Source organism: Lonchura striata, chromosome 20, assembly GCF_050655825.1.
Source record: "Lonchura striata isolate lonStrDom1 chromosome 20, ASM5065582v1, whole genome shotgun sequence".
Lineage (NCBI taxonomy): Eukaryota > Metazoa > Chordata > Aves > Passeriformes > Estrildidae > Lonchura > Lonchura striata.
In genome coordinates this window covers 7,950,237-8,082,700 of record NC_140722.1, presented here as the reverse complement: position 1 = coordinate 8,082,700, position 132,464 = coordinate 7,950,237, and the positions used below count along the sequence as shown (strand labels likewise).

The window sequence follows — 132,464 nt, the reverse complement described above, 5'->3', positions numbered from 1 at the left end:
TTGAGATCATGTCCTCTTATCATGTCCCTTGTTCCCTGGGAGCAGAGCCTGACCCCCAATGGCTGCACCCTCCTGTCAGGGCGCTGTGAGGGTGAGAAGGTCCCCCCTGAGCCTCCTTTCCTCCAGGCTGAGCCCCCCCAGCTCCCTCAGCCTCTCCTGGTGCTCCAGCTTCTTCCCTATCTCCAATCCCTTCTCTAGACATGCTCCAACACCTCCATGTCCATTTTGAAGTGAGGGACCCAGAACTGGAAAAAGGAATTGAAGTGTGGGCCTCACCCATGCCAGGGAGACAATCCCTTCCCTGGTCTGGCTGCTCCACTGGTCACAGGCCAGGTTGATACAGGTCAGGATGGCCCTGGCTTTGTTGGCCACCTGGTGCTCATGTCCAGCTGCTGTTGACCATCAGCCCCAGGGCCTTTTCCACTGTGCTCTTCCCAGCTACCCTGCCCCAAGTCTGGAGTGAAGGCACAGGACAGCAGGCACAGGTTCTCTGTGGTGCCTCGCCATGGCCATGGAAACTGCCCAGTGAAGTGGCCCTGATCCAGCTCCAGCTCCCACCTGCCCCAGTGCAGGCCCAGGCAGAGACAGTGACACTGACACGCAGGCCTGAGCACCAGTGCCTTTATTGCTGCTCATAGGAATGAGGGGATGGGGTAGCCCAGGGCAGGGGACCCCCAGCTAATGGCAGCACCAGGTGAGACCCCAGCAGGACCATGGAGGGTCCCGGCCAAGGCAGCAGTGCAGGACACTGGCAGGAGCAGTGATCTTTGGTGTGGAGTCAGGGGGAGAGAAGGGCAAAGTGGTGAATGAAACATATTTAGTGCTGAAGGGCTCTCATAGCCTTATCTTCATCCCCGGGGCTGGAAGCGAACGTCTGCTCCAAGCAGCAGGAAATTCTGGGAGAAAGAGAGAAAGTGCTGAGCTGCTAGAGGCCCTGGCAGCTGAATGGCCCAGCATCCATCAAATCCTTGAAGGGAGACTGGACTGGGACATGTGCTCTGTTTTTCTGCTGTGCCATTGCCATCTCAGTGAAGAGCATGCTTCCATTAGTCACTTCCAAGCACAGCTGCAGGAACTGGACTGGGAGGCTGTGCTGGTAAGCAGGGCTCTGTGGGCAGCAGGATGGGCCCCACCTGGGGTCAGGAGCTGCCTCTCACTCACCTGGTGGAACCTCACAAGGATATTGGAGAGCTGAATCCTGTCCAGAACTGGCAGAGGGAAACCCTCATCCAAACGGGCTGGAAAAGACAGCACATGTGTCTGCATTGGGATGGAAATGGGAGTCAAGGGAGCACAGAGCACTCAAATCCAGAACACCCTGGATACCAAGGAGGTATCCACCTCCTCGGCCACTTCCTTCTCCCAGCCCTTTCCTCTCCTCCACTGCTCCTGGGGCTGGCAGAAGAAGCTCCACAGAAGGGCTGTGTTGTGCCATGACAGCTCCCTCAGCCCATCCTGCCACCAGCCCCACTCGGGTCTGAGCTGCTGGCGAGGCAGGAGATGCAGGGATTTGGGGAGAAGGTCTGGAAGCATTAGGAAATGCAGAGGGCTCATTTTTTCCATTGCGCTGGCTGCTAGGAGCCTGTCAGAGCAGCAAGAGGCTCCCACTGCTTCACTGCTGCCTCCTGCACTCACTTTTCCCTGCATCAGCCTTGGCAATGAGGATTTAAACAGTGAGCTGGGACCACTTGGATGGAGCAACCTGAGTGGAAGCTGCTGCAGCAACCCCATTCCCCCCAGTAGGTTCTCACCATTGAGATGTGGGAGGATGACCCGGGAAGTCAGGAAGTTCATTATGGACTGCAATCCTTGCACCTGAGGAGTGAGGAGAGGGGGAGGAAGGGCTTTAGCCTGAGGGACAGGAGACATGCAGGCTCTGGAGAATAATTAGGAAAAGACAAAGTGACAAGAAGCTGGGATGGGCACATTTTCCCAGAGACCAGCAGCTTTGTCTGGCTGCACTGGAATGAAGGAAAGGTTGGGGTGAGAGCAGCAATGGGTCTGGCTTTGCATCCTTCCCCAGCCTTGCAGGCTGAGGCAGGAGGAGGCTGCAGGGCCAATGGGGGGTACCATGCTGAGAGGTAGCAGGAATGACTCCCTGTCCTGGCCCCCAGCAGGCTGCCAGCTCCATGCTGGGGGCTCTGGTCGTGGTCAAAGATAGCTTACCTGGAAATGGCCGACAGCTGAATCCTTCAGAGAGAGCCTGATCCTGCACAGGGACAGAAGTGGTGCTGTGGAGGATGTCCCAAGGGAGGGAGCAATTCCACCCATCGATGGCCATGCAGATCCCACTCCCTCCAGCCCCAGCTCATTCCTCCCACACCAGGCCCACATCCCAGAGACCTTCCCATCCCCTCTCTGACCCTGGGCACCCAAAACAGAAACACCCCCAGCCACCCCCTGCCCAGTCAGTGGCTGCTCCCCTCTGTACCTGCCCACATCCAGGCTCCCAACTATGCGGCCGGATCTCACGTTGATGACAGCGGACACGTTCCCTGTCTGGGGAGAGAGCACAGAGCTCTGGCAGTGCTCACCCCACCTCACTCCAGAGCAGAGACCCAGGGGAACGGCTCTGACCCAATGAAACACACCACTGCCCATCCAGGGGCGTGTTTGCACCCAGCACCAAACCTGGTATTTGTCAGCTCAGGATTTGTCCCATTGGGGACATCCCAATGTGCCTGGACAGCACCTGGGAGCTCCCCTGGCAGGATCTGGGCAACAGGACGGGGCACAGCTCAAAATCCCTTGTCCACCCTCTCACAGGCCATGTCTGAACTCACCAGGCTGAGGAGGAAGAGAGGAGCCAGGCTGGAGTTGGGAAGGATGGCATAAGCCTGGGCATCCACAATGGGCTGGAATGAGATTCCTCCTGGTCCAATAGTCAGGAATGGAGCAGTGGGAGTGGACAGCCTGAACTTCATTGGCATGTTTGGGTACATCTCCTCCAGCTGTGTGGGAGTAGAGAGAGGATGGGAATGATGGCACAAACCCCCAGTCCTCAGGGAGAACACCTGGCACACAGCAAAGCCTGTGTGTGCAAGAGCTCTGGGCAGGCAGGGCCAGACTGCTCACCTGGGGAATGAAGGCTGAGAAGACAGAAGTATCCAAGCTGAATCCTGCTTTCTTTGGGATCTGCAAGGAGAGGACTGTCACCCTGGGACAATGTGGCACAGAGGAGCACATGGCGAGCCCTCCTGTCCCCAAATGCTGCCATGTCTTACAGCCCAGCCCCATCCCACAGCCCCCTGCTCTCCCACTGGGGCTTCTCCAGGATTGCTGGCTGCTCCTGGAGCAAATGGAACCTTTTCCCAGCCCTGTCCCACTCATGCCATTACCATGTCCTCTGGGATTTCAAAGACCAGTGCCCCAGCCTTGTGGTAGGCAATGCCAGCTGTGTTGAAGAAGTAGCTGGAGGCTCCAAAGTAAACCATGCGCTCGTGATCCGAGGGGAAGGCCAGTGGCAGCGGTGAGAAGGGGACGGTGGTGCGGTGGGCCAGGGAGTAGAATTCACCCTGGGAAGAGAGAGAGATGTGGAGAAGGTGGAGAAGGGGTACAAATAGCAGTGGGGCTCACCTGCTGACTCTGGCTGGCAAACAGCATTTGCAACAGATTCCAAAACCTTGGTTCCCACTTTCCTTTGGCATTGGCATTGGCCAAATCAAGTGTCCCTAGTGCAGATTCTCACCTTCAGGTTCAAGTCCAGAGACTGGGCAGTAGCTCTTGGGGGTGCCACCAAGGAATAATCGATTCCTATCTTGTCATCTATCCTGGCTGTGACTGTAAACACAAGGAAGAGAGATGAGTAAGGAGATGTTCAGGAAACCTGAGAGCTGATGGGCTCCTCTGGCATCTGGGCAGTGCCTTGATTGGGCTTCCTGGTGCATCAGCTCACTACCAACTGCACCTCTGCTTGCTTCTGCTAGGAAGCAAAAAACCCACTTTTCTCCAGACTTTTTCACAGCCATCTCCTGGACCTGAGGAATGGCCAACATCCCTAGTTAAAGTAGCCCAAGCCAACACCAGCCCTTGGACACAGATTCTGAAGGAATTTCCACAGCCACACAGGACACACAGAGTGATTTGTCTCTGCTGAGAAGGTTCTCCCAACTCCCAGCTTTGCTGCAAAATACCAGGAGATGGGTAGTGGAGTGTACAAAGTAAAACATTCCTCATGGATGGCAAAAGCTAGGAAGAGCTGCTTCTAAACCGCCCAGTACCTGGCAGTGTCCGGACCTGCTTCTGGAGCTCATTGTGCACAGACTTGGCCACATTGTCACACACCTGCAGGACAGAAAGGCCACAGAGCTGAGCAGGGGCAGCCAGGTCACAGCCACGCTCCCTGCTCCATGGCAAAGCCTGCTCAAGTAAAAGAGCACACAGTGATCATTGTCTCCATTCATCATGCAGCACATTAGGTGTCCAAGACACAAGCAGGGTTTCTACTACAAGCATCTGCTTGCAGCAATTTCCCCTGGGCACAGCTCAGCTCTGGGGAGACCCTTGGAAGGAATCACTTGTGGCCCATGCAGGAATGAACCGTGCTGAGCAGCCAGGGCATGGCCAAAACAGAGCAACCAAAGGCATTAACCCACCCCACAGTAATGTCCTCTGGCTCTAGTTACATCCCTACTTCTGATCCTTCAAAAACATCACCTAAAAATGCGGGCTAAAGACAACCACAGAACCCAAGGCCCTGCCTTGCACTGCTCACATACCTTTCTCTCTAAACTCTTCCGCAACTTGGACTCAATTACACGGTGGAAGAGGTTGTAAAGCCTCCTGCAGAGAAACACAGAGAGAAGCCCTGTCTAGCTCAGATCCATACTGCAGAAGTATGTGCCCAGGAAAGGGAGACCCTAGAGATGCAGGAACCTGGAAACATCATTCCCACACCAATTTGGCATCTGACTTTACCCCAGGGTTTACATTTGCAAACAGGATCACTGGTAAACCACAGAAGTCTGGTGTCTGCCTTAACCACACTCACTCCTGTAAAATGTGCAACCACAGCAGGTGAAATTCAGGCCAGATTTAAGACCAGGCAACCTGAGATTTGCCAACAACCTACTCCCCACACCACGGCCACATTCCCATGGCAGAGCCAAATTCCCATGGCAGGTGGGCTAACACATAGTGTTTCCAGAACTTACAGTGAAGTCACATACCCAAGCTTGCCTGAAAAGCGCACACGGACTTTGGAGATGCTGGCACTGCATTCCGAGGTGCTGATGGTGGGCTTCCCAGTGGTGTCACTGCCCAGCCTTAGGACAATTTTCATGTAGGCATTTTCTATCTTCAGGTTGAAAGATCCATGGTCCCGGCTGCAGGTACGGGGGGATGAGAAAGGGAAATTTGTCAATGACAAAGCCTGTTGAAGAGACCTGAAAACTGTTTCTGCATGAATCTATCTGGATCACCTTCCCCCATGTATGGTATCTCTAGAGGAGATTGGGAAATTGTTCAAACTCAGGGGAACCAAATTTCAATGGCACATAAACTAGGAGAGGTAACCTTTAAATAGAGGGGAGTGAGAGCAAGAAGGGGTGGTGGAAGCGAGACAAGAGGGTCCACATATATCGCCCCTTTCATATGCCTTGGTCCTGCCTCACAGCCTTTTTTATCCATCATATCTGGGGGAGCAATGTGACAGCTGCCCAAAAACAAGGCAGAGGGAGAGGAGAAAAAACCCTGTCCAATTCCAGAGAGGGAGACACAGAGTGAGTGCCTGAATAGAGAGAGGAAGAGCTGGGAACTCACATAAAGAGAAATTTCACCCGCCAGTCGCCATCCAGCTCAGCAAAGGCGTTGGAGATGGAGACCTGCAGGCCTACGTTGGAGATCGGGGTAATCCGTGAGTGTGGCAAGTGGAAACTGGTAATGCGCAGTCTAAAAATATAGAAATAAAAAGAAAAGTCATGTTACAGTGCTTCCTTGCTCCCAAGCACAAGCTAGAGAGGGAGGGAGGGAAGGAGGGGGAGCAGGATGGAGTCACTGCACTGGCAACATCCCCTGCTGCACCTCTGCTTCTGCAAAGCTACGCTGGCACTTTGGGAATGTGGCAGTTGCAGCCACCCAAGGCAGCCCCAAATGCTGCACTGCAGGAGCAGAGAGGCACCCAGGGCAGCAGGGAGCTGGCATTGCCACAGGGACTGTGCCCCTGCTTCACACAGGAATGTGTGCCCTGATCCCACAGGTAAGGCCATCTCCACTACCCAGACTTTGATTGCACACAGCCCACCCATGCCCCGAGTGCCGTGACCCTGGTTCCATTTTTCCCCTGGCGCAAGGAGTCAAATAGGAACATGCACCAAGGACCTGAACAACATGTCAGGGAGCTGTGGAGGGAACAGGATGGTCCTCACTGCTCCAGGGGCCCCCCACCCTCTGCAATCCTGCTGCCCCTTGGCTGGATTGGGGGTAGTGTGTGGCTCCAGGCCACAGGCAAGGCTCACCTGGAGAACTCATAGCGCACCTTCCTGGATTTACCCGAGATGTCTGGTAGCTTCAGCTGAGCCAGCTCCTTCTCCAGGATCGCCATCCCCTGCTGTCGGGCTACAGGGATACAGGGAGAGCATGACTCCACAACAACACCACTCCATCATTCCAGCCACAGGAGCTGGAGCACACACTGGTTGTGTAGCAGAAGGGTCAGAGGAGAGATCCAGGTGGTGCTGCCTCCCAGGCTGGATTTAAAGCAAACCTCTGAGCACAGAGCCCTGTAAGCACACAGGCAATGCTGCCTGGTGCCCTGCTTGCAGTCCCAGAGAAAGGTGGTAGCCACAGAAAGGAGAAAGGTGTCCCAGTCCTCACTGTCCGGGCTGTGCAGTGGGTGAGATCAGCATGAGGTCCGAGGTACTGGGATGCTGTGTGTTTCTCACACAGTGTATTTCAATCCATAACTGCACTCTGCTGGAGCCGGGGCTCTGCCTGCCTCGATAAAACCAGCACGGGGCCCATCCATCTCTGTCACTGCCCCTCCCTAAAGTTCCCAACTCCTCTCCCCTCTGCAGCTCCCTCCTCCAGGGCTCACAGCTCAGCTGCCTGGATGTGCTGTGGGACCAGCACCCTCCTGCTGTGCCAGCCTCCCACACTGCCTGGCTGCAGCTCCCTGAGACCCCACAGGGCTGGACCCCTCTGCAGGGGCTGCATCAAGTTGTGGCATGGGGGGCAGGCAGGTGCAACAGGGAAGCTCTGGCCAGTGGTGCATTTGGCACCCCTGTCCAAGGATTTCCCCACGCTGTCCCTGTGCTCCTCACTTGGCATCCATGGCCAACGATCCCCCATCCTGCCCCAGAACCCTGCACTTCTCACAGGCTACCTGGCTCCACACCTCTGCCACCAGCACATCTGTGAGAAGAGAAATCAGAAGCAGAACCCACCATAGTCCAAGCCTGCCTGGGTCATCCTCACCACGAAGCCGGGGTTGGTGGCTGTGCTGAGTGCCAGGCACAAGGCCAGTGCCCCACAAGCCACTGCCACGCTCTGCATTCCCATCCTGGCTTCTTGCAATGCTGTGCAATGCTGGGCTCTCCCAGCACAAACCACCTTTATATCCCTGCCCAAACACGAACCTTGGACAAAGGTGGGGTGCAGAGCCACGGGGGGCGTCCCCAGGACTTCCTGCTTGGCCACCACCCTGCTCTGCTGTGCTGCTGGCACCATTGGCACATCCCAGCACAGAGGCACACCTGCTGCCTCTCACTGAAGGTAGGGAAGAAGCAGTGGAAACTGGGAGGCAACAGCCCTGTCCCCAGATCTCTGTCACCACCATCAATCCCTGCCTGAGGCAGCAGTGAATGCTCAGTGGAGCAGAGCTGGGTTTGGCATTGGCAGCTGAGCCTCACAGAGCCACATTCCTGCAGCCTGCACCCAGCAAAAGCTGGGAACAGCCTGCGATGTCCATGAGCAGGGTCCCAGCCATGCATCTCTGTCCCTGTCCCATGGCTCTCCTGGCTACTCTGAGCTGCTGCTCACATATCACAGACCTGCCCAAGGAACCAGAGCAGCAGTGGGACACCAGAGCAGCTGCGGGGCACAGCAGTGGCTAAAGAAGGCAGGTCACAGCTTCTCACCTCATGGGAGCAAATCCTGGGTACCCCCACATCCAGCAGGGCTGGCAAAGGAGCTCCTGCCTGGCCTGGGCAGCTGCACCAGGGCGCCAACCTCAGTGGGGTGCCCTGCACCTCCATACCGTGTCACAGGGCTCCTGCACAGAGCAGCCACACACAGGAGGAGACATCCATCACCCCAGGATCAAGCTCCAAAGACATCACTTCTGAGGCTGATATGTCACAGCTCTTGTCACGATGGCTGGAGACAGGGGCAGGAGCTGGGTGCAGCCAGGCAGGTGTTGTGAGGGGGGAACACCCCTGCTCCCTCCCAGCCAGGAGAGCTGGGCTGCCTGGTCTCTCCTTGCAAGATAAAGGTCAGGTAGAAAGAAAGAATACAATCTATTTCATTTATTGTTCCTGGTGTCCAGGCACAGGAAACCCATGGTTGCTGATGCAGGCTGATCTTATGCTGGATCCAGGGACGTCCTGGCTGCTAGAGGCAACATCGTTGAGCCTGGATCCCATTCGTTGAGCTCCTTTTGCCTAGAGTTATTTTCCCCAGAAAGAAGAATGCCAGAACAGAGGAAAAAGTCAAAAGGCCAAATCCCCACTCACAGCCTCCTTGGAATTGTGACTCTCCCTGTCACCTAAAATCAGCTCTTAGTGTGGTCCAGCTCAGTTCAGAGCAGGAGCCCCCAAATCTCCCATGGAGATAACCCCTTCCCACTGAAGGGCTGCATCAAAACAACATTCATAATGTTCATGAAGAGCATGGAGGAAGCAGAACTCTTCCATAAGGAGAAATGAAATTTTATGAGGAATAGCACAGAGAGGAAGTAAAATAAGGAAGTCTTCCCCCTGGCTTTGAGCAAATTTTGAAGTTGTCCTTAATAAATGCCTTCAAAGAGCTGAACCCTGACTAAACAGTGCTGTGTTTGGCAAGGAGCAGCCAAAACCACATCTAAAGCTCAACATATGTGCCGGTCCCGGTAATGCTTCCTGCAAGTGGTGACAGAGGGAATGGAACATGGAATCCCACCCTGCTGGCCCCAGCCCTTTGGACAGGTAAAGGCTTCTCTTGCTGAGCTGCCCTGCCTGTTCTGGGAGTGTGGGGTCTGCTCCACTGGGGAAAGGCTGGCTCCCCCAGGCTGCTGGAGAAGGAATGGGAATGGTCAGATGGGAACCAAGAGCCCAGGAGGACAGGGACTTGCAGGAGTCCTGTGCTGCTGCTGTCCATTGCCCAGGACTGCAGGTCAGGACCCCTCTCTCCACTGTCCATAGTCCCCCCTGCTCCCCAGCCCAGGAGTTCCTCTGGTCCCACACGCTCTTCAGCACGTGTGGGCAGTTCCCCATCCTGTCCCAGCTCTTTCCAAATCTCACTCGTGTTGCCATGGCTCAAGCCCCCTTGCAGCCACGTGCTGGGGCTACGCAGGTACTACGGGGACCAGGCTGGCACGGTTCTGCTCCTTGGGCTGTGAGCAGTGCAGGCACATTTGCCATCTGCAAGAAATTCTGAATACATCTTTGTTCTGCAGTGCTACAACCTGCCCATTTGCCATCTGCAAGGAAATCCGGACACATCTGTGTTCCGCAGTGCCATTACCAGCCCGGGAATTCCCCGGGCAGCTTGTGCCAGTGCCAGAGGCATGACTGCTGCTGCTCTCCAGCCTTCCAGTGGCAGGGGTATGCGGGCTGGGGAACCACGATGGAAAACAAGAGGTCTCAGCAAGAAAAGTGAGAGCAGCCTGCCTGGGTTTGGAGAGACCTTGGAAAGAGAAGTCGTCACCCCAAAATAAAAGCTTCCTTAGGCATTTCCAGACAGGGAAAGTTCATTGTCACCTACAGGACTGGGCAGTGGACAGCACCTGTGGCAAATGTGGTTGTCCCGAGACCAAGAGGAGCTTCAGCACAGAGAGGTCACGGTAGGCATCAGAGCCTGCCACAACATCGACCAGCTTCTCCCTGTGCAGAATCTCCTCCTTAAGCCTCTCGGCCATGCATCCTGCCAACAAAGGAGATCCTCCTGAGGCAGTGCCTGCCCCCCGTTGCTCCCCGCAGCTCTTCCCAGCTGCTTTCTCCCCAGGCAAAGGCGGCTGCTGCCCGTGGGACTCGGGGATGCCCCGGCCGTACCCAGGATCCCGACGCGGAGCGCAGCGCGAGCCCGGGGCCGCCGCGCCTTCAGCGCCCGGAGGTGCCGCAGCCGGCTCCAGACGGCCTGCTCCGCCTTCTCCCTGCGGGCCAGGACAGCGGGCTGCTCCGGCTGCGGCTCCGCAGAGCCCAGCCCCAGCGGCCCTAAGCTTGTCAGGGCAATCAGCTAAAGGCAGGGGAGCGAGCGGCACCGGGGAGTGCCCTTTGTGGGGTGGGGATTGTCCTGCCTCTGTATTTGTTAGCCAGTGGAGAGCATCTCCACTGCAGAAATACTTTAGGGACTAAGCTCTTGGAGTGAAAAAGCGCCTTGGCCGCAGCACAGAGCGGCGCTTCGGGGACGGCCGGGCCGGGGCGGCCCCGCCGCCGCCTCCGCCCCTCAGCGCCGCGTTCCGCCCCGCCGCCGCTCCGGGCCCGCCCCGCTGCTGGGCGCCGCCGCGGGAATCCCAAAACCACACAGTTAAATAGGTTGGGAAGCATCTCCGAGATCATCGTGTTCAGCCTCCGACCCAGAACCACCATTTCAACTAAACCAGGACACTGAGCGCCATGTCCAGTCTTCCCTTAAACACCTCCAGGGACTGTGACTCCGCCACCTCCCTGGACAGCCGATTCCAAGTTCTAAGGACCCTTTCCGTGAAGGAATTTTTCCTAAAATCCAACGTAGAAGTCCCCTGGTGCAGCTTGAGATCATGTCCTCTTATCATGTCCCTTGTTCCCTGGGAGCAGAGCCTGACCCCCAATGGCTGCACCCTCCTGTCAGGGCGCTGTGAGGGTGAGAAGGTCCCCCCTGAGCCTCCTTTCCTCCAGGCTGAGCCCCCTCAGCTCCCTCAGCCTCTCCTGGTGCTCCAGCTTCTTCCCTGGTTCCACTGCCCTTTTCTGGACATAATCCAGCACCTCCATGTGCATTTTGAAGTGAGAGACCCACAACTGGACAAAGCACAAACCCTTTCCTGGTCCTGTTTCCCCACTGTGGCTGATAAGGGCCAGGATGATACATGGCCTTGTGGAACCTGGTGCTCATGTCCAGCTGCTGTTGACCAGCAACCCCAGGGCCTTTTCCACTGTGCTCTTCCCAGCTACCCTGCCCCAAGGCTGGAGTGAAGGCACAGGACAGCAGGCACAGGTGCTCTGTGGTGCCTCGCCATGGCCATGGAAACAAGCCAAACCTGGCTGTCCCAGTCCAGCTCCCATCTGACCCTGTGTGGCCTGAGCTGCAGACAGTGACACCAATGGCATATCCCAAGCACCAATGCCTTTATTGCTGCTCAGAGGAAGGAGGGGAGCGGGTGGCCCAGGGCAGGTGACCCCTATCTCATGGCAGCACCAGTTGAGACCCCAGCAGGACCATGGAGGGTCCCGGCCAAGGCAGCAGTGCAGGACAGTGTCAGGACTGGTAGTCTTCGGCTCATGCAGAGATAGGCAAAGTGAGTGATGAATGAAACATATTTACTGCTGGAGGGCTCTCATAGCCTTATCTTCATCCCCGGGGCTGGAAGTGAACGTCTGCTCCAAGCAGCAGGAAATTCTGGGAGAAAGAGAGAAAGTGCTGAGCTGCTGACAATTGCATCGCCCAGCACTCATCAGATCCTTGAAGGGAGAATGGATTGGGACATGTGGCTCTGCCAACCCCTGTGCCTATTTTTCCCCCTGCCAGGCTCCAGAGACATTTCACAGCCACGCCTCACTACAGCTTTTTGGGATCCCCATGGAGACCCCACTTTGGGGTTTCCCAAAGGCACCTTGCAATAGGGGCTCTCTCTGCTCCCCTGGACCTGGTACAGGGCCTTACAGCAGAGAAGGCAAGGCTGCATCCTACCAGGCATCACAGCATCCATCCAGGCACTGCCAGTCCGGGAGAGTGGGGATTTGGGGCTGACACTGCTGTAAAGAGTGTTGTGAAAAATTCAGACTCCAGGCTTAAGAATTGGAGAAAGATGTGGTGCCATCCCAGACAACCACCAAGCAACCAGGAAAAGCAAAGAACTGTTCTGCTGCTGAGAGCTGTCATCCAGCACTTCCTAGCACAGCTGGGGGAACTGGACTGGGAGGCTGTGCTGGTAAGCAGGGCTTTGTGGGCAGTAGGAAGGGCCCCACCTGGGGTCAGGAGCTGCCTCTCACTCACCTGGTGGAACCTCACAAGGATATTGGAGAGCTGAATCCTGTCCAGAAGTGGCAGAGGAAAACCCTCATCCAAACGGGCTGGAAAAGACAACACATGTGTCTGTATTGGGATGGAAATGGGAGTCAAGGGAGCACAGAGCACTCAAATCCAGAGCACCCTGGATACCAAGGAGGTATCCACCTCCTCGGCCACTTCCTTCTCCCAGCCCTTTCCTCTCCTCCACTGCTCCTGGGGCTGGCAGAAGAAGCTCCACAGAAGGGCTGTGTTGTGCCATGACAGCTCCCTAAGCCCATCCTGCCACCAGCCCCACTCTGGTCTGAGCTGCTGGCAAGGCAGGAGATGCAGGGATTTGGGGAGAGGGTCTGGAAAGCATTAGGAAATGCAGAGGGCTCATTTTTTCCATTGCACTGGCTGCTGGGGGCCTGTCAGAGCAGCAAGAGGCTCCCACTGCTTCACTACTGCATCCTGCACTCACTTTTCCCTGCATCAGCCTTGGCAATGAGGATTTAATCAGTGAGCTGGGACCACTTGGATGGAGCAACCTGAGTGGAAGCTGCTGCAGCAACCCCATTCCCCCCAGTAGGTTCTCACCATTGAGATGTGGGAGGATGACCCGGGAAGTCAGGAAGTTCATTATGGACTGCAATTCTTGAACCTGGGGAGTGAGGAGAGGGGGAGGAAAGGCTTTAGCCTGAGGGACAGGAGACATGCAGGCTCTGGAGAATAATTAGGAAAAGACAAAGTGACAAGAAGCTAGGATGGGCACATACTGCCACAGACCAGCAGCTTTGTTTGGCTGCACAGGCAAGGAAGGAAAGGTTGGGGTGAGAGCCGCAATGGGTCTGGCTTTGCATCCTTCCCCAGCCTTGCAGGCTGAGGCAGGAGGAGGCTGCAGGGTCAATGGGGGGTACCATGCTGGGAGGTAGCAGGAATGACTCCCTGTCCTGGCCCCCAGCAGGCTGCCAGCTCCATGCTGGGGGCTCTGGTCGTGATCAATGATAGCTTACCTGGAAATGGCCGACAGCTGAATCCTTCAGAGAGAGCCTGATCCTGCACAGGGACAGAAGTGGTGCTGTGGAGGATGTCCCAAGGGAGGGAGCAATTCCACCCATCGATGGCCATGCAGATCCCATTCCCTCCAGCCCCAGCTCATTCCTCCCACACCAGGCCCACATCCCAGAGACCTTCCCATCCCCTCTCTGACCCTGGGCACCCAAAACAGAAACACCCCCAGCCACCCCCTGCCCAGTCAGTGGCTGCTCCCCTCTGTACCTGCCCACATCCAGGCTCCCAACTATGCGGCCGGATCTCACATTGATGACAGCGGACACGTTCCCTGTCTGGGGAGAGAGCACAGAGCTCTGGCAGTGCTCACCCCACCTCACTCCAGAGCAGAGACCCAGGGGAACGGATCAGACCCAATGAAACACACCACTGCCCATCCAGGGGCGTGTTTGCACCCAGCACCAAACCTGGTATTTGTCAGCTCAGGATTTGTTCCATTGGGGACATCCCAATGTGCCTGGACAGCACCTGGGAGCTCCCCTGGCAGGATCTGGGCAACAGGACGGGGCACAGCTCAAAATCCCTTGTCCACCCTCTCACAGGCCATGTCTGAACTCACCAGGCTGAGGAGGAAGAGAGGAGCCAGGCTGGAGTTGGGATGGATGGCATAAGCCTGGGCATCCACAATGGGCTGGAATGAGATTCCTCCTGGTCCAATAGTCAGGAATGGAGCAGTGGGAGTGGACAACCTCAACTTCATTGGCATGTTTGGGTACATCTCCTCCAGCTGTGTGGGAGTAGAGAGAGGATGGGAATGATGGCACAAACCCCCAGTCCTCAGGGAGAACACATGCCACACAGCAAAGTCTGTGTGTGCAAGAGCTCTGGGCAGGCAGGGCCAGACTGCTCACCTGGGGAATGAAGGCTGAGAAGATAGAAGTATCCAAGCTGAATCCTGCTTTCTTTGGGATCTGCAAGGAGAGGACTGTCACCCTGGGGCAATGTGGCACAGAGGAGCCCATGGCGAGACCTCCTGTCCCCAAATGCTGCCATGTCTTACAGCTCAGCCCCATCCCACAGCCCCCTGCTCTCCCACTGGGGCTTCTCCAGGATTACTGGCTGCTCCTGGAGCACATCAGCAAATGGAACCTCCTTCCCAGCCCTGTTCCACTCATGCCACTCACCATGGACTCTGTGATTTCAAAGACCAGTGCCCCAGCCTTGTGGTAGGCAATGCCAGCTGTGTTGAAGAAGTAGCTGGAGGCTCCAAAGTAAACCATGTGCTCGTGATCCGAGGGGAAGGCCAGTGGCAGTGGTGAGAAGGGGACGGTGGTGCGGTGGGCCAGGGAGTAGAATTCACCCTGGGAAGAGAGAGAGATGTGGAGAAGGTGGAGAAGGGGTACAAATAGCAGTGGGGCTCACCTGCTGACTCTGGCTGGCAAACAGCATTTGCAACAGATTCCAAAACCTTGGTTCCCACTTGCCTTTGGCATTGGCATTGGCCAAATCAAGTGTTCCCAGGGCTGCCTCTCACCTTCAGGTCTGCATCCAGGGACTGGGCAGTAGCTCTTGGGGGTGCCACCAAGGAATAATCGATTCCTATCTTGTCATCTATCCTGGCTGTGACTGTAAACACAAGGAAGAGAGATGAGTAAGAAGGAGATGTTCAGGAAGCTGAAATCTGATGGTCTCCTCTGGCATTTGGGCAGTGCCTTGATTGTGCTTCCTGGTGCATCAGCTCACTACCAACTGCCCCTCTGCTTGCTTCTGCTAGGAAGCAAAAAACCCACTTTTCTCCAGACTTTTTCACAGCCATCTCCTGGACCTGAGGAATGGCCAACATCCCTAGTTAAAGTAGCCCAAGCCAACACCAGCCCTTGGACACAGATTCTGAAGGAATTTCCACAGCCACACAGGACACACAGAGTGATTTGTCTCTGCTGAGAAGGTTCTCCCAACAACCAGCTTTGCTGCAGAACACCAGGAGATGGGGAGTGGAGTGTACAAAGTAAAACATTCCTCATGGATGGCCAAAGCTAGGAAGAGCTGCTTCTAAACCCACTTACAGCCCCCCAGTACCTCTCAGCGTCCGGATGTATGTCTGGAGCTCATTGTGCACAGACTTGGCCACATTGTCACACACCTGCAGGACAGAAAGGCCACAGAGCTGAGCAGGGGCAGCCAGGTCACAGCCACGCTCCCTGCTCCATGGCAAAGCCTGCTCAAGTAAAAGAGCACACAGTGATCATTGTCTCCATTCATCAGGCAGCACATTAGGTGTCCAAGACACAAGCAGGGTTTCTACCTACAAGCATCTGCTTGCAGCAATTTCCCCTCGGCACAGCTCAGCTCTGGGGAGACCCTTGGAAGGAATCACTTGTGGCCCATGCAGGAATGAACCGTGCTGAGCAGCCAGGGCATGGCCAAAACAGAGCAACCAAAGGCATTAACCCACCCTGCAGGGGCACGAGCACTGACTGCCCTGAAGCTGAGCTTTGCTGAGCTCCTACAGCTCTGTGTGCCAGGGCAGGAGAGTGCATGCGTCTGCCTCTGTCATCCACAAGTGAAGCCCTGGAATTTGTGGGGATTTTATTGCTGGCTCACCACTGCCCTGGGAAATTTACTGCAAGGCACTGCCCTGCAGATGGCTGAGGATATCTGCACAAGCTCCTTTCATTGTTTTCACTGTAACATCACAGCCAACCATGGGCAGGATCTGTCTGACCGGGTATGAAGCCCACAGAGCTGATGGTGAGATGCAATGCTGTGGAGGGGCAGCAACCACATTGCCAGAAATGAGGAGGAGGAAGCGACACAGCCTTGGGCATGGCCTTAGTGACAGCAGGTTGCAGCTCTTCCCTGTCCCCAGTGATATTTTTCTGTCTGTGCTCAAAATGCTCCATTGCTGCCTGTGAGGATGTTGCTGCAGGCAGAAAAATGCCATCCCAGTGACTGGGATTTCCCCATGATCCGCATTTCCCTGTGACATGGATTTCCCTGTGACTGGGATCTCCCTGTGAATGGAGTCCCAGAACTGGGGGTACTAGAACTGCCCAAGCATTGCAGCAGCAGCAGGAGGCAGGCACGGGCTGCCTGGCCTGGGTTGAGGCCCAGCTGTGCCCAGGCTGCAGCTCAGTCCCTACCCCTGCCCTCTGCTGCCCATTGCCCCTCACACCATGACCCTACCAAGACAATGAAGAATGTGTATGAGGCAGAGGAGGAGGAGCAGAGGACAGTGGGGTCCCTTTGCAGTCCCAGACCTGTCCTCCTTCCAGGGGACAAAACAGCAGAAAAGGCCTCTGAGCCCTGTTGTTGCTCCTGCTGCCAGACCATCTGTTGCCACAGACCTCAGGGGACTTGGGAAGATTGTTGCATGGAATTGGGAATAGTGCCTGGGCAGGATGGGATCTGCTGCAGGAATGTAATTTGCCTGTTCTCCAACTGCCTCCTTCCCAAGCACAGTTCACATCCAGAGAGGCTCTAACTCATGCCAGTTATCCTTGTAGTAATTATTGCTAACAGCTTGTTTCCATGTCTTGTTGCAGGTCTCCTGCATGTCGGTGTCTGTAGTAGGCAGCGGTACCAGAGCTCCCTGACCCCCCTCAGTAAAACAAAACACCAAATGTCTGAAATCCAGGAATGAGAGTTTGCCCCCACGTGCTCCCCAAAGCTCTCCAGAATATGGCTGGTTAAAGGACAGCTCTGATCATGTTACAATGAGTTTGGCGGAGACATAAGATCTAATTAACTGACCACATGGAAAGAAAAGTCTTTGTTAATTAGGAACCAGTTATGCTGGGCTTTGGCAAAGGCTTCAGGTTTCAAGTGCAGCCTAAGTCACTCTATGCTATGGAGCCTGCGACGCCCTTTCCTTTGGTTTTACTGAATTGGCAACAAGGTCCTGTGCTCTGGTTATAGTTACCTCCCTACATCTGATCCTTCCAATGCATCACCTACAAGTGAGGGCTAAAGACAACCACAGAACCCAAGGCCCTGCCTTGCACTGCTCACATACCTTACTCTCTAAACTCTTCCGCAACTTGGACTCAATAACGCTGTGGAAGAGGCTGTAAAGCCACCTGCAGAGAAACACAGAGAGAAGCCCTGTCTAGCTCAGATCCATACTGCAGAAGTATGTGCCCAGGAAAGGGAGACCCTAGAGATGCAAGACCCTGGGAACATCATTCCCACACCAATGTGGCATCTGGCTTTACCCCAGGGTTTACATTTGCAAACAGACTTACTGGTAAACCACAGAAGTCTGGTGTCTGCCTTAACCACACTCACTCCTGTAAAATGTGCAACCACAGCAGGTGAAATTCAGGCCAGATTTAAGACCAGGCAACCTGAGATTTGCCAACAACCTACTCCCCACACCAGGGCCACATTCCCATGGCAGAGCCAAATTCCCATGGCAGGTGGGCTAACACATAGTGTTTCCAGAACTTACAGTGAAGTCACATACCCAAGCTTGCCTGAAAAGAGCACACGGACTTTGGAGATGCGGGCACTGCAGTCCGAGGTGCTGATGGTGGGCTTCCCAGTCGTGTCACTGCCCAGCTGCACTACAATTCTCATGTAGACATTTTCTATCTTCAGGTTGAAAGATCCATGGTCCCGGCTGCAGGTACGGGGGGATGAGAAAGGGAAATTTGTCAATGACAAAGCCTGTTGAAGAGACCTGAAAACTGTTTCTGCATGAATCTATCTGGATCACCTTCCCCCATGTATGGTATCTCTAGAGGAGATTGGGAAATTGTTCAAACTCAGGGGAACCAAATTTCAATGGCACATAAACTAGGAGAGGTAACCTTTAAATAGAGGGGAGTGAGAGCAAGAAGGGGTGGTGGAAGCGAGACAAGAGGGTCCACATATATCTCCCCTTCCATATGCCTTGGTCCTGCCTCACAGCCTTTTTTATCCATCATATCTGGGGGAGCAATGTGAAAGCTGCCCAAAAACAAGGCAGAGGGAGAGGAGAAAAAGCTGTCCAATTCCAGAGAGGGAGACACAGAGTGAGTGCCTGAATAGAGAGAGGAAGAGCTGGGCACTCACATAAAGAGAAATTTCACCCGCCAGTCGCCATCCAGCTCAGCAAAGGCGTTGGAGATGGAGAACTGCAGGCCCACGTTGGAGATCGGGGTAATCCGTGAGTGTGGCAAGTAGAAATCACGAAGGCGCAGTCTAAAAATATTGCAATAAAAAGAAAAGTCATGTTACAGTGCTTCCTTGCTCCCAAGGCACAAGCTAGGGAGGAAGGGAGGGAGACATTCAGGGAGGGAAGGAGGGCGAGCAGGATTGAGTCACTGCACTGGCAACATCCCCTGCTGCACCTCTGCTTCTGCAAAGCTACGCTGGCACTTTGGGAATGTGGTAGTTGCAGCCACCCAAAGCAGCCCCAAATGCTGCACTGCAGGAGCAGAGAGGCACCCAGGGCAGCAGGGAGCCGGCATTGCCACAGGGACTGGGCCCCTGCTTCACACAGGAACGTGTGCCCTGATCCCACAGGTAAGGCCATCTCCACTACCCAGACTTTGATTGCACACAGCCCACCCATGCCCCGAGTGCTGTGACCCTGGTTCCATTTTTCCCCTGGCGCAAGGAGTCAAATAGGAACATGCACCAAGGACCTGAACAACATGTCAGGGAGCTGTGGAGGGAACAGGATGGTCCTCACTGCTCAAGAGGCCTCCCACCCTCTGCAATCCCGCTGCCCCTTGCCTGGGCTGGGGATAGTGGGTGGCTCCAGGCCACAGGCAAGGCTCACCTGGAGAACTCATAGCGCACCTTCCCCACATAGAAGACACGAGAGTCCTCTAAAATGTCTGGCAACTTCAGCTGGGCCAGGACCGCGATCCCCTGCTGTTGAGCTGCAGGGACACAGAGACAGCGTCACTCCAGCACTGCTACAGAAGCTGGAGCACACATTGGGTGTGCAGCAGAAGGATCAGAGGAGAGATCCAGGTGGTGCTGCCTCCCAGGCTGGATTTAAAGCAAACCTCTGAGCACAGAGCCCTGTAAGCACACAGGCAATGCTGCCTGGTGCCCTGCTTGCAGTCCCAGAGAAAGGTGGTAGCCACAGAAAGGAGAAAGGTGTCCCAGTCCTCACTTTGCAGGCTGTTACCTGGTGAGGTGTGTGGGAGTTCTGAGGCACTGGGCTGCTCCATGCCCATTGCCAGCAGGCAAACATGGATGTAGCTTATGTCCCAGGGAGCAGCACGGCATCAGTGGGTGCTGCACCCCAGCCTCGGTCTGAGGAGGGGAGTCACGTTCTCTCCTACACTGCCTGGCAGAGCTGCCTGCTAAATGAGCTGTTTCTCACACAGTGTATTTCAATCCATAACTGCACTCTGCTGGAGCCGGGGCTCTGCCTGCCTTGATAAAACCAGCACGGGGCCCATCCATCTCTGTCACTGCCCCTCCCTAAAGTCCCCAACTCCTCTCCCCTCTGCAGCTCCCTCCTCCAGGGCTCACGGCTCAGCTGCCTGGATGTGCTGTGGGACCAGCACCCTCCTGCTGTGCCAGCATCCCACACTGCCTGGCTGCAGCTCCCTGAGACCCCACAGGGCTGGACCCCTCTGCAGGGGCTGCATCAAGTTGTGGCATGGGGGGCAGGTAGGTGCAACAGGGAAGCTCTGGCCAGTGGTGCATTTGGCACCCCTGTCCAAGGATTTCCCCACACTGTCCCTGTGCTACTCACTTGGCATCCATGGCCAACGATCCCCCATCCTGCCCCAGAACCCTGCACTTCTCACAGGCTACCTGGCTCCACACCTCTGCCACCAGCACATCTGTGAGAAGAGAAATCAGAAGCAGAACCCACCATAGTCCAAGCCTGCCTGGGTCATCCTCACCACGAAGCCGGGGTTGGTGGCTGTGCTGAGTGCCAGGCACAAGGCCAGTGCCCCACAAGCCACTGCCACGCTCTGCATTCCCATCCTGGCTTCCAACAGTGCCATGCTATGCTGGGCTCTCCCAGCCCACACCACCTTTATATCCCTGCCAAAAAGGGAACTCTTAGTCAGGGTGGGGTGCAGAGCCATGGGGGGCGTCCCCAGGACTTCCTGCTTGGCCACCACCCTGCTCTGCTGTGCTGCTGGCACCATTGGCACATCCCAGCACAGAGGCACACCTGCTGCCTCTCACTGAAGGTAGGGAAGGAGCAGTGGAAACTGGGAGGCAACAGCCCTGTCCCCAGATCTCTGTCACCACCATCAATCCCTGCCTGAGGCAGCAGTGAATGCTCAGTGGAGCAGAGCTGGGCTTGGCATTGGCAGCTGAGCCTCACAGAGCCACATTCCTGCAGCCTGCACCCAGCAAAAGCTGGGAACAGCCTGGGATGTCCATGAGCAGGGTCCCAGCCATGCATCTCTGTCCCTGTCCCATGGCTCTCCTGGCTACTCTGAGCTGCTTCTCACACACCACAGACCTGCCCAAGGAACCAGAGCAGCAGTGGGACACCAGAGCAGCTGTGGGGCACAGCAGTGGCTAAAGAAGGCAGGTCACAGCTTCTCACCTCATGGGAGCAAATCCTGGGTACCCCCACATCCAGCAGGGCTGGCAAAGGAGCTCCTGCCTGGCCTGGGCAGCTGCACCAGGGCGCCAACCTCAGTGGGGTGCCCTGCACCTCCAGACCCTGTCACAGGGCTCCCGTACAGAGCAGCCACACACAGGAGGAGGCATCCATCACCCCAGGATCAAGCTCCAAAGACATCACTTCTGAGGCCTGATATGTCACAGCTCTTGTCACGATGGCTGGAGACAGGGGCAGGAGCTGGGTGCAGCCAGGCAGGTGTTGTGAGGGGGGAACACCCCTGCTCCCTCCCAGCCAGGAGAGCTGGGCTGCCTGGTCTCTCCTTGCAGGACAAAAGTGAAGGAAGAAGAAATTATTCAGTTACTTTCATTTCCTGCTGGAGTCCAGGCACAGGAAACTCATGGTTGCTGATGCAGGCAGATCTCATGCAGGATCCAGGGAAGTCCTGGCTGGCAGAGGCTCATCCCTGAGCCAATTAAGGATGTTGTGAAATGCAGCTGTTGCTCAAGCACAGCAATCCCTTGGTGCTGCAGCCTCAGGAGACCCCAAGGGATGAGGCCACGTTGTCCATTCTGCAGGAACTCAGATCGTGGAGATCGTGGATAGAGAGACCAAGGCATTCTGTTCCCCTTTGCCTTTTGTCCCACTAATTTTCAGCAGAGTCACTTGCAGGCTGCCTGGAAGACAACCAGCAAATGCTCACTGGGCTTGCATGAGTGGCTATGGCTTTGGAAAGGGCCACTGCAGTCACTGTCAGCTCTGGGACCTGGGAAACAGGAACATGGCAAGGATGGTGCCAGCAGAGAGGGACAAACCACGCAGGGAAGAGCTGTGTCCCACAGGTACCTACCATCACTGCCCACAGGCTGTGATTCTCCATCAGTGCCAGCCCAATCCATCACTGGGAGCCCATGGGCAGAGTTCCTTTGCCCAAAGCTCCTTTTGCCCAGAAAGAAACATCCAAGAGCAGGAGAAAGACAAAAGGCCAAATCCCCACTCACAGCCTCCTTGGAATTGTGACTCTCCCTGTCACCCAAAATCAGCTCTTAGCTTGGTTCAGCTCAGTTCAGAGCAGGAGCCCCCAAATCTCCCATGGAGACAACCCCATCACACTGAAGGGCTGCATCAAAACAACATTCATAATGTTCATGAAGAGCATGGAGGAAGCAGAACTCTTCCATAAGGAGAAATGAAATTTTATAAGGAATAGCACAGAGAGGAAGCAAAATCAGGAAGTCTTCCCCCTGGCTTTGAGCAAATTTTGAAGTTGTCCTGAATGAATGCCTTCAAAGAGCTGAACCCTGACTAAACAGTGCTGTGTTTGGCAAGGAGCAGCCAAAACCACATCTAAAGCTCAACATATGTGCCGGTCCCGGTAATGCTTCCTGCAAGTGGTGACAGAGGGAATGGAACATGGAATCCCACCCTGCTGGCCCCAACCATTTGGACAGGTAAAGGCTTCTCTTGCTGAGCTGCCCTGCCTGTTCTGGGAGTGTGGGGTCTGCTCCACTGGGGAAAGGCTGGCTCCCCCAGGCTGCTGGAGAAGGAATGGGAATGGTCAGATGGGAACCAAGAGCCCAGGAGGACAGGGACTTGCAGGAGTCCTGTGCTGCTGCTGTCCATTGCCCAGGACTGCAGGTCAGGACCCCTCTCTCCACTGTCCATAGTCCCCCCTGCTCCCCAGCCCAGGAGTTCCTCTGGCCCCACACGCTCTTCAGCACGTGTGGGCAGTTCCCCATCCTGTCCCAGCTCTTTCCAAATCTCACTCGTGTTGCCATGGCTCAAGCCCCCTTGCAGCCACGTGCTGGGGCTACCCAGGTACTACAGGGACCAGGCTGGCACGGTTCTGCTCCTTGGGCTGTGAGCAGTGCAGGCACATTTGCCATCTGCAAGAAATTCTGAATACATCTTTGTTCTGCAGTGCTACAAGCTGCCCATTTGCCATCTGCAAGGAAATCCGGACACATCTGTGTTCTGCAGTGCCATTACCAGCCCGGGAATTCCCCGGGCAGCTTGTGCCAGTGCCAGAGGCATGACTGCTGCTGCTCTCCAGCCTTCCAGTGGCAGGGGTATGCGGGCTGGGGAACCACGATGGAAAACACGAGGTCTCAGCAAGAAAAGTGAGAGCAGCCTGCCTGGGTTTGGAGAGACCTTGGAAAGAGAAGTCGTCACTCCAAATTAAAATCTTCCTTAGGCATTTCCAGACAGGGAAAGTTCATTGTCACCTACAGGACTGGGCAGTGGACAGCACCTGTGGCAAATGTGGTTGTCCCGAGACCAAGAGGAGCTTCAGCACAGAGAGGTCACGGTAGGCATCAGGGCCTGCCACGACATCGACCAGCTTCTCCCTGTGCAGAATCTCCTCCTTAAGCCTCTCGGCCATGCATCCTGCCAACAAAGGAGATCCTCCTGAGGCAGTGCCGGCCCCCCGTTGCTCCCCGCAGCTCTTCCCAGCTGCTTTCTCCCCAGGCAAAGGCGGCTGCTGCCCGTGGGACTCGGGGATGCCCCGGCCGTACCCAGGATCCCGACGCGGAGCGCAGCGCGAGCCCGGGGCCGCCGCGCCTTCAGCGCCCGGAGGTGCCGCAGCCGGCTCCAGACGGCCTGCTCCGCCTTCTCCCTGCGGGCCAGGACAGCGGGCTGCTCCGGCTGCGGCTCCACAGAGCCCAGCCCCAGCGGCCCTAAGCTTGTCAGGGCAATCAGCTAAAGGCAGGGGATCGAGCGGCACCGGGGAGTGCCCTTTGTGGGGTGGGGATTGTCCTGCCTCTGTCTCTGTTAGCCAGTGGACAGCATCTCCACTGCAGAAATACTTTACGGACTAAGCTCTTGGAGTGAAAAAGCGCCTTGGCCGCAGCACAGAGCGGCGCTTCGGGGACGGCCGGGCCGGGGCGGCCCCGCCGCCGCCTCCGCCCCTCAGCGCCGCGTTCCGCCCCGCCGCCGCTCCGGGCCCGCCCCGCTGCTGGGCGCCGCCGCGGGAATCCCAAAACCACACAGTTAAATAGGTTGGGAAGCATCTCCGAGATCATCGTGTTCAGCCTCCGACCCAGAACCACCATTTCAACTAAACCAGGACACTGAGCGCCATGTCCAGACTTCCCTTAAACACCTCCAGGGACGGTGACTCCGCCACCTCCCTGGACAGCCGATTCCAAGTTCTAAGGACCCTTTCCGTGAAGGAATTTTTCCTAAAATCCAACGTAGAAGTCCCCTGGTGCAGCTTGAGATCATGTCCTCTTATCATGTCCCTTGTTCCCTGGGAGCAGAGCCTGACCCCCAATGGCTGCACCCTCCTGTCAGGGCGCTGTGAGGGTGAGAAGGTCCCCCCTGAGCCTCCTTTCCTCCAGGCTGAGCCCCCCCAGCTCCCTCAGCCTCTCTGGTGCTCCAGCTTCTTCCCTGGTTCCACTGCCCTTTTCTGGACATAATCCAGCACCTCCATGTGCATTTTGAAGTGAGAGACCCACAACTGGACATAGCACAAACCCTTTCCTGGTCCTGTTTCCCCACTGTGGCTGATAAGGGCCAGGATGATACATGGCCTTGTGGAACCTGGTGCTCATGTCCAGCTGCTGTTGACCAGCAACCCAGGGCCTTTTCCACTGTGCTCTTTCCAGCTACCCTGCCCCAAGGCTGGAGTGAAGGCACAGGACAGCAGGCACAGGTGCTCTGTGGTGCCTCGCCATGGCCATGGAAACAAGCCAAACCTGGCTGTCCCAGTCCAGCTCCCATCTGACCCTATGTGGCCCGAGGTGCAGACAGTGACACCAATGGCATATCCCAAGCACCAATGCCTTTATTGCTGCTCAGAGGAAGGAGGGGAGTGGGTGGCCCAGGGCAGGTGACCCCTATCTCATGGCAGCACCAGGTGAGGCCCCAGCAGGACCATGGAGGGTCCCAGCCAAGGCAGCAGTGCAGGACAGTGTCAGGACTGGTAGTCTTCGGCTCATGCAGAGATAGGCAAAGTGAGTGATGAATGAAACATATTTACTGCTGGAGGGCTCTCATAGCCTTATCTTCATCCCCGGGGCTGGAAGTGAACGTCTGCTCCAAGCAGCAGGAAATTCTGGGAGAAAGAGAGAAAGTGCTGAGCTGATACAGGTCCTGGCAGTTGCATTACCCAGCAGCCATCAAATCCTTGAAGGGAGATGTGGCTCTGCCAACCCCTGTGCCTATTTTTCCCCCTGGCAGGCTCCAGAGACATTTCACAGCCACACCTCACTACAGCTTTTTGGGATCCCCATGGAGACCCCACTTTGGGGTTTCCCAAAGGAACCTTGCAATAGGGGCTCTCTCTGCTCCCCTGGACCTGGTACAGGGCCTTACAGCAGAGAAGGCAAGGCTGCATCCTACCAGGCATCACAGCATCCATCCAGGCACTGCCAGTTCAGGGAGAGTGGGGATTTGGGGCTGACATTGCTATAAAAAGCATTTTGGAAAATTCAGATCCCAGGCTTAAGCACTGGAGAATGATGTGGTGTCATCCCAGACAACCACCAAGCAACCAGGAAAAGCAAAGAACTGTTCTGCTGCTGAGAGCTGTCATCCAGCACTTCCTATCACATCTGGGGGAACTGGACTGGGAGGTTGTGCTGGTAAACAGGGCTTTGTGGGCAGTAGGAAGGGCCCCACCTGGGGTCAGGAGCTGCCTCTCACTCACCTGGTGGAACCTTACAAGGATATTGGAGAGCTGAATCCTGTCCAGAAGTGGCAGAGGAAAACCCTCATCCAAACGGGCTGGAAAAGACAACACATGTGTCTGAATTGGGATGGAAATGGGAGTCAAGGGAGCACAGAGCACTCAAATCCAGAGGACCCCCTGGATACCAAGGAGGTATCCACCTCCTCGGCCACTTCCTTTCCCCAGCCCTTTCCTCTCTCCACTGCTCCTGGGGCTGGCAGAAGAAGCTCCACAGAAGGGCTGTGTTGTGCCATGACAGCTTCCTCAGCCCATCCTGCCACCAGCCCCACTCTGGTCTGAGCTGCTGGCAAGGCAGGAGATGCAGGGATTTGGGGAGAGGGTCTGGAAAGCATTAGGAAATGCAGAGGGCTCATTTTTTCCATTGCGTTGGCTGCTGGGAGCCTGTCAGAGCAGCAAGAGGCTCCCACTGCTTCACTGCTGCCTCCTGCACTCAATTTTCCCTGCATCAGCCTTGGCAATGAGGATTTAAACAGTGAGCTGGGACCACTTGGATGGAGCAACCTGAGTGGAAGCTGCTGCAGCAACCCCATTCCCCCCAGTAGGTTCTCACCATTGAGACGAGGGAGCAGAGTATTGGAAGTCAGGATGTTCATTAAGGACTGCATCATTCTCAACTGGGCAGTGGGGAGACAAGAGAGGAAAAGCTTTAGTCTGCAGGACAGGAGACGTGAAATTACTAGGGGATAAATAGAAGATGGAGATGAGGAGCTGGGATGGGCACACATTTTGCCAGAGACCAGCAGCTTTGTCTGGCTGCACTGGCAAGGAAGGAAAGGTTGGGGTGAGAGCAGCAATGGGTCTGGCTTTGCATCCTTCCCCAGCCTTGCAGGCTGAGGCAGGAGGAGGCTGCAGGGTCAATGGGGGGTACCATGCTGGGAGGTAGCAGGAATGACTCCCTGTCCTGGCCCCCAGCAGGCTGCCAGCTCCATGCTGGGGGCTCTGGTCGTGATCAAAGATAGCTTACCTGGAAATGGCCGACAGCTGAATCCTTCAGAGAGAGCCTGATCCTGCACAGGGACAGAAGTGGTGCTGTGGAGGATGTCCCAAGGGAGGGAGCAATTCCACCCATCGATGGCCATGCAGATCCCATTCCCTCCAGCCCCAGCTCATTCCTCCCACACCAGGCCCACATCCCAGAGACCTTCCCATCCCCTCTCTGACCCTGGGCACCCAAAACAGAAACACCCCCAGCCACCCCCTGCCCAGTCAGTGGCTGCTCCCCTCTGTACCTGCCCACATCCAGGCTCCCAACTATGTGGCCGGATCTCACATTGATGACAGCGGACACGTTCCCTGTCTGGGGAGAGAGCACAGAGCTCTGGCAGTGCTCACCCCACCTCGCTCCAGAGCAGAGACCCAGGGGAACGGATCAGACCCAATGAAACACACCACTGCCCATCCAGGGGCGTGTTTGCACCCAGCACCAAACCTGGTATTTGTCAGCTCAGGATTTGTCCCATTGGGGACATCCCAATGTGCCTGGACAGCACCTGGGAGCTCTCCTGGCAGGATCTGGGCAACAGGACGGGGCACAGCTCAAAATCCCTTGTCCACCCTCTCACAGGCCATGTCTGAACTCACCAGGCTGAGGAGGAAGAGAGGAGCCAGGCTGGAGTTGGGAAGGATGGCATAAGCCTGGGCATCCACAATGGGCTGGAATGAGATTCCTCCTGGTCCAATAGTCAGGAATGGAGCAGTGGGAGTGGACAGCCTGAACTTCATTGACATGTTTGGGTACATCTCCTCCAGCTGTGTGGGAGTAGAGAGAGGATGGGAATGATGGCACAAACCCCCAGTCCTCAGGGAGAACACCTGGCACACAGCAAAGTCTGTGTGTGCAAGAGCTCTGGGCAGGCAGGGCCAGACTGCTCACCTGGGGAATGAAGGCTGAGAAGGAAGAGGTATCCAAGCTGAATCCTGATTCCTTTGGCATCTGCAAGGAGAGGATTGTCACCCTGGGACAATGTGGCACAGAGGAGCACATGGCAAGCCATCCTGTCCCCAAATGCTGCCATGTCTTACAGCTCAGCCCCATCCCACAGCCCCCTGCTCTCCCACTGGGGCTTCTCCAGGATTGCTGGCTGCTCCTGGAGCACATCAGCAAATGGAACCTCCTTCCCAGCCCTCTCCCACTCATGCCACTCACCATGGACTCTGTGATTTCAAAGACCAGTGCCCCAGCCTTGTGGTAGGCAATGCCAGCTGTGTTGAAGAAGTAGCTGGAGGCTCCAAAGTAAACCATGTGCTCGTGATCCGAGGGGAAGGCCAGTGGCAGCGGTGAGAAGGGGATGGTGGTGCGGTGGGCCAGGGAGTAGAATTCACCCTGGGAAGAGAGAGAGATGTGGAGAAGGTGGAGAAGGGGTACAAATAGCAGTGGGGCTCACCTGCTGACTCTGGCTGGCAAACAGCATTTGCAACAGATTCCAAAACCTTGATTCCCACCTGCATTTGGCATTGGCATTGGCCAAATCAAGTGTTCCCAGGGCTGCCTCTCACCTTCAGGTCTGCATCCAGGGACTGGGCAGTAGCTCTTGGGGGTGCCACCAAGGAATAATCGATTCCTATCTTGTCATCTATCCTGGCTGTGACTGTAAACACAAGGAAGAGAGATGAGTAAGAAGGAGATGTTCAGGAAAGCTGAGAGCTGATGGTCTCCTCTGGCATCTGGGCAGTGCCTTGATTGTGCTTCCTGGTGCATCAGCTCACTACCAACTGCACCTCTGCTTGTTTCTCTATTGAAGAGAAAAAAAAAAATTTTCCTCCTGGATGTTTCTCAGCAATGCAAGCCATCTCCTGGACCTGAGGAGTGGCCTGGGTCCCCCAGCTAAATCAGCCTGAGCTCCTTCAAGTCCTTGAGCACTGATTCTGAAGGGATCTCCACAGCCACATAGGACACACAGAGTGATTTGTCTCTGCTGAGAAGGTTCTCCCAACAACCAGCTTTGCTCCAGAACACCAGGACATGGGGAGTGGAGTGTACAAAGTAAAACATTCCTCATGGATGGCCAAAGCTAGGAAGAGCTGCTTCTAAACCCACTTACAGCCCCCCAGTACCTCTCAGCGTCCGGATGTATGTCTGGAGCTCATTGTGCACAGACTCGACCACATTGTCACACACCTGCAGGACAGAAAGGCCACTGAGCTGAGCAGGGGCAGCCGGGTCACAGCCACGCTCCCTGCTCCATGGCAAAGCCTGCTCAAGTAAAAGAGCACACAGTGATCATTGTCTCCATTCATCAGGCAGCACATTAGGTGTCCAAGACACAAGCAGGGTTTCTACCTACAAGCATCTGTTTGCAGCAATTTCCCCTGGGCACAGCTCAGCTCTGGGGAGACCCTTGGAAGGAATCACTTGTGGCCCATGCAGGAATGAACCGTGCTGAGCAGCCAGGGCATGGCCAAAACAGAGCCACTGAAGGCATTAACCCACCCTGCAGGGGCACGAGCACTGACTGCCCTGAAGCTGAGCTTTGCTGAGCTCCTACAGCTCTGTGTGCCAGGACAGGAGAGTGCATGCGTCTGCCTCTGTCATTCACAAGTGAAGCCCTGGAATTTGTGGGGATTTTATTGCTGGCTCACCACTGCCCTGGGAAATTTACTGCAAGGCACTGTCCTGCAGATGGCTGAGGATATCTGCACAAGCTCCTTTCATTGTTTTCACTGTAACATCACAGCCAACCATGGGCAGGATCTGTCTGACCAGGCATGAAGCCCACAGAGCTGATGGTGAGATGCAATGCTGTGGAGGGGCAGCAACCACATTGCCAGAAATGAGGAGGAGGAAGCGACACAGCCTTGGGCATGGCCTTAGTGACAGCATGTTGCAGCTCTTCCCTGTCCCCAGTGATATTTTTCTGTCTGTGCTCAAAATGCTCCATTGCTGCCTGTGAGGATGTTGCTGCAGGCAGAAAAATGCCATCCCAGTGACTGGGATTTCCCCATGACCTGCATTTCCCTGTGACATGGATTTCCCTGTGACTGGGATCTCCCTGTGAATGGAGTCCCAGAACTGGGGGTACTAGAACTGCCCAAGCATTGCAGCAGCAGCAGGAGGCAGGCACGGGCTGCCTGGCCTGGGTTGAGGCCCAGCTGTGCCCAGGCTGCAGCTCAGTCCCTACCCCTGCCCTCTGCTGCCCATTGCCCCTCACACCATGACCCTACCAAGACAATGAAGAACGTGTATGAGGCAGAGGAGGAGGAGCAGAGGACAGTGGGGTCCCTTTGCAGTCCCAGAGCTGTCCTCCTTCCAGGGGACAAAACAGCAGGAAAGGCCTCTGAGCCCTGTTGTTGCTCCTGCTGCCGGACCATCTGCTGCCACAGACCTCAGGGGACTTGGGAAGATTGTTGCATGGAATTGGGAATAGTGCCTGGGCAGGATGGGATCTGCTGCAGGAATGTAATTTGCCTGTTCTCCAACTGCCTCCTTCCCAAGCACAGTTCACATCCAGAGAGGCTCTAACTCATGCCAGTTATCCTTGTAGTAATTATTGCTAACAGCTTGTTTCCATGTCTTGTTGCAGGTCTCCTGCATGTCGGTGTCTGTAGTAGGCAGCGGTACCAGAGCTCCCTGACCCCCCTCAGTAAAACAAAACACCAAATGTCTGAAATCCAGGAATGAGAGTTTGCCCCCACGTGCTCCCCAAAGCTCTCCAGAATATGGCTGGTTAAAGGACAGCTCTGATCATGTTACAATGAGTTTGGCGGAGACATAAGATCTAATTAACTGACCACATGGAAAGAAAAGTCTTTGTTAATTAGGAACCAGTTATGCTCAGCGTTGGCAAAGGCTCCAGGTTTCAAATGCAGCCTAAGTCACTCTATGCTATGGAGCCTGCGATGCCCTTTTCTTTGGTTTTACTGAATTGGCAACACGGTCCTGTGCTCTGGTTATAGTTACCTCCCTACATCTGATCCTTCCAATGCATCACCTACAAGTGAGGGCTAAAGACAACCACAGAACCCAAGGCCCTGCCTTGCACTGCTCACATACCTTACTCTCTAAACTCTTCCGCAACTTGGACTCAATAACGCTGTGGAAGAGGCTGTAAAGCCACCTGCAGAGAAACACAGAGAGAAGCCCTGTCTAGCTCAGATCCATACTGCAGAAGTATGTGCCCAGGAAAGGGAGACCCTAGAGATGCAAGACCCTGGGAACATCATTCCCACACCAATGTGGCATCTGGCTTTACCCCAGGGTTTACATTTCCAAACAGGATCACTGGTAAACCACAGAAGTCTGGTGTCTGCCTTAACCACACTCACTCCTGTAAAATGTGCAACCACAGCAGGTGAAATTCAGGCCAGATTTAAGACCAGGCAACCTGAGATTTGCCAACAACCTACTCCCCACACCAGGGCCACATTCCCATGGCAGAGCCAAATTCCCATGGCAGGTGGGCTAACACATAGTGTTTCCAGAACTTACAGTGAAGTCACATACCCAAGCTTGCCTGAAAAGAGCACACGGACTTTGGAGATGCTGGCACTGCATTCCGAGGTGCTGATGGTGGGCTTCCCAGTGGTGTCACTGCCCAGCCGCACTACAATTTTCATGTAGACATTTTCTATCTTCAGGTTGAAAGATCCATGGTCCCGGCTGCAGGTACGGGGGGATGAGAAAGGGAAATTTGTCAATGACAAAGCCTGTTGAAGAGACCTGAAATCTGTTTCTGGATGAATCTATCTGGATCACCCTCCCCCATGTATGGTATCTCTAGAGGAGACTGGGAAATTGTTCAAACTCAGGGGAACCAAATTTCAATGGCACATAAACTAGGAGAGGTAACCTTTAAATAGAGGGGAGTGAGAGCAAGAAGGGGTGGTGGAAGCGAGACAAGAGGGTTCCACATATATCTCCCCTTCCATATGCCTTGGTCCTGCCTCACAGCCTTTTTTATCCATCATATCTGGGGGAGCAATGTGACAGCTGCCCAAAAACAAGGCAGAGGGAGAGGAGAAAAAACCCTGTCCAATTCCAGAGAGGGAGACACAGAGTGAGTGCCTGAATAGAGAGAGGAAGAGCTGGGCACTCACATAAAGAGAAATTTCACCCGCCAGTCGCCATCCAGCTCAGCAAAGGCGTTGGAGATGGAGACCTGCAGGCCTACATTGGAGATCGGGGTAATCCGTGAGTGTGGCAAGTGGAAATCACGAAGGCGCAGTCTAAAAATATTGCAATAAAAATAAATTCATGTTACAGTGCTTCCTTGCTCCCAAGCACAAGCTAGGGAGGGAGAGAGACTATCAGGGAGGGAAGGAGGTGAGAAGGATGGAGTCACTGCACTGGCAACATCCCCTGCTGCACCTCTGCTTCTGCAAAGCTACGCTGGCACTTTGGGAATGTGGCAGTTGCAGCCACCCAAGGCAGCCCCAAATGCTGCACTGCAGGAGCAGAGAGGCACCCAGGGCAGCAGGGAGCCAGCACTGCCACAGGGACTGGGTCCCTGCTTCACACAGGAACGTGTGCCCTGATCCCACAGGTAAGGCCATCTCCACTACCCAGACTTTGATTGCACACAGCCCACCCATGCCCCAAGTGCCGTGACCCTGGTTCCATTTTTCCCCTGGCGCAAGGAGTCAAATAGGAACATGCACCAAGGACCTGAACAACATGTCAGGGAGCTGTGGAGGGAACAGGATGGTCCTCACTGCTCCAGGGGCCCTCAACCCTCTGGAATCCTGCTGACCCTTGCCTGGGCTGGGGATAGTGGGTGGCTCCAGGCCACTGGCAAGGCTCACCTGGAGAACTCATAGCGCACCTTCCCCACATGCAAGACACGAGAGTTCCCTGAAATGTCTGGCAACTTCAGCTGAGCCAGCTTCTTCTCCAGGATTGCGATCCCCTGCTGTTGGGCTGCAGGGACACAGAGACAGCGTCACTCCAGCACTGCTACAGAAGCTGGAGCACACACTGGGTGTGCAGCAGAAGGATCAGAGGAGAGATCCAGGTGGTGCTGCCTCCCAGGCTGGATTTAAAGCAAACCTCTGAGCACAGAGCCCTGTAAGCACACAGGCAATGCTGCCTGGTGCCCTGCTTGCAGTCCCAGGGAAAGGTGGTAGCCACAGAAAGGAGAAAGGTGTCCCGGTCCTCACTTTGCAGGCTGTTACCTGGTGAGGTGTGTGGGAGTTCTGAGGCACTGGGCTGCTCCATGCCCATTGCCAGCAGGCAAACATGGATGTAGCTTATGTCCCAGGGAGCAGTGGGTGCACCCCAGCCTCGGTCTGAGAAGGGGAGTCACGTTCTCTCCTACACTGCCTGGCAGAGCTGCCTGCTAAATGAGCTGTTTCTCACACAGTGTATTTCAATCCATAACTGCACTCTGCTGGAGCCGGGGCTCTGCCTGCCTCGATAAAACCAGCACGGGGCCCATCCATCTCTGTCACTGCCCCTCCCTAAAGTCCCCAACTCCTCTCCCCTCTGCAGCTCCCTCCTCCAGGGCTCACGGCTCAGCTGCCTGGATGTGCTGTGGGACCAGCACCCTCCTGCTGTGCCAGCCTCCCACACTGCCTGGCTGCAGCTCCCTGAGACCCCACAGAGCTGGACCCCTCTGCAGGGGCTGCATCAAGTTGTGGCATGGGGGGCAGGCAGGTGCAACAGAGAAGCTCTGGCCAATGGTGCATTTGGCACCCCTGTCCAAGGATTTCCCCACACTGTCCCTGTGCTCCTCACTTGGCATCCATGGCCAACGATCCCCCATCCTGCCCCAGAACCCTGCACTTCTCACAGGCTACCTGGCTCCACACCTCTGCCACCAGCACATCTGTGAGAAGAGAAATCAGAAGCAGAACCCACCATAGTCCAAGCCTGCCTGGGTCATCCTCACCACGAAGCCGGGGTTGGTGGCTGTGCTGAGTGCCAGGCACAAGGCCAGTGCCCCACAAGCCACTGCCACGCTCTGCATTCCCATCCTGGCTTCTTGCAATGCTGTGCAATGCTGGGCTCTCCCAGCACACACCACCTTTATATCCCTGCGAAAAAGGGAACTCTTAGTCAGGGTGGGGTGCAGAGCCACGGGGGGCCTCCCCAGGACTTCCTGCTTGGCCACCACCCTGCTCTGCTGTGCTGCTGGCACCATTGGCACATCCCAGCACAGAGGCACACCTGCTGCCTCTCACTGAAGGTAGGGAAGGAGCAGTGGAAACTGGGAGGCAACAGCCCTGTCCCCAGCTCTCTGTCACCACCATCAATCCCTGCCTGAGGCAGCAGTGAATGCTCAGTGGAGCAGAGCTGGGCTTGGCATTGGCAGCTGAGCCTCACAGAGCCACATTCCTGCAGCCTGCACCCAGCAAAAGCTGGGAACAGCCTGGGATGTCCATGAGCAGGGTCCCAGCCATGCATCTCTGTCCCTGTCCCATGGCTCTCCTGGCTACTCTGAGCTGCTTCTCACACACCACAGACCTGCCCAAGGAACCAGAGCAGCAGTGGGACACCAGAGCAGCTGTGGGGCACAGCAGTGGCTAAAGAAGGCAGGTCACAGCTTCTCACCTCATGGGAGCAAATCCTGGGTACCCCCACATCCAGCAGGGCTGGCAAAGGAGCTCCTGCCTGGCCTGGGCAGCTGCACCAGGGCGCCAACCTCAGTGGGGTGCCCTGCACCTCCAGACCCTGTCACAGGGCTCCCGTACAGAGCAGCCACACACAGGAGGAGACATCCATCACCCCAGGATCAAGCTCCAAAGACATCACTTCTGAGGCCTGATATGTCACAGCTCTTGTCACGATGGCTGGAGACAGGGGCAGGAGCTGGGTGCAGCCAGGCAGGTGTTGTGAGGGGGGAACACCCCTGCTCCCTCCCAGACAGGAGAGCTGGGCTGCCTGGTCTCTCCTTGCAGGACAAAAGTGAAGGAAGAAGAAATTATTCAGTTACTTTCATTTCCTGCTGGAGTCCAGGCACAGGAAACCCATGGTTGCTGATGCAGGCAGATCTCATGCAGGATCCAGGGAAGTCCTGGCTGGCAGAGGCTCATCCCTGAGCCACTTAAGGATGTTGTGAAATGCAGCTGTTGCTCAAGCACAGCAATCCCTTGGTGCTGCAGCCTCAGGAGACCCCAAGGGATGAGGCCACATTGGCCATTCTGCAGGAACTCAGATCGTGGAGATCGTGGATAGAGAGACCAAGGCATTCTGTTCCCCTTTGCCTTTTGTCCCACTAATTTTCAGCAGAGTCACTTGCAGGCTGCCTGGAAGACAACCAGCAAATGCTCACTGGGCTTGCATGAGTGGCTATGGCTTTGGAAAGGGCCACTGCAGTCACTGTCAGCTCTGGGACCTGGGAAACAGGGACATGGCAAGGATGGTGCCAGCAGAGAGGGACAAACCACGCAGGGAAGAGCCGTGTCCCACAGGTACCTACCATCACTGCCCACAGGCTGTGATTCTCCATCAGTGCCAGCCCAATCCATCACTGGGAGCCCATGGGCAGAGTTCCTTTGCCCAAAGCTCCTTTTGCCCAAAAAGAAACATCTAAGAGCAGGAGAAAGACAAAAGGCCAAATCCCCACTCACAGCCTCCTTGGAATTGTGACTCTCCCTGTCACCCAAAATCAGCTCTTAGCTTGGTTCAGCTCAGTTCAGAGCAGGAGCCCCCAAACCTCCCATGGAGATAACCCCTTCCCACTGAAGGGATGCATCAAAACAACATTCATAATGTTCAGGAAGAGCATGGAGGAAGCAGAACTCTTCCATAAGGAGAACTGAAATTTTATAAGGAATAGCACAGAGAGGAAGTAAAATAAGGAAGTCTTCCCCCTGGCTTTGAGCAAATTTTGAAGTTGTCCTGAACGAATGCCTTCAAAGAGCTGAACCCTGACTAAACAGTGCTGTGTTTGGCAAGGAGCAGCCAAAACCACATCTAAAGCTCAACATATGTGCCGGTCCTGGTAATGCTTCCTGCAAGTGGTGACAGAGGGAATGGAACATGGAATCCCACCCTGCTGGCCCCAGCCCTTTGGACAGGTAAAGGCTTCTCTGGCTGAGCTGCCCTGCCTGTTCTGGGAGTGTGGGGTCTGCTCCACTGGGGAAAGGCTGGCTCCCCCAGGCTGCTGGAGAAGGAATGGGAATGGTCAGATGGGAACCAGGAGCCCAGGAGGACAGGGACTTGCAGGAGTCCTGTGCTGCTGCTGTCCATTGCCCAGGACTGCAGGTCAGGACCCCTCTCTCCACTGTCCATAGTCCCCCCTGCTCCCCAGCCCAGGAGTTCCTCTGGCCCCACACGCTCTTCAGCACGTGTGGACAGTTCCCCATCCTGTCCCAGCTCTTTCCAAATCTCACTCGTGGTGCTATGGCTCAAGCCCCCTTGCAGCCACGTGCTGGGGCTACTTAGGGACAACATTAGCTGGGTTGGGGCTGTGAGCAAGGGCACTAGCCATTTTGCCATCTTCAAGGAAATCTGGACACATCTGTGTTCCCCAGTGCCATTACCAGCCCAGGAATACCCCGGGCAGCTTGTGCCAGTGCCAGAGGCATGACTGCTGCTGCTCTCCAGCCTTCCACTAGCAGGGGTATGTGGGTTAGGGAAGCAGCAGGGAAAACCCGAGGTCTCAGCAAGAAACATGAGAGTAGCCTGCCTGGGTTTGAAAAGAACTAGGAAAGAGAAGTCATCAGCTGAAAATAAAACCTCCCTTACCCATTTCCAGCCAGGACAAGTTCATTGTCACCCACAGAACTGGGCTGTGGTCAGGACCTGTGGCAACTGTGGTTGTCCCCAGACCAACAGGGACTTCACCAGAGCTTGGAGAAACCCTGTCATCAACGTGTGGGGAGCTGCGGCTCCTGCCCACTGCACCACGTGTGGTATCAAAGGCTGATGCTTTCCACTGTCACCTGCATATCTCTGACAGCCTCTGACCCAGCAGCAACTAAAAATACAGCTGAGGAACATGTGGGGCTCCTCTATGGTTGTTTTCCCAGCTGCAGGCTCAGCATGACCCAGCCTCAGCTGTTCTTGGAGCTGGGAGGGCTCTGGGCCAGCGTGGGGTCACTGCTGACGCCAGCCCTGACCACTTCATCCAACACAGACAGCGGGGACACCCAAGGACCCCAGAGCTCACAGAGCCAGAGCCCCGCAGGGCACAGCCAGCAACAGATGTGCAGACGGCCCCTGGATGTGGAGATGTGGGCAGGAACTACCAGGGTCCCACTGGGAGCCAGCCCCAGAGACCACCAGGGCTCACCACTCTCACCCTCCCTCCACCCCAACATCACAGTGACATCCCAGGGGACCCCTGGGACCTGCACTGCACTCAGTGTGTCTCCTCCTGCCAAGGGCTGCGTTCCCCCAGACAGGCGGGCTCCTCTTGCAGCACGCCAGCTTGTCACACAGTCTGGGAGCCTCATGGGAGACAAAAGGGGACACAGAGAGCCGAGGGGGTTGATTTTGCAGAAAAGTAAAAATAAAAATGCAAGAATGGTGACCTCAGGCAGAGCTTAGGGGGATCTGAATGGTGGCTCTGTGCCGGAAGAGGGGCAGGACAAGAGGCCACATGCAGCCTGTCCCAGCAGCTGCTCGGGACAAACAGGACATGGAGAGCAGGAGCAGCAGAGGAGGGTGAGCTCATGGGGTGAGAGGCCCTGGAGACACCGGGGTGGCCCCCAGAAGCTCTGCCTTTTGCTGGACTTGCTCCCCAGCACCCTAACTCCCAGCCTTGCTGTCTGAGGCTGGCCAGAGAGCGTAGGAAACTACTTTGGGGGATGTGGGGATGCAAAGCTGGCCCTGCTGGTCACCTCTGTGGGTTGGCCCGGCTGAGCACAGGTGGTAAGAGACACCTCAAGGTGCAGGTAGGGAGCTGCTGTTCTGTGTGCAGGGTAGTGGGATCCTTCTGAGCTCATCTCCACATCTGTCTCTTCCTGCCCACCAGGACCACAGAGGAATTGATCTGTTGTGCTGGTGCCAGGACACAGTCACACTGTCCTCCTCCCTGCCCTCAACACCCTCTCCTGGCCCTGCTATTCCAAGAGCCACAGCTCTTGGGTCCATTGCAGAGGTGACCATGTGATTAAAAAAGGTCACAGCCTCGAGCTCACCTTCCCCTGCACTCGGAGGAACTATGAAAAACCTGACACTGGTAAGTGAGCTACCACAATTACAGGAGCAATTGGCTGCTGATGGGGATGGGGATGCTGCCCAGCTGGTCCCAGCTGGCACTGGGGATGCTGGCTTGGAGCCAAGGGTCAGTCCTGCTTTGGGCTCAGGTGGGCACCCCAGCCTGGTACCCACGGCCAAGCCTCTGCCCGCCCGCAGGACCAGCACTCGTGATCCATGCGGCAGCAGGAGCGTCTCACCAGCTCCCAAGGAAATGGGAAGCAAATGCGAAGGCCTCGCTGGCGCCGTCCTCCCTCCCACACGCCAGCAGCCCAGCTGCACCTCCTCCCGTCTCGGCTTGTTTTCACAGCGTGTCCTTTGGCCGCTCGCTGATCCCTGGACAAATGTTCACTAGCGAGACGGCCCCGGCAGCCTGCAGCCCACGCTGTGGCCGTCCCGCCCGCCCTGGTGCTTTCCCAGCCCCATGCCGGCCTTGAGCCCATTCCCACGAATGCAACAGTGGAAATGGAAATGACTGCACCCCGAGCAAGGCACAGAGAGGTTGAGTGCTGGGCAATGTGCAGGGCTGGCAGAGCTGGTGATGCTGTGCTCACAGTGCCTGGGGCTGGAAGAAGTGTCTGTGCCCAGGAGTTGCAGGGCTGTGTGAAGCAGCATTTTGCCTTAGGAGACAACAAATGTGTGGCTTTGGCTCTTATGCTAGTTGTTTTTGTACAGCTCTGGTTGCTGAATCCCATGATCCTGTCCCTCAGTAGATCCTTCCCATCCCTGGAACTGTTCAAAGTCCCAAGAGAGGCACACACTGTCCTGATGCTGCACTTTTGGGGCAACTCAGGAATGGGAACTGGGAGCCATGGGATCCACCCAGGACATAAACCACTTCTGAGAGATCACACTGACCCTGGATGGATTGAAAAAGAGGGACACTGCCGCACAAAACGCCTGTATGAGCACATCTGCACGCGTGTACACATGTACAAACACATTCACACGTACACACACATGCACATACAGCTCTGTGTGTTCCCGGTGTGTTCCAGGACCCTTTGCCAGGAGCTGCTCGGGGGGGAGGGACGGCGGGGGCTGGGGGAGGACCCCCGGTACAGTCCCCTCCTGCACCCGCTCGGGGTCTCTTTCTCCCTCCACTCCGGTCCCATCCCATCCCCGCCCGCGGGGACACACAGGGAGACTGTCCCGGGGGCCGAGCCTCGGGAGCGTACGGGGGGCTCCCGCCGGCGGGCACAGGAAAGCGGCCCCCGCCCCCGGCTCTCTCCGGGCCACCCCCGCCAGCTCCCTCCCTCCCCTCCCCCGCCCCGCCCCACTCCCGCTTTCTTCGCCTTTTCTTTCTTTTCCTTCTTTTTTTTTTTTTTTTCCTTTCTTCTTTTTTTCCCCCAGAAGAGGCGCGGCGGGCGGAGGGGCCCGGGGCTGCCCGCCCCCGCCCGCGGCTCCGGAGGCGCCGGCGCCGGGAAGAGCCGCCGGCGGAACGGGGACCGGCCGGGAGCCCCGGGCCGGGGAGAGCCGGCGAGGAGGAGGAGGGACGGGACGGTCTGTGCCGCGGCCCCGGCCCCTCTGCCACTTCCTGGGAAACATGGTAATTCCTGGGACATCCCGCTCCCCGCCGCTGCCCCTCCTCGTGGCTGCCGGTCCCGCGGGCACCGGGCGGGCACGGGGTGGGCAGCGGGAGCGACAGCAGAGGGAGGTCGGGAGCGAAAGTGGAAGGAGGTGCAAAAGCAGAGGTGGGTGTGGAGGTGGGTGTCCGGGCAGGAGTGGGTGGGAAGGCAGATGTGAAAATGGAGGCTGGGTGTGCAAAACTGGGGATCAGGTATGGAGGAGGACGTGGCCGTGGCCGCTTGGGCAGGTGTGTGCGGGGCTGCATCCTGCGATGCTTAAACTTCCCTGCAAAGTTTGTCAGGGGTGGCGTGCAGCGCCGGGATGCTCGCAGACCGGCTGGATCGCCCGTCCCCGCAGCCGGCACGTGCCGTTGCCCCGGGCTCTGAGCTGAGCCTCCGCTCTGGGCCAGGCTGAGCGCTCGCATCGTGCCCTGCCAAAGCTGGTGACAGCAAGGGTTGCGGAGAGGCAGAGGAATTGGTATTCAGGACTGGTCCCAGGCTCAAACCTCGCTCCTTCCTGAGCTGGTGGGTGAAAGGAGCTGGAGCTGAATCACCCTGTGGCTTTGGGCATGGGTTAAACAACTTTACCGCACCAAAACCCCAAAGCCCAGCCCGTCTTGTTGATATAAACCAGTTTAAAAATATGGGTATTTGGGGAGAAATATCAATCTCTATTTAACAGCACTTTGCCTTATTAAAATGGAAATAGCTTTGCAAATGTAAATCTCCTTATGCTGCCTAATGCCTTTGTTCCAGCTCCCTCCCAGCGGGTGGAGGGGCTGCTTTTGGATTCCTATGGGCTCCTGGCCCACCCGGATGCGGCTTCGCCTACAGACTCGGAGCCGCTGCACCATGGTTACCCCAAAAGCCTCCCCCAGTGATGAAGTGCTTTGTGACACTACATGAAAACAATTTTAGTCAGTCATTCCAGGCCAAAATATTCCCCAGCACAACTCAGGCTGTGTCTGGTGCCTCCATCAGTCCCTGGTTTTCTCCTGACGCTGGCTCACGCAGTTCCTGCCAGTGGATGAAGTCCTGGGTGATGGGACAATAGGAAACAGCCTCAAGTGGTGCCAGGCAAGGGTTAGACTGGATACTAGAGAAAAATTTCTTCACTGAATGAGTTGTCAAGCCCTGGCACAGGCTGCCCAGGCAATGGTGGAGTCACCACCCCTAGGAGGATTTAAAAGACAGTTGGAGGCAAGACAGGCAGTTCTGGCTCATCTCTCATGGCAGCATTCAGAGCTGGATGGATCCTCCTGTGCTGTTGTGGCTCCTCGCCTCGGTGTTGGGATGGGGAGGAAGCCCAGCCAGGTAGTGCTGGGCATGGAGGTGGGGGACACCCAGCTGGGTTCAGCAGGGGACCAGGTGGCTGCAGCAGGGCCCCACTGGAGCAACATGGAATGGAGTACTGGGCTTTGCCCTTCATCAGGGATTTTCCAAAGTAAGGTCTCCAGTCCATTCTAGGAACTGTACACAATAAAACAAAGCTTGAGGAGAAGGGTCCAAGGGCAGAAAACCTGGACAGGAAACACAGGGCAGATCCTAAGAAGGGGCTGGCTTTCCTCCTCTTCTGCCCAGCTCTCTGGCTTCTCCTGTCAGGTGCAGGGGCAGGAGATTCCTGTGCCGAGACATGGAAAAAAAGTAATGAAGAATTAACCAGAGCATGACTGCAAAGTGCTTTAGCTAAAGCGCATTAAAACTAATTAAGCTGAATTAAGGGTGTCCCTTTTGTCTCTGTATGGGCTCCTGGACCAGGGATTAGCTGCCTGAAAGTAATGCTCACCTTGAGCTAATCCCACCAGACTTCCTGGGTGCTCTTACAGGAGCAGGACCCAGCTGCTTGGAGGATGCTCCTCTTCTCCACTCAGCAATGGAGTCCCCTTGATCGGTGCGCCAGACTCATCCCCGCACTGCCTGGAGCACAGCCCGGGCATCACGGAATCGTGGGATGGCTTCTCTCCACGTGCCAGCCATGCCACACAGCCGCCAACTCCTGCAGCACTGAGAACGAACTGGGAGCTGCCGGTCCACAGGTGGCACAGACCCAGTGTCCTCACCCTGCTCTGGGGGGAGGCAGCGCGGCAGAACTCTTCCCAGAAAACAGAGGAATAATTTTGAGTTTGGCGAATTCAGCAATGAGTCTGGACCAAAACACCCTATCCATCTTCAGATGTTTGTCCTTCCTCCCATCTGCTGCATTCCTGCAGCGAGCTGCGGAGCCCGGCACAGCCCCACGGTCTGTCTGTCTGACTCCGCTTAACCCCTCGGCTGCTGCGGCTCCTCCGCCTCCGCATGGCTGAGCCGAGCACGGCGGCTGCTGCCTCGGGGTTTATCCCAGGCTCCTTAACCACAGCCCGGCGCTGGCAACCGGACCTGCCCCGCCTGCGGGGTGGGTCACTGCGCCGTGCTTGCTGTGCTCCACTCCCGCTTCCCCCAGCTTCCACTCAGGAGGGTTTGGAGCCTCGGAGCTCAGCAGCATTACCAGTGTGGGCATCCCAGGGCCCCGACAGTGGCACAGTGCAGCGTGGGATGGTGGGCAGACATCGGGTCCGCGCTGCGGGGCCACTCTCCCACCAGCGACACTTGCCTGTCTCCCGCAGGATGCCGGGTCACTGGATGCGGCGGTGCAAAGTGCTCTCCAGGCCCTCTACCCGCCCTTCGAAGCCACGGCTCCCACTGTCCTGGGCCAGGTGTTCCGGCTGCTGGAGACCAGCTACCAGGGAGATGGGCTCTGCTGCCTGCTCCAGTTCCTCATCCCGGCCAAGCGGCTCTTCGAGCGCCTGCGGCAGGCGGCCTGTGTAAGCCCCCGTGCCCCGTGAGCCTCTTCCAGACACGGGGGGTTTGCCCTAAGGAGTCCTGCCCGCAGGGACACGCTGACCTGTGGGTTCCCCCCCGCATGTCCACTCCTTCTCCCATCTGCTCCCTGCAGAGGGGACCGTGGCACACCCAGCTCCCTGGGATTTGCCCAGCATATGTGGTCCCTGCAATAAGGGCAGAGGGGACTCTGGGGTCATCTTGCCTTGATCCTAGAGAGGCTTAAGCAGGGGTTTCCCCTCTGTAACACATGGGTAGACTCTGCACTGTGGAATACCAATGGTTCAAGGTGGGTTTGCAGGGCTGTGCTGCAGGGGCTTGGTTCAGAGATATGCATTGGGTCACCCGGCTCATTCATCCTCATCATGGGAAGCACAGGGCTGGGCAGCAGGAGTGTGTGGGGGTGGCTGGGAGGCACAGAGCTGGCAGGGCTCTCTCATGCGCTGTGTTCTTCCTCCCTCCCAGGCTCCCTACTTTAACCGCATCTTTCTCCATGAAGGCTGGCCCTTATGTCTGCACGAGAAGGTGGTTGTGCACCTCGCACCGCTCAACCCCCTCCTGCTGCGTCCCGGGGACTTCTACCTGCAAGCAGAGCCCTGCGAGGAGCACACAGCGCGTGTCACCCTCAAGCACCTCTCCTTGGACCTGCGCTCAGTGGAGGAGACGCCTGTCCCCGAGGCCACCCACGCTCTGCTCTTCACCAACGCGTGGCTGGAGGAGGTGAACAGCAGCTGGGCTGGAGCTCCCCTGCACACCTGCCTGGTGGCCACCGAGAACGGCGTCACCCCACTGCCGTGGAGCCGGATTGCAACGCCTGAGTTCACCGACAAGCCCAGGGCTGGAGCTGACAGTGTGCCCGCTGGTGCCCAGCAGGAACCTGCTCCTGAGACTGCACCTGGCACACTTGTGCCCCCTGGCACAGTGGATGTCCCCACGCCCTACAACAACATTGTGGGCACCATCCCAGGCTGCAAGGCAACCTCTCGGAAGTCAAGCCAGGGACGATACCCAGGGCTGATCAAGGTGGAGCAGGCAGGTCTGCAAAAGAAGCCAGCCACTCTGTCTGTGCCCAGCCTCAGTGAAATCATCAGCCAGAACCTGGAGGGGGAGTATGTGGACCTGCTGGAGCAATCCCAGGAGGACTTGGACTTCCTGACCAGATCCCTGTGGCCCACCTGCCTTCCAGGGCAAATAAGGGCTGGGGCCGAGGAGATGCTCCCCTGGGCAAATGGGGGATCAGGAGCAGATGCCTGGTCCTGTGGGGGAGCACAGAGCTCAGAGGAGAGTCCCTGCAGCCCATGCCTGGAGAGGAAGCTGAGCCAGGAGCCAGGGCCGCACGGCCCAAAGTGCCGCCAACGTGACTCCTACATGGCCGCGCTGCAGAACCCGGTGAGCTTCGGCTCTGGGCTGATGGCAGCCATCCTGGAGGAGCCGGACAGCCCTGGCTCCGAGCTGCCCCCTGCCACCCCCCGTGAGACCCCTGCACGGCACAGGAAGGGGGCTGGCAGCCCCATGCTCCCCCCCCGCCAGTCCCGCCGAGCGACTCCTGGGGTGCCGGGGCGAGGGGGGTCGGTGCAGCGGGGCAGCCCCCGGCTCCCCCCAGGTTCCAGCCACAAGTTCTCCTTCCTGAAGGGCGCGCGGCTCGGGGCAGCCCCCGAGGATGAAAGAGTCAGCAGGCAGCACGAGGGGGCCTGGAAGAAGATGTCGGCCATCTACTCGCCCAGGATGGGCAGAGCCAGGGCAGCAGGGAAAGGTACCATCCTGTGGGGCTGTGGCACCTGACCAGGCACTACTGGGGCTTTGCTGTTCCTCTGCTTCGCTGAGTGTCACCAGCTTCCCTCTCCTCTATCCCTGTGCACAGGTACTAATGCAGCCACTGCTGCTCCCGTGGAGGAACGGTCTCTGGAAAGTTCCAGCTGCAAGAATGGTCCCTCTGTGCCCAGCACTGGCACTGCTGGTCGGGAGCCTCCAGCCTGGCAGGACCTGCACGCTGGGCTGCTGCGCTCAGGCATCATCTGCCTGCCAGGTACTGCTGGCACTGCAAGCCTGGGGAATGGGCGGGAGAGGCCTCTGGATGGAAATACAGGCTGCTGGAGATGGTGTTTTGGAGGAAGGTTTCAGGGCTTTGCTGGAGGCCAGAAATACTCCAAGCGGAAAATTTTTTTTCAGCTGGGCAAAAACATTAAAAACATAAATGCAGACAGCCTGTGCAGAGCAGCTGCCTGGGTCTCAGCCACCCCAAGCCCTCCCACACCATTCCTCTCCAGTGAAGCTGTTCAGCTTTAGCTGCCAAATACTAAACATTTGGCTCCTTCTTTTTCCCAAGAACCAAAAAGCAGTAACAAAACCCATCTTTTACTCAGGAAAAACGTCCCCAGCAGCTCTGGAATTCCAGACATTCATGCCAAGAGCCTCCCTGGGCTGGCTCTCCCCTTCCAGAAGGGCCAGAGGGGCTGCACCATGGCAGGCTGAGCTGAGACAGAAGTGATGGTTACCCCAGCCCATTGTGGGGTGCTCAGGTCTGTCAGGTGGCTGCCAGAGGGGTCACTCACCCTTTGTCCACAGGGAGCTCGGACAGGCTGGGCAGGGCCCTCCTCCTGGTGACCACCAGTGGCAGTGCCTGGAGGGCTGCGTGGTGCTCAGCTGCCGAGCTGGCAAGGCTCATCCTCTGCCTCTGCTCCCTCCCCAGGTAAGAGCCAGCAGGACCTGCCAGTGACCCCCAGCTGCTGCCTGGCTCCAGGATCCCAGGATAAATTGGGATGGATGCCCAGCATCCCACACACTCTGGTTTGGGCTCATCCCCAAGGTCTCTGGAGCATGCCCCTGCCAGAGGCACACGCTCTGAGCCCTTGGCAGGGACATCCCACAAGGACGAGGCCACTGCCTGTGGCTATGCGTTCCCACCTGCCTGGGGGTGCAGAATGTGGGAGGGGGCTTTGAGAGGGCCCTGCCCCAGGGAGGGACCCCCACTCCTGCTGTGTTTCTCCTCGCTAGGCAAGAAGTGAAGAACGGTGAGAGGCGAGAAGCGAAGGATGTTGGGCTGACGGTTGTGGTGGATGCCAGGAAGCAGCCGCCCGCTCCCGTCCTATTCTCAGCCCTCCGCTCCGTCCAGGTACGCCAGGCTCCGTGTGCCAGGCTCAGCCACAGACATGCCAGGGCTGTCCCTGCCTGGGAGGGAGTGCTGACACCCTCTGGGTGTCCCTCAGAGCCTCCCCTGTGCCCACTCTCCACGCGATCTCCAAAGGTCCCTTCTGAGCCCTGCCATCACCCAGCAGGTGCCACCAAGAGCCCTCCAGCATCCTGATATGAGAATTCATCAGGAAATGGGCTCCAAAGTGACAATCCACTGTCATGGCAGAGTCCTTGTGACAGTGCCCAGGTAGCGCCACAGGAGTGCCCTGTGCTGTCCAGGGGCTGTGGGGTCCCCCCTGCCACAGCACCATTTGTCTTTGTATGCCCAATAAAACCCATGTTGGCCCTGATGCTCCTCACATGGAGAAGTGTCACTGGTGTCAGAGAAGGGGTTCACTCATGAGACTCTTCCTATGGTCCTTTGCCAGGGAGCTGGTGCCTGGGACAAGGACATGGCCTGAGGGACATGTTTCCATCTCCCACACCAGTGAGAGTGGGAGCCTTTTCCTTTGCAATGAGCTCAGCAGCCTCAGCTGACCCGGGAAAGCCCCACACTGCCATGGGTGACCTGAGGGCTGTGTGGGGTGTGCCCTGGTGATTCTCCCCTGCTTCCCACAGAGTGTGTCTCCAGGCTGCATTCACAGCATGCTGCTCCTGGCCGAGAAGGAGCTGGTCTCCCACCGTGAGAAGCTGTCTGGGGTGCAGGTGAGCCTGTCCCTGTCCCCTGAGCTGGTGCAATAGGGGGTTATTTCCTGCTCCAGGCAGCCTTACAAGCCCTGTGCCCTGCAGGTGGAGACTCTGACATCGCTGAAGGCTCTGGGCCGCCACATCGACAGCTCCCAGCTGCCCCCAGAGCTGGATGGTGCCTTCCCCTACTGCCACGGCGAGTGGGTTCAATTCTTCCAGGTGTCTGTTACCACACCATGAGCCATTGCCTCACCTGCCCTGTGTCCCTCTGTCCCCATTGCGTCTTGCATGTCTCACACACATCCCTGGAAAAGCAGCAGGAAGGGCTGGGAGAGGGGAATGAATATGAGAGCTCTGAGCACAGGAGGGTCAAGCTCCTTCCTATGTCCTCCTGCCTGCAGCTGCCCATCCACCTCCTCAGTCCCTTCCTCATCAGCTTTAACCCAGTGCCTCACAGTATTTCCTGCTCTGTCCTGGCACTTCTCCTCCTCCTCCTCCTCCTCCTTCTCCTCATGCCCCCATTGACCCATGGTGTGTGTCCCCACAGAAGCTGCAGCCCTTCACAGCCAGCCTCAGGCGGGCATCAGAGCTGCTGCAGCGCTGCATCCAGGAGCTGAGGAACACCGACACACTGGCTGGGACACAGGTAAGAGGGTGGCAGCACCACAGGCTGGGGACATTCCCAACGTGCCCATCTGCAGTGCAGCCACAGCTGCATTTCCCTCCAGTTCCCCAAAACTTGGCATAACCATTCCCAGACTGGCTGTTCCTGGCCATGGGGCTGTTCCCTGTCCCCTCTGCTCCTGCCTGAGGAGCAACCTCAGGTACCCGTCCTGTGCTGGCTGAGTGAGGCCCTGGGTGAGACACTTGTCTGACCCTCCCTCCCTCCACAGGATGCTGCTGCGGGCATCAGGAGGCACCAGGAGCTGATGCAGAAGGTGCTGAGCGACCCTCAGCTCTCGCGGGTGCAGCGCGAGGGGGGGTTCCTGCTGGCCAGGCTGCGCAGGGAGGCCGCCCGCCTCTGCGCCTCCGACCACGTCAGGTAGGACGGGGCAGTTCTGCTGGTCGGGGGGGTGCCAGTGCCAGGGACCCCCGCTCCTGCTGGCTGACAGAGCCACCTCCCCATGGACAGCCTGGTCCCCATGAGCCCGAGCTACTGCCACGCTCCGTCCTGCTCTGGAAGCATGGACCACAGGTCTGGGACAGCCCATTGCAGGAGTCCCCTCATCCTCACTGGTGCCAGATCCCTGAGAGGGTCTCCTGCCCCAGGCCAGGCCAGATCTGTCACTGCTCTGCAATGCCGGCAGCAGTGCCTTGGGCTGGGCTCGGGAAAAGCCACTAGATGGGGCCAGGTCCCGGCCATGCCGCACCCGGCCAGCTGGGCTGCGCTGTGCTCGCTGGCCATGCCGTGATCGTCCGGTGATGTGCGCTTGCCTGGCCGTGCCACACTCATCCAGTGATGTCACAATCTGGCCGTGCATGGCTCCTCTGGCCATGCTGTAGTCATCCAGTAATGTCACCCCCACCTGGACGCGCCACACTCATCCCGCGACGCCGCAATCTGGCCATGCTGTTACTCACCCTGCCATGCTGTAATTGGGCCGTTCCTGCTCACCCGGTGATGTCGCTGTCGGCCGGGAATGCTGCGCCCATCTGGTGCTACCGCGCTGGTCCAGCCATGCCACGCTGCTCCATGGTCCATGCAGACAGCACTGATCCCCTGCTCCCTCCTGCTCCCTTCTCTCAGAGGGGCTGGGCTACACTGATAGACGCGGCTCTCCCATCCCGAGGTCCCTGCCATCCGTTTGCTCCATGGGCTGGGAAGATGTCCAAGTGCCTGCAAGGCTAGGGTCAGGAGCTGTGCAAGAGACCTGCTCCTCTCCACCTCGTGCATCTGTGAGCTCAGCTGGCAGCGCCTGGCAGTGATGGTCCCTCTCCTCCCAACCCCCAGGTTTGGTATGGACTTGGCTGAGGGACTCTATAGTCAGCTAGAGGAAGAACTTCACAACCTCGTGTCCCAGTCCAACAGCTGCCTGGAGCACCTGAAGTTCCTCCGCAAGGTCCAGGAGCTCGAGACTGAGTTTGGCAAGGTGAGCTGGGTGTCTCTGGGGTGCCACAAGTTGAAGTTGCCCTCTGTGGTGTTCCATGGTTGAGTGTTTTGGCCACGTTTCCATTATTTTGATGATGATAGAAGCCTGGAGAGTGGCCGGATTGCCTGAGCTTTGATTTTCATTATGATTGACTGAGCCTGGGCTGGGATGCGGGGCCGGGGCAGGAAGGGGAGGTGCTGTGGACACGCTGCTGCAGTGCCTGGTCCCGCCTGATCCCTGTTCTGCTCTCTCACAGCTGGGGTCCTGGCTGGATGGCGAGGCAGCAGCTCGGCTGCAGGAGATGGGCACCGAGGATTGGAGTCCTGACAGCTGCCAGGGCTCTGCTGAGCACTTCAAGGAGTTCCTCACCCAGGCCACAGTATGTCTGGAGGGGCTTTTTTGTAACAGACATCCCATGGGATTGGAAAGAGGCTTCTGGGAAGAACTGGGTGTCCCTGATCTGTTGTGTCACACTGCAGTTGTCAAGCTCAGCATTGTGGGGACTCTGGGCACTCCTGCTCCAGTGAGGGGGTGGCTGTGCTGTTCCTTGATGTGTGCTGGGCTGGGATTGCTGTCCCCAACACCTGATGCACTCCATCCTTTTTCCTACAAAGCCCAGGCATCCATCAGACAACAAATAACATTGTGATGAGGATCTTTTGGTTCCCTTGGATGTGTAGGCCCTTTAGTCACATGCACTGCAGGGAGGGTGAGGCATGGTGACCCCACTCGGGACAGGAGGTGCATTTAGTGCATTTTGAACCAAGCCAGGGCAGTGCAGATATTTGGAGAATCCCATTGCTTTGTTTCTTCTCACTTGCCCAGAAGTGTTTCCCATCCATCTGTAATGGCAATGGACGAGCTAATGGCGATGTCAAGTTCTGCCTGCAGCACATCACCCTGTGCACATATCCCAGTGTGCATATCCCATGCACCCATGCACATATCCCATTTCCCATTCCCGAGTGTGGAGCTGTTCCTTCCTCCTGTCCCTGCAGGCTCGGTACCAGCATGGCCTGACCCTGTGCCAGGAGGCAGCTGAGGTCCGAGCCATGACATTCCCTGAGGCAGATGCCTTCCAAGTGTCTGCAGCCCTCTTCCAGACAAAGCTGATGAGCTTCTCCAAGCAGCTGGAGCGGCGGCAGGCAGAACGGGAGCTGCTGCAGGAGCTCGTCCGGTTCTCCAGCAAGGTGGGTGAAGGGAATCTTCCCCTGCAGGACATGGTGCTGCTGGTGGCCATGAAAACAGCCACTCTTCCCTCTTCTGTAGGTGGCGGGGCTGAAGCTGGACTGCCGGCAGTGCTCGGCCCGGGCGCAGCGCGGGGAGGGCCAGGCACTGCGGTGCCTGCAGAGATCCTTCCAAAAGCTCTCGGTGGAGTTCGCCCTGGAGAAGCTGAAGGAGATGAAGGCTCAGGTGCGCAGGATGCAGAGCAGCCAAGGGTTGGCAGCCTGGACAGAGGCACAGCACAGGTACCAGGAGACCCGGCAGGTCCTGGAGGAGATGCTGGCAGAACTGCAGGAGGCCTGGGGAGCACAAGCTGATGGGCAGGGAGACTCCTCCAGGCCCCCAAGCCCAGGGTCTGCAGCTCCTCACATGGAAGTCCCAGTGTGCAGAGCAGCCCACAGCCCCGAGCCAGCAGTGTTGGGGGGCAGGGGGTTGGCAGAGCAGCCAGAGACCAGCACTGAGGGGCCGGGACAGTCCCAGTCCAGCACCACTCCTGGCTCCACGCTGAGTGTGGAGCAGAGCTCTCTGCAGCCCCACTGCCAGCTGGCGCCTCAGGGTGCCCACACCTCTCACCACCACATCTCTGCTGACACCCCCCATCCCAAACCCAAGAGCAAAGCCAGCCTGGGAGTGACAGGACACCTCACCCAGGAGTGCAGCCAGCCCCCTCGGAGGCGTCCCTTCTCCCTGCCTCCCTGGACACGCTTCCCAGGTGCTGACCCACCATGCCCTACTGCTGTGCCCCATGGGACTGCCTCAGATCCCAGTACAGCTGGTGCACCAGTGGGGCCACGGGCAGAAACCGCCCAGTACTTCCAGATTTCCAGCCCGAGCAATTTCTCCTCTGAAGACTCAGATTCACAGAACTCCATGGAAGAAGCTCCAGCAGCAAGCCTGGCTTTGCCCAGGGACATCCAGAGTCCCAGACAACCCTGCCCATCCGAAAAAGCCCACCAGATCATTTACCTGGAGAACCACCACACTGAAAGTTCAGCTAAAGCAAATGCCAAGTAACCAGTTCCTCCAGTTGGAGCTGTTTCTGTCCGGCTGCATAAGTCTCAATAACAGACTGGATGAGACTTCTCATGCTCAGAGGTGGGATGCTGGAACTTCTTACCCCACCCTCAGTCCCAAAATCTTTGGTTCCCTTTCCTTAGCGCTCTTCCTGCCATGGATCATCAGTAATTCCATCACCAGCTCACAGAGTTCATTCACAATCTACCAGATGTGTAGCAATCCTCCCATAAAGTGCCTTTATCCCTACCAGTGCCAGCCTTGTCTCAGGCAGTGGGGAGGGTTCCCACATTGGAAGCTGTGCCTGGAACATCCCAGGGGAGTGCAGACCTGTGAGATGTTCCTGTCACTCGCTGTTCTCCCTGCTCCACTGGATGGTTTCACCATTCCTGTGCTGCTGCTCCAGCCCTGGCTGAGCCTCAGCAGTAGGCCCTGGGTTTGTGTGTGCTCATTAACACGGGACTAACTCCATTAACATTAATAAACCTGAAGAGAAACATCTGGATGGTCCTCATGGAGGAGAGTGAGAAATTGTGTCCCACTGAGAGCCAGCTGCTGGGGTTCTCACCCAGGTTCCAGCTGCTCCTACCACCCCAGCATAGTCCAAGGATGTCCCCTGTGCCCCCGACGTGGGCTGTGCCCACAGCCTGGCTCTCCTGCTTGCTGCCAGCACCTTGGCCCTGCTCAGAGGACCCTTTTGTAAAGGTTAAGTGCCTCAGTCTCCTGCTCTCCCTCCCAGTAGATGAGCAGAGTGGTGTCATCCTGCCCAGCCTCCCCACTCTGTTTTGGGAACGCGCTGTCCTGAAGCCTCTGGGACCCATTTGGTCTGGGTGCAACCTTGCTGATCCCAGTCCAAAGCAGCCTGGGGTCCCCAGAGACCCCGTCCCCGCTGGCACGTCCCTGCCCTGCCCGTTGGGGCAGCCGGGAGCGGCTGATGGCAGCGGGACCCTGGCTGGCAGAGCCAGGCTCTGCCTGCCGCCCCCCCGGGCAGGCACAGCATGAGCTAATCGAGAGACATCAGAGGAGAGGCGATCTCTGCCTTGGAGGCCGTTCCAGAAAAACACACAAAACACACTCCTCCTCCCAGCCCGGTCACGGCTCGCACCCTGTGGGACTCAGCAAAGGGCACTCGCCCATCCCAGCCTGGCTGAGCATCACTCATACCCCCCTCAGCCTTGTTTTTGCCAGATCCCGAAGCCAAGCCCCGCTGAGCTCCTTTTGGCCCCAGCTGCCCCCCGCGGGTGCCACCTCCTCCTGTCTGGGTCATTTCTGAAGCATTAACGGGACCGACCCTGGCCCTGCCCTGCCTGTCACAGGACCTCTGCCTGTCACCACTCCCGGTCCTCCCCAATTGTCTGCTCTTTACTTCTCTCTATAATTTTTGTAGACTCCATCTTCCCCAGCTCAACACTGATTTCCCTACTGACAATTCTGTCCCTGCTCCACTGAAATCCTGGTCACTGGGTGCATCCCATTCCTTTTGGTTTAAAAGCTGTAGTCATAGAGAACCCGGACAGGTCTGCACAGCCTGTCCTGTGCGAGCCTTGAGTTCGTTCCATTCTCCAAAAATGCCACATCCTGAGTGGCACCAAGGTCACCGAGCCAGAACATTTCTACCTCTTTGTGATGTGTCCCTGCTCCCCATCCCCATGCCCTACAGCTGAGTGTGCCCATGTGGCCAGTGCAAGCTGTGCCCACCTGGATGGGACCCAGCTCACTGCCAGAGCCAAAAATCTTTTCTCCCTCCAGCATCATTCCAAGCCAAGCCTGACCATTCCCTTGCTCAGTTTTCCACTCTGTTGAGAGCTGATCTGCTGTATCCCCTCCATTACAGCTTTTAGTTCGGAGAAATAGTACTTTCCAACAAGGAGAGTCATTTTTCAAACCAGATGGAATTATGATTCTTCTGAATAAAGCAAACAATGACTTTCCTGTTGTTTTCTTTTTCCATAAGTCAAATAAAAAAGGATATTTTGCAAATCCTGAGTTTAACCGATAACAAAAAGGGGAATTTCCGGCCTGTGGCTGGAGGGTGAATCGTTTCCCTGGAAGGGTCCTGTTCACTCAAGAGTCATCAGCCCCCACAGCTGAGTGGTCATACCCAGATCCCTTCTTCCCTCTTACTAAAATGTGTTTTGCAACATTCTGCAAAAATTTTCTTATCTCCGCTGATCCTTCAGCACATGATTTATGACTCCCAAGTTTGACCAATTAAGCCATAACCTTTCCAGAAAGGCAAGTACAGGAGTTAATCAATGTCTCCTTTCCCTCGTGAAATGGCAAAATCATTTGTCAGGGGCTGGCAGGGATCCAGCAGTGTGGGCTGGTCAGGGTCTGGCAGTGCCAGGGTGCAGAGCACCCTCCAACCTTGGAGGGAAACTCCCACAAAACCTCAGGAAATACTTTTTACCAAAGGAAGAAATGTTGAAAATGTTGGATGCAGCAGACAACAAAACCAACTCAGAGAAGTGGTGGGCCCATGGATCAGGCACAGATCCCAGCCCCAGGGAATGACCTCTTCCCCATGGTAGTTCCTGGGTCAGCCGTTCCCCCTGTGGTTCCTGAGCCCTGCTCCAGCAGAGCAGACACTACATGGGTGGCACAGAGCAGGGAGCTCCAACCAGAGACAGCCATGGCACTCTTCCTCCTCCTCCTCCTCCTCCTCCTCCTCCTCCTCCTCCTCCTCCTCCTCACCACCAGATCCCCATCAAGCTCTGCCCTACAAACTGCAGGGGCTGCAGGGTCACTGGGTTCAATTGTGACAAGACAGAGCAAAGAGGAAAAACAGAAGAGGAAGAGGTACTGGGGTTCCCAGACTCACAGCCACTGCCACAGCTGTGCTGTGTCCCAGTCAAGGAGGAAGTGTGGGAAATGGGTGGCAAGGCAGAGGTGCAGAGACAACAGCATGTGGGAAAATTCAGAGCTCCCCACATGGGCCCCCCCAGCAGTTCTGATGCCAGCAGAGCCACAGCAGGCTTATTCCTCTCCTGGCAGCCCCTGGAACTGGGATTCAACCAGAAACAGCCATGGGAGTTCAGAAGGGGGCTTGGTCTGTACCACAGTGGGAACTGTCTTGCCTGGATTTGTCCTCCTGGGTGACAGCCAGGGCAGTGGGTCTGGTTTCAGCAGGTAAACACAGAGGCAGCTCTGGGTGCAAGAAAGAGCTGAGCTGTGGGACAAGGACACCAGCTCAGTCCTGGCTTCGGGATGTGTCTGCAAGCAGAGGTATCCCAGAGAAGCTTCATTATCTCCAAGTGCCTGCAAAAAGAGGTTTTGCCTGTCACTGAGATGGGATTGCTGGTGCTCTGGGGAGCTGCAGGATAGCCATAAGAAATGGAAAACCAAAGAAACCAGTGATACCAGAGGAAAACAGGAAGGGTGAAGGGTAACGCCAAAGGGTAGAGCTCCAAGGGCTGGATGCAACTCAGTATGATCTGAGCTGGCCAGGGAAAGGCCAATCCAGCTGCTTTCCAAAATCCCAGCTGTGCTGCATCCTGAGGGATGGATGGAAAACGCCTTTGCCAGTGCTTGCTCAGGAGCCCTGAGGACACCCGCCCTGGGAAGATGATGACAGGACAGGTGACCTGCATGGGGAACACACACAGCTCATGTGTTAGCCCTGGGGGAACCACCCAGCTTCAGGCATTAAATCTGGACATGTGGAGGAACACACTCTATGCACCAGCTGGGGAGCACAGACCCTTCTTGTTTCCCCCTGCAGACCTGCTGGAGCCTGCAAGCTATGAGGTGGTGAGGGATTACCTGGGAGCGGCGCCCTGGGGGAACGGCGCCCTGGGGAGGGAGCGCTGGGGGGGTTCCAACAAATGCCGGGAAATGACAGCCAGAGGCTGGAATTCACTTTGCACCAGGTACGGCCAGATCAGTTTGCAAAACATTGTCTTTGGCTCATGACTGTGCTGGCAGTGGACGTGAGCCCATCCTGCAGCACTGCAGCCCACTCTCGAGTGCTGTGGGACCCTGGCACAGTGGGAATGGCCTTGTGGCCATCCTGGGGCCACCAACAAGAAAGGTTTGGCACAGCTGGAGAATCCACCTCCCCTCGTGCATTGCTGCTGTCCAACACAGGACCCACCTCGCAGGGGCTTGCTTGGGACCTTGCCAGGGAAGCCCCCAGCTTTCCTGCTCCCACCGTGCTTGCAGACCCAATAAACCCAGAGACTTTCAAGAGGGTTTTCTTCTCTAATTTCTTTTAAATAAAATACAGACTCCACCTAAAACCAAAGACAGTTACATAATTAATTCCTCCTGAGCCCCCCGCCCCTTCCTCCCCAGCCTTGCTCCAGGACTCCCAAGAGAAGCTGATTATCAGCTGCTGGCCGATCCCTCCAGGCCATGCTGGTTCAGGCTCCACATTTTTCGGGAACAGCCTCTGGCTCAGCCTGTGCCGTGAGCTGGGAGCCAGAGCCCCGGACTGCGTGGACAGCACCGCACATCCCTCCCCCTGCCCTGCGAGCAGCGGATGCCTCAACTCCACGGACCGTATCTGCCCTGTGGCTGCCTCACCGGAACACACCATGCTTGCCTGGGGGGCCAGGTGGGAGAACAATCTGCTTTTCCTTAAAAAGCCACTTCTCCTCCCGAAGGCTGCTGTGCTTGGCGTGCCACAGCTGCCCACAGCTGGAACAAGCCCCCCTTTATGCCGTCTCTAAGCCCCCCCACCTCGGGAGCCCCGCGCTGCACTGAGCCCCGGCGCCAGAGCTGCCTGTGGCAGCCAAAGCCCCAAAGGAAGCGCGATGCCGTCACCATCGCCATCCTCCCTTGCCAGCCTGCATGCCCTTAGGGACCCTTGTCTGTGGCTGTGGAGGAGCTCCTCGGCTCTGCCGGCCGCGTACGGAGCGGCTGCAGCCCTTCATCCCAGCTTCGGGAAGTACTTTCCCGTGCTCACAGATCAGAGGTGTGAGAAGGGGGTAGCTGCTGCCTCTTGCACGACAGGATGCCCACACAGCTCCCAGAGCTCCCCGCTGGCCCTGCCATCATGGAAATAAAACATTTTGTCCCGAAGTCACATCCCTGCAGGGCCCCTTACACACCTCACCTGGATGATGCCAGGCCCCCACCGGGGAGCACACAGGCTTCGGGGGGCTGCAGAAGCAGCGGCTGGGCTGAGGCTGAGTTTGGGGAATACCCGGGGCGGGAAGCACTGAGGAGATCGGCAGAGCTCCTGGAGTTCGGTTGACGACTTACCAGGGCGACTCAGAGCACACAGTGCCCCTTTTCAGGGGTGTTTTTCTGCCTGCACAAGGGACTGAGTCAGGATGTGCGGGCACTGGAGGGGCTGCAGCACACACCCAGCAGAGCAAACAGCGGCTCTGCCTGTGCAGGACACACGGCAGGGACCGGCACTGCAGGGGCCGGCACGCTTTGAAGCAGCTCCAGGAGAGGGGCGGGGGCGAGGAAAGTCGCGATCCTGCACTGAACACCTTGAGCAAATGAGTTATTCTGGGCTTCAGCAGTGCAAACACCCTCTTAATGCAACCCTGTCTTAGTAAGAAGAGTAAAAATAACACCAGCAGTGTGGCTGGCCTACCATGGGCGGCATTTTCCAGTGCCTGGTCAGACAGATGCCTCCGCAGTACAAGGTGGTGAGTGAAGTGGGCACTAAAGCTGGGAATGGGTGGTTTCCTCTTGGTGTGGTGCTGGGAGCAAGCCCAGAGCTCCCTGGATAGTCCCTGAGGGACAGCCCTGACTGGACAGAGCCAGAGGGACAGCCCTGGGAGACAGCCCCAGGGGACAGCCAGGCATTTGTCTCCTGCCACTTCTGCCCGAGGTGCCAGAGCAGGGACAGGTACTGTGAGTGATTCCCACTCTGTGCTTGGCAGGAAACTAGACAGAAGATAATCCCAACAGCCTGCCCAGCACCAGGCACCTGGATTTCCCAGTCCCACACATCCCACACACCCCTACACCCCTCACGGCAGCAAACTGCTCGTGCTTCCAAGCCACGTGAGAAATGGCTGCTTCCATTTCCTCCACTGCCGGTGGTGCTCTTCTGGCTGTTTGTCACACATTAACTCAAGTGTGCACCTCCGCTGCAGAGTGCATCCAGAGTTCACACTGGGTACAGGAGGAACAGCAGGCTTGTGCAGGCAGAGCCGAACCCAGCAGCACGAGCCCAGACACACTGGCACTCAGCAATTCCGGTGGCAGAGGGTCCTGTGCCCACGAGGCAGCCTTGGGAGCAAGGGCAGCTCGGGGCAGGTGACACCACCTGTGAGCTCCCACGGCCACCAGCCCTCCCCAGGCATCACAGTGGCCTGGCAGAGGACAGCAGTTCCTGTGGCCCTGATGCTCAGAGAGAGGGGCAGCCCATGGGACCCTCCCTGCACTGACCCCTCCCTCCATCCATGGGAACAACTCGACCCAGTGCTGCCCACGAGGACCAAGGGGTCTGGGAAGAAGGAGAGGGTGTCATTTCCAGTGTGTCCTCTCAAATCTGAGCAAGAAGAGCAAGACCCCAGCATGAGAGTGGCACACTGACAGGGCAGCAGTGTCAGGCTGTTGCTGTATGGACCTTTCTGCGGTGAGGTGGCACTGCTGGGGTGAGGAGGGCCCTGCTGGCACAGGCTGTGAGCTTGGCAAAGGCCCACCATGACCTGCACACCCCCAGCCCATACAGATACATGGTGGAGTAGTACATGAATTGTTTCCATTAAAACCAGCTGTCCCAAGCTTTCTCTCAGCAAGGATTTGCTGATTCTGCTCCAGCATCCCTTCCCACCTCCCTTAGAGAACCTGATGGAGGATGGGGCTGCCCCAGCCATGGCTGCATTGCGGGGCAGTGCTTCTGTAAAACCAGCCGTGTGCCCCCAGAGCAGGACACACCAGGAGCCCTTGCACATGGGGCTTCTCCTGGACTCTGCCCTTGGCATGCTTGGACCTTAGCAACTCTGTCAGTACCAAAAATCCCTTTGTACAGCTGGAGGGGGCATTTGACTCACTGTAGACCCTCCCAGTGCAGTGTCTTGATGTGCCTGAGCAGAGCACTGGCCACAGCTGGGAGCCCCTGACCAGGACCACCCCAAGTGTAGGGAGGGCAGGGTTCCCAAACCCTAAGACCCCATGGAGGTGTGGAGTTTCAGCCATCTGTCCCTGATAGGTGGTCTCTAGCGTGTTGGGTGAGCCTTAGGACACACAGGGAGGGCTGGGACATGCCAGGTGGCACCAGGTGGTACCATTGGCAAGACCCTGAGTCAGAGACCCCCAGGCAGGAGAGGGATGGCCAGTGCATGGAGCAGGGACTTCCAGGGAAAGTGGTGGTCACTGCTGTGTGCACACTTGCATGTCCCAGAGCAACCAGCACTGATTCCAACACATCGGCTGTCCAGCAGCAAAGTTGTCAACACATTTCCCTTTCAGACTCCATCTCTCAGAGATGCAGCTACGGGAAGGGGATGCAATTCCCGACAAGCGCATCCCACCAGGATTGGCCAGGATGGGGACGCTGCCAGAGGAGGGAGAGAACTTTATAAGGAGAAAACAGTCCCGAGTCCTGGCACATCGCTGGAAGCCGCGCAGCCCCTCTCCGCCCCGTTGTTCTTCCTCCGCTTGATCGGCAGCGGGGCCATCTCCTACCCGAGGGCTGTGGGGTCGGGGAGACTCCGGTGGGGGCCAACCCGGGGGGCTCGGGGCCCGCTGCTTTTCCTTTTTTTTTTTTTTTTTTTTTTTTTGGGTGGTTCTTTCAATAGGTGGGACCTAAACCCGCCCTTTTCCTGGAAACTTTGTTTTCCCTTTCTTCCCTCCGGCGGCCCGGCCGCGGGGAGCGGGGCGGGGGGTGCGCGGGGGGCGGGCGGGATAAATGGGACGGGCGGTGGGGCCGGACAGCGGACGGTGAAGGGCAGCTCCTGCGGCATCCGGACCGCGACAGGGACCGACATCGGCGCTGACAGCACCGGCAGCAGGAGCGGGACGGGCACTGGGACGGGCACCGGCGGCGGCACCGGCAGCAGGAGCGGGACGGGCACTGGGACGGGCACCGGCGGCGGCACCGGCAGCGCCCGAGCCGCAGCATGGCCGAAGGTAGGAGCGCGGTGCGAACCCGCAGGTGCCGGGCTCGGTCCCGTCCGCGGCGGGTCCCGACCGCCGCACCCGCCCCGGCCGCCGCTCGGTGCCTCCGCGCCGCTCCCCGCTCGCCTGCGGCTACAGCCGGTCCCCGACCCTCCGCCGAAATCGAGGGCGGTGGGGAACGGGAAAGACTAAAGCGATTAGAAGCCTGGCGGGGTCCGTGCGGGGTCCACGCAGGTCTGAGCCGTTCCCTCCCTCCCGGCTCTCCTCCGGCCCGTAGAATGAAGTTTGGTGCTATTTAAAGCTTTCCCGGTAGGGCAGGGTGGACAGCTGGGCCGGGAGCGTGTGCCTGACGGGGTGAGGGGATTTCAGGCAGGAAAAGAGCTTCTGGGCTTCGGGAATCCTGCACGCTTGGCTCTTCAGGGTAGATAGAGCTCCCAGCTCCCACACGGCTGCCCCCAGAGTCCCAGGAAATGGGTCTGTGTGGCTCCCACGGGCATACAGCCATCTGGGTGAGACGGCATCACTGCTCCGCTGTGCCACAGTGCCGCAGGCTGTCCTGGCTCCCAGCACTGCTGTAGCAATACCAACGCATGTCCCTCGGGTCAGACACTCACACAGACACATAGCTGGGTAGCTACAGAATCACAGAATTAACTAGGTTGGAAAAGACCTTTGAGAGCCTCGAGTCCAACCTATGACCTAATGCCACCTTATCAACTAGACCCTGGCACTAAATGCCACATCCAGTCTTTTTTTAAATACCTCCAGGGACAGAAGCTCCACCATCTCCCTGGGGAGCACATTTTAAAGCCCAATCACTCTTTCTGTGAAAATTTTTTTCCTAATGTCCAGCCTAAATTTCCCCTGGCACAGCTTAACACTGTGTCCTGCTGAACACACTGGGCAGCTCCTGCTCCTGAGTGCCCAGGGTGCTGCTACCACTTGCAGCACTGCAGCCCCCTTCCCACCCATCTCTTGGCACTCATTGGTTTGGATAGATGCACCTGTGCTTTGAGAAATCTGCTTTTTGCTAAATCTGCTGAGGATGAAAATGCCAGGGTGACTGGGACAATGAGGAGCTCTGATCCTGTTTTCTGAACACACTTACTGTTTGGTTTTTTTATTGCCAGCAAGTTTAACCATGAGATTCCACTTGTACAGTCCGTGTTCTGTAGCACGGGGTTGTGCTGCTTACCGAGGGGGAGGCAGGGAGGGAAAGGGTGTGTGTGTGCTCTGTCCCCACTTCACAGCTCCCATGGACTGGCTGTGGGGACCCTGCCCTTAGTTATGGACTGTTCAAGCGGCTCTCACATTGTGGTGGGGACAGAGACAAGCCCACTGCCCTCCACTGGGCCCATACTGCAGAGTCACCTTGCCCAGAGAGCCAGGAGCAGTGTTTTCATTTAGCTCTGGGAACGGGGGGCTCATGGGCTGCTGCTTCCCTTTGGCACTGGTCCGAGGAGGGCTTGGTGGCTACCAGAGCTGGCACAAGGAAGGGCAGGGCCGAAGAGAGCCATGGCATGGGGCAGCAAACCTCAGCTTGCCCACTGATTGCCCACTGATCTGCCCAGTGCCTCGCTGGCACTGAGCTTGCTGTGCTCCCTGCACAGAATGCTTTTGCTTTTTCTGGTGATTAATATGTCACTGCAGAGCAGTCAGGGGTCAGTGGTCTCAAGTGATGATGAACGATATCTCATCACTCCAGCACAGTGCCCAGGGTGGCAGGGATGTGACTGCTGGTGTTCTGGCACACAGCCCTGCCTGGGCTGCGAGCAGAGCAGAGCAGTCCGCATGTGTCTGGGGCATCAGACACCCTCTGTCACCAAATCTACACTTGCTCTCCCCAGTTTGTCATTAGGTGCAGCACAGTAAAGCTGCTGAGGCACAGGAACATCCTGGACATTCCTGGGCTCACTCAGCAGCATGTGCTTGGGATGGGGGCACACAGACAGCAGCCCCAGTGAAAGGGCCCCTGAGAGCAGAGCTGAGCACTAGGCTTTGCCCCGGCGCTGGGTGCTGTGAGACACAGGCCTGGCACAGCTCTGGCAGCACAGTGGTACCACAGAGGCAACTCCATGGCACAGCACAGAGCTGGATCAGGAGGGCAAAAAGGGAGCTTGGCTGCCAAAGCTGTGCCCCTCTCTCAGCACACAACGAAGCCCAGCCCTCAGAGCGCTCCTGAAGGATGCTCAGAGTCTGGCACGGTCACAGCGCCCTCCTGGAGAGATGCTCTGCCCGACACATCTGGGAGCGCAGGGTGGGTGGGTGGGAGGTTCAGCCCCCTGGCCAAGGTGCCGGCCCAGGGCTCGGGGTGGGCACAGCCACCTCTCCTTCCCAAGCGCGGGGACTGCGCGACGTGTCCCCGGCTCGGAGCTGTACCTGCCTCTGCCCTCGCAGATCTGGTGCTGGAGACGTGGGACCTGCACTGCGACCGCAACGGGCGGGAGCACCGCACGGCGGCCATGGGCTGCCAGCAGCTGCTGGTGCGGCGGGGGCAGCCCTTCGCCATCACCCTGCGCTTCTCGGGCCGCGGCTACGAGGAAGGCGTGGACAAACTCTCCTTCAACGTGGAGACCGGTGAGTGCCGCCACATCTGTGTCGCGAAGGAGGGCTGTCACCACCCCCTGCCCCAAAGCTCACCTGTGCTCCCACGGGGGCTGTGCCACGGCACCTGCCCCATGTCACACAGTCCCTGTTCCTCACCTGGCAGAGGCTGGTGCTGTGCACAGCTTTTATATCACAGCAAGAAAAAAAGGTAGAAACTCATCTCCTTATGAGACTGGAAGAGAAGTGATAAAGAAATACAACAAAAAGCCACCGGCGTCATCACCTCCTCCCCCTCCTCCTCCTCCTAGGGCCAAGCAAGACTAAGGGAACATGACAGAGCTGCCAGCTCACCTTGGCTGAGGCCAGGATCCTGCCCAACCCTCCTGCCCCTCTGAGAAACATCAGCACGGTGTTGCCTTTTCAGCCAGAGGTATCACAGCATTTCTGCTGATGGGCTTTACACCCAGCCCTGCTGCCTCTCAGACACCCAGGAGCAGGGTTTGCTCGGGAAACACAAACACTGGAGAAAGGAAATGTTCCCACGGAGCCCCCCAGCGCAGCCCCCGGGCCGGGGCTGGGCTGGGCTGTTGCTCTCACAGCCAGGGCTGGGTGCAGCCGCCGGGCAGGGGCTCAACCTCGCCAGCTCAGAGCAAAGGGAGAGGAAACTATTTCTCAGGCAGGAGTTATTTTGGGGCTGAAGCACCATGCTGAGTCAACCCGGCCAGAATTCAAAGTAAAACTGCGCCCAAGTTTCCTCACAGAGTAAAACTCTCCTTTTTCCATCCCAAAAGCTCCGGTGACAAAACAAAACCCAGCACCTCCCAGCTTCACCCTTCACCAGCAGCTCCCTCGGTGCCCTAGCAGCCCCATGGGTTTCTCCAGGCCGTGCTGCAGCCAGGCAGTCCCGGGCTGGTTTTGCAGGGGAGTACCACAGGCACAGCCACAGGCACAGCCTCCCAGGCCAAGGCACAGGCTGGCAGAGGCTCCTCTGGGCTGGAGCCCAGCCCCAGCATTGCAGAAAGAGGGGAAAGGTGCTTTGGTGCTCACAGAGGCACATGGCAGTCCATCCCACTGTCGGCAGACCCAGCACGTTCCTCACTGGGGCCAGACCTGTCAAGGCAAGGACCGCCAGAGCTGTCCCTCCATCCTGGGACAGCAACTCCACCGAGGTCGTGTGCTGCCTCCCACTAGAAAGGGGGAAGGAAGAGTAGAGTGAAAACTGAGCTGGTATTTTTGCAGTAGCCGTGTTGGCAGAGCCCCGTTCAGGTGCCGGAGTCCAGGGGGATGCTGTGGGCTGCGGGGTCAGCAAGAGGAGGAGGAGGAGGAGGAGGAGGAGGAGGAGGAGGAAGAGGCAGGCTCTGGGAGTCTGCCCAGCTCACGGCAGCGCCGGGCTGGCTCTTGCCCAAAGGACACCGTGAACCCAGCCCAGCCTCCCCGAGAGGAGAAACTGTGTCACTGCCATGAGTTCACGGGTATTTTTGGTGGCTGGCCTGTGGGCGAGGGCTGGCAGGGGACCAGCCGAGGCTGTGCTCCGGCGGGGAGAGGGGACAGCGGTGGCACCGCTGCCTCGGCTGCCGGCCAGGCACGGCCCGGGAGCCGCAGGGCGTCACCGCTCCGGCTCTGGAGCTGGCTCAGCGCAGGTGGCTTGGCCGTGGCTGCAGCTCGGAGGGGCCAGCGAGGATCACACTGTCCCAGGCTCGGCGCTTTGGCCACTGAGGTCATCCCTCATCCCGGGATGTTTGCAGCAACGCCTCAGGCTGCGCACACTGGGTGCCCCAGGACGGGGCTCTGTGGCTCATGGCCGGGCTCTGCCAGCCCCCATTCCGTGGCTGCAGGAACTCAGAGCTGCTCAGAGGAGAGGGAGCGGGTTCATCTGAGAACAGAGACTGGCAAGCACCTCTGTGCTCTGCTGGCCCCCCAGGGCGAGTCTGTGCCTTCCCAAGCAATGAGAGACACGCCTGAGCTCCCCTCAGCTGGGCTGCCCTCAGTACCTGAAAAATTACGTGGTGAATGTTCCCAGACTGTGACAGCCCAGATCCAGGCAGCTGCTGCAGGGTAGGAGGGTTTGGAGCAGCTGCCCCCCATGGCAGGGGGCTCCCAGGGGTTCTGGAGCACTGGAGAACTGACCTGCTCCTTCTTGACAGGACCCTGCCCCAATGAGACATCAGGAACCAGCTCCCACTTCGTCATGACTGACTGCCCAGAGGAGTCGTGCTGGAGTGCTGTGATCCAGCAGCAGGAGGGGGAGTCCCTCTCTGTGTCGCTCTGCTCCCCAGCCAACGCTTGCATCGGCCGCTACAGCCTGACCCTGGAGATCTGCACCGACTACCAGGGCTCCAGCTACCAAATCGGGGACTTCGTCCTGCTCTTCAACCCCTGGCACCCAGGTGAGGCTTTCACCTCTCTGACCCCAGAGATTCCAAGGCTCAGGCAAACACAGGATGCTCCCCAGGCATCTCCCCCGCAGGTCTCATCCCAGTGCAGATCCCAGGCATCCCAAACCCTGCAGGTTTAAGCAGAAAGCTTCACTTTGCTTCCATCTCCACACAATCCCTGCAGCAGTTTGGAGTCAGGAGCACCATCCCCACCCTACAACACACACAGCCCCTTTGCCACCACCCCAAACACCCAGTGGTCTGTCCAGGCTGCCCTCACCACACAGTGGGAGATCACCACTGTGCTGCTGGTGTGAAGCCCTGGGCAGTCCCTGGCACCAGCTCCTGGCCAGGCAGGGGAGAGGGAAAAAGCCTCTAAATGTCCTTAATTGCCCCCAGTTTCCCTCACTTGCCCCCAGTTGTCCCTAATTGCCTCTACCAGGCCCATTCTCACCCATCCTCACCCAGGCACCCAGCTGTCGACTCAGTGACATGGATATCACTGTCCTAGTGAAATTTGGGCAGCCAGACCCAGAGGAGAGATTCGATTTAGTGCTGTAAGGTTGAATAGGCCTGGAATTTTTCTCTCTCCATGTCCTTCCCTTGGACTGGCTGATTTCCTGGATCTCCAACGTCCCACGCTGGATCTGCAGAGAAAAAGGGCCATAGGAAGCTCTGCTCAGCCAGGGCTGTACTGAGCACTGGGGGTGGATGTGTGGGGTTTCCTTCTGCAAACATTTCCAGTAAGTGTTGATTTCCACAGCAGTAGCTGCTGTGAGTGAAATGGCTTTGCCTGTGCTAAGCCAGCACACCCACTCCCACTGCTCACTGCACCCCCAGGGAGGTCTCCCCTGCTGAGAAGAGATCCATCTCCATTAAATAAAAGGGAGGAAAGACAGAGACGTGAGAAAGAATGAAAAGCAAACCACAAATCCGCTGAAATTTTCCCATTACTTTAAATCAACCTCAGTTGAAATTCCCCGGCAGCTGTTTAAGGCATGAGCAGCTCCAGCCCCTGGTGCCTCATTTCCCACTGGATCCATCCACAGGGAGGGGGTCAGGAAGCTGGTTGTGCAGGGCAGAGCCCTGTCCCCATCACTTGCTGTCCCCACAGAGGACACGGTTTTCATGCGCGATGAGAACGAGCGACGCGAGTACGTCCTGTCCCAGGACGGGCTTATCTACCAGGGCACCTGTGATTACATCTACTCCATCCCCTGGAACTTCGGCCAGGTGAGCGGGCAAGGCCCCCTGGGACCCTTGGGACCCCTGGCTGGCCCAGGCCATGCAGCTCTGGTGCTGCAGGACACAGGGACTGGTGCCATGTGTGTGTCCCTCACACAAACGGGCACCTCAAATGCCGTCAGCACCTTGGAGTCCAGCCAAGGGTCAAAGAAACTGGAATCTCATTTCCAAGAGGGAATGTGCTGACTTCAAAACATGGCAAGGCAAGGGGAGTGTTTCCCCAGGGCTCCTGGGGGCCCCATGTGTCCCTAATCTGGGTGGCCCTGCTGTGCTGGGAGCTGGTGCCTGATAATTCCTGTGCCAGGGGTGCTGATAAGGCAGTGCTCACACCCTGAGCTGCACAGGGCACAGGGCTTGTTCAGCCACCCTCCCTGAGCAAAGGGCTGGGGGCCCGCAGCAGTGGGAGCGCCCATGGCCTCCACAGGATCTGTACCTCAATTCAAGGAAGGGCTGTGACTCAGCCTCGATGAGAAATAGATTTTCCTGGAGGTCAGGTCCAAGCCCTGACCCCTTTGAGGTTGCAGGAAACCGGATCCAGCCGCAGTACGTAGGCAGGAGGTCACCCCCAGGCTTCACAGGCTGGCTGGGGACAGTGGGAACATCACTCAGCGGATGCTGGCCGGGGAGGGGACCCTGCGGAGGTGTGACCCCTGTGCCCAGCAGTTCTGCTGGCAGGGGCAGCACCGTGAGCCCGAGAGGGAGGACAGAGGTGGCAGAGCCCCTGTGGGCACCTCACAGAACCTTTTCCCCCTGCTCTCCACCAGTTTGAGGATGAGGTCTTACCCATCTGCCTCAACATGCTGGACATAAACCCCAAGCACCTGCGGGATCAGAACCGGGACTGCTCACGCCGCAACGACCCCGTGTACATCGGCAGGGTGGTGAGCGCCATGGTGAGTCCGGGCTGCAGCCAGCAGTGTCCCCAGCACCCCACATTCCCTGTGCTGCAAACACCCCCAGCTGCAGCTCTGGTGAACAGCATTTGCCATTCCCTGGGCTGCAAACACCCCCAGCTGCAGCTGTGGTAAAAGCATTTGCCATCCCCCCCGCCACAGTTACACCATTTTCCTTCTCTGGGGTGTTTCCTCTCTCTTTTACATCCTTTCTCTGTTACTGTTCCTATATGTATAAGAGTTTTTTTAGAGAAAACAAAAAGCAGGGATGGGCACAGATCATTCCAGGGATAATCACTCCCAAATTCCCAGGCAGGAGCATGTGTTTCTAAAATTCATCCCTAATTTTCACTGTGTCCACCTGCATCTCATTGAGCTCTTGCATGGATACAGGATATTAAAGTGGGTGACAGTGCATGTGAATGGGGCAAAGGCTCTTTCCCTCCCTTCCTACCTCCCCAGCTTGTTCCTGCCCCTCCATCCTCCCCCTTTTCCCCTGCCACAGGTGAACTGCAATGACGAGGACCGAGGGGTGCTGTTTGGGAGGTGGGACAACTGCTACGACGATGGGATGAGCCCCATGGCTTGGATTGGGAGCGTGGATATTCTCAAGAGGTGGAAGAATTTTGGATGCCAGCCAGTCAAGTACGGGCAGTGCTGGGTCTTTGCTGCCGTGGCGTGCACTGGTGAGAGCAGATTCCTCTGGTCTCCCCTTCTCCACAGGACAGGGTTGTCCCATCTGCCCCCACCTTCCACCCCGGCCCCTGCCCGCATCCACTCCCGGTGCTGCATCCAGAGGGAAGAGCTGCAATCAGCCTGCAATGATTCCTTTGCAATTAGCTCTCCATTGCTCTAGTTTGTCACGAAAAGAAGGAAAAATGGATAGAGGGAAAATAGAGGGGAAAAAATGATACAAAAGGGCTCTGTTTTTTCAATCAGCACTGCCTCCCAGGCCAGGCAACAAGGGAGGAATTGAGGCAGGCCAGGGTGAGGGAAGTGGCTTTAAGGCCAAGTTTGCAATAAAGTCACAAATCCAGTAAGATCAAAATAATGTCATGGCCTCCGGGGCAATCAGTCTGGGGAAAAAGAAGACAACAATTCCAGAATTGCTGCTGCTGGGAAACACTCACATATGCTCGTGCAGCTTTGCCCCAAGAAAAATGCTGCCTGTGAGAGCATTGATGTGTCACAGACAGACAAGACCCTTTTTAGAGGAGAGAAATAGCAGAAAACTAAAGTGGATTTTCAGCGACTCACAGAGGTTTATAGCCTTCCTTTGAAGCACTGTAACTGCCTCCCTGCTCCCTGGGGAGCTCCTTGTGCAGGGAAAGACAGCTGGGAGATGAAATCCGGGGTTCAGCACGGCTTCCCGCACTCTACCTCCAAAGCTCTCACAGACGCTTTTTGTGCCATTTTTTTGCTGCAATACCAAACCTGTCAGGCTGTCAGAGCCAGGTGCCACCCAGCCAGCTTGCCTGTGGGAACTGCTTCTCCTGGGGATCAGTCCCCAGGCAGCCCTTTCACAGGCAAAGGGAAGGGCAGGAGTTGTTCAAACCTGGGGCTCCACGGGACACGAGCTGTGCAAAGCTGGGGCTCTGTGGGGTGGGGGTGGTGCAAAGCTGGGCCCTGTCCCACCCTGTCCTGCTTCCTGCAGTCATGAGGTGCCTGGGAATCCCCAGCCGGGTGGTGACCAACTACAACTCAGCCCACGACACAAATGCCAACCTGACCATTGACCGCTACGTCAACGAGAAGGGGGAGCAGGAGAGGCAGTCCTGGGACAAGATCTGGTGAGCAGCACAGCAGGACCTCAGCCTGCCCACCCCTGGGCTACTTCTGCCCCTTCCCCAGAGCCTGGTGGGTGCTGGGGGAGGCTGAGACTCCTACATGCTGGTTTCCCTCGCAGGAACTTCCACTGCTGGGTGGAGTCATGGATGGCCCGTCCAGACCTGGCAGCTGGCTACGATGGGTGGCAGGTGCTGGACCCGACGCCTCAGGAGAAGAGTGAAGGTACAACGTGCTCCACACGGCAGCTCCATCCACCTCACACCCTGACACGGCTGGGCCTCCCCACCACAGCCAGCCCCTGTGGCTGAGCCCTGCAGTGGTGACAGTGGCTCTGCCCCGTGCAGGAGTTTACTGCTGCGGGCCAGCCCCCGTCAAAGCCATCAAAGAGGGTGACATGCTGCTCAAGTACGACATCCCCTTCATCTTCGCGGAGGTGAACGCCGACGTGGTGTACTGGGTGGTGCAGGGCGACGGGATGCAGAAGCAGAGCATCCGATCCTCGGATGTGGGGAAGAACATCAGCACCAAGAGCGTTGGCAGGGACAGCCGGGAGGACATCACCCACAACTACAAGTACCCTGAGGGTACGGGGGATTTCAGGGGCAGGGACATCCAGGGAGGGATGTTGCTGCTGGGAAACAGCTGCAGCAGGAGGGCTCCAGGGCTCAGGGCAGAACAGCCCAGGCCAGGCCCTCCCATACTCCAGGGACTCACAGGAATTTTGTGCGCTGCAGGGTCTGAGGAGGAGCGGGCAGTGTTTGAGAAGGCAGAGCACCAGAAAAAGTCCATCGGGGAGGAGGATGAGGGGCTGCACCTCAGGATCAAGGTCTCAGAAGGTGCAAACAAGGGCAGCGACTTCGATGTCTTTGCTGTCGTCCACAACAACACAGACGAGGAGCGTGTGTGCAGGGTGACGCTGTGCGCCCGCGCCGCCAGCCACAACGGCACCCTCGGGCCCCAGTGCGGCCTCACGGACCCGGTGGACATGGACATTGAGCCCAGGGCAGGTGAGAGACCCACTGGTGGTGAAGGAGATGCTTCACCGGGGCTGGGGTCAGGTCAGCCTGAGTTCAGCTGCTCAGTAGGCAATGCCACTTTGGGGCATCCTCCTCAGTTAACTACCAGTGGGGATTTTTAATCTTTGTGAGAGGGTGAGGAAATTGCTCAGGTGGAGGCTGGAAATGCATTTGGAGCTGGACAAACCACTGCTGCTGTAGCTGTTATGCCAAGGGAGCAGGCTGGGCACACCCAGGCTGCCATCCCTAGGCACTCTGTGGCACTTGCCTGCACCCCTCCTGCTTTCCCTCAGACTTTGGGCTAAGCTGGGCTCTCTGGTGGGATCTTCCCACACCAGGGAGAGGGGAACTGGCCCAGCTTAACCCTGAGTGCGTGGTCCCAGGCTGGAGGAAGTGAGAAGTGCTGGGTTTCCTGGCCAGCAGCGCTGCAGCCTCTGTGTCTCTGTGGGTGGGCGTTCGGCTGCAGAGCTGTCCTGGCACGGCCCCCGAACCTCCCTCGCCCTCATCACACGTGAACATCACCATCTGGTCATTAAACACGAGTTTGGGCTTACGTGAGTTTGCAGAGACCCTTCAGGGCTTGGAAAGGCCACACATCTGCTGTCCTGGAACAGGCAAATGTTTACCCTGCGCCGAGCCCTGTTCCTCACCAGCCCTCCTGCAAACGCAGCGCTCGGCGCTCTGCCAGGTGTTGAGCTGCTTTGCAGGAATGAGGAATGTGCTGGCTCTTGCCACCATGGAGGGGAGAGGGATGTGCCTCTGCTCATGCTGGCAGGAGCACCAGCTGGTATTTGAAGCCTTTCGCAGGGCTGGATGAGAGAGTGGGGATATGTGCTGTGGCCTTTAGGGTACTTAACATTCCTGTGCAAAAGTTAACCCAACACCATTTTTTCTGAAACATTGATTATGAGCTCCTGGAACTTCTACCCTCAGCTCCTGCCTCAGAATATAGATCCCAGGACTTCCCAGACTGCATTCTTTAGGGCACCCCAGTACTTTGGGAAGCCAGGCTTGTTCCTCTCCCCACAGTCTCAGCTGATGCTATGGCACTTCAAATCTTGCCTCATGAATGTCAGGCTCCATTTCCCATGGTCACAGCCACTCTGGGCTCCTTGTTCCAGGCAGTTCTGCAGCTGCTTGCTTTCAGCCTCCTTCCCTGTCCTTCCCCCAACAGCCCCATCCCTGAAGCACTTTCAGATGAACAAGGCTGAGGGCTGGGTGCGGGCAGCTGCCAGGGACCAGGCTGCCTCCCAGTGCCCACACTGGCTGCCAAGGGCTGGCACTCTGGACCTCTGGTGCAGGCATCACCCTGGAGTCTCGCCCTAGGACATGGCTCCATCTCATGCCCACACCCTAAGCATCCCTCCTGGCACTCAGTATTGGAACCCCAGCCCTGCAGGAACCACAGCTCCCCCCCCATCCTTGCAAGGCACCTCGAGAAGCTCCTGGGGAGCCCAGACCATGCCAGCAGCAGCTGGGTGCCAGCACAGACTGTGGGTTCTGGGCTGGAGATGCCATGGGTGCTGACCCCTCTCTGCTGCTCTTCCAGAGAAGAGAGTGCCCCTGCGCATCCTGTATGAAGAGTACAGGGACAAACTGACCCAGGACAACCTCATCAAGGTGGTGGCTCTCCTGAAGGATCACCAGACTGGCGATGTCATCGTAGCTGTCAGGGACATTTATGTTGAGAATCCACCGATCAAGATCCGGGTAAGGGTCCAGTGTCTCATCCCAGTACCAGGTTTAAGGGGAATGAGTTGCTGTGATCATCTTGGGGTTACCCCTGGGGCTTGGGCTGCAGGTCCTGCTTCACTGAGAAGGGCTGCATCCCCCGGGATGCATCCCTAAGGTCCTGCGTCAGCCCTGGGGCAGGGGTAGCACCGTGGCCCCCAGGAGTGGTGGTGCTTGGGGTCCAACCTCTCCTACTTGCAGATTTTAGGAGAGCCAATGCAGAATCGGAAGCTGGTGGCAGAGATCAGCCTGGTGAACCCTCTCACGGTGCCCCTGAACGGCTGCGTGTTCGTGGTGGAGGGCACCGGCCTCACCGAGGGGCAGCTGGTCAAGGAGCTGTAAGAGCTTTCCCTCTTCACCATGCTGGGATGTTGGGAGTGGTGTGGGGGTGGATTTCTGTGTGTGGAGCCCCCAGGGAGGGCAGTGATGGGGCACAGCAGGAGCCAGGGCTCTGCTGGTCCCTGTGGACTCAGGGTATCCCTACCCTACACCTTGCTGGGGAAGGGCTTTGGCCACCCTGGTCTTTGCTTGCCAAAGTCCCAGCACTGTCCTGCAGCACCACGGGCCCTGGGAGGGTGACAAGGGGCTCTGAGGGTGACAGGCCACAATGACTCCCTGCCCTCCCACAGTGAGGAGCCGGTGGAGCCGCAAGCAGAGGCCAAATTCCGGATGGATCTGATGCCGCGGCTGTCGGGGCTGCAGAAGCTGATGGTGGACTTTGAGAGTGACCATCTGACGGGGGTCAAGGGCTACCGCAACGTCATCATCGCACCCCAGCCCGTGTGAGCAGCTGCCAGGGCCCCCCAGCTGCAGAAACCCTGCCTCGCTGGCCCCCACCCGCTTTAGCCCACGATGGTCCCAGAAGGGCGACTGCCAGAGCCCAGCCTGACCCGACGGCAGCAGCGTCAGCCACGCTCCTCCCCGGAGCACAGACAGGAGAACGGGGCTGGAGAGGTCCGGGGGCTGCTCTGGCAGTCACTCCCTTCACTGCTGGTCTCAGTCTGTGGAGTGGAAACATCCATGTGCTGCCTGTCCCCCAGCACTGGGCACAGCGGGACCCCTGTGCCAGCCCCCTCTTTGCAGTGCTGGCAGCCCCAGCCCACAGAGCCATTTCCATAGAGGCAGCAGCACAACGACCCCTCCAGCCCCTGCCATCGTCATCCTCTGACTGCAGCTCCATAGAGAGAGATTTTATACTGTGAGCACAAAGCTGTTTATGCACCATATACCTATAAAACAAATCTAGAAATACTTACTGCAAATAACCTGCTTGGATAGAGCCAGGCATTGCCTTCAATAACCATCCTGGCACTGCAGACACTGCAGGGAGGGATGGGACATTACCTTGATATGAATCAACTATGCGAACAATGAATAAAAACTCTATTTTTCACTTTAAAAGCCAGACCTGGGTCTTCTTGCCCTTCCCCTCCCCACAGCAGGACCTGGCAACTCCTTGCCCAGCATTCATGTGGATGGGGGATGAGTTCTCCCAGCCCAACACTGAGGTAGGGGGTCATTGCCATGACTGGCACTGCAGCCACAACGGCCTCATATTAGCCACCCCCTCTGCCCCAAATCAGCCCGGTGTTCTCAGGGTGCTCTACACTCAGCCCCCAAGACACCTTCCCAAGTAATTTCTCCTCTCTCAGGAATGGTTCCATACTGTGCTCAGAGAACTGGAGAGAGAACACTACAAGTAATCAAACAAACAGGACTTGCACACTGTGTCAGGCTCTGGGCAGGGCTGTCCACGCAGGCTGGGGAGGTGAAGGGCAACTGGATCCTGCACAGGGAGGTGAGAGGAGAGTGGGGATTTGTCTCACACCTGGATCCGGGGTCAAGGCTCTGCTGAAAATAAACACTTTCCATGCCAGAATGGTCCACCCATGTGGTCCCCACAAACAGGGTGGGAGCCTCCCTGCCCCTATAAACAAATACCATGGATACCATTACAGAGCTGATGGTGTCTGACAGGGTCCCACAGTCACCACAGCCCCAGCAGAAGGGACAGTCTGTGGGACAGGAGAATCTCCCCCACACTGGCTGTCAGTCACCCTGACATTGTGGGGTCTCCCATCCCAGCTGTGACTCAGGCTGGATGGGCAGCTGGGAGTGTTTCCCATCAAGGACTGCCCGTTCTCCAACTTTCCTTTCTGTTTATCTTTAGGATGAGATAAAATCCCCACGTGCAGTGCTCCACACACAGCTGCTGCTTCCCGAAGCCAGGCTGGGGTTCATGGCCAGAACTCCCCAAACCCTGGCTCTGCTCCCCCCACGGGAGGCCAAGGACCCATCTCAGCTCCAGCCCCAGCTCCTGCTCCCAGCATGGAACTTGAGTGGGCACAGCAGAGCCCAGGCCCCACGTGCAGTAGCAGATTGTTTGGCCAATAAAGCCTTTCAAGAAACACCCCCAGGAGAACCACACAATCCATCTCCCCTCACCCTTTGGAACCACACACCTCCCTGTCCTGCTTTGATCCAACACAACCGAAAAAGGCAGCTGGAAGCTGGGACCCCTGTGGGGTAGAGTGGGGACAGAGGTGGGGCCTGGCACAGGGAGGGATAAGGAGTTGCAAAGCAGCTCTCCCAAGGGACAGGGAGCGCCCACCCTGTGACACAGGACAGGGCAAGAGCTCCAGGAGGGAGAGGGATGGAGGTTCTCACCTGCATTCAGGGCAAGGGGCAGGGGCCATGCCAGCCCCCAACTCTGGCAGCACCAACCCCCCAGACACCAGTGCCAAGAGCACATGGAGCCCCAAAGCATCCTGAAGGAGTTAACGGCACGGACCTGTCAGGAACATTCCTCAGCCCAGCAATGATGCACGGCCCCTCTTTAGAGCATTTGTTCCTGGGCTCTGCTGAGCCAGGCCTCCAGCTGCTCAGTGCCTGGGTTAAAAATAACCAGCAGCTCCACTGCTTCAGAGCTGGGTCCTGATAAAATAAACATTAGAACAGCTATTCCTGAAGGTCACTCCCATCCATCTGAGCCTCGGCAGAGCAAGGCTGCTCCGATGAGAAGGGAACAGACTCCAAATGCTGCAGTTATGGTTTAGCAGCAGGGGTTGGCTCTCAGGGCTGGGTTTTCCTCCATTATCCAGAGCTGAGGTTGACTTCCCTGCGCCCAATCCTGGCCACTGACGTAGTACCACACTGCATCTGTCTGCCTGTGCCCATCCTGGATCACTGGCACAGTTCTGGGCTGCATCCATCAGACTCTTTGGCACTCTCACCGTGCAAGAAATAAATTATAAATCAAATATTTCCAGTATCCATCACATGGGAGGGTTTGTAATTCAGTGCTAGTCCAAGTGCCAAAGCCAGGCAGGAGCTTTCTTGGGGAGGAGAGGTTCTGCATATATCTCAGCTTGCTGGAGATGCTGACTTGCCAAGAATTGATTGTAAACTCATTTTAGACTTGATGACCTTTAACTTACCTTCATTGATGGATCAAAACTAGAACAAACTCCCATAAATCAGAGCTTTCACAAGAACAAATCTATGGGATTTCCAAATGGTACTCCCTCTCCAAAGGTCTCCCTCCTCCTCCCCAAACATAGAACACATTTTTACTCTCCTTGGTGCAATGAGACAACTGAGGCACCAAGCAAGAGACAATAAAACCCCAATGCAGGAGGTCCCTCATGGGAAACCATTCCCTCTTTCACAGCGACGGAAGGTGCAGGAGACACTATGCAGAGATGCCTTTTCCAGCATGGCCATCCCATGGACAACTCCAACAGCCTCTCTGTGCCTGCCTGATCCCTGATGCAGCTTCCCAGGGGAGCACCCCTGTCCATGCCCCATGAGGTCCCTGTCCTGCCCCTCACGGTGGGCTGTGCTGACACACAAACCAGCAAGGACTGGTCAGCTGGGCACTGGCAGCAGAGGGATGTGCTGCCAGCTCCTCGTCCCTTCCCAGAACAAGACAAGCCTTGTCTTTTCCCAGAAAGACGAAACAAGATTTGCCTCTTCCCAGAAAGAAGTGACAAGACCCTAAATCTGTGAATGATTTACTACTATTAGTTGTCACACAGATTTACTCTGTCAGCAGCAGTGCAATGCTTGGCCACCATGCCCCAGCCAAGCTGCAAAGCATCACAACCTTGTGCCAAGGGAAAACACTGGGACATGGATTTGCAAGCCCTGTCCAGAATCCAGCCTTGATGGGCTGTAGAACATCCATCCCTCAGGCTGCTCTGCACCCAGGGGACACCAAAGTGTTTGTTTTCCTTAAACATCCCTCTCCAATGCTGGCTGGTCCTGGGATTCCCTGGATTTTGCCTCAAAATCCATACATAACCAGCATGGCCATGATTCCATCTGCTCCAGCACACATGAACGCCTGTGAGGCCCCTGGCCTTTATTTAACTTCTTCCTAAATGTCATCACATGAAGCCATTACTGAAAATAAAAATAAAGAACAATTTTTCTACCTACTGTTGCCTTCCAACAGGTGAGAAAGAGGCAAAGGATGCCTGTGGTGCATCCCTAAAGCCAGTGACATTACTGGCAAATATGTGATTCGGCCTCACTCCAACAGACTGGCGCCAAGTCTGCTGTGCAATTTCATCCAAGTGTTTTACCAGGTCAATTTTTTTTTCAGAGCATTAGGGACAGCTTATACTTTTTCTAACTAATCCTAGAGATAAATATACATAAAGTTTGGAACTGACCAGGGAATGTATCAAAACTTGGCCTAAAAAAACCAAAGCTCACAGCAACCTGCCCTGGGTCAAAACTCTGGCAGCACAACTACCCACCCATCCCCCACAGGATGCCTCCACCACTCCAAAGCTCTGGAAGCCCTTCCTCATCATCATCACAACCTGGGATCTGACAGTTAACCTGTTTGTTAGCCAGGAGTCAGCTCCTCACCTTGTACAGGTGCATAAGCTGCCACTCCTTGGTTACACAGTAGGGAATGCACACCAGTGCACTGAGGTACTGAACTTTTTTGCAAAGGCAGCTGCCTAACAGTCAAGTATTTTTGGAGAAGTTTGTTCCAGCTCTTAAAAAAAAAAAAAACAACAAAAACCTGATTTACAAAGGCAAGGAAGGACAGCCAGTACCTTGTCACATTTATGTCTTTGGAAACCCCACCTTAGTTCCTGCAACACCACACAAAGGTGGTTTTCACTAGGAGGACCCACACCAGCTCCCTCCTGCTCCCACAACACGGCCCAGCCTCTGCCAGGTTTTGTGAAAGCACTGCTAAATATAGGCCCTGTAAGGGAAGATTTGTAAATCAGTATAAAACAATCTGCTTTGCAGATCCTCTCCAGGGCATATGAAACAATCACTGTTTGCCCACAGAGGCTGTTGCAGACTGGTTAATTGAAGAACTCCTAAGCCTCCCCAAAACCTCCACAATTAACTCCCAGGGCAACGTGAAGACCCCCAAAGCTAAGAGGTTTTGATCACTGACCCTCTGGAACAGTAGTTCCTGCAGGGAGGCACCTTCCTCCCATTCCAGGTTTGGCTTTTATTTGTATTTTTCCCAGAGTAACAACTGACACACCCTACAGAAATTCCCCATTTCCACTCTGCAGGGAAAACTGACTCAAGGATCAAGTCACTGCCTGGGCTTCAGAAAGGTAAAAAACCCAAACAAAACCCACAGGGTGCCAGAGTACTGCAGAAAGAAGTAAGGACACTACTATTCAATGACACCCTCTTTATTCAAAAATAGATATCTATGAGACATTTCAGAATATACTGCTGTCAAATGGCAGCCTATATGTCTAAATTAATTCCTAAGTCAATTAATATACAGTTTTAAGCTTTTGTTAAAAAAGACACACTGTGGGTAAATCTGTTTAACCTTCAGAAAATGTCACCCAGTTCACCAGATGCCCTTTGCCCAAAAAGTAAAACAAATAAAATTAAAAACTGCAAGACTTCATTTAAATTAAGCAAAATAAAACACACTCATATATTTGAAAAAAAATCAAAACATTTCAATTAAAAAATAAAAAAACCAGACAGACAACTCTCTCACAGATCTGCCCAAAACACAAATGTGAGATGCCAACACATTTGTCTACATCAGTTTTTGACAGCTTTTGTCCTATAATGGATACACATTCAATCAATGTTCAAAATAACTTGGTTTAACAGCCTCGGGGTAACTGTGAGCTGAATCAGGATGGAAAAAGAGTCTTTTGGTTTGGGTTCTTGAAGTTTGGTGTTGGGTTTTTTGTTTGTTTGTTTTTCATTTTTGGCAAAAGCAGAGAGAATGTACAGTGCTTAAGCTAAAGTATGGACCATAAAAGGCTGCACACAAAAGTGACTCAGGGAACACATAGTTCTGCCATGGAAAAACTCCTGTAAACTAAAGAGAAAAATCATCTGTAGGCTGGGCAGTGAGGGGTACAAGGAGCATTAAAAAAGGACAAAAGGAAGTGTCAGTAGGAAAAGGACATGAGCTTCTGAACAACTGAATGATCAAAAGATGCTGTGGTGGTGTTTGCTGTAACTGAATGCTGACCAGGCTACTGAACAGCCTGAAAAATAAATTAATGTGGAGCAGAACAAGCTTTGTATTTCTACATTTTCTTCTCCTGGCTTTGACACCAGCTCATGACCACAGGGAGGCACAGAGAGAGCATCTCGGCTTACTTCATCCTCTGTCTTACAAAACCTGTGTTGCCAGATCAAGTGTCTCCAGAAACAGAACCTGTTTTATAGTGAGAGGTGCTAAATTTAAACAGAATTGTATCCAGATTGGAATGGTTCAGTGATCAGAGTCCAGCTTGTCACACCTAACACACAAACTGAAATGTAACTACACCCCTGGCAGCTAAAACACTAGCCAGCAACATAATGGAATTAAGAGCTTTTTAAATTTCCTTTTTTTGTTTTTTACACTTTTCCTGATTATAAAAATCAATTCACAATCTGTGACACAAAATTAAGTACAACCTTCTAATATCTACATGCATGGACAGGGTACATGTGCATACAGGATATATGCATATATATGGGTCTATTTTCTATATAAATAAATATTTATACCACATTTAACTTCTGCGCATCAGACAACTTCACTAAAGCTACAGAGAGAGTTTATATCATTGGATTTTCAGCAGACCTAACAGTGCCTGTCACAGGGACACCAGCAGCTGTCACACACCATTCCAGCCTCTCAGGTCATTAAATCAAAGCTTCCATCACCATCTGATTTCATATAATGAAGAGGAAAAATGTGGTATAAATCTAAGGTAGCTAGAACAAAACTTACTTCCACTCCCACTTAGGTAACATCCAGTTCTGCTTTGCTCAGCACAGTGTAACTTATGAGTCTACCTCTAACTCACAAAGAAAAGCTGTTTATTTTTATTGCCTGTGACTTCAATTTACATCCATGCCAAATGGGAACTACCTTCACATCAGGCCACAGCATTATGAGGAACTGCAGGTTTAGGAAAAAATCTTTCCCTGTATCATTGCTGAGCAGATGTTTCCCCTGATGTGGCACAGGACTTGCATGCACACACATCCCCACGAGCCATTCCACTGCTCCCAGAGATGGGGCTCAAAAACCCAACTAAAACAGATGAGACTTATTTAGAAATAATACAATATTTGTACAGAGGGAAGATGTTGCATAGTCAACCTTCCTCTGGGAGCTTCCCAGGTATGTGTGCACATGATGTGTGATCTTTGTGGGGGTAACAAGTGCTAAGGGCAAACAGCAACTAAAGAGTACAGGAAAAGATGAGAGAAGTTTGCCTAAACAGACCACCCCACTCCCTTTAGAGCTCACAAAATTCACTCCTCTTCCTCCCCTCACGTGAGCCAGTGTACACAGAGAGGGTGAGTACGAGCAGCCAAGAGGTTCAAAGCAGGGTCTGCAAGTTCCTTCCTACTGCAGATCTTGGAAGACTGGACTTCCAGCCAACACCAGTCTTCTTACTTCTGCTGGTAATAATGAAAACTGGGGCACATGGTCTGTTCTAGTCTGTTGAAAACAGGTCCCCAGCAGATGGCAGAGGTGCCAGACCTCCTGTGACATTGGGCAGCAGTGACAGGTCTGGAAGGCTCTGGATGTGAGATTTCAGCTCCTTGCGCACTTGGGTTACCCGAGCAAGCTTCTGTTTGTATTCCTGAGGGAAAGAGACAAGAGAACAAAGATTAAGCACAGGTTAATTAACAGTGCCATTAGTTAAGCCAGGAGTCTCTTCCAGGTGAGGACTCACAGAAGGTGGCCAGGCCCTGGTGCTCTGAGCAACTGCTGGCATGACTGCAGACCCTGCCATCTGCCCCAAATTCACAGCCTGCCCACAGGCTCTGGCATCCCTAAACTAATAACCCTGCCCTGCCTTACTAATTTTACATGTAAAATGTCCCCAAACCAGCACACACTAGGGCCTGATAGAGCATTTGAGAGAAGTGTCAGTGCAGAGTTGCTTTATCCTCGTGTTTGCCCCCAAATACTGACTCCCAGCTGCTGCCAGAATGTTCCTGACACCCCTCCACTGCCAGAAGCCACAGGCTGAGGCACACCACAAGTATTATATGCTGCCAAAGTGCTCATTGCTTTCGAATTTGATCAATTCTGAACACTTAATTAATCCAACTTCACCCCTTCAAGCTATTAAATCCAACCCAAGTTCTGGTTGTCACACAGGGCCTCCTTTATGAGCTCACATTACAACCCCAGCAGCTGTGCTGTGAGACCGGCATGGCCGGGACACCATGGAAGTGTGCAGGACCACTGAATGTAAACCAGGGAAAGGCACATCCACACTGGATACAGACGTGAACATCTTCAGGATTTTACTACAGAGGGAAAAAAGAGCAAGCTAAAAATCTCCAAAGAGGAAACTTCCAAGTGGTTTTTCCACAAATGAGGTCTGGATTGAGTAGTAAAAGTGCAGTAAGGAATCCCTATCCATGCACAGAAATTCCCCCAGGTCTCAGAGACACCAGTGACTGTTCATAATGAGGAGAGAGAGGAGTTTGGACTCTGAAAATGGAAGAAAGAACAAACTGTACCTTGGTCAGTTCTGGTGAGAAGCGACTTAATGAGCAGCCCAGCACACATCCAAGTTATCCAATACAGAAGACAAATTAAAGAGTGTTTATGCAATTTTCAAAATTTTGTGATTCTATACATTCATGTAACAGCCAGAGAAGACAGCAATTGAAGGAATAAAAATTCCAGTAGCACATAATTTTTTTTGAATGTGCCAGTCTTTACTCAACTACATGTGGCCTACTTTTCATGGTACCTCCAGAATGCAGGAAACAATGAGCTTAAGAAAAAAAAAAAAACATACAGAAAACAGACTGCCACACAGCCAGCTAGAATATCAATTTACTTTTCATTTCTTAATTACTTGGCAAAGAGAACAGAAGTTTATATCTCTGAAGATCAAATGAAACATGTTTAATCAAAACATCTTTCTGAAGAGTTTACAACTTTAATCCAGGCTTTCTAACCTTCTCAGTGATGGAAATTCTCTTCACCTTCTCCAAACATCAAAGCACAGCAGTTCCTGTAGGGTTACAAGCAAGGAGTTTACACTCTCTGTGTTTCATTATTTTGAATTAGAACAGTGAGAGCAGCCGTCAAGCGCAACAACTCCCGATACCCCTGCAATGGCTGTGTAAATGCATCCCATAAATTTCCTGCCAGCACCAAGCAGGAATGTCTTTTAACAGCCTATTTCAAACTTAAATCCTTTATGAGGTTCAGTTAATATAACCAAACACTTCTGTTAACATACACAGGATATACAGTGAAATAATCAAGTCCAAACAAAGCCCTCCCAGCTCCATGAACTGCAGGGTGCTGTTCTCAAAACTGCTGTTCTCAGTAACAAAAAAAAAAAAACATCTCAAGGTGCACACATTAATTTTGTGAGGATTTGTCTTGTTTTAATGAAAGACAGAGAATCAGGACCAAAAAAAGAATGCACCCACACCCCTAATCACACTTTTTGTATCTGCACACCTTTCCATGAATTTTTAAAGAGAGAAACAAGTCAAGCAACTCATGAGATTAAGACAGAGAACAAAAAAAAAAAAAAAACCAAACAAAAAAAAAAAACAGATTCTTTGGCATTAATAGAGAGCAACAGCAGATAAAGAGGGATGCCATGGAGGCACAGCATTCCAACACTTGGGATTCTTCTCCAAAAGAACGTGGGAGCCAGCCCTGCAGGGATAGGGAGAGAGTGCTCAGCTCAGGACTGGCACACCCCCAGTGCTGGAGATGGAGACAGCAGCACACCAGATCCTGCACACACAGCAGAGACAGCAGGAACATCTACTGAGCTCCAAATGACAGAGAGAAGGTGGAAGAGGCTGGACTTGGAGATCCACAGAAGACCATCTTAAAAATATTTTAAAATCCATAATTCACAACATTGTCAGGAAGTGATGGATATCAAGCCAGGAAAGAATGAGCAGCACTTCCTCCTCAAGAATGCCAAACTGTCAAGAGTGAGTATCAGCAGGTGTTTCTTTCTTCTGTAGAAATTCCTACTAAAGACAGGAACAAAAAAAAAAGAAAGGCAAGGCAGCCGGCAAGTCCTCCAGGACTGATAAATTGGCAGTGAAGATGAAAAGAAGTTGCAAATTCCAGGCATAAGCCAAGAAAATACCTAAAATATGGCTTGAATTGCCAAGATCCACACAAAACAATTATGAGTTTATGGATCCAGTTACAGATCCACATAAAACAATTATGTAAAACCAGGTACAACCTCCACAGAAAGACTAATGTCCTGCCATTTTCAGGGCAAAACTGAAGGCTGACCAGGATCCATCACTTCTCATGGACACTCAGGACTGGAATGTGATGGCTTTTGAGCTGAAGATGATTTGCGTGACTATTAGAGTTATATTAGATGCAAATAACATTCCTTCCCCAAAAGAGCTACTTAGGGGAGGGAGAATCTTGCCAATGCCTTGCCTGACAGCCCAGTTCTCATAAAACACACTGACAAATTAAGAACCACCAAGATGTGTCCAAACCACACTGCTGCTGGCAAACACACAGACTTAGGAACAATTCTTCTGCATATGAACAGCACCAACCTGCTTCCAGATTCACAGTTAACAGCTTCAAGTGTTTAGGAAAAAATTGCTCTTAGCATGTCCTTACTTTCAGGGATACTCTACATTGAGGGCTACATGGAACAGTGAGTTATCAGAAACATCCTCCCAATTTGAAGAGTGACTTTTGTATGCATATGATGACAAAAAATAAACATCAAGTCACCTTGAGAACCATCATCCTTTCAATTCTAAGTAATTCCACTTTACTAATAAGTAAATGCAAGCATTATCTAGTCAACACCAAAGGCTTAAATCCTACTTGCTAAAAACCAAACTGAAAAAGTAAGACAGAAAAAATTCTTACAAGGAAGAGGCAGCAATAGCCCCCAAACCAAAACTGGCTCAAAAAATCATCACTGTATTCAGGAATGGAAACAAAGGGAGTGATCCAGAAACCAGTATTTCCTAGAATAGCTGAACACTTACTGGACAGATTGGATACACACCACAGAGCATGGTAGAAAACTGTCTGCTCTATGCTTAACCCTCTCCATCCTTGTGGGCCTGAGATGCTGTGCTGACTCCTGGCAGAACTGTCCACTAGTGGAGAGAGCATGAGCCAGAGCTGGGACAGGGAATGCTGGCTGCTCCCCTCAAGAGCACAGAGCAGCCGAGTCACTGAACCCCTTTCCAGCTTGAGGGCTTCGCTTTTTCCACAAGTTCTGGCCATATTCTGCAACACAAGACTGTGGAAGCAGGTTTTATGGGAAAACATGTTTTTCATGTAGCCCATGATATGCCTGGAAACTTCACCTTGCAGATTTTTCCACAAGGTCCTTCCATTCCACGAAACTGAACAGCACAAAGTCCAGTTAAAAAGCTGCTGCTTTCTGAGGCCTTTGCTTGTACTGTGTGTTGAGCTAATTGTCTCACTGCTCAGTAGGTTTATATTAAGATTAATAGTATTTGGATGCTATTTGCTTTTTTTAGACAAAATAATGAGACCTCTGCTGTAAGCAGGAGTTTCAGGATGATAGAGGAAAAAACTGGCACTGTGCCACACGGATGCTTTTGCTAATCAACATTTCCTTTCCAGTACGTGGCGTTCTACATCCTCAGTGGCCAAGAGAATTAGATACTCAGTCCTTGAAACAAATGCAAAATTGGAATTAACCACCACTGAATGAAGCTGACAGAGTGTTTCATTCCAAAGCAGCCGTGCTCAAATGTTATAAAACTGACTGTAATCAACATGACAGGGAATTCATCCTGAGCACTGCTGCGTGGCCTGGTTCACCTTGTCACGTTCCACAGAACAGATTTCAGTTTATTTTGGCTCAGAGTGTACACTGGACACATCCTCTCCTGTGCAGGGTCAAGCAGGAACATGCTGTAAGTCATCACAGCAATTGCATCTACTGAAAAAACATCTAGCTAAGCAGGAAGAGCAGTTTTTATACGATGCAGCTTGAGCCAGCTGTGGGAAAGCAGAAGACCACAAGCCAGGGGAACAATGCATCAGAGGCTCAGCAGGAATTTGGAGAGTATGTAGTGAAGTGAGAGGTCTGACAGCCATGTGATTATATGTTCAGGTAAAACCTCTCTTTAAAAACATTAAATATACCACAGTACTGCAGCAGGCTGATTAGGTATTCCTTATCTTCTGCTCCTTGTCACTTAACCTATGTAAAGTACTTTTAAAACAAAGCCACTAGAAAAAGAACAGAAAGGAAAGCTTCTGCCATTCCACAAGCTCATTGCATCAGAACCTTCCTCAAAAGCAAAGTGAAACCAAATGCTAGGGTGAAACCAGGTTTCTTCATTTTGCAGCAGCATTAAACCAGCAAACCTGAGGTTTTATCTGAAAGATGTAGTCCAGGAATCAGAGCTTGAATGATGTATTTCCTTACAGAGTCTTCAGTTCATTTTCAATCTTAAACTTGTTCAGTCTTGCTCTTTTGAATTTTACAAGGCTTCTTTCTTCTGTGGCATCATTTATCACACTTCAGCAGAGATGGTGTTTCTGCTTGTGGCAGAATTACGTGCTCTCAAACCATAACTCGTTTCCTTGCTCTCCTCTTTGTTTCGGACAACAGAAGAGGCAGCAGTAGAGGCCTGCACAAAGCATTTCTCCAGCTGCTGAGAACGCCTCAACCTCTGCAATGTTCAAAAGCTCTCAGAAAAAGCCCAGGCTGCTGCCACTGTATGATGGACACAAATCATCATTGCATTTACCAAATACCCTTCCAGAAATAAACATTGAGGGGAGTACATTTGATGTTCACCATAAAAATGAACATCCAGGGCACAAGCCAACAGCTACATTCACCTCTCCAAGCATCTTAATGCTTTCTAACTAAGTGAGAGAGTGGTCATACACTCGTTCACTTTAACGAAATGCATAAAAGCATTGTATGTTAATATTGTATTTTTATTTGCTTTTACTGTTTAGTATTATTCTATTTGCAGCACTACTGTAACTGTATCTATAAGCACCTACGAAGTGAAAGAACTGTATTTTTCCACTGTAGCTGTTGCCTCGAGCCATACATGGCCCAACAAACCCACACTGCCTGCAGTTGTCAGCTCACATCCCTACAGAGCAGCCAGTGCTCTAGCCCCACGCAGAGAGGCACCAGTGGCTCACAGCTGGCAGGACTGGTGCACAGCCCAGTATTTCTTGTCACCAAGAAATGTTTGGTCCTACAGACCCAGGTCTGACACTGTCTGGGTGCTCCAAGCTCAGGATCTCCCTGCCAGGGTCGCAGAGCTGACCCCACTCTACTGCTGGTTCCCACAGCTGCTCCTGCTACTTCACTCATGTCAAATACTGACAATTTTGTTTCATAGCAGGAACCCTAAAATTTAATCTCCTATTTCACTGTCTAAACCACTGAAATGAATACACCACACAACCCAAGAATCCCTGTCTGAGGGAAGCAGCAGCCACAAAGCCGTGCCAAGAGTGACACACTACAGAGACCCAGGCAGCGGAAGCAGCACAGCAATAAATTGCCTATTAACCCACTGAACTAAATTGTATTTCAAGAAAATGTGTAGTGCTGGGCAGTCCAGAAAACCTCAAGTGAGAATGCACTTCATCCCTCAGAGATGCATTATCAAAGAGGGTTTGCAAATTTGTGTGGGCACGGCATTAACACCTTATTAAAGGTGCCTTGAAGCCATGAATATTAAAACTCACAAACATCTAAAAACCCCCAGAGCTCTCAGCAGGACAATTCTTCAGCTGCAGCCAAGAGTCAGAATATTTCCCCTAAACTGGATCTTAAATACAGTGTGTTCTTTATATTTATAGCTGCAGACATGTAAACACACACTTAAACTTGAGTATATACATCACTCCATCCACACTGCCTGTGTTACTTTGTTCCTCATGTCACCTTTCACCAACACAGATACAGAAGGTATGTGGAAGAATTGCCCTCACTGACTGCATATCAAAACAAAATTCTGAATGCATACTCTTCTATTTTCTCTGCCTTTTCTCCCCATCAGATTAAAACAACCCTCCCTCCACCCACTCCAGGTTTCCTACCGTCAGTACTTATTTCAGGTACCCATTAAGTTTGTACACAATTTGCCATTTCCTTGGTTCTTCCAGTTTCATCTGTTTATCTGACTTCATTTTACAGCTGCCTGGTTCGCCTGGTTCACCAACATAGGATGTTCTCCCCATTACATTTCCATTTTACACAAACTAATTTCATGGATTCTTTTTCTCCTTATCTGCCATGCATTCCAGAAGAGCGCTCTGACTTCAAAAGACAATCCTCCTTGAAGTTCTGCAGGCTCAGGTGCTGGAGGACAAAAAAATCTCCCCAGCTGATTGTGCTCAGTAATTGTAATGGTGCAGCAATGCCCAAAAATAACACAAATCAGGAAACTGCCATTGGAACTTCAATACTACTGTGAGATACAAGAACACATCTCATTCTTATAGAAACAATAGTTCCTGGTTTTACACGTGTCTGAAAGTGGATTTTATTTCCTGTCATCTGCTACTGTGAATGCCCAGGCCACCTCTGATCTATCCCTGGCATGAAGATCAAACTGCAGCTGCAGTGTTGAGCCTACAATTGCTGAGCAAGATGAAGCACCATTTTAAAAGAAATTCAGTGTTCAGCTGTTGAATGACAGTATCCCCATACCTTTCAGGAAGTTAACATGAGGAATACTTACCTTTGAAAATATATGCCTTGTTATAGGCTCTTTAGTATCAGCTTGGGGCCAGCTGATTTTAGTGACTGATAGATTTTCTTTAATTCTATCTTCTTAAGTGCTCTTAGACTACGGTCAAAATACCACAATACTAATCCCAGGATAAAGGAATCATAATTATTACACTTTGATTTTGCCACTGCTACCCTAAAACCAGAGTTTGTCCATATGTTATGATCTTCAGGCTCTGTTGCAGCTTTCTCCCTTCAAATCACCAGTGCTTCCTTGCCCCTTGCTGTTTCAATCCTTACTCATAACAGCTGTGTCCATGCTGATGTGCAATTCCTTTCCAAACCCATGTTCCTCAGCAGTGTCTTCCTTAACAGCCTTACTGCAACTCATGGATGACAAGAGCTGTGTCACAGAGGTTTGACATGCAGAGTATTCTGAGCATTAGCCCACAAGACACTGAGTTTATGCATGCTTTGACAATTTGCTGTTTCATGAGGGACAGCATTAACAGGATTAGTAAACAACTGCAGCTCTTTAAACCACAAAAGCTGCTTTTCAAGAAGACACAGATTAGCTACTTTCATTGCTATCACAGTGAAAGACTTTGTGAGTAAATGAAATACAAAAAAACATCCAGAGTAATTTCCAAATTAGGTATTTCCGTCTCTTAAAATACAGCCCTGACTTTTATTTCTGTCAGAAGCCCCTCTCCCTAACCAACAGCCTTAACTGGATGAGGGTGGTGAAGTAAACAATCCATCTTCCATCCAAACACACCCTCTCAACCTAAATCAGGAAACTTAGAGGAAACTTCCTCAGCACAAGAGGAAAAACTCAAAGTACCAAAGATTCTGGAAAAGATACGTCAAGAGAGCAAAGCCTACAATGAACAGATATGTAAAATTAGATTGTTTTAAGTCATTTTCTCATTCCAGACCTTGCCTAAGTAAATGTTTTGGTTTTTAATACATTTTTAATTGTTACAAGTTTCAGATCCGTCTAGTAAAATACTTATTAGCACTACAAAGAAAAATACAGGCTTATCAATACTGTGAGAACATCAAAGACTCAAACAAAACTGATAAGCAGATCTGGCCTGCCTTATCTGTAACCAGCATCTTCCACTGTTTATTAACCCTCTACAAGGGCAGAACAATGGAACGCTGTAATCAGGCAACATCCCTCACTGAGGTTTGAGAGCTGACATGAATATAAATCGTGCCTCATTGGCACTGTTGAAGTGGCATTTCCTGCAACTCCGTTTAGACTGCTACAGCACTGAGGCCACCTTGTCTGGCAGAATGACAAAGATGCCAACCTAAACAGATACAATAAGATCCTAATATTTAAATAGGATCATTCTTTATTTTCTAATGTAGTGAAGAACTGCGTTTATGCCTAATAGTGTGCAAGCAGCCTGTCCCATTGCCATCAGCAGGATTACTATCATTAACAAAGCAACTCAACCAGCAAAACACTTAATTTTCAGGGTTACACTTCTGCCTCTGCCAGAGTTACAATTTTCAAGTAACACTATTTACCAAAAGGATATTTTCCAAACAAAAAACCTCCATGATTGTCACAACACTTCAGCTAATGCATTAGAAATTTTAATTTCATGTTGTCATTATGGATTTCTCAGTTTCACAGTCTCAAACTGACTCAAAATTATGAATTGTTCTGGGCCTTTTAAAATATTGTTGCACAGAATTTTGCTACCTATTTACCGCAAACGGCAGTATGTTTATAATTTATGTATTTTTTTACATACATAGGTGTCCTTCTTTAAGCAAGAAAGAATTCCAAAACCTGACCCAAGACTTCCACAGAAAATAAATCAGTTGCCAAACATTTGGTTTCATGGCATCATCTGTATCCATGTCTAAAAGTGTTTTTTTTCTGACTCAGTCATAAGACTGATGCTATGCTTGAAGAAATTCAGTCACAAGGCACTGAGAAACTCCAACATAAACACAGGCAAAGAAAACACTGAATATGAATTTTATCTGGGAACAATGTTGCCGAGCTGTCAGAGGAGGAGGTCTGCCATGAGAGTAAACAGAGACTGCAATTGCTGCAGCTCAGTCTCCTTCCAGGAGATTTTGTCCTCCACGTCCCCTCCCATCCCACCCCGCAGCAGCTGCTCATCACCAGCACCGCGGTGCAGAGAAGCCCTTAATGTGCCGCCAAGGGGCAGTTTAGCAGATGGCAGAGTGACATACAACCACAGCCATTAATTAAACTCCTCGCTAGTCCCACGACGTGCTGCGAAAGAACTTCCATGGAGAAGGCACATTTCAGATAAACAGTTGTAAACAGCTGGCTGCACAGCCGAGCAGGGGGGCTCAGCTCAGCCCCAGGCTGTTTTAGGGTCTTGCCCTCCCTGTTCAAAGGAACTGTACAGGAAACACAAGTCATTGTCTTTCACTACCAGCCCCATTTACACTTCGACACAGAAGCTGTGGGAAGTGGCTGTTAAAGGATGCAGAGCAGAAGATCTGGCTTAAACTGCTTCCCCTAAACAAGCAGGGGCTGAGAAAGCAGATGAAGGACACCTAACCATCAAGAAAATAACAAAAAACCCAAGCAGTATAAAAAAACCTCAGCTAATTATGGCAAAGGGAGGTTAATTTTTTTGAAAAAATTTAATTTTTTGAAATTCTGTCATAACAAAATAAGGTATGTGTTAGGCAAGTCTATTTTTCTTTAACAAGTATAGAGCTCCGGGCTTTCTAGGTGCATTGAAACACCTAGACTGAACATCAGAACAGCTTTGCACCCTCCAGATATGATGATTTCTTACCCATTGTATTCCAAGTGTAAAGACAACTAGAACCTAGATAACCTAGAACTAAAAGTCAAGGTAACACCTGGAATCACGCAAAGGTAACACCTGGAATCACGTCCCTCGGGAGAAACCGAGATTAGGCTAGATCAGGAGTCCAGGGTGAGTGCTTGGTGAGCCACTTGTTCTGCCAGCCCCAGTAACAGGCACTCACCTCCAGCTTCTTCTCCTTCTCCGTGAGAACATCCTTCTGGTTCTGGGTGTACTCGATGAGCATCCGTGCCAGCTGGCGCCGGTCCTCCAGCTCGGCCGCCAGCCGCCCGTTGTACTCGGCCAGCAGCAGACACGCCTCGTCCACCGTCTTCGAGAGCCGCTCCGCAGCCTCTTTGTCTGCGTGCAAAAGCGTCGGGTGATTTAGAGGACAAAGTTTAAAACTTCCAATTGTTGACAGAAGGGCTGCAAATTCATGAGCCGCAAGCACAGTAACATCTTGTTCGTAAATATACTTCTGGCTTGACAGGAAAATAAGGGCTGTTATCACAGGGATATACAGGAAATAGGACATACACCCTTTGTGGGCTGTATTTTAGACACTGACTGCATTTAATCTTTGCAGAGATGTCACTGAAAGCAGACAGGTATATCTATGAATAGTAAGCCTCTATGAAGAGGTTAATTAAAATGTTAGAACTACCTTCAGGTAAACAAATCAGATGGTTTCTACATTTAAACACAGTGTGCACTTGTTAATTCCTCTTATATATGAATCATTTCAAATGTATTGACACAAATCTCACACAGTCCAGTTGGACACTGTAAGAATATATTATGAATGGCCAAATAAGTGATAATTCATAATGAGTTCTAAATTAAAACTACCTCCAGGAACAAGAGTCAAATCAGTTCAACCTCTAAATGCTTCTATTAAAATTACTTTTCAAATGCAATTGCAGAAGTTAATTTAAACAATGACTGACAGATTAACAGGGGTAGCAATTTGCCTTTTCCATAGCAATCAAGGAGTATGTGTGTACTCAGCAGTCTGGTAGAACTCAAAAATATATCAATCAAGGAGTATGTGTGTACTCAGCACAGTCTGATAAAACCTCAGGATATCTTAACAGCTGAGGTGTTTAAGAGCAAACGCATCCACTTGAGAGGTCTGGCCCAATTTCCTTTATATTCTTGCAAAATGCTGATGATGCTCTCAAAGCACAAAAGCTTCAGTCCAAGCCAAAAAAATGGAAGCAGCTATGTAAGTTTAATCTTCAGTGTTACTTCACAGGATTGCTATCTGTTAATTACCCCAGAACTACAAAGCAAGGACACAAAAGCAGGAATTCACTCCACCATACATTGTGATTATTAAAAAAAAAAAAAAAACACACTTTGATTTCTAAGTTATTCTTTGGACCCATGTTCATTCATCTTCCAGTCTCATACCTGTAATTTTCTCCAGCAATGAAACATCTTGAACTTCCTGAGGCAGGGAAGCAATTTTTTGCCGCACTGTTGCATCTCCTGATGCTGCATTTTCCAGGTCTTGTAGGGCTTTGATCAAATCCTCGGTCTACAAGTGAGCCAACAGTAAAACCAGGTAACCTTAACCACATCCACTTCCCAGGGACGTGCTCACTGCAGAGGAGCTCACCCACCTCTCAAAGGCACCATTTGGGGAATATTTTCTTCAATTTCTAAACCTAACACAAGGAGCATTCACGGAGTTCACACTATTCCAGTGTTTAGCTCCTCCTGTATAATTACAGCAGGGTCATCCTTTTCAAGACTCTGCAGTGGAAACTTCTTAGTCCAATTAAGAAAAGTGATCATTTAAGACACAGCTGAGAAGGACATGACCACACCAGTCTGAGAGAATCACCAGCCTTGTGTGCTGCCTCAAACTGGGACTGAATCTTCCACCCAAGCATCCCTGACAGTCTCTTTGCCCCCATGGAGTGTACAGGCACCTTTTTGTTCTGTTCTAAAGCTGCATTCTGACAGAGCAAAAACACCCAACACCAAATTTCCATCAGTCCAAATAAAATTATACTAAGTTTCCATCATGACATGGTTTAGAATTCTTTAACTTGCTACTGACTATAAACTCCAATGATGATAAAAGCTCCTCCTATAAATTAAACTTTGTGATCTCCTGATTTTGCAAAGCCATGGCTGTCCTCACCCAGCTCCCTGCAAGCACAAAACTTTTTGCAACTGAACTGGGCTCCTCGGTGTGCCCTCAGCTCATCTCACAGCTGGCCTTAGTGCACTGAGGAAAGATGTGTCTGTTTGAATTAATTCACTCAAAGTGCACCCAAACTTTAAAAGGACACGTATGAGGAGAGCTCTAGGAAGACCATCCATGACATGCTGTAATTCCTCCTTGTTCAAAAAAATTTAAGCAGCGAAACTCCCTGAACATGAAGAACAAAGTGTTGCTTTTTTGTTTTAAAAATTCTCAAGTAGGGGAGGTTTTTGAAACAGAACACTAGTACCATAAACACAAGCACTGATTTTTAAACTACAGTTCAACAGTTTGAAAGCTAATGAAAACACTAACAAATTTTAAATAAATATTTTCTTAATCTGAAAAACAAAGAGGTCCATTACCTAATATTTACTACTCCCTTGCAAACTGCAAATGATTTCCAACAGTGACAATGTTTATAATCAAGAGAAACCATAAGCTGCAAGGCATCTGGAGGTAAAAAAAACAACAAAATTTTCACTATTTCCTTGACAACTGCAATTTATTTTTATTTTTCAATGTTTACAGTTTACCAGATGGATGGCGTAATTTTTTATCCCCTTCAAATAGGCTCTGGGTTAACATATGTTCATTCTGTAGCCTCAAATGGCCGCAATGATTTTCTATTTTGTTCCAAATATTTCCACACCAGTAACGTGGAGCCTCTAAAGTCTTCAATGCTGGTTTCCCTATCAGCTCCATACAAATATAACAAATTTTATGCTTTTAAATAACTTACGGAAAGATATGGCCTACAAAAGAAAATTGTCTATTAACTGTTCACAGATTTAGATTTTAGAGGCTACACATTGATTTTAAAAATAATTTAAAATATGCCCTGTTCTTCTAGCAGTCCTTTGAGATTCTTTCCTGGCAGCACTACTCAGACCTTGGGTTAGACGACCTGGAATTGCTCAGAAGTGACACATTATTGCAGTAGGAAAAAGGAATCTGTTGCATTTCACTTGGACCTCTCAACCCCAAACTGCAGCCAGCCACTAAACCCATTTCACTTGTTGTCAGCTCCACCTTGTGGCTGTGACACAGGGGAGGTGGCCGTGACACGGGGAGGTGGCCGTGACACGGGGAGGTGGCCATATGGCTTCTAGAGCTCCTCCCAGGCTCAACCCATTGCACATACCAGCAGTGGCCCAGCACTGGGGTCTTGGGGTGAGTAACTCCCAGGGTAATCATCATCTTCCTCCTCTTGGATTTGCTGGAAAGTTCGCTTTAAGGATTTCTTCTCCTCTGCAACTGAAGACATAGAAATAACTCATTTGGATGCCAGATCTGCCCACCTTAACTATCTCTACTTCAAAGAACTACACCAGATGGATGCTCTGATGATTAAGCCCTCTAGGGGATGACCACAGCTGGACTTTAATGTTGGCATCGTATTCCAAACACTCAAATGCAAAACAGTAATAAAAGATTGATTTCCCTCCCGCCATGTATCTCTGTACATGCCAGCCTGAGGATACACAAGCAGTGTGCATTTCATACGTGTTTGTGCCTCTCACAATGAAAGTAGGAAAGACAAATAAATGTGCTATTTGTCAATAAATGACAGAATTCAACCCACAGATGCTCTGGCTAACACTGAGTGCACAGGTGAGGATTTCATTTCATTAGAAATGAAGCACTGATGTGAAAGTACACAAGGACAGAGGAATTTCAAGTTCTCTTTCTGCATCAGCTATATGCTCTCTGTGGTCCCACAATCAACACAGTAATTGCTGGTTATTCAACCTTCCACTCTTTCATCAAAATAAGGGCTTCAGGACAGTTCTGTGAAATTACAACTCCAAGATGTGACAGCAGTAAGACCAATGGGCAAAGCATGAACTGATCTCCAAGCAGGTAACTTGCAACACTTCAGAAATGGGGATGTCATAAAGCAAGACAGCATTGGTTAAATGAACCTCAGCATGGCAAACATTAGCTTGAAAAGGAAGAGACAGTTTATTTAAATGAGCCAGAAGTCTTAATGAAGCCTTTGATTCAGCCACAGAACCTTCAAAAGAAGGTAGATAATTTTTCAGACTTGCCACCAAAGATAACAAGATATGGGGTAATTTATGAGAAATCTTTGGACAGTCTTAACATCTATTCAATGGAATTAAGTCTTGCCAAGATAATGTGCATATACTTTGATTCACAGGAAAATCCAAGATCACTCAATTTAAAACAAAACCAGATTGTCCCATTCTAATGGGGAACCAAACAGAAAGGTCTGTCCTTAAATGCAGAGTTTTGCCTGCCTTATCAGGAGGGACATATGAAAAAATTTCTTCTAATGAAGAGAAATCAGAGGACATATCCTCTATTATATCCTGCTCACTGCAGAAAGAGCTGAACAACCTTCCCAAAGCAGACATAAACATGTCTGTCAGAGGACAGACTCACTCAATGAAGGCAAAGCAGCACTCAGAGTTACCCTAAACCAAAAGAATTGTTAATGTTTCATAGAACAAAGGCTAGAAAAAGGACAGCAAATTATTGCATGTATCCAACTGATGTATGAGTGTTTGACAATCTGACTGACAAGCCAGCGAGGCACCAGATCAACAAGGAAAATAGCTGCTGCCCACTGAGGTCTGCAAGAAACATGAGTTGGGTTGAACAGGAGATGAACAGATGAGAAAGTGGGCAAAGAGATAATTTAAAATTACCCAGCCCAACACAAGAGGTCATCAGTATTTAGCACTTGTATGTACTTATCATAAAATAATTAACCAACAGAGGATAAACATGAGCCAAGAACAGAAGAATGCATGACCACACAAGTGAAATTAAATTGAGACCTGGGATTCAAATTGCTGAAGAGTTCTTCCTGCTGTGTTACCAACTGGTCTACCACAAGACACAGCATTACACTTGCTCACCAGTCTGACACAGAGGATTCAGAATTCATTGAATATTCTACCTGAACAAGGCCATGTGAGTATGACTGCAACTACTCTGAAATCAGTGATGCTGAGCACCTGCAAACCTAAGCAAAAGTCACTGGAGAATTCTAGAAACACTACTGCAATTTCATCAAAATAGAAAAAAAACTCTACACTTATTTGCAAACCTAAGAGTATATGGAGCAAAAGGACCTCTGAAAGAGAACAGAAGCATGGATAGATTATAATACACCTTGCCCGGGTAACTTACAAAATCTGCCAGCCAGAAGTAATTTAACCATCACAGTCTACACTAGCAGAAAAGCATGTCAAATCCAGCCAGAGAAGGGGAAAACAAGCACTGAGAACATCCAGAATTGATCAGAATGTAATACATCTCCAAAACAATCAAGATATCCTTGTAGAATACAAACAGCTTCTTCCATGAAAATCAAGAGCCCACCTTGACATGGACACAAAGAAGCCAGAGAAACCCCAATGAAGTCAGCTCTTCTGCTCTGCTGTGCTCTTCACAGAAACTGATCTACTCCCAAAACGCCTACAAAGGGAAAAGCATTCGCCATTTCTCCAAAACAACAGACAACTGCTCTCCTAACACCTGTGCAGTGACATTCCAGGATGTTGTTACCTTGCTGTTGCAGAGTCCCCAGACATGGACAAAAGCATTTCTGCATCAACTTTTATGCTAAAATCCATATCAGCTGGCTTGAGGAAGGTTACAGTGTCCAAGGCCTTGCTGACAACTATGAGCTTTTCCTGTCAGGTGGACACCTGAGGGATCTTCCCAGCTCAGGTGCTCACTTTTTTGTTCTCAGCTCTTGATACCTGTTCAGAGGTAAACAAGCTTCTAATGAGCCAGCATCCCCTCCAGCCATTCCAAACCCTTCACTGGGGGTAGATTACTTGTGGTTGCTGAAGCTCTCATTACAATATATATTTTCTGGCAGCCTCTCCTAGGATGAGCACAATTGGAGCTGAGCTGCTCTGAAACCATACCTAGCACCTGTGTCCAGGTGCTTTTATTTCAGCTACACTCAGAAGCCTCCCTGCCTGCCCTCCTCTCCATATTTTAATACAGGTCTGACTTTCTGTGCCAGAATTTGCAACATAAACACAATGAAAGCAGTCAGGGAGCAGCTCAGTTCTGTGTTAAGAGTGACACACTCCTACATCACAGCACATTCAAGGACCTTCTTCAACTGCTTGTTACAAAGACAACAAAAAGAAAACACATCAGCTATATCGGCTGTATTGCCTGAAGGGTTTCACATCAAACCTTTAAGACCTAGTTTTTCCAGTCTTTGAGAGAAATGGGTGGTTTTTCTCTTCCCTATTGCTTGTGAAAAGAAACATTCTAATAAAAATTAGATTAATGAGAAAGCAAATGCAAGCTTAATGAATACATTTAGAGATAAAACAATGTATCAATATTCAAAAGCTCATTTCCATGCATATGCATATCTCCTTAAGGAACCTGAAAGACTAAAATCTGGTAGTCAGCTGCACCACTGAGCAGTCAAACCAGGGAATACAATGCTTAGAAAGGGCTGGTTGTCTTACCCCTCTGTCTCTCTGAAGGGAAATCAGCTCTACTCCACAGCAGGAACTCAGCATGTGCAGACAACTGAATTGTTGTGCATTACCCAAGGCCTTGCTACTCACAAAACAAGAAACAACCTGTAACACTGAAATTGTGAGTGATGAGCATTAAAGACTTATTTTCTCACTGATACAGGATTCCATTGCACTTTGGCAAGTCACACAACTCTAAGTGGTGCTCTCAAGACAAGCAGAGTCATCCTTCTCAGAGAGAAGCACCCAGCAGACCAGGAATTTAAGACACTGTAGTATGAAAAATAACAGAGAACTACCTGCACTGACCTGTTGCCATACCTCGGTCTGAAGAAAAGAATAGTTATCACAGCACCAGGTGTTATCAACAGCACCAGATGCCCTTAAGGAGCTCTAACATTTTAATAGCACAGCTTGCACCAATCTAGAGACACTAACATTATCTGCTTCTCAGCTATGTCTACCTTGGGAGTCCATAAACCCAGAAAACCAGAATGGCTTTGGAGGAACACTGGACTATGGTTTTCCACATTTATGACAATTGTTCTATCTGTAAACCAGGACACCTTAATCTCCATCTTGCTTATGCTCACCTGTTTGAAAATGGACTACAGTAACCAAGAAAAAGCCTTCTGCAACTCACCAGAAACTCAAACACCAATTTATCTCAGAAATCCATAAAGCCCTCAGGTGAAACTAGCTCTTACCATCAAGAAGCTAATTTAAACACACACCAGTCAAAGCAAGGAAAAAACCCACAGGATAACTCTGCTGAATTTTTCAAATTTCTTTTTGACCATGAATTGACAAGGCAGTAACATTCATGAAAAGGCCTGAACTTTCCTTCAATAAAAGATACATTAGTATCTCTAATTACCCAGGCAAAAACCAAGATTGTTGCCAAGTGAAGCTGTGCACACAGCAGTTCTTGAAGGGTTTGTATTCCTCCACTCTGCCTCCCTCCCACAGACAAAGGTCTGTTACTCTTAGCAAGTTTGATTTTGTACAAATGTTTTTAAGTTCAGAAGACAAAAGTAGCAATAGTGGTTGATACCATCAGCCAAAGGGAAAGGACACTGAGTGACAGCTGGTTGCCAAATGAGCAGGAAATAACACATGGGATCAATTATCAATGTCTATAGATTCAAAGTTAAACATTTGTGACACCCAGGTATACCAAATTAAAGTGTCAAATCCTCAGTTAATCAGGTTAGGGTTATCAGGAGTGTAAATTCTGGCCTTTGATAACACACAGGTGTTATCACTGCATTCACTGCACCCAGATAAGAGGGACCCCAACATGAGCCAGTTCATGCAGAGATTGTTCACCTTCACCCCTCAGAGCACAGACTCCTGTTTCCATACAGATGGGATAACCCATCAGGGTTATCAGGGTCAGGGCACCCCTTTGGATCACAACATTTGGGGAAAAAACTGCCAAAGTCATCTTCCAAAAGGTATACCTCAATCAGGGGCAGGTGGAAGGGCACTGGTGTGAGCTGGTAAAGCACCCATTCAGCAGTTCATACAGCCAGAGATGTCTTCACATACAGATCCCATTTATGCTCACATCTTTATATTAATTCTGCATTAAATGCTGACTCAATCAGACCTTGTTTTCACCACCTAAGAATGGCCTAAGAGACTTTTACTACTGACCAAACCAACTCTCTCACACCATCAAAACTCTGTGGGCAATAAAATAAACAAGACCAGAGCAGCAATGTCATTCCAGCTCATTTGAAGACACTGACACTTCACAGAATCATAGAATGGCTTAACAGAAGGGACCTTAAAGGCCACGTCATTCCAACTCCCCTGCTATGGGCAGGAACGCCTGCCACAAGACCAGCTTGCTCAGGGGCCCATCCAACCTGGACTCGAACACTTCCAGGAGTGGAGCATCCACTTCCTTCAGCTGTAAGGTGGACAAATATTCCTTTAACCAGAACACTCTTGATTTTTAATGACCCTCACCTTCCATAGTTGAGGCATCCCACTGCTCCCCTCTTTCCATTGGGGCACTACCAGTGAACCACCTCCAAGTGCTACGAAGAGGCAAGATGTGCCAAAGCAGTAAATCAAAGCACAGCTAACACAAGCTCATGCTCAGTTTCTCACAGGTCTCATGCAGTAATAAGGTTATACCTGTGATGTTCTAATGATATTAAAATATGCAAAGTTAGAGTTTACTCCAAATGACATCAGCTGGTGTAAGAAATAAAGAGACCAGACAAGCTTCTGGGGCATATATTCCCGACTTCAATTATTCAAAACTCCTTGCTGCATCATAACAAAATACAGTAACTATGGAAAAAAAATAATTAATATGAGAATGAAAGCACTAACAGCATTGAATCAGACACTCTTAACAATTCAGCTGAGCAGTCTCAGAGATGCAGAGTGGAACACTTAACTCGAGGTAGACACAAGAGTTCCCTGCATGACTGACTTGCTTTCACCCCAAAAGGCAGCCCTGGAGCACTGTATCTGCACAAGCAGCACCAGACATCATGCCCAGTTAAGCTCACTGCCAGCCCCAAGACAGCACACCTGCAAACCAGTACTGAGGGTTTAATGAAAATCAGACTTCTCAACACAGTCCTGAAGAATCTCCACGAGCAGCTCTGGCAACAACTGCACTCCAAGCTCAACTCCTCACATAATTCCAGTGAAACATCACCAATTTAAGAACAAAACACATAACAAGCAATACGCATTCACCTTTTGTTTGGGGGCTGTTGGAGTCTTCCATAGACAGTTTGAGCTGCTGGATGAACTCGCTGCCATACACACTCCTCTCCTGCCAGATGTTCAGCAATCGTTCCAAGGGTTTCTTGCAACCCTCGTCTGCTTCTCTGTTCAAAGATTGGGAAATCATTACAGTTCAGCTGATCAACACTCCTTATGTTTTCAGAGAGCATCTTCCAAACTGGCAACTGCACCCATTGCAATATGTGAACATTTGGAGAGGATCTTGCTCATATTGTCCGAGACAAACTGTACAAAACACACTTGTGGCAAATTTTCCCTTTTATTTGACCTAAAGATTGCCTGGAAGTCTTTCACTATTCCCACCTCAAAGTAAGGGCAGAAAAGTTGTGAAAGAAGAAACTAGCTAGCATTCAGAATTAGCAATAAGAGTTTATAAAAAACCCAGAAGCTGACAAGTTTACAACTCTGAGTATTAACTTTAAACAGCTGCTTCAGCCAATAACATACCAATTAAAAGCAGGTTAATTGGATCATTAGGCACTTAAATGCACTCAGAGTGTCAGACAGCCCTCCAGAAAAGACAAATACCCAGAGCATTAATGTTGTTTAGCTGAGGTAACAGGACTCGTAATGTCATTTAGAAACAATATTAACTAAACAATAGTGCATTTCAGTAAGGTGATGGCTGCATCACTTCTTCCCTTTTAACTTTGAAATTCTTCCTTCCTCCAGCAAAGATATTACTGATGAGGTAGTACACAAAGAAACTTCTCAGCCCAGGAGGCTGGTGAGAACCCAGTGACCCAAAACATCAGCTCTTTTCAAGTCTTTTGACAATGGGGCAGAACAATTTATTATGTGGCTTTAATAAACACACCCAACTGCTCAATTCCACTGTCCATAAACAGAGCTGACAGATCTTTAGGTAACAATGAAATAAAGTACATAGGAGCTGCTCCTAGAGAACAAACATGTGAAGCTGTGAAAGACTGGTCCATACACAAAGTCACCCATTTACACTAAACAGTCCCCAGCCACAAAGCAGTCAGGATCCAAATTCTACTACAGCGAGGGTACAAGCACCCCCTAGACTTAAAAAGACAACAAAATCCAAATTAATTAAGCTTTGAATAACAAGAATACAAATCCTTAGGGAGGAAAGCTGAGGAAGTACAGCAACATACCTGGCAACATGAGAAAACGCATCCACGAGAACAGATTCAAATTCCCTGGTAAATTCAGGGCCTTTCCTCTTACTGTTCTGGATGACATCGTTTGCTAAATATAGGAAAGTAAGTTTCCTACTCGACTTTGCTGAGAAAGGGAAAAAAAGAAAATAAAAAAGGAAAAAACAAAATGAGAGTTTGCATTTATTTCTCATTTCTTTCACCTGGAATCATTAACAGGGCTTTCCAAGTTGTTTATAGCGTTGCAGTCTAAAACCAAAGTTCAAAACATTTCCATGCTACTAAAGGAAATCAGGGGCTTTCAAGTCAAATAGTTCTCAATGTCCTCACTTCTGCTCTTTTCTAATTAACTCATAAAAAAATCATGAGTTTAATACTTTTTGTGCAATGACACCCCAACTCTGAAAAACCAATAAATTTTAAACACAATTTTAAAAAGCTGTTCTAACCCATCAGCAATAAACCATAAATAATATCAATACAAATTAATAAACCAATTGGTTTGTTTTTATTAATTAACTTTAGGAAAAATACTTGAATAAAACAGCAGAACTCAGAATGAATGAAACTGTAGGAGAAAGCTATTGTGGAGACTCAAAAATTTTCCAAACAATGTTCCTAACATCAAATTTCTTCAATATACCCTAAATTTTCCTATTTTGACACACTATATCAACATGGCCAGAATTAGGGAAAATTAGAAATAGGGAAATTCACTGTTCCCCCAAGCAAAACAACCACGAGCACACAGAAGGCAGAAAACAAAGGTGCTGATTTTCACAACAGGGCAAAGGCAGATCTTCCAAAACCTCATCCATAAACTACAAATGGCAAAAACCAGCAATCACCTAGAAGATACCCCAGCTGCTGCAAGGGGCTCACAGTGCTGGTGCCCGCAGGGGAATGGTGACACTGGCTGCAGCTGGGGACAGGGCAGCATCCACACAGAACCCCAGAATGGTCTGGGTTGGAAAGGACCTTAAAATCCACTTCGATCCTGCCCCGGCAGGAACACCTTCCACTAGGCACTGGCAGTCTCCCTTGACTTCAGGATGAAGCCATCTGGGAAATTACCTTTTGCTAATCTGCAAGAAAAACACGCACAAAATGTTTCTGGCTGATAGCACCAGCGAGTTTTACAGACTTCCTACTTTTTCTATGCTTATCTCTTCTCACTAGTTCTATAGTGGGTGAGCTGTATGAATTCAAACCCAAAATTTAAAAACGGAGCCAAACAGCCAGAGCACGTCCAAGTTTGCCTGAGCACAGTCAGGGGAACGTAATTCGCACATCTCTTGTTTTACACCCGAGGAGCTGAGCATCCCGTGCCTCTCAGCCCCCGCTTGGCTGTGCCTTCCTAAAGCCGCCGCCGGTATCGCCGGAGCGCTCCGCTCACACGCAGAGTTTAGTAAACACTCCCGGCACACCGACCTCTCCGCGGCCGGCCCCGGTACCTCGTGGCAGGGGCTGTCAGGGCGGCCCCCGCCGCACAAACCCCCCGCGCACCTTTGCGGAGCTCCCGGTGCCACACGGCGACGATGGGCCCCGCGTGCTTGCGGTGGTGGATGAGCCACAGCGAGAGCGTCTGCACGCTCTGCTGGGAGTTGCTCAGCTCCGACAGCTTCTTCTCCAGCGCCGACTCCGAGAAGGAGGACATGGGGCCGGGGCTGCTCCGCCCGCGGGGGGGGCGCGGCGCGGCCTCACCGACAACAACCCGCCGGGGCCGCCGCCACAAGATGGCCGCCCGCGCCCTGACCCCGCCGCGGGGCGAGGGGCGGCATCGTACGGAGCGCCGGAGGGAGCCGGGCCGCGCGGCGGGCGGGCTCGGCGCATGCGCGACCATGCTCGGCGCCTGCGCGCTGCGAGCACTCGCGATTTATCTGACAGCGCCCGCCCGGGCCCGCGGGAGCTTTGTGGCGCTGCCAGCCCCGTTACCTCAGCGGCACGCCGCCGGCGCACGCGCGTAGCGGGTACGCGAGACTTTTCTCACAGCGCCCGCCTCGCTTGGAGGGAGCTTTGTGGCGCCGGTAGAGAGGCGTCACTTCCGGCACCCTCAGGGCTGCGCGGCCCGGGTGGGACCCCCGGCACCGGGCAGCGCCCGCGGCCCCGGTCCCGCGGCATGGCCGTGTTCGACACCCCGCAGGCGGCGTTCGGGGCGCTGCGCCCCGTCTGCGTGCAGCTGACGCGGGCGCAGACGGTGGAGAACGTGGAGCAGCTGCAGGCGCACCTGGCCGGGGTGAGCGGCGCGGCCCTGCAGGAGCTGCAGGAGTACGTGCTGTTCCCGCTGCGCTTCGCCCTGCGGGTGCCGGGGCCCAAGCAGGAGCGGCTGGTGCAGAGCCTGGTGCAGTGCATCTCCTCCGTGCTTGCGGCGACGTGCGTGAAGAAGCAGGAGCTGCTGCAGGAGCTCTTCTCTGAGCTCTGTACTTGCCTCGCTCCCCCTCCCAGCTCGGGCAAAGCTGCCCCGCTGTCCGAGGAGCTGAAGCTGGCTGTGATCCAGGCACTCCACACCCTGATGCATTCGGCTTACGGGGATATTATCTTGTCTCTGTACCAACCTTCCACCCTTCCGCTCTTAGGATTTGCTGTGTCTTTGCTTCTGACTCTTGCAGAGCAAGAAAAAGCAAAGCAAATCAAGATCTCTGCTTTAGAGTGCTTGCAGGTCCTGGTTCTGCAGTGTGACTGCCAGGAGCACCAACGCCTGGATGAAGACGAGGCACAGAAATGTGGGGATTTGTTTGCTTCTTTTCTGCCTGGGATTTCCATTACACTGTCTCGAGTTATTGCTGGAGACATCAAACAAGGTCACAAAACCACCGTTTCTGCCATCAGACTCTTTTATCTGATTGTTGGCTTGGTAATGGCTGACAAACAGCTAGCCAGAATCCCAAAGAGTAAGGAAAAGCTGCCAGTGGAACACAGCAGATTATCAGAGCTAATGATCCACAGAGGACCTGACTGGACTAAAAGTACTGCTGAAAAACTCTCTCTTCTCTTGCATAAGGTAGTTGAATCTTCTTCAGTTCACCCCCACTGGAAAGTGAGACTGGAGCTGGTGGAGCTGGTCCACCACTTACTGACGAACTGCAATCAGTCACTGGTGGACTCGTTCAGTCACCTCTTAAAGGCCTTGGTTGGGCTGGTTAATGATGAAAACAGCGAAGTCCAGAGCAGGTGTAACGAAGTTCTGCAAGGGATTGGAGAGCAGAGGATTGTGGCACAGAACAGGGCTCTTGCTGATGTCCTCTCTGAGAACCTCCATTCCCTTGCCACAGCCCTTCCCCGCTTGATGAACTCTCAGGATGACATGGGCAAGGTTTCCACACTGAGCTTATTGCTTGGCTACCTGAAGCTGCTGGGCTCCAAGGTTAACATTGTCCTCAACTCTGTGTCCCACCTGCAGCGCCTGTCCAAGGCACTGCTGCAGGTTCTGGAGCTGGACGTGACGGATGTGAAGATAGTGGAGGCCCGGCGCTCTGGGCCACCGGGCCCTTTGCAGCAGGGTGTGCAGAAGAGCAGGTGCCAGAAGAAATATTTCCGCTTCTTCACGGAGGAGAAGGTTTTCCAGCTCCTTCAGCAAGTGTGTCGTGTTCTTGGCTACTATGGGAACCTCTACTTGCTTGTGGATCACTTCATGGGGCTGTACAGCGAGTCCAGCCTGTACCGAAAGCAGGCAGCCATGATCCTCAACGAGCTGGTCACGGGAGCTGCTGGAGTGGGAGTGGATTTCCTGCAGGAAAGGGAAGCTCCACTGAGTGTGGATGATCTCAAAGGGTCCATAACATCCATTCTGGATGAGTACATGGACCAGGCGAACTGGTATTTGGTCACTAGCATTGACACAGAGGAAAGCAGCCCTGAGCAGTCAGTGCAGCACCTGGGACTCGCTGTGCGTGCGAGAGGGACATCCAGCAGCGTTCTCCATCTGTCCCCAGAGCCACCAGTCACAACACGCACCATGAACAGCAACATCTGGCAGATCTGCATCCAGCTGGAGGGCGTTGGCTGCTTTGCTGCTGTCCTTGGGAAGGAGTTCCGGCTGCTGCTGCTGTCAGCTCTCTACCCTGTGCTGGAAAAGGCTGGTGACAGGACTCTGCTCATCAGCGAGACAGCACTGGGGACACTGGCAGACATATGTGAGGCCTGTGGTTACGACTCAGTGCGGAGTTTGATTAATGAGAACTCTGACTATCTGGTGAACGGGATTTCCCTGAATTTGCGCCAGCTGGCATATCAGCCACGTGCGTCCCAGGTCCTGGACACAATGCTGAGGCACTCAGATGCCAACTTGCTGCCACTGGTAGAAGATGTAATCCAAGATGTCCTGTCTACACTAGATCAGACCTACAATAGCCAGGCTTCCACCTTCCTCAGGGTCCTCCACTCAGTCATGACTGCTCTAGGTACCAAAACGATGTTCACTTTGTGTAATTCAGCCTTGCTGTCACTGAGGGTACTTGTCAAGAACCTTTCCACTTGCCATGGGAGGTTCCAGGTAGCCAAGGTGTTGCAGTGTGATGGCCACTGTGCTTTGATTACTGGGGCAGTGCTCAAGCAAAGGTGACCAGTAACTTTCCCTCTCCAGTTTGCCTGGCCTGCAGCCTTTCACAGGAACACAGCCTTTAGTGGCTGAGAAAGGATGGATTCACTGCTCCCATGAATATTCTGTAGGAGCACATGGCACGTATTCCTTTTTAACTTTCTTGTAATGTCAGGGAGGTGACTGGGATGTGACACCAGGTGCCTGAATCAGGTGCAATCCCATGAGGTGTGAGAACCATCTCATCTCTCATGGAATCCATGGCACCTTGCTGACTTGCAGGAGGGGATCGTGGTTGCCCAGTGACATGTCAGTTCCTTTTTTGCAGTGCAGTGGTTTGGAATGCCCAGCGCTCAGGAGCACCAGCAAAGGCAGACTGACAAGGGGCAGAGCAGGGCTCGGTCCCAGGGACAACAGGAGGTGACAATGACAAGTCAAGAAGTGGAACGATTCTTCCTTGACTATGTCAGCCAGAAGCAGATCGCAGAGGGGGATCTTCCTGACCTGGAGGAGGAGGAGGCAGGTCAGTGCTGTGCGTGGCTGGAGAGGAGCATGGTCAGCTTGCAGAGAGACTGTGACCTCTGAGGTGTCCTTTTGTCACATGGGGGCCTTGGGACCAGGCTGTCTCAGGTCTTCTCTGGGCTGACCTTGGTTCATGTAAAGTGCTGTTGGGTCTTCTCACTTTGTTCTCTTTGAGTGGGGGAGCTAAATGTTTGCAGATAAAGGCTTCTCTAGCTCTGAGACACAAGCACACTGTGTTTTTTCTTACCTTGTAACAGTTCATTTGGGTTCAGGACCTGAAGTTCCCCCTTTCCAGGATCCGACGCATTTTCCTCGTATTCCTTTAGGAATCTCTGTACTGTTTTCTCCTGGCTAATGATGCCACTGCTCCCTTCTCACTTGGCCTTGTCAGGCACTGCAGACATTCATATAGGAAACTTTTTAGTCTTCACTGGGCTGTGCTGCAATCCTGACCTTTAAATACTTCATCTTTAAATATCCAGGCTTTTCATTTTTAATAAAAATCAATGGGAAATAAGTCCACGGTGAGAAGAGACTGCAAATGTCAGACCAGCTGCATTGTCCCGTAAAGAAAGCGAACGTTCCCCAGCCCCACACTTGTAACTGAACCTGACACTAACTCACAGAACTCATAGGCTTAACTATATGTAAGCACATTAAAATATGCCAAAAGCCTTAATCAGGAATTTGCAGAGTCGTCGTGGGTGGGTGATCTGTGACTGTGATCTCCCAGAGCTCCCAAGTCATTTTCATGACTTCAGTAATGGTTTTGTCTTCCAGATGAGGTTCCCCTTGCTAAGCCAGAGCCCAGCTGTGACACAGGAGAAGCTCCAATGCCAAGCCATGCTCAGCTGGCCAGGGATGTGATGGAGAGGTGCATCCACTTGCTGTCTGATGGGAACCTCCGAGTGCGGCTGAAGGTCGGTAATTGCCAGCTCTGAGGGGACAGATGGTGCCCATGAAGGGGTTGGTAGCTCGTCAGCATGTGTGCCATGCACGTTGGGCTCCCTGCCATCCCCAGGTTTGTGCTGCCATATGCTTGAGCAGGACAGATCCTCCAAACCTGGCAAGAGAAAGGGAGATAATTTTTTGGGAGTGCTCTGGATTAGGAATGGCAGCCAGGCAGAACAGAATCTTAAGGATGGCTTTGTATTGGACACTTCCCCTTGATGCTCATGACAGTTAAGTCTTGTGCTTTGTCCTTTGGTGGAGGAAACAGAAGCATCTTTCTCCCATCTGTGCTTCCCATCCCCCCTCCTCAGGCTGCAGTGCACAAGCTGATGAATGTTTTTGAAGTAGCTGGGGTGATGATAAGCAGGGCTAAAAGCCTGGCTTTTTTCTAATTATGAAAACCCTTTGAAGGTGGCCTCCTTTTAAAGTGCAAAGTGAGACAGAAAAATGAGGCATAACCCAGATTCTCATCCCAGCAGCCTCAGCTCTGCCAGGTGATCCTGGTGCCACAGCCGCAATGGGGTCCAGGGGTGCAGCTCAGCCTGTGGGATCAGGGCAGGAATCCTGCCCTGCTCCCAGCCCAACTCTGTGCCCAGCACAGGTTGTGTCACTGCAGTGCTTGTCCCTTTCCAAGCAGGCCTGATTCCTAGCACCGTTCACTTGTCCCCGTTCCTGCTGCGGTAAAACCGCACCCTTTGCTGTTCAACCCCTCCTCCTGGCTTCCTACTGTGATGCTGGGATCCACCTGAATGCCTGGCACTGCAGCACTCAGAGTCTGTTCCCTCCCCTCCTGCCCAGGTCCTGGACGTGCTGGAGCTCTGTGTAACCATGCTGCATCCTCATGGAAACCATCTGCTTCCCATGGCTCACCGTGTCTGGCCAGCTCTCGTCACCCGGCTGATTAGCGACGACCCTCTGGCAGTGCTCAGAGCCTTCAAGGTATGGCAGTGGCTGCCAGCTGGAGCTTGGGCAGGAAGTGGCTCAGGGAGTGCTGCAGCTCAGGAGAGAGCACCAAGATCCTGCAGCAATGTTTAAATGTGGTTTGGAGCACAGGGTCACCCTGCTCTGCTGTGGGTGGGTTTGTACCACTCTCACTGCAGCTCGTCCACCGGTAAAGCCTTGATGCTGTTCCTGGGGGAAGCAGCAATGTTGGTGGTTATTGCAGGGATGAAAAAACAGCTCTACAGCCTCAGCAGATGTTAGGGGCATCATACAGTGCAGCTTGGCCTTGCTGGAGACACAGTCCCAGTATCCTCTTTGGAGATGTCAGATTGAAAATAGGGGAACATTCCACGACTGAGACATTGGCAAGGGAAGGGAGAGGTTGAACAAAGACTTGGCCCTATAATGATATTATTAAAGAGCTCCTGATCTTGTCAGCTGGCTCCTTTCTCCTCCTGACTCACAGGCTGGCCAGTAAAGCATGTTTCCAGAGATTGCCAGCCCCAGCATTGCAGAGGAATCCATCTGCTGGGCAGAGTGAGATTCATTTTAGAATCCTTCTGTGTGAATAAAGAGAGTTTTGATTCCTGAAATTCCAGAAGCCATGCACTACAGTCTCAGAATAGCCATATCTGTCATGTGCCTGCCCTAAAAGGAGATAGAGATTGCTGTAAAAAACTAATTAACTCTTGAAAAGTTCCAAGTCATCATTACAATTTGCACCCAGCTTGGGTTTTACTGTATGAATTCCTCTCAAAGTGTCTTCCTGCTTAAATTCCAGGACAAGAAGTGTCATATCAGTGTAAAGCTTACACAAAATAACCAGCATCTCAGTCCTGCACACTGAGACCATGAGCTCGGTGAAGTTCCAAAAGAGAGATCGGTGTTCTGGCCACTTGGATCCCTCTTTGTTTTTACATGCATTTAGGGCCATTCACTGTCCAGTTTGAGTTTGATCCTGGGCAGACACCAGTAGTGCTAGGTGCCCTTTTCTGTGGCCACTTGGCCTTTCTGCTTGCTGACATGCTTGGAAAGATGGGTTGTCTGCACCACAAAAGAGATTTAAGGATATAATCATATTTAATGGCATTTTCCATCAGAGGCTCCTCCACTAATTCTGAGTAAGAATGCACAGCTACTCTTACCTTTACTGTGCTAATGAGGGAAGGGCAGTCCAGGAGGTCAGCCAGGTGACACTGCAGAGCAGGATGCAGCTCACTCAGCCTCTCAAACATTCACCCTCTGCTCATTATGGGGAAGCTGGGGCAGGTGTGGTCACAGTGCTCTCACCTGCAAAAACAATTCTCCAGGAGAGTGAATGTCTGAATCCCCCAGGCTGGTGTGGATCACTGAGCTCCTCCCAGGCCAGTGTGTGCACTATCCCCTGTAACTCATGTCTCTCTTAGGTGCTGTGTACCCTGGCTCAAACATGTGGGGACTTCCTGAGGCAGAGGTTCTCCAAAGATGTCCTGCCTAAGCTGACCAGTTCCCTCCTCAGCCAGGCCCCAGTGAGTGCCAGAGCTGGGCCTGTGTACAGCCACACGCTGGCCTTCAAGCTGCAGCTGGCTGTGCTGCAGGGCCTGGGCTCTCTCTGTGAGGAGCTGGATATGGGTGAGTACCAGGGGAAGCACAGGCTGTATGGACCTCTGCCAGACTTTACTTAGTCTCCTCTCAACTTGCTGCTTCTCCTCCTGCTGCCCATGGAATTGATCTCCTGATCTTCTCTAGACTGAATCTGTTCTCTTTGGGAGCTCTGTAAAGAGGTGCTGGGCACTCTTTTCTCCTGAGGAGACAAGTGGGAGAGAAGGTTCCCACCACATGCAAAATGTGACTGCTCATCCTGCTTGTGGTTGAGAAGAGGGTACAGAACAGAGTCCCTGCATTGCTGTTGGGCCACACTTTGTTCTTACTGGACAAACTAGAGCCCAGATAAGACTTCTGTCTAGCTTGACTGGTTCCATTGTGGGCTTAGCTCTGGGTGACCCTTTAAATCCAGCACATCACACTCTTCTATTGAATGAAACTGAAATTCTCCCCAAGTGAAATTTCTGGAACTGGCTTTGATGAGGGAGAAGGTTTGCTGGCTAGTTGCTCTTTTCCTCTCAGTGCCCTTGATTGCTTTCCTGACTTTGCAGCAAGATGCTTAAAAGGCAAGGTCACAAGAGCTCCAGGTCAGACAGCTCAAAGGCTCTGAAGCCTCTGCTGCCTGTTTGGAGCTGATTCCATTAGGCAGCAGCTGCTGAGGAGGTCACCTCCTACCCTTCTTTCCTGTTCCATTTCTGCAGGCGAGAGTGACCTGAATAAAGTGGCAGATGCCTGCCTGATTTACCTCAGTGCCAAGCAACCTGTGAAACTGCAAGAAGCTGCCCAGAGGTAATGTCTCTTAAATGCAGGTGTGTTGGGTGTACAAACAGTGAGGGACAGAGGAAGCATGGTGATCCCATTCCTTTTGCACCTTTCCTGTTCCACCTTCCGGCACATTCAAGTCCTGTACAAAAGAGTGTGAACTCATGGAAGTTTTCCGTGGTGAAGTATCACTCCCCAAAATGAGTTAGAGAGGTCAGCTGTCAGCTTGCACAGACATTACAGGTGACCTTGCAGTGCATTTGGGGATAGAGGGCAAAATGTGCTACTTGCTTTTTCCTCACCAAATACTTGAGGCTTTTGGCCCACTGGTGGCATCAAACTGCAGAGGAAAGACAGCTATGGAAGAGGATGTGCCAGGCATTCCCTTGTATTTTATCACTTAATACCTTCTGGAGGCTGGGGGATCTACTTCTGTTATCCTTCCATTTTCCCTGGGCTCCAACCCAGGCTCTGCCAGGTGGACCAGAGTTTGTTTGGGAAGCTGTCAGTCTTGGCACCAGTGTTGCTGTGAGAAGGCTGGGAGATTCTAAAAGAGCAAAGACAGTTTAGGTGAACACACTCCAGCTCTAGGAAGTGTTGACAGACATACTTTGCTGCTTGGTGTACAAAATCCTGCTCAGTATGTTCTGCTGTCAGGATAAGAAATCACTGTTGTCATATGTTGTCACCTGGAACCAAGGCCGGAAATTTCAGGAAAGAAAACGAGTCCAGGTACAGAACATGGGACATAAATCAGGAAGCCCCTCTGCGAAGGATGGGGGTGAAAACCAGTCAAGCCCCCCCTTCCTGTGTGGCCAGCCCTGCCCTCCCCCGAGGGGAGGGGAAACCAGCAGAGGTTCCGCAGGCTCTGCGGTTTCGGATTTCCAGGGCAAGCTGCTGGAAAGGGAAGTGCAGCCCATCCGTTCCCTTTCACAAAGCACAGGCTCCCGGGGGTGCAGGGTGTGAAGGGCTTTGTGTGGCTGGGCAGCAGTTCAGAGCCAGCGCTCTCCGGAGCTGGAGCATTCCTTTGTTTGTATCTCTGCGGCGGATGGGAGCAGGTTTATTTTTACCTTGGAGGCTTTCACGGCAGCACAGCAGGCTTCCAGCAGCATTTGTTCTGCAGAGGGGCTCTATGCTGTGGGAGTGCATCCCCTTAATGCAATAATGCCTCAGTCTCTGCAAGCAATGCTGGATGAAAAGCGGAACACCAGGATTTATCTAGATATTTGGAATCTGAAGCTTTTAAATCATTAACCAAGCAGCTTGAGAAGCTGTGCAATTTCCCCCCAACAGCAGGGGTAGGGGGACTATGAAATGAGCCCTGTTGGAAGCTGTATGCTAAAGTGAGCTCACTTGTTAGAGCAAAAGGGCAGCAAGGGCAAGTAACATTTTTCTCCTATATGTAGCTTTTATTATATTTTATGGGGAAAATGCCATATGTTTTGTTCCTCCCCCCATGCTTTTGATGCACCATAGATCACATATGTGAACCAGGCTGATCACAGAAGTCCATGCTGTCTCCTGTTTAACTCCATTGACCAGACACACATATGCACTGAGGTGTGCATCATGCCTGGCCTGACACTACAGACATGGCAGCATTTGCAGGTTTCTTTTGGGTTTAATTTTTTCAGTTTAGCCCTGTGTGATCCCTGGTCTTGGAGCTGGATGGATCAGAATTCATCATATCACACTCACTTTTAACTGTATTTCCCTGATATGAGGTTTCAGCCTGGAAAAGTCAAAATTACTTTGGACCATAACAATCAGCTCCTGTATCAGGATGATAATCATTTCTCAGCCACCCTTCTATTTCTGTTCTCCAGCTGCTGAACCACCACATTCCTGTAAGTTCTGGCTCTTCTTGCTCTCCATGTGCCTGAAAGTAATCCTGCAAACTGACACAGGCTGTCACACATAAGGGCCTTTCCATCTAAGCAAGGGCAGTGTTATCAGCCTGATACATGAGAAATTCTGCATTTTAAATGCTTCTAAAAACAGATAGACCAGAACTAATCTTAGCCCCAGCCTGAGCGCCAGCATACGTCACATAACTCAGCTTTATCACTGCAGAAATCATATGAGGTAAAAGGATGTTTGGAATCAGCTTGCCATGGTGATTTATACTAACTGGCCTTTGCTCAGCTCTTAGGGTTCTCATTCAACTGATGGGTTGTGACCTGTCAAAAGCAAGGTCAGGACTTGCAAAGTCAGTCGTAGCTCCAAAAATCATACACTGACTACATGAGGATTCTGCAGGCATGCCAAGAGCTGAGCAGGAAGTTTTGGCCAAGGTGCTTGAGCCACACAAAAAAAAAAAAAGAAAAAGGAAAAAGGGAGTTTGGCTGTCATCCAGGGGTGTTATCATGCCCCAAGGAGTCTGCTTAATCCCATTTATGGGACCCTGTAGTTTTATTAGATGAAGCAGTGGGAGTAAGTGATTTTTGTAACTGCAGCTTCATGCAATACTCAACAGGCAAAAATAGATGCTGTGGAAAAAAGAACTCCAGCACATCTGAGGAAGAGAAAACGGGACAATAACAATAGGTTTTACTAGAAGAGGGCTGCTGGGAGTATTCCAGGAGAGCATTATCCAAAGCTTTTTAAAAAACCGAACAACAAACAAAAACCAAATGCAAAATCACCAAAGGGACCAAACCTACTGAAGAAGAGTCTGGGAATGCAAGGAGCACTAGAAAAGTCTTTGCCATCATTGAAGAAGATGAGCCCATGCAAGGGAGGGGAAGTGCCCAGAAAGACTTGAGCAAGAGGGGATCATGTGGGGCCCCACCTCTGGGAACATGGCCAGGGGAGATGGTGAGAACTGAAAGTCACAATTTGTAAATCTGAGCTTCTCGTCAATTTATGAAGTTGCATCATCCCTGACAAGCTTTTCACTTCAGGGAATAAAACCTTGAAGGAAAAGAGATTAGGAAATTGTCACTGGCCCCTGTCAAAACTGACAAGTAGTTTTCCATTCTTTCAGTTACAAGTGACTGTTTCAAAATTTACACTTAATTCCTACTAAATGTTTGCAGCTCATGATCTTTCAGTCAGCAGTCTGGCTAGGAATGCTTTTTTTTTTTTCCCTAACTAAAATGCAGAAATAATTTCCTCAGTTCTTACCAAAGCCTGTGGTGGGCTGCATCCAGTTAAGCATTCAGCAGGGATGGAAAGCCAGGAAGCCTTGTCCTTCTGCCAGTCTGCTGCCTGTGCCATGGCTTTGCTTGGAGTTTGGGAAAAGACAAGGCAACAGCATAGCCAAATTGCTCTTTGCTAGTAGAATAAGTTTAGCATACTTGGGACAAATATGAGCTATTTGGGGAGCTTTTTTCATACCAAGGTTGATTATGCAGCTTACCTCTTCTAGTTTGCTTGTGTGGTTTGTTGGGTATTCATTGTCAGCTGTCACTCTCAGCCTGGATTGAAGCATGCCAGAACAGCCACCTGCTCAAGGCAAAATTCAATAAAGTGATATTTAAGAAAAAAAAAGAAAAAGAAAAAGGCAACAACAGAAAACAAACTTGGATTAACCCCAGGATTCTTTGCTATGGAAACAGGTTGCTTGGAAACTACCCCAGAGTTAGTTTGAAAATGTAAAAGTCAAGTTGTTCTTTAAGCTGCAGAGCATTCCTGGCTATCAGGGATAATCACAGCCTCTAACCATTATGGGCACCAGAGGCAGCGAGTTCTGCAGGGTCTGGATAATCTCCGAGGGTCGCTCTCCCTGGAGCACTGATTGGGAAGAGGTTGGAGAGCAGAGTGTCTGTGCTGTGAGTGTAAGAGCTATAGCTGTGTGTGTGCTGGGGATCAGCAGCCTGCTGCACAATATCCCCTCTTCCCGTGTTCACAGCAATTCCTTGTCCTTGCCTGCTCCCAACCCAGCCATAAGGAGCGAGGATTATCTCTGCAGCTGCCCATTGAAAACTGGGTGGAACCACTGGGAGCTGGTGTTTGCTGGCACACAGAGCTCTGTGCTCCTGCTGTCACAGCCAAGCTGAGGGCACGGGCAGGGCAGTGTCTGGAGAGCTGGAGCCACAATGGCAGCAGTGAGAGCTCCACACCCTGCCCCTGCCAGCCCCTCACTTGGGCTGGCACTGAGTGGGTCAGTCCTCCCCTTCCTGCAGCAGAGCTGCAGGAACAAAGCCAGGGGAATGAGGAGTCCTGTGAGCTCACCTGCATCTGGCCAATCCACAGAAAAAAGGTCGTGTTGCTGAGGCAGCTGTTGCCAAGCCCAGCTATCACTGTGGAGCACATTCCCACTGGTTTCTCTGGAGCAGGCAGATAGGCACTGCCAGCACCTCTGGGAGGGGACACTGCCAACAGCTTCAGTGGTGACATCTCCCCTCTTGCTGTTTAGAGACCTGCACTGGGGGACAGGTGAGGTGTTAGTGGCAGAGAGGCAAAAGCAACAGCTTTGGCTGTGCATGAGTAACGAGTCACACGCACAGGGTTATTGTGAAGAGGAGAGGGAACTCTCTCCTACCTTCATCTCATTTCTGTGCTCTTCCACTTTACCCATAGCACTGCACTCCCTTTTCAGAGGAAAGCTGCTCAAAGGGATTTCTCCCTGCTTTACATTGGAAGCAACCTCACTTTAGGGATGAAAGCTCTTCCAGGAGAAATTTGGACAGCAATCAGATCTGGATTTTGTGTGGCTTTTGTAGCAAGTGATCTTTGCTTGTAGAGAGAGAGTTCAGTCCTGTGCTTCTTGGGGGAGCAGAGACAGACCTACTTGATTTCTCTTCCCATTACCTGACCTGGCTGCTGTTCTTCTCACAGCTCCGTGATTTCACTGAAAACTAGAGACCTGAAGATACATGGCTGGGCTTTACTGGGATCTTGGAAAAGCATACCATAGGTGTGGCAAGTGCTTAGTGCCTTTGGTGCTCACAGAGCACTCGGCACCATTCAGGAAGAGGCCTTGCAAATTCCAGTCTAATTTTGTTCATGGCACAGCCAGAGAGTTTAATACCTGTTAAGCCTAATACACCTGTGCATTAAACCCTGACAGAGACCTAGCTAAGCCCAAAGGTTGCTGCAGGGAGAACTGGCAGGAGGGGGTGGGTAAGTGTAGGTCACACAAATGAGCATTTGCTCTTTCACTCCTTGAGCTTCCTGCTCTTCAGCAGCAGCTGTGTCCCAGCAGCTCACAGCTGGAGCCCTGTGTGAAGGGCATGCTGGAAAGGCAAATCCCATCTTACTGAGGTATGGAAATGCAAAATGAAAATCGTCAACACAGCAGTAAATCTGCAGAGGAAGTTGTGATTCCTCTTTTCCTTCATTCTTTTGTTAATGACGGTTCTATTTGGATTTGGTTTAAAATCCTGCTTTGTGAAAGGTGCTGTGCAGAACTACAAAAAATTTGGAGGCAGCTAATAAGGACTTGGGATGGTGGGAGATCTCACTTAAGCAAAAAGCCCTCAAATACAGCATTGAGCCTCCCTGGGTTGCTCAGCCTGGGCAGCTGTCTCCAAATACTCCTGGGTTTGCCACCTCTGGAAAAACAGAGAAGCCCAGCCTCCTGAAAACCAGAGAGGGTGGTAAATAACACAGACAACTTCTTCCAAGATCTCTGCAGGAGCTGTTGTCCAAAAGATCCCAGATATGCATAGCACATGCAGTCACCCACAGTCACCTCCCACCACCTGGGACAGGCAGGTTTACACTTGTGCCAGCAACAGCTCACACAGTGCCAGCACCAAGCCTGGGTCAGTCCTGCACCAGCTGCTTGTTTGATGTCCATAAGTGACTGTGTGGTATCATAAATATTTTTCCCCCACATGCCAGTAGCTGTGAGGCACAGAGACCACTGTGCTGCCCTCTGTAAAGAGCAGAATTTGTGCAGCTGCCAGAGGTTGCCAACAGCATGAAAGCTTTCCTTAGCTCTTAATAACCCCATTGGGTGCCAGCCATGAGGCCTTGTCCTTACTCTTCTTTCCTCTCTTCCTGCTGTTTTCCCAAGTGTTTTCCTGCACCTGATGCACGTGGACCCTGACAGCACCTGGCTGCTCCTGAGTGAGGTGTGCTGCCCCGAGGGGTACGAGCCCCCCCACGCCAGCCTGCGGCCGGTGAAGCTCAGCGGGATGGGGCGGCCACGGAACGAGCTCACGGACAACGTGCTGCTCCTGCTCCAGAGGCTGCAGCAGCAGGAGGGCACGACTCCCAGCAGCAGCACACAGGAGGCATCTCCTTCCTGACAGACCTACACTGCAGCTGGGATGGGAAACAGGAACCACCAGGATAGAGCTCACCTGGGAAAACACCATCACTCAGGACCCAAATGGTTCAGGGGCAGAGAAAGGGCTGCCCAGGCTGGGGCACTGGTTGAGACACTGTCCCTGTGGCAGAGGGTTTATTTTCTTGAAGGAGTGTTTGAGAATGAGGTGGGTACATGACCCCAACTCCTCCTGACTTGTGCCTGGCCAGCACCCTATGCAGAGAAAAATGGCACATATCTTCCAAATTCTTCAGTATGAAGAGAGTCATCTTCCAGAAATTACTTCCTTGATCCTTGCAGGGGTGCCCCTTTAGCACCCCCCCACACCTCTCTGATCTCTTCACAACTGTGATGATCCCTCCCATGCTCAGCTGGACAGTGACTGACAACCCAAAGCAAAAGCTTTTTCTGGCTTTTAACCTTCCCAGGAAGAGAATCTTGTTTGGGAGTGCACTATAAACCTGTTCTCTTTAAAAGCAGTTAATCTCAGAAGTTAAAGTGCATTTCCAATAAATTCCTCACCTCTCTGACTATCAAGAACAGTGTGTCCTCTCAGAGGCATCAGGGCTGCTCCTCACAGCTGCAGTTTGCTGAGACCAGATGGAGGTGGCCAAACGTGCTCTGTTCTCTATCTTGCTCTCTGTGAGGTTCTGTGGAGAATCAGCCAGCCCCGATTCACACCTGGGAGGGATTTACAACTTCTCCCATGCCCAGATCACAGTTCTCAGGCCATTTCTAACCCCTACCCCAAGGAGAGTTGGATGAAGCACCTGCCTGTGCCCCAGTACAGCCTCTGTTTGTCCATAGCAGTGCCAGCAAGCACCGTGGCACCCCAGCAGTGCCGTGGTTTGTCAAAGTAGGGACAGCATGGTACAGTGAGCAGAGGAGGACTCCTCTTTGGGGTCAGCTCACTCTCCCCTGATCTCTAGCTCCCACATCCCCAGGCTCTTGCTGCAGAGATTGTCCACAGGCACTGCTTTGCTCAGCTGCTCCCAGATACCTCAGCTTCACCCAAGCAGCTCCTGGCAGCAGGCTGCCTCCTGACACTTGGGGAAGATCTATGCAAGTGAAGCAAAAGATCTTGACTAAATTTGGAAGCAAGCTCAGAAATACAAAACCCGAAGCAATAAATAGATTGTTACATGGAGCAGGCTTTGTGCATCACTTTTGGGATCCTGGGTGAACATTCAAAACAAGTCTCTGTTGGTGGGCCCAAGGGCACTGTCTCTGCTGCCACATCCCTCAGCTGAAGTTACTTCCCCTTGTGTCCCTGGTTTTATTCATGTTTTCCTCCTGTTTGCTTCTCCAGGGAAAACACAGGTCAGTGTCTTTTTATGCAGCAGGACATGGCTGCAGGTCAGCTTTACTCTTTTTTAATATCTGTTCAGTGCTTAACGCTGGTTGGGTTCTATACAAAGGAGCCTTCAGAGCTGCTCTGACAGGGCAGGCAGGGAGGTGAAATACTGTCTTTGGTTTCCAAGAGCCCTTGGGGCTGGTGCAGTTTCCTGGGTTGTTGTAGCACTTGACAAAACTCATCCATTAGGTGCAGATGCTGCATCCAGTCTCGCTCTGCTCGGCTGTGCTGTGGTGGCGACTCCAAGGACCCATTCTGCTCACACCAAGGCTTGCCATCCTGCAGGACAGGCATGGGATTCAAGGGCAGCATTATCCCATCACTGCCCAATGCCCAACGACATCACCCAGCCAGGGCTCTGACTGCACCGAGACACCCCCACCCAGAATCTGTGATTCACAGTGCTGTCCAGAGGTTTTCCCCACAGGCACAGCCAGCAGGTGGGTGCTGGTGGCAGGAGAGGCTGTCCTGCCTGTCAGTCAGCTCCTCTCAGCTTCATTATCACCCTTGCTTTATTGGAGGCTGAGTAAATTGCTTTTGTCTGAGGCAGGATAAAGGCTGGGACTGTGTGGAAATGGCATTTTCATGACGCCAGTTCCCCAGCAGTGACTTGCATATTAAGCTCAGCCCCTGCACAAGCCCCGGGATTTTGCCACCAGAACTGTCCTCCACCAAGTCACCCCCAACACTCTGGGGTGGGGACCCCCAGCTCCCCCCACTCCAGTCACACTCTCTGGGATCAGAGAGCAAAGAAAACCGTGTCCAGCTGCCTCCTCCATGCACAAACACAGTCAGGACCCTGGGGGACTGCCACACTGTGCTGGGGGCACAGTCCCACACACAGCCCCTGGCACCAGCCACTGCTGAGCTATGCACACAGATCCAGCAGGGTCCTCTCCTCCACTCTTGCTCCCAAGATTTCCTATAAATTCGGTAAAACTAATCTCTTCTAATAAAACCTGTTACTGTTAAAGCTCACCTCCAGGTTTTACAAATCACTGTGCTGCACAGCAATTTGTTTATTCCCTGTTTGAGATGATTTGCAGCCTCCTGCCCTCCCTAGCATGTCCCTGGGTCTTCCTTTTCCTCTGCTATGTCCTGTGTTTTGCTGCACTGGTGACCAGTGCATCCCAGTCTCTCTTCTCCCAGCAATCCCATTCCCTGACAGTATTTGAGCATAACCCCAGCCCCACAGCTCTGCCATGAATTGCTATGGCACAGCACCATTACTGGAAAAAACTTGCTGCAATGATTTACAGCTGCTGCCCTGCAGCTCCTGAATGTTTTTCTCCTGTACCCTTTGCTCTCCAAGACCACAGTTCTCCAGGTGGCAGAGGTGACCATGGCTCCAGAGACACCAGCCACCTCTGCCTGTTCCTGCCCCCAGCACAGGCTGACACCTCTGGTGGCAGAAAGAGCCACCAGCTCTTTCTCCTCACCAGCACAGCAAGGGGTGAGCATGATGGAGGTCCAAGGAGTACCAAGCTTCAAAGGAGCTGCAGGATTCCAGGCAGCTGGGCTAGGCTGGGCATTGCCAGTGCTCAGAGCTGCTTTCCCACTGGAGAGGCAGAGCCAAGCCCCAGGGGCAGCCAGCACCCTGCTTTGGGCACCCCACCTCCCACCGGACTGGAAATCTGGTCTGACTGCCCAGGTGTGTGTCAGGATTTCACCTGGCATCCCACCCAGCCACCCCACAGCACCCAGCACTCCACAGCCACAGCATGGAGCATCCCCAGCTCACCTGGCACCTTGCTGTGTCCTGCATCCCTTGGGGCAGCAGCTCCCAGGCTGGGCAGGAGCTCCCCACCTTCAGCTTTTAAAGCTCTGAGCCCTCAGCTGCAGGTGATGATGTCGGTGCCCACCCTCATGCCCATCCCCACAGTCCAGCAGCCCCAGTTCTGCCCCTTTTTACCCGAGGCAGTGCCAAAGCCCTGTCCCCTTGCCGTGCCACAGACAGAGAGCACGGAGGCTTCGTTTAAAGAGCTTTATTAGCTGCAGCAGGTCTGATGGTGGCAGGCTGGGGGGCAGCAGGGGAGCAGCACCCGGCACCCGGGCGGGGAGGCTCGGGACCCCCCTCTCCCCACAGCTCCGTCCCCAGTGGCCGTGGTCACCCGTGGGGACAGCAGGGACGGGCTCTGCTGTTTGCACTGCGGCAGCCCGCGGGCCATACCCTGCCCGGGGCAATGTGGTGCTGTGGCCTGGTGGGGAGGGATGCTTGACCGAGAGGGGGCCGAGAGCCACGGCAGCACGGGCAGCGGGACGGGGCCGCGCTGGACGGGGCTGGCGGGTGAGCGCCCCGTGCGCTGTGAGATGCGCGGGGAGGAGGAGTGATGGGTGAAGGGGGCAGCGCCATGGCACACCTTCCCGGGCACACCTTCCCGGGCACACCTTCCCGGGCGTACACGGAGCACGGGCAGCTGCCTGGCTGAGCGATGCGGGAATGTGCCGTGCCGTCCTTCCTCTGCTGAGCTCAGGCCTTGACGTGCTGCTGGGGGCTGCGGGCAGGCAGGGCAGGGTGGGGTTGGGGGGATACACACGGGCTGTAGGATGGAGGCTGGAACTTAGATACGCACTGTGGGGCTGGAACCGAGCAACTAAACGGGGCAACCTACAGGGACAGGCGGCTGGGTCTGCGAAGCACGGGGGAGGGCAGGGAGGGTCCCGTGGGCAGGAGGGTCCCACTGGGCAGAGAGCTGGGACACAGCACGGCCCGCGGCACCGCGGCGGCAGCGGGCGCCCACCCGCACAAGGCCGGGGGATGGGGACACACACGCCCCGGCCCCGGGCACAGCCCCAGCGGTGCAGCCACGGATGCGCTGACAGGTCCGGCTCCCGCACCACGCCGAGCCCGGCACCGCTGGGCCCGGGAGAAACCCGCGGCGCCTGTGGGACAGGGAGGTGGCGAGGGGTGCTGGACGGGACGGGGTGGCGGGGCCAGTCTCTGGCAGGGGCTGCGGGACCCTCGGTGGCTCCGCTGAGTCCGGGGCGGAGGGGGGCTCCGGCGTCCCCCCGCAGCGCCCACCTACAGCACACAGGAGGAGTCTGCCGAGCGCTTCTTCAGCTCCTTCCCGGCTTTGTGCTGGTGGTGGTGGTGGTGTGCGTGGGCCGAGCCCGGCGCGGCGAGCTCTGCCAGCGGCGCCTCCCGCAGCTCGGTGTCCTGGGGGTGCCCCGGGCCCCCCGCTGCCTCCACCCGCAGGTACGCCTTCACCTTGTGGTGCCGTGCCTTGCCGTCGCTGGAGTCGATCACCCGGCACTCGTACGTGCCCTCGTCCTCCAGCTTCACTCGCGACAGCCGCAGCTTGTGGGAGATGTTGCTGCCGACCACCTTCACCACCTGCATCGGGGCAGACGGGCGGTCAGGGGGCCCCAGGACTCCCCTTGCCCCCCAGACACCCGGGTCAGTGCCACCCCCGGCCGTGTGCCACCACCCCGCGCCACGGCCCAGCTGGCGAGGACATGGTAAAGGCTGGTGCAGTTGGTGCGGGGGGACCCAGCCCCAGCCTGGGCCCGCAGGATGATGGAAGCCCTGGCTCGCACCCGGCCGCGCGGGGCTCAGAGATCGATGCGGAACCACGCTGGCTAATTAGCTTTTCTACCAAATTGATTCGCTCTCAGTATTTATCACCCAATGAAATTTAAGACTTACTCACTAGCCAGAGCCGTGGCTGCTCTGGGCTGGGTCAATAAATCAGATTTATAACCCACCCCGAGGCCCCTGGCTCTGTTTCCTATAATCACACTGGATGGCAAAGGCCGTTTTTCTACTCGCCGCTGCATTTGTTAGCTGAGGATTTTATGGTGTTTGGAAATGTGGCTGGAGAGGGGGAAAATCCACCCCAACCAGCACAGGAGACCAGGACCCCTCAATGTCCCCTCACTGTGGTGGCATCCAGTGCTGGAACATGAAGACACCTGCCCACACGTGCACGTACAAACACACGTGAGCACACACAGGCTGCTGCATTCAGCTGCCCTGCACGCCACGGGCTGCTGAGAGAGAGATGGTGCCACAGGTCACAGCCAGGGCCACCCCAAACAGCACCTCAGGCCTGCCCAGTGGCCATGTGCAGCCATGAGCCCCAATCCTGCCTTGCTCCAAGTGTGGGTCTCTCGGGACAGGACAAGTCAGGGGCAGGAGCTGCCAGGCCGTGGTATAAGTGTGCCCAGATGCTGAGACTGTCATGGGAAAAGAGCTTCAAAAAAAACCTCTTCATCGAGAGAGCCAGAAGTCACTGAAATTAATGGCTGGGAAATTTAGAACTAATAAAATAAAACCCCAATTTGCTAGTGCCACCAGTGGCCATGGAGCCGCTGCCCAGCAGGTCACTGAGCCTCAGGAGGGAAGATTTTATGACAGGCCATAATTCCTGTGGCTCCACCAGCGCAGGCAGGGCAGCGACGGCCCTCACTGCCCATGGGAATGGGGCAGAGCCCGTGGCATGGCCAGGATGGGCAGATTTGCTGTGCCCAGCCCCAGCTCAGCCCTGTGCTGTGCCGTTGGATTCAAAGGGGGAAAAAATAAATCCAAACTCATCACGTTTCACTGCTCTCCATCCCCGCAAAGCATCTCCAGCACCAGGTGTGTTTGGTGGATAACACACAGCCAAGAGGTGCCGGGCACGGTGGCTCCTCCTCGGGATTTACATCCCCCCCTCACTGTTTGACCCTGCTATTTGCTCCCTGTCACCTGCTGTTGTGGCTGTACCTCACATTCCATCAGAACCGCCCATGCTCATTTACCTCCTCCATTCCATAAACACTTAATGACCAAGGACATTTGAAATAACAACAAACAAAAGAGGTTTGAAGCTCCAGCCTCTCCCTGCTGGCTGGATCTGGAGGAAGCAGCAGAGACGTCGAATGATTCAAAATAAATCCTGGTTACACTCACACACCCATCAATTCCATCCCAGTGTGCAATTAACTGCCTAATTATGCTGAAACATGCACCAGTTCAGCTGAGAGGGAGTGCTGGCCCCAGCGTGGCTCCATGCACCCGCCACAGCCCCTCCTGCCCCTGGAGCAGGGCTTGGGTGGGATGCAGAGAGCAGCAGCCCCCCGAGCTGAGCAGACAGGGCAGGCAGAGCCCAGGCTCTGGCTGCTCCAGCAGCAGTCCTGGGACTTTGCTGTTTGTGGGGCAGGGAGTCACAGCACCCTGGTAAGGAGCAACTCCTGGAGGAGCCTGCTTTGATTTGGATATGGATTGTGGGTGTCAATTAATCAAAGGGAACATGACCTCTGGAGGGGATTTATTACCATCAAGACAGCCATGCACTGATCCTGCAAGTGGGTGCTGAAAGGTGATGCTCCCGCTTGGGAAGGGCTCTCCAGAGATAAGAGACTGATCCTGGGAGTGGGGGGCACGTATCTGAGAAGCCACGAGTGCCTGACCAGCCCCATCCCCCCTTGCTCACTCAGTGAAGGAACATAGAAGTGCCAGGAGAGGCTGCCAGGTGATAGTGGGAAACTTTCCAGCACTGCTCTGTCTGTGGCACCCCTAAATGCAGAGCTCCCTGAGGCAGGGAGAGCCAGGGGGGTACACACCTGGCAGCAGAAGGGCAGGAGTGTTTTATTTAACTGATTAGCAGCTCCTCATTCTGCTCACATGAGCCTAAATGGCTTTGGGATGCTAATCCGCCGAGTCAATTGGATTATTTTATCCCTGGCATTAATGTGTCACTCAGATGCTGGATGAGGCTCAGGGCCCAGGCTGTGCCTCTTGGTGCCAGGGGGAGCAGGGCAGCCACCCCTTACCCTGGTCACCCCCAGGACTGAGCCAAGGCAGACCCAAGTCTCCCACCCTGGTGTTCCCACCCTGGTGTTCCCACCCTGGTGTTCCCAGCCTGTGTCACTGGGACCAGCAGAATGTCCTGCTGAGCCCTCAACAAGAACCATCACCCAAACTCACACTGATTTTTGTCGCCTCTTTCCCGGGCTCCTCTGGTGGTGATGATTTCAGCTGTGGAAAAAGCAGGGTAGGGGAAAACCAGAGAGAGAATAGAAATGGTCAGCTCACCCCACCAGACCCCTTCCCGCTCCCAGGATGGCTGCCCCAAGCAGGAAGGAAGAGGGAGAAGGGGAAAGAGAGAAAAGTCTGCCCAACCCCAGCAAACCCAGGCACCCAGGGCAGATGAAGTCATGCTGGGTACCCGGGATGGGAGGGAGCAGCAGCAGCACAGCAGCCAGGGAGGGTGGGGTGCTCACCCACAGGTCCCGCTGCATCTCAGCTCCAGGTGCTCCCCACGATCCAGGAGTGGGGATGGAGCCCTGATCACTGTGGCATCACTGCTGCAAGCAGTGACCTCTCTCTGGAACTCTGTCCCCATCACTGCCAGCACTTTGCCATTGCCACCAACCTTCCCCCAGCCGCCACAGGCTGTGCATTCCCAACGCCTCCAACACCCTTGGCACTGCCCACCCTCGACCCCTGGCAGCGCTCCACCCGTCCTGGCTGCACTGCCCTGAGGCTCCTCAGTTTATGGCAACACCAGCAGCAGCCCTGCCAAAGTCACTACAATAAAGACTCATTAAAATCCCCAAAGCTGTTTCCCATTCTTTGGCCCTTATCTCTGTGTGAACAGAGAGAGAAATAAAGAGAGGCTGTTTGCCGGACGAGTACACAGGGGAACAGGGGACAAGGGAGGGGTGGAGGGTGCAGGGCCAGGAGGGATGAGCTGGTGATGAGATAGGCAAAGGCACAAGCACAATAAAAATAAACAAAGCTTCAGCCTGGGATGGGACCTGGCAATGGGCCAGGCAGCCCCTTGGCTGGGAAGGGCAGCCAGGACAGCCCAGCCCCACTGGCCCCGGAGCATCCTCGGTGCAGCATCCTCGGAGCAGCCCATGCAGCCTATTGATTGCAGCACAGGATCCTCGGCTGCTCTCTGTCAGAGCAGAGGGTGAAACCCTGCTCTGCAGGTCTGGTCAGCACCAGGAGTGCTGCTGTGGGCTGGGGTCCCACCAAAACCCAACCGTGGCTGCAAACAAAGCCCTTCCCCATGGCAAGTGCAGTTCTGCCTGAAGGGCTCTGCCTTTCCTTGCTGCCGTGGAGAAGGACGAGGGGCATTACCTGACTGGAAGCCCACGTCTGTTTGTCCGTCCAGTCCTTGTGGTTGCGGACGTACCACCACTGGATCTCGAGGGAGTAGGAGGGGGAGCCGCTGCCGCGGAAGGAACACGCCATCTCCACATCCTCACCCGCCTGCGCCGTCATGTCGTGGGGGGTCTCGGTGAAGAGAGCTGCTGGAGACAGAGCGAGGGCTGTGGGTGCCTGCGGGGACATAGCACTGTCCCGGTGAAGGACAATGCCACTGGCCACACAGGCAGAGTCACCAGGAGTGCCTGGATCCTTCCCTGGCCAAACCCAGCCCCTACTCAGAGCAGACAGGTCCTCATCATCCCCAGCTTCTCTTTTCCCACACCAGCATCCCCTCCCCACTCCCAGCAGAGGTGCCTGGCCCCCCTCCCAGGCACTTTGCAAAGAGCAGGGGGGGGAAAGGGAGGGAGCAGGAACCTGTGGCCCCTGCTCCCTCAGCATCCCTCAGGCCCTGCCCCAGAACAAGTGCAGGACCTGCCACACCTCTGAGGTGAAGGAAATAAATAGAGCATGATCACATCTCACTCAGATCAGCACATAACTGAAAAACAAATCCTCACTTAATGCGGCCCCAAACAGGCTCCCACATGCCATATGGTTTGCTTTCCTCGCTCAAAACAAATATTGTTCAGAGATGTAATTAGAATTCTTTTCATCTCCTCTGGAGAGACTGTTGTTCCTCCGTACAGACGGCCCCAGTGTGCAGGGCACCGGCAAACGCTGCTGCCACGATCGGTGCAGCGGCGTCTCCGTGGCACAGCACGGGCACAGGGCAGCCTGCCCCCTGCACACCCCGGGCACTGCTTTGGCTTCCGAGGGTGCCCTGTGCTCCTGTCTCCACTCACCCCCTCACGCTGCCGGCACTGCCAGCTCACAGCCACAGTGCAGGTCCCATCGGAGCCACCGGAGCCCTCTGGGACACACAGCCTGTCGGGAGCAACACTCTCTCCAGCCCTGATCCCTCTGAAAACCAATTATTACCAGCCCAGACAAAAAGTTAATACTGCTAATATCTCCCTGTCCCTCTGGACGCGTGGAAATCCCATCCACTTATCACTTTCCTTTAATCCATCTCAGCAGGGAACAGAGGAAAATACCCAACGCTGGGGTTTACCCAGGCAGGGTGTCCTGGTGGGGTTCCCAGTGCTGTTCCCACACTGTGTTCACCCAGAGCCTGGTGCCAGCAGCCACATGGATTCTGTGCCGGGCAGGGAGGGAACCCCAGGCAAGGGAACAGCTCTGGTGACTGAGGGACGTGGGAGGAGCAGGGGGGTCTTCTTGGCACAAAGGGTTCCTCCATGCCACAGTGGTGCTGAGGCTGTTGTGTCCAGTCATTAGCCAGCACTCACCCACCCGTTCCCTGGCTGCAGCCAGGGTCAGGCTCTTGCCCCACAGAATTCCTGCTGGCAGGAGCAATGGCCAGAGCCAGTGGGTCCCAGCAGAGCCTGCACCAGCCCCCCAGCCACCACAGCTCCAGCAGTGCAGAGGTGGGGTAATGGCCTGAGGGCTCCAGCCAGGTCCAAATTACTGTGAACACAATTAAAATCTGCTCCCACAGATGGGAATTTGGCAGATAAGCTGAGAAAAGGCTGGATTGAATCAAGCGTCTTCTTTCTTTCCGATTTTAATTGGGAAGCGTATGTACTAATTAACCCCAGAGCTCAGCCACCTCCAAGCACATCCAGAGGTGCATAGATCCTGCAGATGGATACCCAGGGTCATCACCTTTTGTTGGGGACACATTTTTCAGCTATGTCCTGAAGGCACCATGTGCCTCCCCTGATGGATGCCGAGGACGCCAGCCCCGCCTGGACAGAGGCGACTCGGTGTCCCCCAGCCCTGCCCCTCACAGGGACACCAGTGGGGATCTGGGTCCCCCCAGGCTGGGCATCACCCTGCACTGGGTTGGCCAAGCTGCCTGGACACTGCTCCTGTGAACACTGAACAAGTCACCAATTCTGGCCACTGCTCTGTCCCCACAGCATCCCGGTCCCTGCCCCCCCAGCCCCATCCCTCTGCCCCCACTGACACTGGAGCCACATCCCCACAGAGGGAGGGAGGGGGCCGCTGCTCCCTGTGCTTTATGGCCTGCTACCTGTCATAAACTGAGAACACCAGGATCAATAAATCTTCCAGGAAATAAAAATCAGGGGAAATAAAATGAACTCAATGGGGAAACACAGATAAACAGAATTGAAAATGCCTGCTGGGACAGCTTGGTGTTCTCATAAAGCAGAGACAGACCTGCGGTGGGCACATCCCTCACCTTGGTCACGCTCTGCACGGGGAGGGGGCTCCAGCAGCGGGGATGGGGCTGTGCTGGGGCAAGAGAGGTCGTGCATTGCCCCGAGGACCTGGAAATTTCCACAGACTCCTGCTCCATCCCCTGCCTCATCCATAGGCCCCACGCAGCACAGAAAGCCCCTGCAGGACTCTGCCTGCTGCCTGCCATTCCTCAGCTGTGCCAGCTTCCACAGCCCCCCACTACAGCCCCCACCAAGGACAGCCCCAGAGCAGCGGCACGGGCACCAACTCAGGCTAATTGTTTTGTAAAGATGTATCAAGGGACAATGAAATATGCATTGGACATTTGCAAACTCCTGTTAATCACCCGGTCAGTGCAGGCTCCTGCTCTGGGAGGGATTTTTTCCCTAAACCGGGAGTCAGAAGCCTCTTTCTCTGCCCAAAGGAGCTGGAGCCCCTCACTGGAGCTGCAGCCGGGCAGGTGGGGTGACAGCCAAGCAGGCAGCAGGGCTGAGGCTGGCTCCGTCCCACGCTGGGCAGGGACAGGGGCTGGGGGAGCTGAAATGTCCCTCTGCTCCCGCTCCTGGGTCCATCCAGCCCCTGCCCGGCGTCCCTGGTGTGGGGCCGGCTCTGACCTGCTGGGCTTGTGCTGCAGCGCTGCAGGAAAAGCAAATGAATCCAACAGAACCCACCACCACTGACACTTTCCCCAAGCACCCACAGTCCCTCCAGCACCGTCCCCTCCCCAGATATCCGTGACCTTCCCAGCACCCTCCCCTTCCCGGGAGCCCGCGGCTCCCGTGGCTGATGGACAGCGGCAGGGGCGCCCTGTCCTGCCGGCAGCAAAGGCACCGGGACACGGACAGAGCAGGGACCCAGACACAGATGGACCCTCCTGGCTGCCACAGCACCCCCCAGCCCTTGGCACAGCCTGCCTGGGAAAGAGCCATCCCGGGGGATCGGGAGGCATCCTCCGGATGGATCCAGAAGAGATCTGGGCACTACCGCGGTGCCTGTGTGACCGATTCCCCACCGCGGGGACAGCGGCTCTGCCGAAGGCTGCTGCACAGGTCGGGCTGCAGCCTCCCTCCCCTCTCCTCCCCTTCCCACCGGCACGAACAGCTGTGGATGCGTCTCCTCCTGACAAGCCTGCGGGCAGGGCTGCTGGCCCCGGGGCGCTGGGAGCGCCCCGCGGTGCGAGCGCGGCATGAACCCGGCGGCCGAGCGGGCAGAGCGCTCCGGGGAGCGCTGCTCTGCTCCAGACCTCCCTTCCCACGAGACGGCCCTTGGCCCCTGTCAGCCCGGGAGGCTCCCACCACACGCTGGGGATGGCAGCGCCATTGCCCTGCCCCTCTTTACTGTCATATGAGCAGCAGAAGGAGCTCAAATGTGCAGCGTGTGAATTAAAAACAAAAATACCCACCTAACTCAGTGATTGTGATCAGGCCAGCACTCACCTCACCAGAGAGATGGAATTAACCTTGAAAACTGCAGATGCTTCCAACAATGCCCCTTCGTGTTGGGCTGCCCCAGCTCCTGCCCCCAGCACTTCCCACTCCCCTAATGTTTAACCCCTTCAGCAAGGGCAAGGTCACTGGTGAGTGTCTCCAGTCTGGCCCCGTCTACACAAAGCTTTGCCCATGCAAGGGGACTTGCTGCTCCCATCTGGCTCCTGGGGACTCACAGTTCTCAGAAAATTCCCTCCCAAGAGGCTCAAGGAAGAGCTGCTATTTGATAGTATAAGTAGCAAAGCCCTAAAACGGCCTTTTTTTGACAGCTCCCTGTGGGGCTCCAGCAGTGTGTGCAGCCAGCCTGCAGCCACCCCTCGCTCTGGTGCTGCTCTCTGCCAGGGGATGGCTCCCAGCAGCCAGGGGAGGATTCTCACCTGGAATCATTCAGTAGGAACGGGAGGGGGCAGACAGGATCTCACACCCAGCACCCAAAACCTGAACCACTGGCACCGGCAGCTGCTGCCAAGAGCTGCCCACAGCACACACAGGTGCTGGTGCTGTCCCCCAGAGCTCACGGACACGGCACCTTCCTGCCCGGCTCTGCCCACCCCATCACTGCTGAGCTCATCCCAACCCAGCTTCACACGGAGCACACGATACAAGTCATGAATGCACCCGCCACAGCCGAGCCCAGCCAACATCCCCGGTGCTCAACCGGGCACCCACCGCAGGTGGAGCCGTAGGGAGGGGACAGCCAGGCAGGAACGGGCCCTGCAGGAGGGGAAACAGCCACGGAACACAGGAGCTCGGAGAGAGCCAGAGCTGTCAAGGACAGGGCCAGGAAGGGCTGTCTGTCCCAAGATGCACAAGCCCCACTCACGCCATGAACCAAAACCCCAGAGGAGCCATGAAGGGGAGAGGGCCCAGCAGGTGCCCACCTGGGCATCCATCTGTTCCCCGGAGCAGCCCCTTACCAAGAGGCAGCAGTGCAGAGCCTCCAGCTCCCTGGCCCATTCCAGGTCCTCACTCCAGCCCTGCCATGCTGCCCACGGCTCCCGGACCGCTGGTTGATTCCTGCCTCGCTCACGGGGAACGTTATGATTAAAATTAGCTGCCACTGTCCTAACGTAATAATTCCCAGTGTCTGGCCCGTCGTCTGTCAGCCGCTTCAAGGGAAGAGAAAGCCCAGACGTTTGATGAGGAGAGGTGTCAGATGTAATTGCGTTGAATGACTGCACGAACAGCAGCAGGAAAAACACATCGCGTGGAGAATTCCCACCAGGAAGTGTGCAAAAATCCGGCAGAATGCAAAGTGTTTATGAAAGTAATTGATAGAATAATCACTGGGGTGTGCGGGAACGGAGCAGGGCAGCGCCCTGGGGAGCCGGGGCTCCGCTCCCTCCAGCCTCCAGCCGCGGCTCCGCTGAGGCGAGGCGGAATCGCCCGTACACGATGCCGGGAAGAAGCCGGGCAGCTCCTCCTCACGGCACGGCTCCCCTGCCCCGCTCCAGAGCCAGCAGGCTGGGAAAGCGGCTGGAGCTTCGCAGCCAGTGCATGAGAAAACCGATGGCAGCAACCCAGCGTGCACAGGCTGCAATGGGGGGCATGAATAATTGAAGGAGCCAGCCTGAGGAGAGGAGAGAAGGGGGAGAGGCAGCGGCACTGTGGGTAGGGAAGGGATGGTGGGAAAAATCCTGCGGCTCAGATGCTCTCACGGGGCAGTCGGAGCCCATCCTGGCTTCATCCTTGCCAAAGGCAGAGCCTTTGCTGTGGCAGCAGGTAAAGGACTTTCTTTGTGACTTTTCCCTCCCCACAGCCGAGCAGAACCCCGCTGCCCGCTGTGGGGTGGCAGGATGGGGGAGGTGCCGGTGCCCCAGGGGTGCTCACGGCCACTCGCCGATGCCTGCGGAGCACGCACTGCTCCCGGTCAATTCCCCGGCTGCATCCGGCGCGGACAAGTTGAAAGGAAGAGCGAACGCGCTCTGGGGCTGTGGCAGAGCCTTGCGATGCCGTGGAGGCTCCTGCAGGCCTCCAGCACCGGGCAGAGATGGCAGCGAGCTCTGGGCGCTGCCTGCTGCGGGCAGAGCCTGGCAGGACCTGCCCCTGCCCGCCAGCCACAGCCGAGCCCATCCCGCTGGCCACAGCCCCTCTCTGCTCCACGTCTCCAACCTGCTGGACTCTCGTGGTGTGGAGGGAAAGCTGCACCAGCCAGTAATGAAATGATCAGTCTCCGATCTGCTAAACAGCGATTTATACAGGTTTTCAGCACACACAGCTTTTATCAAATTGGTATTCACCTACTGAACACAAATGGCTTATTATACATGACCCACTTATTCACTGCTTTTCAGTATCGTTAATAAAGGTTTCTGTTGTGATTAAGTGAGTTGCTGCAGAACTGCTCGAGTAGCAAGCTGTAATGTGGCTCCAAAGTGCACTCGCCCTCCCAGAATATTTCATCTCCCCGGCTCCCTGTTCCCACACAGCAACCATTTCACTATTTATTTGCCTATTGCTGAATTTTTGTGGGGAGCAGCTGTGGCTAATGGAGGCTCTTCACCCACCTTTCCGTCTGGCATGCCAGCCTGGCAGGTCTGGAAACTCTCCTGCTGTGAAGCCCCAATGCAGAGGCTGACCATCCCTTCCCCGGGCAGGCAGGTGCCTGCCAGCCCAGCACTGCTGCGGGACACCACAAACTGCGGGACACCTCACACCTGCCAGCCCGGCATGGCCCGAGGCGTCGTGTGCCTGGAGGCTCCTGGGGCAGGAGTGGGTCCTCCGCACACGGGAGGCCCCGGAGCTGGGTGGGGGGAAGAGCTGGGACCCGGCACCCAGCATGTCCCCGTGGTCACTCCTCGAGCTAAGATTGAATGTGCCCGTGTCACTCCACAGAGGGCGAGGAGGGTCTCAGCAGCCGCCTCCGAGGGGGCTTGGTGCCCTGTTATCTTCTCGGTACCCACGAGGGAGCTGCCCCCACGCCAGGTTCCTCACCGGAGGGTTCAGGAGGCAGGAAGAGGTTCCCCTTCCCAACGCCGGTGGATCCCAGCGGGCTCGGCAGCACGGACCCGCCGAACCACCGTGCACCGGAGAGAGCGGAGGAGCGGGAGGCGGCGGGGAGCCCCGCTGCCGGGCGTGGGGCATCGCGCGGCGGGGCGGGCGGCGGCACCGGGAGGCGCACCGAGATGTTCACGGGCGCGGGGTGCGGGTGGTGGCGGCGGCACCGGGAGGCGCACCGAGATGTTCACGGACGCGGGGTGCGGGTGGTGGCGGCGGCACCGTGAGACACACGGAGACGGGGTGCGGACGGCGGCGGGCACCGGGAGGCGCACCGGGAGGTTCACGGACGCCGGGTGCGGGTGGCTGCAGGCACCGGGACGCACCGTGCAGAGCCCCCGACTCGGCAGCCCAGCGGCGAAGGCAGAGGCCGCCCCCCGGGCTCCGGAGACGGGAGCGGCGAAGCCCAACCCCAGCTCGCCCCGGCTGCCCCCCGCTCCTCGAGCCGCCGGCGCGACCGACCGCGACACGGGGCTGCCCTCGGCGGCGGAGCCCGACCGGGATCCCCGATCCCCCGCACCCGTCCCGCCGCCCGGGCAGGAGCCGCCCCGACCCGCCGCCAGCCCCGCGGGGCACCGAGCCCCGGGAGCTCCCGCCGCTCAGCCGCCCCCTTCCCGAGCCCCGGCCGCCGTCGCCGCCTCACCGCTGCTGCCCGCCGCCGGGGCGTCCCACGGGGGGTGCCGGGAGGCGGCGCCGAGCTGCAGGTAGAGCCCCAGGTAGTGGAAAATCCCCAGGGCCAGGGCCAGGGCGCCCATCTTGCCGCGGGCGCGCCCGTCCCGGGGGCGGCGGCGCCGCCGGGCCGAGCCCTGTCCCCGGGGCTGCGCCGCGGTCCCGGCGCCGCCGCGCTGCGGAGCTCTTCCCTCGCGCGGAGGGCGCCGCGCGCCGAGGCGGTGCCGCGGCTCGCCCGGAGCCTCCCCCGCCCGGCGGAGGGATCCGGCCCGCGCGCACCCCCCAAGTTTTTTTCCCACGGTTCATCCTCAAACTGCGCGGGGCGGGGCCGGGCACCGATACACCCCGATACCGCCCCGCCGGGACCCCCGTACCGCCCCGCCCCGCCGGGACCCCCGTACCGCCCCGCCGGGACCCCCGATACCGCCCCGCCGGGACCCCCGTACCGCCCCGCCCCGCCGGGACCCCCGTACCGCCCCGCCGGGACCCCTGTACCGCCCCGCCGGGACCCCCGTACCGCCCCGCCGGGACCCCCGTACCGCCCCGCCGGGACCCCCGATACCGCCCCGCCGGGACCCCCGTACCGCCCCGCCCCGCCGGGACCCCCGCCCCGCCCCGCCGGGACCCCCGATACCGCCCCGCCGGGACCCCCGTACCGCCCCGCCCCGCCGGGACCCCCGTACCGCCCCGCCGGGACCCCCGTACCGCCCCGCCCCGCCGGGACCCCCGTACCGCCCCGCCGGGACCCCCCGTACCACCCCGCCCCGCCGGGACCTCCGATACCGCCCCGCCGGGACCCCCGTACCGCCCCGCCCCGCCGGGACCCCCGTACCGCCCCACCGGAACCCCCGTACCGCCCCGCCCCGCCGGGACCCCCGTACCGCCCCGCCGGGACCCCCGATACCGCCCCGCCGGGACCCCCGTACCGCCCTGCCGGGACCCCCGTACCGCCCTGCCGGGACCCCCGTACCGCCCCGCCCCGCCGGGACCCCCGTACCGCCCCGCCCCGCCGGGACCCCCGTACCGCCCTGCCGGGACCCCCGTACCGCCCCACCCGGACCTCTCCTCCACCCTGCCGGCACCTACCGGCACCGCCGCGCCCACTCGGGACCCCTCAGCACCCCCCGTCCCGCCTGGACTCCCACTGCCGGGACCACCCGCACGGCCGGAGCCCCGCGGTCGAACCGCTCCCGCACCGGGAAAGGTTTCTCCGTGGCGGCCCCGGGCCCGGTCCCCGCGGGGCGGGACCCCGGGCACCGCCGGTCTCGGCGGGGAGGCTTCAGCACCCGGGACAGCGCCCGGCGCGGAGCGCGGCTCCGCCCGACCGGCCCGGCCCGGCCCGGCTCGGTCTGGTACGGCCCGGCTCGGTCTGGTACGGCCCGGCTCGGTCTGGTACGGCCCGGTACCGCCCAGCCCAGGGCGACCCAGTTCATCCCAGCACGGCCCCAGCGTCCGCAGACGCGGTGCCGGAGGGGCAGTGCCCAGCGGGTGCGGTGCCCGGTGCTCCGGCTTCACCCCGAGTGCCAGGGCCCAGCTGGGGGCACTTCGGGGGTGTTTGGAACGTTACGGGAAGAACAAGGACACGCGTCCGTCCCCACGTGAATCCTGAGCGCTGTCCCAGACTGTGCAAGACTTGTCTCAAAATGAAAAACCTGCAGCTGGGGTGGGTTGGAAGCTCACACACACCCTCAGAGCCCGGCTGGAGTGTGGCTGGTGGCACCAGAGAGAGGTGGGACTGCCACCTTGCTCCTGACACGAGCGGGATTTCATGGAACCACTAGGGTCCCAATGTCCCTTTGGGTGCATAAATCCTGGGGCCAAATCCACCGACAGCACCAGCACTTCCAGAGCTGTGCATCACAGCAGGTCACAACCCCAGCACCAGCACCTGTGCAATTCATACACCTCTTCTGAAAAGCCTAAAATTCACCAAGGGGCCCAGCGGTGCCGTATCACTGTCCTAAACTAGCCTCAGCACCAGGGGAGGCACAGAGGAGGCATCATTCACACAAGAGTATCTGTATGCAACAGAGCAATCAAAAGGGTATTACTTGCTCTCTAGATAAACAAAAAAAAAAATCAGATTATTTCAGGTGTTTTCTGCCGTGAGATGACAGATGTTGGCTGCAAAGAGATTCTTTAAATTGGAATTGAAAATACTGACTGTATTTCCTCAACTTTCCCTTGGCAGGGATCCAGAAAGAGTGGGGGTATTCTTCCCATTCACCTCCAGCAAGGCAGGTCCCTGGCCAGGAGCTGTGCTGCCTCGTACCTGCGTTACTAATCAATAATTAAAAAAAAAAAAAAAAAAAAGTTGTACCTGCTGCAGCATTTGCTGCATGTCAGAATAAAGCCTGGCTCAGAGCAGAGCATTGATCTCTGCCCAAGTTCATTACTCCCTCTGGAGTTAAAAGCTGAGAGAAGAAGGGAGCAGCAGTGACAGGAAAATGGGCATCACAGCCATGCCCGGCTGCATTTAGAAGTTTCCACGGCTGGTTGGGATCAGAGGGTCTCACTATGGGATGGCAACAGCAGCAGTGGCAAAGGACTTCAGGTGTCCTGAGGTGAAGCTGCCTGGAGCTGCTGAGCAAACATAGCTGGGTCAGGGAGCAGCTCTGGGCTGGATCCTGACAAAGCAAAAGCATCAGATCTCCCAGAGGCATGAAACAGAGGG

General features: G+C 54.1%; 8 protein-coding genes across 14 annotated transcripts; 3 read left to right on the top strand and 5 right to left on the bottom strand.

The window, feature by feature from the left end:
- Window positions 1–607: 607 nt before the first annotated feature.
- Window positions 608–7,548, bottom strand: LOC144247202 (bactericidal permeability-increasing protein-like). The gene is made up of 15 exons (XM_077787088.2): window positions 7,383–7,548; window positions 6,456–6,555; window positions 5,761–5,889; window positions 5,169–5,324; window positions 4,719–4,782; window positions 4,221–4,284; window positions 3,689–3,780; window positions 3,339–3,515; window positions 3,076–3,135; window positions 2,784–2,951; window positions 2,432–2,499; window positions 2,167–2,209; window positions 1,752–1,815; window positions 1,162–1,238; window positions 608–896 (listed from the first exon to the last, which is right to left on the bottom strand). The coding sequence occupies exons 1-15, from the start codon at window positions 7,495–7,497 to the stop codon at window positions 849–851; spliced, it is 1,425 nt and encodes a 474-aa protein (XP_077643214.2). The 5' UTR covers window positions 7,498–7,548; the 3' UTR covers window positions 608–848.
- A 3,886-nt stretch (window positions 7,549–11,434) lies between these two features.
- LOC144247201 (bactericidal permeability-increasing protein-like) lies at window positions 11,435–20,325 on the bottom strand. The gene is made up of 15 exons (XM_085558131.1): window positions 20,153–20,325; window positions 19,097–19,199; window positions 18,385–18,513; window positions 17,795–17,950; window positions 17,345–17,408; window positions 15,409–15,472; window positions 14,864–14,955; window positions 14,514–14,690; window positions 14,241–14,300; window positions 13,949–14,116; window positions 13,597–13,664; window positions 13,332–13,374; window positions 12,916–12,979; window positions 12,325–12,401; window positions 11,435–11,727 (listed from the first exon to the last, which is right to left on the bottom strand). The coding sequence occupies exons 1-15, from the start codon at window positions 20,286–20,288 to the stop codon at window positions 11,680–11,682; spliced, it is 1,449 nt and encodes a 482-aa protein (XP_085414257.1). The 5' UTR covers window positions 20,289–20,325; the 3' UTR covers window positions 11,435–11,679.
- Window positions 20,326–24,625: 4,300 nt separating this feature from the next.
- LOC110468198 (bactericidal permeability-increasing protein) lies at window positions 24,626–33,489 on the bottom strand. Its single transcript, XM_077787084.2, has 15 exons — window positions 33,349–33,489; window positions 32,295–32,409; window positions 31,590–31,718; window positions 30,997–31,152; window positions 30,547–30,610; window positions 28,611–28,674; window positions 28,053–28,144; window positions 27,703–27,879; window positions 27,430–27,489; window positions 27,138–27,305; window positions 26,786–26,853; window positions 26,521–26,563; window positions 26,107–26,170; window positions 25,515–25,591; window positions 24,626–24,920 (listed from the first exon to the last, which is right to left on the bottom strand). Exons 1-15 carry the CDS (start codon window positions 33,461–33,463, stop codon window positions 24,873–24,875), a joined length of 1,440 nt encoding a protein of 479 aa, XP_077643210.2. The 5' UTR covers window positions 33,464–33,489; the 3' UTR covers window positions 24,626–24,872.
- Window positions 33,490–38,921: 5,432 nt separating this feature from the next.
- Window positions 38,922–50,666, top strand: KIAA1755 (KIAA1755 ortholog). Of its 2 annotated transcripts, XM_085558129.1 has the most exons (15): window positions 38,925–39,184; window positions 41,807–42,004; window positions 42,486–43,409; window positions 43,653–43,773; window positions 43,882–44,046; window positions 44,586–44,709; window positions 45,015–45,132; window positions 45,771–45,857; window positions 45,942–46,058; window positions 46,387–46,485; window positions 46,733–46,881; window positions 47,791–47,929; window positions 48,186–48,308; window positions 48,928–49,119; window positions 49,199–50,666. In XM_085558129.1, the coding sequence occupies exons 1-15, from the start codon at window positions 39,182–39,184 to the stop codon at window positions 50,165–50,167; spliced, it is 3,528 nt and encodes a 1,175-aa protein (XP_085414255.1). In that variant the 5' UTR covers window positions 38,925–39,181; the 3' UTR covers window positions 50,168–50,666. The 2 variants fall into 2 exon arrangements, with proteins under 2 accessions (XP_031362382.2, XP_085414255.1); XM_031506522.3 differs by having other exon boundaries at window positions 38,922–39,184; window positions 42,486–43,773.
- Window positions 50,667–58,008: 7,342 nt separating this feature from the next.
- TGM2 (transglutaminase 2) lies at window positions 58,009–71,192 on the top strand. Its single transcript, XM_021547294.4, has 13 exons — window positions 58,009–58,204; window positions 60,590–60,769; window positions 62,884–63,126; window positions 64,229–64,347; window positions 65,124–65,252; window positions 65,758–65,938; window positions 66,907–67,042; window positions 67,159–67,262; window positions 67,385–67,624; window positions 67,775–68,047; window positions 69,606–69,766; window positions 69,989–70,125; window positions 70,417–71,192. Exons 1-13 carry the CDS (start codon window positions 58,195–58,197, stop codon window positions 70,571–70,573), a joined length of 2,070 nt encoding a protein of 689 aa, XP_021402969.2. The 5' UTR covers window positions 58,009–58,194; the 3' UTR covers window positions 70,574–71,192.
- Window positions 71,193–75,449: 4,257 nt separating this feature from the next.
- RPRD1B (regulation of nuclear pre-mRNA domain containing 1B) lies at window positions 75,450–100,173 on the bottom strand. 3 transcript variants are annotated; one of them, XM_085558132.1, is made up of 8 exons: window positions 99,911–100,173; window positions 98,402–98,531; window positions 97,227–97,360; window positions 91,163–91,275; window positions 89,217–89,343; window positions 87,988–88,163; window positions 79,235–79,290; window positions 75,450–77,895 (listed from the first exon to the last, which is right to left on the bottom strand). In XM_085558132.1, the coding sequence occupies exons 1-7, from the start codon at window positions 100,059–100,061 to the stop codon at window positions 79,258–79,260; spliced, it is 864 nt and encodes a 287-aa protein (XP_085414258.1). In that variant the 5' UTR covers window positions 100,062–100,173; the 3' UTR covers window positions 75,450–77,895; window positions 79,235–79,257. The 3 variants fall into 3 exon arrangements, 2 of the variants coding, with proteins under 2 accessions (XP_085414258.1, XP_021402966.1); XR_014949656.1 differs by having other exon boundaries at window positions 75,699–77,895; window positions 78,788–79,290; XM_021547291.4 differs by lacking the exon at window positions 79,235–79,290.
- A 103-nt stretch (window positions 100,174–100,276) lies between these two features.
- On the top strand, window positions 100,277–115,069 carry TTI1 (TELO2 interacting protein 1). Its single transcript, XM_021547320.4, has 7 exons — window positions 100,277–102,804; window positions 103,270–103,464; window positions 104,244–104,383; window positions 105,213–105,353; window positions 106,763–106,967; window positions 107,642–107,729; window positions 113,668–115,069. Exons 1-7 carry the CDS (start codon window positions 100,524–100,526, stop codon window positions 113,900–113,902), a joined length of 3,285 nt encoding a protein of 1,094 aa, XP_021402995.2. The 5' UTR covers window positions 100,277–100,523; the 3' UTR covers window positions 113,903–115,069.
- Window positions 115,070–117,246: 2,177 nt separating this feature from the next.
- VSTM2L (V-set and transmembrane domain containing 2 like) lies at window positions 117,247–130,003 on the bottom strand. 4 transcript variants are annotated; one of them, XM_021547326.3, is made up of 4 exons: window positions 129,765–130,003; window positions 122,346–122,518; window positions 121,185–121,235; window positions 117,247–118,610 (listed from the first exon to the last, which is right to left on the bottom strand). In XM_021547326.3, the coding sequence occupies exons 1-4, from the start codon at window positions 129,874–129,876 to the stop codon at window positions 118,299–118,301; spliced, it is 648 nt and encodes a 215-aa protein (XP_021403001.1). In that variant the 5' UTR covers window positions 129,877–130,003; the 3' UTR covers window positions 117,247–118,298. The 4 variants fall into 4 exon arrangements, with proteins under 4 accessions (XP_021403001.1, XP_021403002.1, XP_085414260.1 ...); XM_021547327.3 differs by having other exon boundaries at window positions 122,346–122,515; window positions 129,765–130,002; XM_085558134.1 differs by lacking the exon at window positions 129,765–130,003 and adding an exon at window positions 127,042–127,183 and having other exon boundaries at window positions 122,346–122,515.
- Between the last annotated feature and the right edge of the window lie 2,461 nt (window positions 130,004–132,464).

Coding starts and splice junctions, on each gene's coding strand:
- LOC144247202 (XM_077787088.2), bottom strand. CDS start 7,497: ATGGGAATGCAGAGCGTGGCAGTGGCTTGTGGGGCACTGGCCTTGTGC. Junction 4,285..4,718: donor GGAAGAGTTTAGAGAGAAAG/GTATGTGAGCAG, acceptor TCTGTCCTGCAG/GTGTGTGACAATGTGGCCAA. Junction 2,952..3,075: donor TCTCAGCCTTCATTCCCCAG/GTGAGCAGTCTG, acceptor ACTCCCACACAG/CTGGAGGAGATGTACCCAAA.
- LOC144247201 (XM_085558131.1), bottom strand. CDS start 20,288: ATGGCACTGTTGGAAGCCAGGATGGGAATGCAGAGCGTGGCAGTGGCT. Junction 14,691..14,863: donor CCCTGGATGCAGACCTGAAG/GTGAGAGGCAGC, acceptor CTCTCTTCCCAG/GGTGAATTCTACTCCCTGGC. Junction 12,402..12,915: donor CATCCTCCCACATCTCAATG/GTGAGAACCTAC, acceptor TGTCTTTTCCAG/CCCGTTTGGATGAGGGTTTT.
- LOC110468198 (XM_077787084.2), bottom strand. CDS start 33,463: ATGGGAATGCAGAGCGTGGCAGTGGCTTGTGGGGCACTGGCCTTGTGC. Junction 27,306..27,429: donor TCTCAGCCTTCATTCCCCAG/GTGAGCAGTCTG, acceptor ACTCCCACACAG/CTGGAGGAGATGTACCCAAA. Junction 24,921..25,514: donor TCCTTGTAAGGTTCCACCAG/GTGAGTGAGAGG, acceptor TCTTTCTCCCAG/AATTTCCTGCTGCTTGGAGC.
- KIAA1755 (XM_031506522.3), top strand. Junction 44,047..44,585: donor AGGCATCATCTGCCTGCCAG/GTACTGCTGGCA, acceptor CTTTGTCCACAG/GGAGCTCGGACAGGCTGGGC. Junction 46,059..46,386: donor AGTGGGTTCAATTCTTCCAG/GTGTCTGTTACC, acceptor GTGTCCCCACAG/AAGCTGCAGCCCTTCACAGC.
- TGM2 (XM_021547294.4), top strand. Junction 65,253..65,757: donor GCAGGGTGGTGAGCGCCATG/GTGAGTCCGGGC, acceptor CCCCTGCCACAG/GTGAACTGCAATGACGAGGA. Junction 68,048..69,605: donor GGACATTGAGCCCAGGGCAG/GTGAGAGACCCA, acceptor CTGCTCTTCCAG/AGAAGAGAGTGCCCCTGCGC.
- RPRD1B (XM_021547291.4), bottom strand. CDS start 100,061: ATGTCCTCCTTCTCGGAGTCGGCGCTGGAGAAGAAGCTGTCGGAGCTG. Junction 97,361..98,401: donor GCGTTTTCTCATGTTGCCAG/GTATGTTGCTGT, acceptor ATCTTTGAACAG/AGAAGCAGACGAGGGTTGCA. Junction 91,276..97,226: donor CAACAGCCCCCAAACAAAAG/GTGAATGCGTAT, acceptor CTATGTCTTCAG/TTGCAGAGGAGAAGAAATCC.
- TTI1 (XM_021547320.4), top strand. CDS start 100,524: ATGGCCGTGTTCGACACCCCGCAGGCGGCGTTCGGGGCGCTGCGCCCC. Junction 105,354..106,762: donor CAGTGCTCAGAGCCTTCAAG/GTATGGCAGTGG, acceptor TGTCTCTCTTAG/GTGCTGTGTACCCTGGCTCA. Junction 107,730..113,667: donor CTGCAAGAAGCTGCCCAGAG/GTAATGTCTCTT, acceptor TGTTTTCCCAAG/TGTTTTCCTGCACCTGATGC.
- VSTM2L (XM_021547326.3), bottom strand. CDS start 129,876: ATGGGCGCCCTGGCCCTGGCCCTGGGGATTTTCCACTACCTGGGGCTC. Junction 122,519..129,764: donor CCCGGCGGCGGGCAGCAGCG/GTGAGGCGGCGA, acceptor CTCTGTCTCCAG/CAGCTCTCTTCACCGAGACC. Junction 118,611..121,184: donor AAGAGGCGACAAAAATCAGT/GTGAGTTTGGGT, acceptor GCCCCGATGCAG/GTGGTGAAGGTGGTCGGCAG.